General features: G+C 27.4%; 8 protein-coding genes across 8 annotated transcripts in view; 4 read left to right on the top strand and 4 right to left on the bottom strand.

Annotated features, from left to right (window-relative positions):
• LOC103579562 (uncharacterized) overlaps positions 1 to 357 on the top strand; it is a 1,905-nt gene extending 1,548 nt beyond the window's left edge. The window contains exon 5 of the mRNA XM_008560994.1: positions 1 to 357. This exon is cut by the window's left edge and continues 30 nt beyond it. Within this exon, the coding sequence (XP_008559216.1) occupies positions 1 to 357 (357 nt within the window).
• Positions 358 to 571: 214 nt separating this feature from the next.
• On the top strand, positions 572 to 4,087 carry LOC103579563 (uncharacterized). The gene is made up of 8 exons (XM_053739570.1): positions 572 to 616; positions 693 to 911; positions 978 to 1,676; positions 2,040 to 2,122; positions 2,900 to 3,086; positions 3,155 to 3,555; positions 3,704 to 3,915; positions 4,071 to 4,087. Exons 1-8 carry the CDS (start codon positions 572 to 574, stop codon positions 4,085 to 4,087), a joined length of 1,863 nt encoding a protein of 620 aa, XP_053595545.1.
• Positions 4,088 to 9,740: 5,653 nt separating this feature from the next.
• On the bottom strand, positions 9,741 to 10,750 carry LOC103579522 (uncharacterized). Its single transcript, XM_008560946.3, has 2 exons — positions 10,667 to 10,750; positions 9,741 to 10,504 (listed from the first exon to the last, which is right to left on the bottom strand). Exons 1-2 carry the CDS (start codon positions 10,667 to 10,669, stop codon positions 10,166 to 10,168), a joined length of 342 nt encoding a protein of 113 aa, XP_008559168.1. The 5' UTR covers positions 10,670 to 10,750; the 3' UTR covers positions 9,741 to 10,165.
• Positions 10,751 to 12,482: 1,732 nt separating this feature from the next.
• Positions 12,483 to 14,871, bottom strand: LOC103579523 (39S ribosomal protein L12, mitochondrial). The gene is made up of 4 exons (XM_014441422.2): positions 14,718 to 14,871; positions 14,345 to 14,573; positions 13,421 to 13,555; positions 12,483 to 12,687 (listed from the first exon to the last, which is right to left on the bottom strand). The coding sequence occupies exons 1-4, from the start codon at positions 14,774 to 14,776 to the stop codon at positions 12,571 to 12,573; spliced, it is 540 nt and encodes a 179-aa protein (XP_014296908.2). The 5' UTR covers positions 14,777 to 14,871; the 3' UTR covers positions 12,483 to 12,570.
• An 8,010-nt stretch (positions 14,872 to 22,881) lies between these two features.
• Positions 22,882 to 43,134, bottom strand: LOC103579524 (uncharacterized). The gene is made up of 4 exons (XM_008560949.1): positions 43,003 to 43,134; positions 25,977 to 26,142; positions 24,589 to 24,848; positions 22,882 to 23,067 (listed from the first exon to the last, which is right to left on the bottom strand). The coding sequence occupies exons 2-4, from the start codon at positions 26,139 to 26,141 to the stop codon at positions 22,968 to 22,970; spliced, it is 525 nt and encodes a 174-aa protein (XP_008559171.1). The 5' UTR covers position 26,142; positions 43,003 to 43,134; the 3' UTR covers positions 22,882 to 22,967.
• A 10,037-nt stretch (positions 43,135 to 53,171) lies between these two features.
• Positions 53,172 to 99,637, bottom strand: LOC103579526 (uncharacterized). The gene is made up of 4 exons (XM_008560951.3): positions 99,260 to 99,637; positions 55,090 to 55,282; positions 53,519 to 53,663; positions 53,172 to 53,443 (listed from the first exon to the last, which is right to left on the bottom strand). Exons 2-4 carry the CDS (start codon positions 55,279 to 55,281, stop codon positions 53,172 to 53,174), a joined length of 609 nt encoding a protein of 202 aa, XP_008559173.1. The 5' UTR covers position 55,282; positions 99,260 to 99,637.
• LOC103579525 (juvenile hormone esterase) lies at positions 57,688 to 63,712 on the top strand. The gene is made up of 7 exons (XM_008560950.3): positions 57,688 to 57,987; positions 59,145 to 59,285; positions 59,365 to 59,707; positions 59,928 to 60,133; positions 60,312 to 60,492; positions 60,868 to 61,204; positions 62,488 to 63,712. Exons 1-7 carry the CDS (start codon positions 57,784 to 57,786, stop codon positions 62,639 to 62,641), a joined length of 1,566 nt encoding a protein of 521 aa, XP_008559172.1. The 5' UTR covers positions 57,688 to 57,783; the 3' UTR covers positions 62,642 to 63,712.
• A 3,924-nt stretch (positions 99,638 to 103,561) lies between the features above and the next one.
• On the top strand, positions 103,562 to 104,147 carry LOC106693503 (28S ribosomal protein S21, mitochondrial). Its single transcript, XM_014441423.2, has 2 exons — positions 103,562 to 103,671; positions 103,751 to 104,147. Exon 2 carries the CDS (start codon positions 103,752 to 103,754, stop codon positions 104,013 to 104,015), a length of 264 nt encoding a protein of 87 aa, XP_014296909.1. The 5' UTR covers positions 103,562 to 103,671; position 103,751; the 3' UTR covers positions 104,016 to 104,147.
• Positions 104,148 to 144,179: the final 40,032 nt, after the last annotated feature.

Here is a 144,179-nt window from a genome sequence, read left to right as displayed (position 1 = left end):
GTTGGAGATAAATTGACTCAACGTGAAGAATTAATAAATTATATTTGCAATAAATATATAAATTTCAAAAAACGTAAGAACAAAGAAGAAACTCTTTTACGCGAATCAATTGAAACGTTATTACATGACGCCTTATTAGAAGTAAACGATCATAATAATGGTACCCCTACTACGTCGCGAATGTCTTTAAAACCTAGTAAAGAAGCTCTGTTGGCTTATGAAACAAAAAGAAGTGATCGATTAGCTCGTGAAAATTATCTTTTGCGTACTCTTGTTCAAAAAATAAAAATTAATTGTCACTGCCATGAAAGTTCCGATTCATCGAGTGCTTGTCATTCTTTTCGCACAGACAATTAACAATATTAGCTAACAATAATGATAATAATAAGAGTAATAATGAATATCTTTGATTGTATAACATAAATTGGTACGATTACGTAGGCTACTTAACAGTCATAATGCTATGATTGGATATTTTTAATAATTGGATTCAACAATAATCACTCAAGAATTGAAGAGCTTCTTTATATAAGCGCAAGAAAAAGATAAAATAAGTTTTGTTGATCACAATATGCCGACAATTCATATTGTAAAAAAACTATTTCATAATTACATCGTAAGTTATCTGAATATTTGAATAATTATTTTTTTTAAACAAAATAATAAATAAATTTTGAATTATTTATTTTCAGATGGATGTACCAGAATTATTTAGGTCAATAAATTTATGGAGTTTTGTATGGGAAACAATTGGAAACGCATCAATGGCTTACGATATAACATCCAATTGGAATGGAACTAAATCAAATGATGACAATGAGTTTAATCTTTTTGAAAATCCCGCCAAATTGGGAATACTTACAGGATTATTAATAGCTCTGTATGCTGAATCTGAATTTTTTCCGGCGAAGGTATTTTTAAAATTTAATTAATTAATTAATTTAAAAAACGTAATTAATATTAATATTTATTTTCAGTTTGACAATTACATAGAGTCGAAATTAAAAAATATTGCCTTTATGATACTAAACATAAGTTTCTTTTTAATAATCGCCCCTTTTATTGCCGCAGCATTGACTGTATTTTTTATTTACCGCCAAATTATTAAATTGATTTTAAAAATTACCATGGGGAGAAAATTCGCGGGCTTATTGGAAGGAACTGATTGCGTGTGGGCTATAGAAGATTCATCAGCTTTGTCAGTTATAAATGTCCTCGGCGTTTTAGAATTAGACTCACTGAGCACCAATAGTGTGAATATTATTGAAGACTTTAGAACTTTGATCAAAAATCGTTTGTTATCAAAAAATTATGATAAACTATTTTGGGCGCGTGAAAAAAAATATGGATATTGGTTTTGGAAAATAAGTGATGACATAAATTTAAAAGAACGTGTACGCTGGCTAGATATTGATCATAATAAATGTAATGGAACTTGTAATGATGTTTATGGAGGATATTTAAAAGAAATAATTTCACGCGTAAGTAATAAACCACTTCCGGAAAATCATTCTGCCGGATGGGAAATTTTGATTGGACAAAATTGTCAGTCTTATGAATTTCAAAAAGTTGATGAGGATATAAATAATATTGAATTAAAAAGAACTGTTACTCTAGTGTTTCGGGTTCATCACTGTCTTGGAGATGGTGTTGCTCTATTGAGACTTTTACTGGAAGCAATAGCAGATTCATCAAATTATAAAATGAAAACACACTCGACATTTACGGATGAGAAAATAAAAATATTAAATAGTAATCCAAGTAATTTTTTAACTGTACCAAAACTCCGAAGACATTCATCAATTTGTGGTACTTTGAAATATTCATCAGACGTTATTTATTATTCTTCTGATGCATTGAGTGCTTCGATGCCTTTCGCTGTAAGAATTTCTTTAAGCCGAATCTTCAGAGGCTTGAAAAAATATTTGAAGATCAAATGGTGGTTGTTAACTAGTCTTACAACGGCGGAAATTGAAATTGGAATTATGAAAAATTTTAAAGTGTTAAAAGTTATTATTTTTAACATTTTTTATAAATTAAGAAAAATGTTAAAAATTATTACGGCGTTAATACTAATACCGAATTGTCTTTGGCGACAAGCTTGTCTCAGTATGGATGACAGGTTTGTAAATTTTAAAATTTCTTTATTTATTACTAGGGACAAGATTTTTGCCTTAATTTTGAAATGAATAATTCAATTGTTTGATATTAAGGCGAAATTATTGGTTTTATCAGAAAAATTTTCAAACAAAAGTTGTAGGAAATTTAATTTTCTAAAAAAAAACTCTCTTATGATTTTTTTAAACGACCAATAATTTCACCGTAATTCCAAAATTAAGATTCATAATAAATGATTCAAATTTTTGATAATTACCAAAATCTTAATTTTGAAATTATGGCTTTCTTTTTAGTCCTATGACAAAATTATAAGAGACATTTTTTTTATAAAATTAAATTTTGAACAACTTTTATTGCAAAAATTTTTTTATGCGACCAATATTTTTGCCATAACATCAAAAATTTGACCTAATTAATTATAAATTATTATTTTTAAATTAAAGCAAAAATCCTGGCCCTATTTATTACAGTCGAACTCCATTAATTCGGAGACTTAGTCTACGGAGGAGCGAAAATTTCTTGAAATTTCCGAGTTAACGGATGCTCCTTCTTCCTTAAAAAATAAACAGTACGCATGCACTCTTACATCTACATGAATGATACATAGATAAATATATACAGACACATACAAATGCATAGCAGGTGGGAGACAGTGTAGCTCGTAGTGAGGGTCAACATTGAGGGGAAGTTCCGAGATAATAGAATCCGAGTTAGTGGAGTTCGACTGTAATTGACCTTTTTTTTTAATGTATTTAAAGTGAAAGAAATTTAATAATTTTAGTGCTCTTCATGGTCCAGCCTTAAGTGGAGATAAAAAAATTTCTTGTTGGATGGAAGAGGATTTTAAAGACAACCAAAATGACAGTCTTCTTGCAAAAATAAGAGACATTAAAAATCTAACAGGTACAAGATTTAGTGACGTGATTCTCGCTTCTCTGTCAGCAAATATGCATAAATATTTCTGGAAGGTATAGTAATATTTATTATTATTAACTTTTTATTAAATAAAGATGTTAAAAATTTAATTGTTTTATAGATTGGCGAAACAGCGCCGAAAAATTTGACAGTAGTAATTCCGACGAGAATGACAGCGCCAAGTCAAAAACTAACTTTTAAAAATCGTTTTTCTGTTGGACTGTTGCCTCTTTGTATTTCTGAAGTTAATGGAATTTACTGTGGTCATCCAGCTGATGATCCTAGAAAATTACTTGATCGTTTACGTGACGTATCAAAGTCTTATAGAAAATTACGAAGTGATTCAGATTATTTAGTTAACTACTGGGTAATGACATGGCTGTCAGCTGCATTACCTGAAGCACTTCTCAGGCCGTTTCTTAAAAGTCACAGTACTATGGTTTTCAGTAATTTGCCAGGACCACAAGCGGTGGCTATTTTAGGTCATACATTAAAAAAAATTTCATTTTGGATTCCTCATAGGTACGAACAATAGTTTACTTTTAGGAAGTAAATGACTGGTTCTTATCCAATCTTACTCTCATCATAGTTATAGACATTCTTATACTCTTGCATACTTCTAATTAATAAAAAAAAAAAAATTAATTAATAATATTAAATATTATTAAAGGGGAACAACGGGTATAGGTTTTTCATTCTTAACATACGATAGCAATGTTCATCTTTCATTGATAGCTGATGAAGCTCTGGTAACTGAAGGAATGAATCTTGATGACATTCTCAAAGGAACTGTCAATGACATCAAAAGACTTCATGACAACATTACACTACCTTGTTTCGCGAAATCATATTTAAATAACGCAGATGCACCCATGGAAATAGGTATTATGAAAAAGTTTAGATTAGTCATATATTTAAATATAATTTAAGTTAATTCTAGAAAATTTTTCAAGTAAAAGTACAGCTTTTATGTTGGAGTTTGCAAAAAAATTAATTTTTTAAATTGACTTATTAATATACACATTAATTATTTTCAGATTTCGGTGTGCAGTAAAGCAGCATCATCACCATTATCAACTGATTTATAATAACTTTTTATTAACTACTGTAAATTTTACACTGATGTAAATATTAAATTAACAGGGTGTATTTTTATTCATGTAAAATTATTGTATACTTTTTATTTACTCATGACTTTTAAGTAAATGATTGATGTACTTGTATATGTTTTTTACAAATAAATGTTTTAATCTAAAAAAAAATCTAAAAACGGTTAATCCTGTAGACCAAACGTATAACTCTCCGCTGAAGACGTTATTATTGGTAAACTTTTGAGCTCTACGAGGTCAAAAGCAATTGGATCGAAAAACATAGTTCACTGAAGAAAAGTAATTTTTGTCCAACGATATCTTTGGAATAAATCGGCCAATTTGCACGCGCTCTGTGGCAATCGAAAAAAACTTGTTGAGACTTAAATTTGATCAAACAAATCGGTCGAGAAATTTTTGAGTTATGCAACAAAAATTAGAAAAAAAATTTGTAAGTCTTAGTGAGCCTTTTCGATTGCCGCAAGAATCCATAAAAAAATCCGTAGTTTTGACTAAGATCGCCGGCTGAGAAAATTCATAGAAAATGTATGGAAAACCAAAACTTGTCACCGCTTAAGAAAATCTATAAAAAGTGTATAGAGAACCAGAACATGTTATTTTTTACTTTTCAACTGTGATAACTAATGAGCTATCGTAAAAAAATGGTAATTAAGTTTCCTGAATTTTTTTTTAAAATAATTTAAAATAAAAAAATTTTTTTCAACGAAAGCAACTAGTGGTTTATTTTCCTCCTAATATTTGAATTAAATACCAAATAAAATTATTTACACTTACTCTGCACTGATGATTAAAAAAAAATCACATAACACTTTTAATTAGTACCAAACACTTATTACTCATAGCACTTTCAATAAAAATAAAAAAACTTTTGATTGACATAAAATTTTCAATTTCAAATGGCGGCAAACATTCACGGAATGAAAAAATTATTTTTACACTAAATTTCAAATGAAAAAATTATAAAAACAAATAAATGAATATATTTATTTAATTACTTGTTATTTTAAAAATCTCTGATATATGAATAATAATAAATAAAAGTCGGCAAAGTTGATATTTTATTTAAATTGTGAACTCCAACAAACGCCAAGATTTAAACAGCGTGAAATTTGACATGAAGTAATTTAATTATTTTTCTAATTTATAATTCAAGTACAAAGAAAATTATAATAATTAAATGTTTGTTAAGAAGTGAAGAATTATTTTTTCCAAGAGTTTTTATTAATCACGACTTAAAAATAGTTAATTATTTAATTAAATCGCGAAGTCGAAACTGCGCGTCACTATCGTGGCGGTGATAAAAACTTTGAGGCGACACAAGCGCTGCAGTGGCGAGAATCGGAACGGACACGCGCAGAACTTCTAAGCTCAGTCAGTCTCCCGCCTGATTGTTGTTTACAGTTGCTGCTGCACTTCGTTAAAATAATTATTTTATTCATGAATCAACTCAATAACAAAACTTTAATTGGCTTCAATAAATTTTTAAGTGATCAATACATATTTTAAGATAAAAAATAAAGTGTGTCAGTAAACTTATGGTTTTAAATAAATTAAATTTAGTGTTGACTTTGTTTTCTTGTCATTTTGTCCGGGTTCATTGTTGTTATTTTAATACACCAATAAATTCAATTAAATTTTTAAGTAATTAAATTTATTTTCAAATGATCATTCGACTTTTTTAATTAATTAGTTGCAGTCGTTTTATTTATTTAATGTTTGTTTATAGTTGAAGGCTATTGATGTACGAGAGTGCTTGTGTCAGGCTGGCTAGTATTTAAAATGGCGGCAAATGTAAGTTGGCTTAAAAATTATTTAAGTTTTTTTTTTTAATTTATTTCATTGAGAATTAATATATTTAATTTATTGATGTTATTCAAATAATTGAATATAAATAAAACTATTTGACAAGAATAATTTTTTATGGGAAACTTGAAAATATCAGGAAAATTGATGATACTGAAAGTAGTAGACATCAGATGAGTGTAAATGTAGCGGACATGAAACAATTTTTAAATTACATATAGAAAAATTAAATAATTAAATTAATGAAATAAAAAAAAAGGCACTGATTTGATATTTTTCTAAAAGTTCATTTTTTAAATTTTTTGTTGAAACAATTTCATTTTATTATTTAAAAATTGTCGGAAGTCCGTCAACTTTACTATCATAGACATCAGACATTTTTTTATTTTTATTTATAAGATACTTGTGAGTAAAATAAAGGTTTTTTTTTAATAGCACGGAAAAATTTTTAAAAGTTATTGACGTACAATGAAAAAAATTTTTTTTTATAAGTATTTTATTTGTTTATTTAAAAAAAAAGTTTTTTTTTTAAAGTCTGCTTTTTATTTTATTTATAATTTTCTTATTTTTTATTTTATAAGTTTTCGTTGATGGTTCGATTTTAAGTTTTATTGATATCTCGAAAACCTAAATAAACATATAGACGTCATTGTCTATTAGAAAAAAAAAAAAAAAAAAAAAAAAAAAAAAAAAAAAAAAAAAAAAAAAATTGCATAAAACTTTTTATTTTCAAAAAAAAATTTTCGTGCGATGTATTGTTTACATGCTGAAAATAATACGAGACTGAAGTTAGCAATGATCCTAAAGTTAACAGACGATTTGCAATTTTTGGATTTTTTTGTACCAAATCAATTATGAAAAAAAATAAAAATAAAAAAAGCACATGTAGAAAATTACAAAAACTCTACGTGCAATTTTTAATAATATTTTTTTTTATAATTTGTCGTTTTAAAAAAGTTTTCAAAATTACAAGACGTCGACTTACTTAAAATCATAAATAATTCTATAGTCAGTTTGAATTTTTCGAATAAATGGAATTCAAACTTCCCGCGCTTCACAAGCTGCGCGCGCAGCCGTAGCAATAACCGTTGGGCATTTTCTCCTGCTATACGACTCGAGTTGCTCAGACCTAAAAAAGTGTCATGTCCGAACGAGTTTACATCTCTCATGCACTTGCACACTATTTAATTAATTCCGTGAGTTAATTCGAGTTAAAAATTAATAATTAATATCACATTAGCTTCATTATGTCACGCGGAATATATTGTGGTAATAATTTTTATAAAATAATTGATATTTATCGGATAAAATATAATATTTAAATTCTCTCGCTGCTCTTGGTTCGAATAATTTTTTTTATTACTTTATTTTTAATATTTGAATAATTAATAAATATTTGAGTGAATTAAATTGAAAAAATTCATTGATTGAAAAAAAAATCATAATTAGATTTAAAATATTTAAGGATTTTAGACCAGAAAAATAATAAATTAAATTAAATTAATAAATAATTTTCTCTTAAATTTCAGGTTTTAAGTACAGAATGCTGAAAAAATTTGGAAAATATATCGATGTCAAGACAATGGATCCTGATGAAACAAAGCCACAGTTCTTAGACATCAGACAAAGATGGCCGCCAAGAGGGAAATTTAAACTTTGAAAAATTGCCACCAGCGCCGAAGCTTACTGAAATTGCCGTTGTAATCCAGTGTGTTCACTGGTCGAGATCACCAAGCGCAGAAACTCATCCAATCATTCAATTAATTATCAAAAAGATGAAGTAAGAATAATTTTCTATAGCTCAGAATTTAAATATGAATTATATTTTATCTATTTCATAAATTTAATTATTTAAAAAAATTCAGTTAATTTAATTCATTTTTTGTGAATGCTAAAAGTTCATACTTTAATTTTTCAGGTGTCAGAAAAATTTTGATGGTGTGATCAAGAAAGTCGAAAGTAATCGAGTTTGCTTCTGGACCAAGCGGCTCTTCCGTTGCTGAAAACTTGTGATAACGTCCGCCGAGGTAATGATGCGTCAAATTGATAGTATAATTAATTTTTTTCATAAACATTTACATTTAGATTTGGACCAACGAAAATTATCAATTTTTTTTTTTAGAAACTGAAAGAAATGTCTGCTGGTCTGGAAGTTTCTCGGCGTGGTGAGTGAATTTTATTTATCAAATTTATTATTTTATACAATACAATTATTTTACCGATTCAACAATATTGTTAAACTGTCTAAAGCCAAGTCTTGATTACTTGGCTTTCATTAATTTTTTTAATTATTATTGCTCTGTGATTACAAAAAAAAATTTATTTTTTTTTTGTTTTTATTTTTTTTATCTCTGATTTTACGAGTATCGAATGACTCGTAAATATAAATATTTTATTCATATTTAATTAACTGATTTTGTGACATGTACATACATAAATATATGTATGTATATATATACAAACTCAATCACAAAAAAAAGCCGTTGATTTCCTTCGGTAAATATTTTTTTTTTAAAGCAAATAATTTAAGTTGTTTCAGAAATGAAAGCAACACAATGAAATTTATAAGATATTACAGGATATTAATATATTATATACCGAGGAAAATTAATTATATTTAAACGGTAAGATATAATTTTAGTTATACTGAAAAAAGTGATTAAATTTAATATCCACTTAAATCAATAAGTGATAGTGAATTTAATTATGAAATTAATTTTTGTAATATGTAATAAATTAGTATGTGTTGTTATAGGCTGTAGTTTCCGTTTTGTCAGACAAGCAAATATTACCGCCAAGAAGAAAAATTTGAATTTTCAAGTTTAAACAAACGGATCTGAAGCTTGTGAAAACCACCGGTGAAATAAGGCGTTGAACCGCCACTCGAAGACATGAACGAGCTTTCATTTAATTATTTGAGATAAAGATAATAATCAAGGTAATAATAATTTTATATCGTTACAAAATTAGAATTTTTTTTAAATTTAGTATCAATTTTACGAAATTAATTATTTTTTTAATCAATTCAATTCCGGTGACATTGTAGTGATTAAAAGTAAAGTAGTTGATGGATGTTGATTATTTTTTTTAAATTTACTAGTGGTTTTGAATTTTATTTTTTAGTTGGTGCGAAGATTTGGGTGGTGTATCAGTCTTAAGATTCAAGAGTAAAAGAAGATGCTTCCAGATGAAAAGGTACCAGGTGCTGAGAGTTTAGAATTACGGCCGCCGAGGTAAAAAAAAAAAATTAATTTCAGACTTAGATAATTTTTCAAATAAAAAATTACCCATTATCTAATTGACATATTTTTTTTTTTTTGCAGAAACTGAAAGAATTGTCTGCTGGTCTGGATGATTCTCGGCGTGGTGAGTGAATTTTTTTTATAAAATTTGAATTTTTTGATAGCATGACAATTTGAATAGTTTAACAATATTGTTGGATTGTACTTTAAGTCCAAGTCTAAGTACTTGGCGCACATTTTCCCTTTAACTATCATGACTATATCATTATCATTGATATTATTTATCATTGCTGCGTTGAGAAGTGAAATTAACTATTTCTGACTCGACATTTCTAAAAGGTTTTATTTGATTTCACGTTTCGTAACGACCTCTGAGATACCGAGAATCAATTCGAATTCAAGTTGTTTGATTTTTTTCTTATTGAGGAGATAATTTCGAACAAAATGACTCATGATTAAGTTGAATTTGTGTAATTCTAGAGTTACATATTCAAAATATATTTTAAGAAATTAATTTTACGACTTTCTAAATTTTTTAAAAAATTGTTTTTTAACGGGTAATAGTACATACATTTTTTGATAGCTTAGGATCCACTTTGTTCCTCTATAGTCGCACTTTTTCTTAGCTTGACTTTTTAAACATACAAATACCACTGCTGTGGCCTAATTTGTTTCTACAATTTTTGTGGCTCTGTTGAGAGAATTTTGAGTAGTGGGTTATTTTGTCACATGGTCTTCTTTAAAATGAGATATAATTTCGAATAATTTCATTTTTCGCTTCAACATTTTGATATTTGATTAGTAATTTTTTTATTTATTTATAATTAATAATTAATAGTACATATCGCAAAATAGCAAACTTATAAATCCATTGACGACAAGCGTACATTTAACTATCATTAAAAAAAGTTATTAATTCCTATTTCTCGCTCTATTCTTCCATCAGTCTTGAAATGTAAAAACTTATTTAGTTATACTTTAATAATACAATGCATGACGTCTTCCAATAGCTTTTCTATTATGACGAGCACGCGATTCCATTTGTTGGCGATAAACAAACAATGGTCGAAGTAAATTGGTACCTGCTGCAGTTTCTAAATCATCTTGAGCTTCATTCGCTGGTTCTTGTTCTAATGATCTAGGTTTCCGTATAAGTTTAACTGGTTCACTTGACCCGTGAAATATTGATGATGGTAATGACGATAAATCGTCATCGATATTAGACATAGCAATCAGTGGGTTTGCTTCGGTTGATGTAAAAAAGATAAATTCGATCAAAACAATGATTGAAATTATGCGGATGACACTTTTTGTTGCCTGTAATATAAAATATTAAATAAATTAAGTTAAAGTTTTTGTTCGCGATGAAAATTTATTCAGTACTTGAAAAAGTTTGTTGAAAGAAAAGTAAAATTACATTTTAAATAAATATTCTTACTTATAAAATTAAATATTGTTATTAAAATCAAGATATTTTACCATTTTTTAAACTTTTTTTATTGAAGATCGTGTTGGTTGACAAAAATTTTAACTCAGTAGCTCAAAATATTGTGCTTTGATCCACTTTTGAGAAAACTATGATGACAAAATAAAATTTTGCGACAATTTATATCAACTATTGACGTCAATGAGTAATATATTGATACATAATTGACGTTTTTTAAAAGTGATAACTGACCTAGCAAACTGAGTCATATGCAATACATGTGAAAAAAGTTTACAAATTTGATTACTCAAATGATTATCGATCATTCATATTCTTCTACTTTTGCGTAACCTGCATATGACTTGTTTTTCGTAAATATTATTGTCGTGTACTGTAATTACGGTAGCGGGATATAGTTTTTGACCTTCAATTCAATTTGAATCTTTTTATTCTCATGACTCAGAAAAAAAATTGATGATAATTTAAAAAATAAATAAGAAGTAGACATTTGACTTTTTTTTTATTCATTTAATTTCAAAACGTTTATTTATTAACTTTTGAATTTTTATTTGTATGGTTCTCGGTCATAATTTTACAGAAAATTTATCGTGTGCATAAATGGGATTTTTTTGAAATTTTTTCATGGGATATTAATTACTGAGAATATTTTCACCGGTCACTAGTCGGAATATATCATTGATATAGAAGAAAATGATAATGATTAATCGAAATTACTCTGAAGAAATCTATGAATCATTAAAAATTTTATAGTTATTTTCTGTTTATTTAACCCTTATTAAAAGAAATGATTTAAAACGATCTGTAATGTTAAATGCCCATAAGAAGGGCGATTTTAAAGTATTCAAAGTATTCAAAAGTATTAAAACATATTTAAAATTTTATTTTTCTAATCATTTCAAATCGCTTCTGTTGATCAGGGAATATAATTAATTACATTTTCATATTTATTATTGTTTTACTTCGTCCTATGATTTTAAATGATTCATTATTTAGTTTTGTCAATAGTATCTATCACCAGGTATTATATATTTCCATTTCTTTTTTCACTTCCTTAGTAGTCAGTACTACTGAAAAAGTGAATTTAATTACAGACTAAAGATTGCATCCTATAGTTGATAGTTCGTTATTTTGAAACGCTCAAATAAAAGTTACTTATAAATATACATTTTTTTGCACAAGATTACTGATATGCGGTCACGTACCTTAGTACAAAAAAAGGTTCGGTAAACTAAACAAACAAGCAATCAAAGTTGGGAATAACAAGGAAAAGAATAAAATGGAAAAAATTGAGGTTTTACTGTTATTAGTATTAAGGATATTTTTGGACAGAGTCCCCCACTTTTTTGAAATTTTCAATAACTTTCAAATGTCATAACTGTACTTAAATTTTATTAATTGATTGGAAAAAAAAATAAAAACCTTCACTGGGAAAAAAACAACGTTGCAATTTTGCCGAGATATAGCATTTTTTAAAAATTACTTGCAGCTGTTATCATTTAGAAGTTAAACGAAATTTGTTGAATAAATTTTAGTCTATAAAATTTGAAAATTCGATCTATAAAATTGACATATTTTATTGAAATTTATTTAATAAATTTGATTAAACTCCCAATTGATATCAACTGTAATTTTTTTTTAAATCTATATCTTAGCAAATCTGCAATTACGTTTTCCTTTTTTCAATTTATGCTTTAATTTTTTCAAAAATTAATTAATAAAAATCTAATACCGTGATGACAGCTGAAAGTCATGGAATATTTTTAAAAAATAGGGGGTACTTTCTGAAAATGGTCTGATATAATAAATAAATTAAAATCAAAATCAAAATGGGAAAATAAATGACAAAAATTTTTATTGTTGGTATTGATATTTATTATAAAACTAATAATTATAAAGAATGATAAATGATAAAAAGGTAGTTAATGAAATAAAAAGTTTACGCTATTTCTATTTCTCCACCAACTTTGGTAATGGCTTCTTTAAGTTTTTCAGCTTCTTCTTTACTTATATCTGCCTTTACAATTGTTGGGACACTTTCGACGAATTTTTTAGCCTGTATTTGAATAAAATATATTAATACCATATATAACGATTGTATTACAAGCCTACTCAAGAGTAATCATATTTTTCCGCATTATCTTTACTCAGCTTCAATTCTTCTCAATAACATATGACGTTACATATCAATAAGTAAAATTGAACACACAGTAAATTTATACCCGACGATACTTTCAAAGCTTTTATTTCGTGATCGAATTGATCAAATTTCAGTTCTTTTTTAAATAAATGAAAAATTTTACTAAAAATATGTATTCTAAAATGGCGCACATTTCAAAAAATTCGCGAGTAATTTTACTCAGTGCATTTTAAAAATTGATAGTATTTGTTCCTATTCATAGACTTGATCAAACGTTAATGAGCTTTATTATATTACTGTTAATAATTTGAATTTTATAATGATGTTGGGTAGTGGTACCATTTTTAGCCAGTTTTGCACACTTGAAAAATTAAAATAAATTAATTTGTAAAAGACGCAATAACATAATTAATTTTGAAAATATGTTTAGAAATTTTTTCTTTTTTGTCCCACTATTAAAGTGAAAATTTTATTTTACTTTTTTCCACTAATTTAAATTAAGTATTATATGTCCAAAAATGGAAAATTAAAAAAAACCCCTTCATATGCATTGAGTATACTTGAAGCTAAATTAAGACGACAGTGAGTAGAGATGTTTTGTTTAGACCCAATAAAATCTTACATCAGTATTATATCAATTATAAATTACCTGTACAAGATTCATATTTGGCATCAACGTTTTGATTTCTTTAATCAAAGCAACTTTTTGTTTTTCATCAAATTTAACTAATTTTACAGTAAATGATGTTTGGACTCTTTGTGGTGATGCTGCTTCTTCTTCTTCCTAAAAGTTTAATTCAAATATTTAGATAAATTTAAATTAATATATAGTATCGCTGCCCTGATAGCGTTGGCAGCAAGCTAACGACAATTTACTGCAGTAACTTGTCACCAAGTTGACCGCAAAAATTGGCAATTCCTCAAGTTGACAGCAACTGATCGTCAACTTTCTGAGAAAGTTGGTGGCAGAAGTTGCCACTCCATTAGTCAACAGAAAGTTGTCTTCAATTTTCTCAGAAAGTTAGTAACAATTTGCAGTCAACAGTTACAAAAGCTGAAAGTTGTCGTCAACTTGATTGCAGCTAATTGACATTAATTTTCTGGTCAATTCATTGTGATCAATTTGACAACAACTTCAGCCTTTGTAACTGTTGACTGCAAATTGTTACCAACTTTTTCAGGAATTTGGCGGCGATTTACTGCCGCAACATTTCTGGAAAATTAAAGGCAACTTTCTGTCAACTAATTGAATGCTAACTTTTGCCACCAACTTTCTCAGCAAGTTGGCGTCTAGTTGTCATCAACTTATGAAAATGACAATTTTTGTGTTCAGGGTTTGTCGAAGTTTTTCTTTCAAACAAAAACTCTAAACGCAAAATGAAAAAGGAAACACGGTTTATTACTCTATAGTCTAGGAATCTCTAATTTTAAATTGTCCAAGAGAAAAATTTGAACAAAGTTTCCATTTACTGTGCAAGTGCAACAAGGATAAAACTGTTCGTCCACTTGAAAGTGATAGACTAAAAAACCCGGATCTTCTCGAGTGAAAAAAAAAAAAAAAAGTAACAAAAACCTGAGCTTTAGGTGCCGCACTGCCGAAAGCCATGACAGGAGCATCAGGAAGATTGAGTCGTTTTTTCAAAACATCACTCAATTGTGCGACTTCAATTAAATTAAGAGCAGTGATATCTTGAACCAGTTTTTCAATTTTAGGGCTCAATGGTCCATCGGTACCTTCTGGTGCTGGAATTATCAGTTTTGGTATTGCAGCAGTTGCTACTTCTCCTTGACAATATCTAAAACTATTTATTTAAATTCTGTTAGGTTTTTAATAATTTAATTATCATAATTTTCTTGGATACTTTAATTACTGATAGTAGGTTATGTTAAACCAAGCAATGGAACATAAAAATACTTATGAATACATTAATATTAAAAATACAAACCATGAATGGAATTGTCGGAATGAAACTTTGTTTTGTACAATTGATCGTAGAGTATTCATTTTTATATATTATTTTATTTGTTAAACTTTGATTAATAAATTCTTTAATAAGATAAATCTACGACTGCACGTTTGCAGAGCGTTCTGATGCGCAACCGCCGTGACCACGTGACTTGATACTAAAATTAGCGGCAAAATGGTTTAAACATTTCTTTTTTAATCGTAAATTTTTTCGGTTCTGTAATTAAAATTTTAAAAAATTATAGATAATAAGTATTAATTATATTCTTTGATAAATATTGAATGTGCGAACATCTACAAGCAAAAGTGAAATGTCCTAGGAACATCATATTTAATAGAGTTATGACAGCGTAATAGATAATTAGGGCATTGAGGACCTAAAACAAAAAGTTATTGAATATTTTATTTGATAATGATATTTTTAAATAAATATTTGTCCACATCGCGTAAAAAAATAAAATACTTCTTGATCTTTCATGTTGTAACGAAAAAACCATCGGCATATACACAGCCAAGATGAAAGAGATAATAAAATTAAAACTGGAACTGATGGTGTCGCACACACTTTGATGTTCAACATTTGTTTTATTGTATTTTAATTATTTTCATAACATAAATTTTTGATTTATTTAAAAATTGTTAGTTTATTTTTTTTTTTACATATTTTTTAATAACTGATACGGAAATTTTGACGTTTACTATATAAATGTTTAGATTTTTTTTTTATCTTTTGTTTTGAAAATATTTAAATTTAGTTATAAGAACAAATGAGAATATGCTTGATATAAGGTAAAATCCCCTATACTCGCTCATTTTTCATTGGAGTGAGATTAAATCACTCGATATAAATTAATAAATAAAATGAAAAACCATATTTTTTTTTTTTGTTATTTTTTGAAGTTTCGAGTATTAGAATAAAATTTAAGTTTGAAGAATAATGATGATAATTAATTATTATTAATTTTTTAAATAAGGTCCTTGAGTGTACCCATAGTCGCTCACTAAAAGTTGTCATGTACCATTACTCGATCAACACATGGCCCTATAGTCGCTCAAAGACAATATCAATTAAACTATCATAAGTGTATTGATTTGGACAAATAATTTATAAATTATACTACTTTATTCTTTTATAATATAAAATTTCATGAATTTTAAAAATGTATTTAATGAGATATAGTTATAAAAATTCTTCAAAAATTTTACGTAATCTAAATTTAATCTAACGAATGAACGTTAAAGTAAAAAATGCCGGCTATGCGCGATTTTGAAAAAAGTCATTTAAACTAAATTTATAATCTATTATAAAATAATTTGATACATCATATTTTAATATATTTAGATTTACAAATAATTATTTATCAATAATAATATTTTTAGTTGTAATTTTTTTTTTATAAAAATTATAAAAAAACGCCTTAAACAGTTGAAGTGAGCGACTAATGACACTGAGCGGGTATAGGGGCTTTTACCTTATGTTTAAAATATTAATTAACGTCATTACTTAATCGTCAGATAATTTTAATTTTGGGGTAGGAATTTTTTTTATTTTGGCAGTTTTTTATTCTTGATCGAAAGTTGGATATTATTAAATGCCTGCTAAGAGTTTAAAAATGAAAAAAGGCCATTCGGCAGCCGACATAAAAGTCAATTTCTTGAAATATATTAATTATTGAACCGCTAAAAGTTTTAATAATAGTAAGCACCGTTAAAAATTCATGATATAAAATTAAAAAGGAAATAAAAATAAAATTAGGCAGGAAAAAAAAGATGACTTTTTTATGATTAAATTGTTTATTAATAATTAATTGTTAGTTAATAATAATTTATAAAATATACATTTAACGGAATTTTAAGCGGTTTTAATTACAAGATATTTTGATAAAATATTATTCCATATGCGTTTTTTTACGTTTGTATTGATAATGATAATGATTAAAAATTTTTTAAATCTATATTTATATCTTAATCTACATGTAATAAGATTAGACTTTCTTTTAATATTAATACTGAAAATTAATTACAAATTATTATATACTTTAATGCTTAATTAATTATTTCTCAAGTCTAAAAATTATTGACAGTTACTTTTATTTTTAATTTTGTCGATCTTAAAATTCAAAAAAAAAAATTTATTTAGAGATAAAATTAATTTTCAATTTTTTATTAAATAAAAAAATAAAAAAAAAAAAAACACTACGATAAAAAAACAGTTTTAGTATCACGTAATGTCATCCATGATAGTCATTAAATTTTTATTTTATTTTTAATATCAATACCGTAAAAAAAATTACTGTCATTATTTTTGACCCGGAAGTAGATGACTACTTAATATATTATAATTAAAAAGGCAAATTAAAAAAGCTATTTCTAAATTACATTACTTGCTTATTACATTATACTTATAAATATTCATACGAAAAAAAAAAAAATAATAATTTTTAATATTTGAAAATAAAAACAAAATTTTACTTACAGCGAATCAAAACTTAATTTTTCAAATAATTAATACTACAAACTTTTTTTTTTATTTACATAAATAAATGTTCATGTAATATGAATAATTAAATTAATAGAATATACTGAACTTTATGTTGACCCATATCACGTTTTTTTTTTTTTTTTTTTTTTTCATATGAACATTCATATTTATTTTTATCTTATATTTTTCCAATAGATAATAGTTAATTACTATATTATATTTACAAGGCTCGGTACATTTGCTCTGGTATTCTATGAATAATTTATATTACCAATTAATATATATATATAAAAATCAATATTTATATACATTTTATTAAATAAAAAATATACTTATCTATCAACTCCCGTGTAAAAAAAATTATCCGTTAAAAATATCTAGAACTTGTAAATTTAAGACTGGTAATTTTGAGTTTTATTTTTTTCAACTTTTTAGAAATTCATAAATAAAAAAAATTAATTTAAAATCAAGTGGAAATGTTTTTTCTGCACATATATATTAAAATTTATTTTTATCGTTTTTAGTTTTATTTTTCATAACAACAAATTCGATTTTTTGTTCAAGAGTTTAAAGTTTTGTCGAATCCTTTGAATGACAAAAATTGAAAAAATTGTAAACCATCAAATTTAAGGTTCTCCATTGTTTGAAATTTTGAATTTCCACATTTCCTTAAAACATTTTTTTATACACGGGTAATTTTACCGGTAAAAGATAAACTTTATTATCATATTTTTTAAATCCATCAAAATTACAGTTTGACATAAAGAAATTTTTCAAAATCTATCAGATTTAAAATTTTAATTTTTAGTAAAAAACAACCTTCTTTCTTGATTCATTAAACACAGCCTCGTTAAAAAAATTTATTTCATAGAGTACCATAACACCAAATCTCAAAATATAACTTGTGTGCGTTCAATGGCTTATTATTATATATTAATTATTAGGTAAATATTAGAGCCTGCATATTTATAAAATTTTATTTATGAATTTTTCATAAATTCCTCAATTATGTTTCTTTTTACTTCACTAACTCTACTCCGTTAATTAAATAATTTATTGTTTTTAAACGTAATGTATCTTGAACTGTTAAAAAATTGATCATCTTGCTATTTAAAAAAATCACATTCATTTATTTTTTTTTTTACCGCGTCATACAGATACTATAAGGACATACTCTAGAAAAAGGTTAATGTGAAATTTTATTCCAGAAATCATTATGGTAAATATTACATCATATGTCTTAATGGCACCCGGAAATCACAAGGTCAAATAAAAAAACTTTTTTAAAATTTTATAAATTAATATTTTTTTATGCGCCTTTATAGTTCCCGGGTGACATATAAAGCTGTATATTTGTTCGCCTTATGGTACCTGTACCGCGAAATGTATTGGATTTAAATTTTTAAATTTCTATTTCCTTTAGTAGAATGAAATTAGTAATATTATTTATTTTGAATTTTAAATATATCACGTCACTAATTTCTAAAGGGCTTATTTCTATACGCCCTTTTGGTTTTAGTCACTAAGTTTAAGCCACGGGCGTATAATTTTTTTTGCTAATCATATTATAGATTTATTCTTAAGCTAAAAATTGGAAAAAAAAATTATGAAAGCCAAAGGGCGTATAATAACTTGAGCTATATGCCCTTTTGGCTTTCACAATTTTGTTTTCTACTCTTTAAAAACGAATTAGTGAAAATTACGTGACAATCACTATTTGGCAGTGAATAGTCACTTATGGCTAGTGAAAAGTATACCACTAGTTGAAGTAGTGCCATGCTTTTCACTAGGAAACAGTGAATAATCACTATTTTCACTGTTTCAAATTTAAGAGAGTATTTTTAGGTTTAAAATAAGTCAACAAAGCAATTGGCAATGAAACAAAAAAATTATAGGCCCTCCCTGATTTAAAAAAAAATATTCAAATCGATTATAAATGATTCAAAACAATTCAATTTTCATACTATACAAACATACATTCATCATTGAGTAAATCGTTCTGTTTAATCAGGGATTTTGGTTTTAGAGAGTATCCTACACCGAATGGCTTTTTTTTATTTTTAAGCTCTTAGCAGGCATTTAATAATATCCAACTTTCTATCAAGAATTAAAAACTGCAAAAAAAAAAATCCTGACCCATAATTAAAATTAAGGTACCAGCGGGTAATAAGGCTTAAGTTACAGAAATTATATTTAAAATAACCGCCCCTGCTAAAATCTACTCTAGTAGAAGGGTCTTGCATAGAGATGTTACGAAAAATTTATAGAGTCCCGATATTACGTTCCCTGTCTTCTATATTTCATTATCAGTCATATGCTGTCGTAGCGCAGAAGAAATTATAAAAAACAATCTAGTCTTCTGACTCTTAAAAAGAATACTGATAATTTTAAGTGCTGTTAATCAAAACATTCTAGTCTTCTGATTTTTAAAAAGTATTGTTACTTAATTTAAGTGATGATTCTTCTCTAATACCAATTTTATTAAGTATAGTTAAACTATTCCAGTTTGTTTAACCCGTAGGCCTTATTACCCTAGCGTAGTAAAATAAGGCCTATTCGTATGGTTTTTGTAAAAGTATAATTTTTTGTTTGTTTATGTTAAAAATTACCATTACTTCATTAAATTTTATGGCTAATGTATTGAAATAAAGATTAATGATACATTTCGATAATTAAATGCAATATTTTCGATTCTATTCAAAATTACCCTTAGCTAGGCCTTATTACCCGCCGGTACCTTATATACTGAAATTCCGAATCGCAGTAAATGCGGATTGAAATAAAATCCAGACCACTCCGAAATCCCTTCCGATTTTTTACAGTGTAAAACCGAAATGGCGTATAAAAATATGTCATTTTGGAATTTGTAACGTGATATTTATATAAATGAATATTAAATATTCTATTGTCATTAAAAAAACTACTGAAGCGCTCAACTATTATCGTTATGAAAAATGAAGTATTTACTTAATTATTTATTATTCTCCATGCACACTGTCTTTACCATCGTCAACTTAATTGTGAATAGAAAAATATTATTAACTATTCACTCGTTTTAATAGATATGTCTCCACCGAAGTTTAATAAACTTCAAATTCATAATTCTATTATTCGTAACATTTATATTTTCTTCACCGATCGCTGATCGCCGACTTGGAAATATTTATCCATTCTTTTAATTATTATACTTATTTCATCGATAACTTACTATTAAGTATCACTTGTGTCAATTTTATAAAATATTTAATTAACTATTTATAATTACAGTACATTATTAATTCTTAGATCTAGAGCAAACATAATTGTACAATTACAAAACTTACATTATGTTTCATTTCATTTGATCAAAAGCTTATTAGTTTTTTTTTTTTATCTCATATTTCAAAAGCATGAGTTGTATGCTGCATTTTATTATTTTACAAATAATATATTTATTATTATTATCGCAAGTGTAAATTGTGTAATTTCAGCGTGTCACAAAAGTGTTTCATTTTTTGGCAGCTAATGCTTTGCTAATTTTAATAACTTTTAAAATACTTTTATTTGATTGATCGATCTTATTCTCAGCACACGGAAAAAATTAATGCAATGGTTCCGATAATTTATGAAAAAGAAAAAAAAATTTCTGTGGATTTCCGGAGGAGTTCCTGATCGGAAACGTTCTACTCGTAAAGTTGTCAGGAACACTGATCGATATTTTCACGCAACTTGGACAATTTATGAGGAAACTGAAAAATCATGCATTCGCTGCATTTTCAAAGCTGATATTAGAAAATTTTTGAATTTTTAGGGCATGAGAAATTAAAGAGTACCTTAAATTTACTGAAAAATTCTCTACAACACTTGATCGTAGTTTTTTTTAAACAATGACTATAGAATGAATATCAAAAATTTTTGTAAAATATTTTTAAATGTTTAGTTCCGTTACAATTTCAATCAGTGAAACGTTTTGACCAAGAACTTGTTCAAAATTCTGCAATTTTTTTTTTCTTACAGAAAACAGGATCTATCCCCCGAATTGCATACTATTTAAAAAATCTATATGGGTTTACTAAAGATATTATGGGAATTATAAATTTAGATATAGTTCTATAGAATTCATGATGGAAATCGTAGGGTCTTATAGGAATCCATGGGAATAATTTCTTATATCAATGATCTCAGAAAGAATTTCATGGAATTCATGTGAAAATCCATAGGATCCCACAAGAATTTATAGAAATTTAAAAACATCCATACAGAATTTGAGTAGAACTCCCATATTGATCTTTTAGACAGTATCGAAACTATAGCAATTAATTTATCTCCGTGCATAGTATTTTAAAAATTGAATTAAATTATTAGCGCATCAGTAAGTGCATTTGCAAATAATTACATAATTTATTTAATTAACAATTAATTGATAAAATATGTTCAAAATGAGATTTTAATACTTAACTAATCAATATTATGAATATGCTGGTAAATTTATTATACTATAATTTATATTTTAAAAAGGCTTTTTTTTTTTCTTAAAAATTATATTATTTTTATTTTTTTTTATTTTTATTCCAATTTTTTTTTCAACTAATACATCTTATATAAATATATAATTAATAAATGAAAGTTATAAAATCAACTCTTTAAAAGAATATAAAAAATTGCGAAAAAAATTATTAAAGGAGTGACATTTTTAAAGAAGAGTTAAAAAAAAAGTTCTATATTTTTATTCCACTCGGTATTTATTTTCCACTTATTTTTTTTTTTTTGTGCTATTCATAATTAAAATAATTACCTTTTACTTTTCTTTTGTTTAAAAACCGTTGTTCTTCAAGGATGGCTATGTTATTAGAGATTGAAAGTAACTAAGTGAACATAGGGTCAGACTTATAATTTTTTTAATTATCATAAAAAATAAAATTTTTGAAGTGACTATAATTGGAACACATTGATGCCAAAATTGAACATATTTGTCGTCCTTGAAGGACAATTTAAATATCAATTAATTTTTTTTTATTTTTATTGTATTTGTTTTTTGACTTATTAATCTCAAATCACTATATTTAATATAATTTTAAAGTTATTATATTATTGAATTTATATTTGATCAAAATAATTAACGCAGCCTTACATATTTTATTTAATAAAAGATTATCAATTGCAAGGTTTAATAATCAATTTTTAATTGAAATACCATTTCACATTAATGGTAAATATCAATATTATTAAAAATTTATTTAAATAATCCTAATATTAGTTAAAAATTTGATTCAATATTTATTGTATATTTTTTTTTTTCAAATTATTTGAGATTCAAAAGATGCCATATTTTGAAAATTTTACAAAATCATGGCAGTCTATTAATGCCACTTGATTTTTATTTTTTTTTCTTATTATCATTATTATTATTATTATTATTATTATTATTATTATTATTATTATTATTATTATTATTATTATTATTATTATTATTATTATTATTTATTATTATAATAATAAAATCTATAATTAATTTACAGCCAAAAATTACCGTATTGTAGTTATCCAAAGAACTGATTAAATAATTAAAGAATAATATAAAGTATGATTTAATAATTTAAATTAGTAATTATTATTAAAATTTTATTTTCAAACGAAACTTTGTTCACGAGAATCATAGGGATGAGTATGAATAATTGAAAAGTTTGTTGCATGTGAAGTTGCTGAAGAAAATGATGAGGATGTTGTTGGACATGATGATAAGGACATCCTCTTCGAGGCCGGCTGAGCCTAGGTATTATTACCGTTTTTACGAACCTTGTTCTCTAAAACTGGTGTTGGTTTACCTACAAGGTCTTCCAATTCATCTGGCGTGAGAACCGTAAAGTCCCTGAATAAAAGTTTTTTATAAATAACATTTTTATCCATTGCACGTTAAACAAATCCGTAGATTATCTTGCAGAAGTATACAAGTTAAATTACTTAAAATATATATTTAACCTTTCATTACTCGCACTGTAGTTTGCTCGACAATTTCTATTGCGTGGTTAACAAAATGGCGTTCGAGACTAGAGAAATGCAACGTTGCCATTTCTTGTAATACAATGTGGACATTTTTGTTGTCAGCTGAATAGGAGCCAAGGAAACTTGGCAACGTGACTAGAAATATGGTCGAGATTGTGAATTTATTTTGAAATCCTCCCGTATTTATATTTTTTCGTTTAATTGAATCAGGCTTAAATTTAAATTATACTTTTTTTAAATTTATTTTTTGTCAAATTTTATTGTGTGCCAAATTTCCCATTGAATTTCAATCACTCCTGCTGGTTATTGAATTAATATTAAATTTATAAAAATAATTTATTTTTTTAAGTATTCACTTATAAATTAAATTTTCTGTAAATTTTTTTCAGTATTTATATATTTAAATAAATATAGTAGAAAATAATTCTATTATTGACCTAAAATAGTAAAACATCAATAATTCTTTTTTTGTATAAAAGTCTTAAAAATCTAGCAGGGGAGACTGGGGTATGATGGTTCCACTAAGCTGCTAATGATTTTTTGTAACTTTTAAGCATCGGATATAAGTTTTTTTGATCATTTTCGAACAAATTTTCAAAAACATAATTTTAAAAAAAATTTCTTATGGCCCTAATTAAAAAAATGTACTAGGACATGCTTCCATGTTCTTCCAAAACTGATAAACGTTAGTTTTATAATTTTTTTAAAAAAATATAACTGCATGGTCTTTCTCTAAAATATCTTTTGTTAAAAATTAAAAATTAATTTTTTGAATTTTAAAAAAAAAATTTTTAAGACGGTCTCCCTCAAAATTTTAGTCTAATTTTTTTTTTTTGGGATAAAAAATTGACATTCATATCGTATAATTTTGGAATTTTTTCAGTAAAATACCTAAAGTTTATTTTCCCCCTAATTTAATCCCAACGAAAAAAATACCAGAAAAAGAGTACTATTAAATTAGCTAGAGCTTACTCGATTAATTAGTAAATCCTTTCTTTACATAATTAATTTATATTAATTAATTATAAAGGTGTGTTACGACAGTAAATATTTGAAAATATAATTTATGGAATATCAACTTATAATATATAGTATATTTGTTAATTAATATTTTAATTATTGTCTTAAAAGCGGCGTCACGCTCACAGCTCGAGTAACGAAAGGTTGATAAAAACAAGGTCTCGATAATTATAATTTTGTATTTACATAAGCACGCCGTTAAAAATTTTTTTTTGTCATTAAAAAGTAATGACATTTTCGTCTGGTTATTAACAAAAATTTTTAATGTACACGGTAAAATTAAGTTAAAAGAAAATCCGGTTAGAGGCTTTTATTTAGTGACAGAATTCAAATATAAAGAGAATAACATTTTATGAAAGCATAATACCTATGTTGTGCTAAGAGCATGTCTATACTGGTAACACTTCGCTGATGAGTACCATCTTTCTGGGCAGCTTTCTGTCTTCTCAACCAGAGAGCTCTCAACTGTGCCAGAAGAGCACCGAGGGACAGGAGGGTACAGCCAACTCCAATAAGTGGTGTTGAATATTGCGCAGCTTCTGCACCTGGTGCTAGCTGTACTAGTCCGACAATGAGAACAACAACTCCGAAGAGAATGGAACCTACTACGACGTGTAGAGCGTTTATCTGAAAATGTTATATATTCATGTTTAATGTATTATGCATTTACATGTTTGCTTACATTCACTTGTATGCTATGCGTCTACGTATAACATAAATATGTGATGACTTAGGCATTGCATTGTGTATAAGCATACATATTTCTTTTATGTTACTGCATTTTAATTATTTTCCATTTATTTACACCCACTTATTGATCATGTTCATATTTCGCGCTTAATAATTATAATTAGACAAGAGTTTCAGCATACAAAGGGCAAAACGGGCCCAATAAATATCAATAGTAAAAGAATTTTCACTAGTTATAATTTTTTAGCCTGCATTTAAAAATTTACTAACAATAAAAAAATCAAAATTTGGGGAAAATGAACTCTTTTAAAAAAAATTTAATTACTTTAGACTTGAAAATTTGGGTTGTTCCAAATCACCCCATGATGTCAGTAAGGCCTCTCTATAAATTTTAAAAAAAATTTGAGGGTCCATTTTGACTTTTGTGTACTCCTACACGGAAAAAATAATCGGTAGCAGCTAGCAATTATTTTTCAGTAGCCGCTACCGATTATTTTTTGGTAGCCACTACCGATTATTCCGGTAACAGCTATCGATTATTTCGGTAGTCGTTACAGGTTGGTAATCGGTAGCTGTTGCCGAAAATTAATCGGTAGCGGCTACTGAAAAATAATCGCTAGCTGCTACCGATTATTTTTTCCGTGTATAGTCAAAGAAAATAAGGAAAAATTTAGGATGTTATGAAAATAACTTTTTATTTTATTTGAGCGTAAAATTTAGACGAATATAATTTTTAATACCGAATAATAGCGAGCGAAACTGTTGTTCATACGATAGACGACTTATCAGAATTTTATAATTTAATAGTATAATTAATAGAATTTAAAGAATTTGTATCGAATGCCAATGAATTGAGTATTTTCAGACGTATAAATAATTGAAAGTGTTATAATGTAAATGTATTCAATGAACAAGCAAATACAAGCCGCCCACACAGTTAAAATGACGTCAATTTGCTCATGTTTCATTCGTTTTCCCAGTACTACCGTTTTTCAATGAAGTTAATTTTGTTTACATCATCACGTGATATTAAATTTTATTAAAAGATGTCTTTTATAAACGTACCTTTCCACAGAAAAAATATTCTGGTTGTTCTTTTTCCGTTAAGGCTACGACTGCTTCGCTATCTGTGAGAGGACTTCCGGGTTGACTTGCTCCGGTTCGAGCTTTTTCATGGTAATATGTTTTGTGGAAGACCTTCACTGAAGGCACTGGTAACGCTGTAATCATTCTATTAATTTTTTTTATATTAATTTTTTTTTTTTATAATAAGGTAAAAAATCGTCTATCGATTGACCCTGTGAGCTAGCCCTAAAACTTCCCAAGCTCCTTGAGCTCGAAAACATTGTTGTGAATACATTTTCCAGCTTATCGAGCTTTTATCGAGAAATCTTCTATAATAACGCTGAAACATAAAAGAAAGGAAAAAAATTTCTCTAGGATTTCTCTAGGTTTTCTCTAGGTTTCACTAGGATTTTCAGAGAAGTCCTCTACAATAACGCTGGCACATAAAAGTGAAAGGAAAAAATTTCTCCAAGTTTTCTCTAGGTTTTCTCCTAGACAAATACTAGACAAATCCTAGACAAATCCTAGAGAAAACTTAGAAAAATTCATTTCGCTGAGAATACTAGACAATTCCTAGACAAATCCTAGAGAAAACTTAGAAAAATTTATTTTGCAGAGAATCCTAGACAAATTCTAGAGAAAACTTGGAAAAATTCATTTCGCTGAAAATACTGGACAAATCCTAGACAAATCCTAGAGAAAACTTAGAAAAATTCATTTCGCAGAGAATACTAGACAAATCCTAGACAAATCACAGAGAAAACTTAGAAAAATTTATTTTGCAGAGAATCCTAGACAAATCCTAGACAAATCCTAGAGAAAACTTAGAAAAATTTATTTCGCTGAGAATCCTAGACAAATCCTAGAGAAAACCTAGAGAAAACTTAGAAAAATTCATTTCGCAAAGAATCCTAGACAAATCCTAGACAAATCCTAGAGAATACTTAGAAAAATTTATTTTGCAGAGAATCCTAGACAAATCCTAGACAAATCACAGAGAAAACTAAGAAAAATTTATTTCGCTGAGAATACTGGACAAATCCTAGACAAATCCTAGAGAAAACTTAGAAAAATTTATTTTGCAGAGAATCCTAGACAAATCCTAGACAAATCACAGAGAAAAATAAGAAAAATTTATTTCGCTGAGAATACTGGACAAATCCTAGACAAATCCTAGAGAAAACTTAGAAAAATTTATTTTGCAGAGAATCCTAGACAAATCCTAGAGAAAACTTGGAAAAATTCATTTCGCTGAAAATACTGGACAAATCCTAGACAAATCCTAGAGAAAACTTAGAAAAATTTATTTTGCAGAGAATCCTCGACAAATCCTGGAGAAAACCTAGAGGAAACTTAGAAAAATTTATTTTGCAGAGAATCCTAGACAAATCCTAGACAAATCACAAAGAAAACTTAGAAAAATTGATTTTGCAGAGAATCCTAGACAAATCCTAGACAAATCACAAAGAAAACTTAGAAAAATTTATTTTGCAGAGAATCCTAGACAATTCCTAGACAAATCCTAGAGAAAACTTAGGAAAATTCATTTCGCAGAGAATCCGAGACAAATCCTAGAGAAAACTTAGAAAAATTCATTTCGCAGAGAATCCTAGACAAATCCTAGACAAATCCTAGAGAAAACTTAGGAAAATTCATTTCGCAGAGAATCCTAGACAAATCCTAGAGAAAACTTAGAAAAATTCATTTCGCAGAGAATCCTAGACAAATCCCAGACAAATCCTAGAGAAAACTTATAAAAATTCATTTCGCAGAGAATCCTAGACAAATCCCAGACAAATCCTAGAGAAAACTTAGAAAAATTCATTTCGCAGAGAATCCTAGACAAATCCCAGACAAATCCTAGAGAAAACTTAGGAAAATTCATTTCGCAGAGAATCCTAGACAAATCCTAGACAAATCCTAGAGAAAACTTAGAAAAATTCATTTTGCAGAGAATCCTAGACAAATCCCAGACAAAACCTAGAGAAAACTTAGAAAAATTCATTTTGCAGAGAATCCTAGACAAATCCCAGACAAAACCTAGAGAAAACTTAGAAAAATTCATTTTGCAGAGAATCCTAGACAAATCCCAGACAAAACCTAGAGAAAACTTAGAAAAATTTATTTTGCAGAAAATCCTAGACAAATCCCAGACAAAACCTAGAGAAAACTTAGAAAAATTTATTTTGCAGAGAAACCTAGACAAATCCCAGACAAAACCTAGAGAAAACTTAGAAAAATTCATTTCGCAGAGAATCCTAGACAAATCCCAGACAAAACTTGGAAAAATTCATTTTGCAAAGAATCCTAGACAAATCCTAGAGAAAACCTAGAGAAAACTTAGAAAAATTCATTTTGCAGTGAATCCTAGACAAATCCTAGAGAAAACCTAGAAAAAACTTAGGAAAATTCATTTTGCAGAGAATCCTAGACAAATCCTAGAGAAAACTTAGAAAAATTTATTTTGCAGAGAATCCTAGACAAATCCCAGACAAAACCTAGAGAAAACTTAGAAAAATTCATTTTGCAGAGAATCCTAGACAAATCCTAGAGAAAACCTAGAGAAAACTTAGAAAAATTCATTTTGCAGAGAATCCTAGACAAATCCTAGAGAAAACCTAGAGAAAACTTAGAAAAATTCATTTTGCAGAGAATCCTAGACAAATCCTAGAGGAAACCTAGAGAAAACTTAGAAAAATTTATTTTGCAGAGAAACCTAGACAAATCCCAGACAAAACCTAGAGAAAACTTAGAAAAATTCATTTCGCAGAGAATCCTAGACAAATCCTAGAGAAAACTTAGAAAAATTCATTTTGCAGAGAATCCTAGACAAATCCTAGAGAAAACCTAGAGAAAACTTAGAAAAATTCATTTTGCAGAGAATCCTAGACAAATCCTAGAGAAAACCTAGAGAAAACTTAGAAAAATTCATTTTGCAGAGAATCCTAGACAAATCCTAGAGAAAACTTAGAAAAATTCATTTCGCAGAGAATACTAGACAAATCCTAGAAAAAACTTAGAAAAATTTATTTTGCAGAGAATCCTAGACAAATCCTAGAGAAAACTTGGAAAAATTCATTTCGCTGAAAATACTGGACAAATCCTAGACAAATCCTAGAGAAAACTTAGAAAAATTTATTTTGCAGAGAATCCTAGACAAATCCTAGACAAATCACAAAGAAAACTTAGAAAAATTCATTTTGCAGAGAATCCTAGACAAATCCCAGACAAAACCTAGAGAAAACTTAGAAAAATTCATTTTGCAGAGAATCCTAGACAAATCCCAGACAAAACCTAGAGAAAACTTAGAAAAATTTATTTTGCAGAGAATCCTAGACAAATCCCAGACAAAACCTAGAGAAAACTTAGAAAAATTCATTTTGCAGAGAATCCTAGACAAATCCTAGAGAAAACTTAGAAAAATTCATTTTGCAGAGAATCCTAGACAAATCCTAGAGAAAACCTAGAGAAAACTTAGAAAAATTTATTTTGCAGAGAATCCTAGACAAATCCTAGAGAAAACCTAGAGAAAACTTAGGAAAATTCATTTCGCAGAGAATCCTAGACAAATCCTAGAGAAAACTTAGAAAAATTCATTTCGCAGAGAATCCTAGACAAATCCCAGACAAATCCTAGAGAAAACTTAGAAAAATTCATTTCGCAGAGAATCCTAGACAAATCCTAGACAAATCCTAGAGAAAACTTAGAAAAATTCATTTTGCAGAGAATCCTAGACAAATCCCAGACAAAACCTAGAGAAAACTTAGAAAAATTCATTTTGCAGAGAATCCTAGACAAATCCCAGACAAAACCTAGAGAAAACTTAGAAAAATTTATTTTGCAGAGAATCCTAGACAAATCCCAGACAAAACCTAGAGAAAACTTATAAAAATTTATTTTGCAGAAAATCCTAGACAAATCCCAGACAAAACCTAGAGAAAACTTAGAAAAATTTATTTTGCAGAGAAACCTAGACAAATCCCAGACAAAACCTAGAGAAAACTTAGAAAAATTCATTTCGCAGAGAATCCTAGACAAATCCCAGACAAAACTTGGAAAAATTCATTTTGCAAAGAATCCTAGACAAATCCTAGAGAAAACCTAGAGAAAACTTAGAAAAATTCATTTTGCAGTGAATCCTAGACAAATCCTAGAGAAAACCTAGAGAAAACTTAGGAAAATTCATTTTGCAGAGAATCCTAGACAAATCCTAGAGAAAACTTAGAAAAATTTATTTTGCAGAGAATCCTAGACAAATCCCAGACAAAACCTAGAGAAAACTTAGAAAAATTCATTTTGCAGAGAATCCTAGACAAATCCTAGAGAAAACCTAGAGAAAACTTAGAAAAATTCATTTTGCAGAGAATCCTAGACAAATCCTAGAGAAAACCTAGAGAAAACTTAGAAAAATTCATTTTGCAGAGAATCCTAGACAAATCCTAGAGAAAACCTAGAGAAAACTTAGAAAAATTCATTTTGCAGAGAATCCTAGACAAATCCTAGAGAAAACCTAGAGAAAACTTAGAAAAATTCATTTTGCAGAGAATCCTAGACAAATCCTAGAGAAAACTTAGAAAAATTCATTTTGCAGAGAATCCTAGACAAATCCTAGAGAAAACCTAGAGAAAACTTAGAAAAATTCATTTCGCAGAGAATCCTAGACAAATCTTAGAGAAATCCTAGAGAAAACTTAGAAAAATTTATTTTGCAGAGAATCCTAGACAAATCCCAGACAAATCCTAGAGAAAACCTAGAGAAAACTTAGAAAAATTCATTTCGCAGAGAATCCTAGACAAATCCTAGACAAATCCTAGAGAAAACTTAGAAAAATTCATTTCGCAGAGAATCCTAGACAAATCTTAGACAAATCCTAGAGAAAACCTAGAGAAAACTTAGAAAAATTTATTTCGCAGAGAATTCTAGATAAATCCTAGACAAATCCTATAGAAAACAATAACTCTGGCACATGAAAGTAAAAGGAAAAAATTTCTCTAGGATTTCTCTAAGGTTCCTTTAGGACTTCTCTAGGATTTGTTTAGGATTTCTCTAGGATTTCTAGAGAAGTTGAGGATTTCGAGGTCTTAGTTATAATTTAAAATCGATAAATTATTTCGCATTTAGACCTCATAGTTCTTATTGAAGATTTTTAGTATTAAAGTAGAGTTACTTTCTGCGCGGCAAATAAAACATCAAAGGAATTGAGGCTTTTGAGGACTGAACTAGAGTTTTGTTTTTTGACTCGGGTTTATTTCAATTTCCGCTAGTAGCTAACATGGTCTGGCTTTACTATGACACCATAGCATTTCAAACAAGAATAATTCCTCCGTGTATGATAAATTTAAACAAATATCTTATCTGTCTTAACCAAGTCGGATCTGACGTGTTCTAAGTATGCTCTGAATATTAAATCGATGTTACAGTAATGTAGTGTGTTTAATTTCTTGGAAAAAATTCAATTCGATGAAGATAAAATTTTGATGACCTTTAAATTCGTATGGATAGACGAAAATGATAAAATTTCATTTCATTGCGTTGACAGTTTTTAAATTTACGTAAAAAAAAAAAGTATATAATCTCTGTATTTTCAGAAGTACTTTTATCTTTGTAATAGTTATCGTTATTTGCAATATTCATAACTTTTTAGATATGTATGAATAATTTATATAATTTTTTGATGATTCGTACTACTTAATATGAATAATTTATTTTTATGACTCGATTATTTAAAGTTTAAACAAAAAATAATGGAGAAACTTTTATAACTAAAGCTTCTTAGAAATATAATACTTCTTACGAGAATCAGTGTTTCGTTCTACTACGATATGATGTCAAAGAGCTGAGCAGTTAAGATAAATTCCAGCTTATGTGTACATCATGACGTAATCAGACCACGCAAGCTCGAGAATCGTAGGTGTAGAAACATTACGATACGTGATATGAGTAAGCCATGTGGGAGTAGAAATTTTTTGGTACTTTTACTATCATCATTATTATTATTACTGATATATAAATATATATATATATATATATATATATATATATATATATATATATATATTTTGAAGATTTTATAATTTTTTATGAAATTAAAAATAAAAAAAGTTTAATGATAATTAGTATTAGTTTCCAAAAGAATTATATTTTTATCACTTAAGAACTGACTTATCATCATGATAATTATAATAAAACTTTTGAAAAAAGAAACGAGTTCTTATAGAAAGTCGCTGAAAGTTCTTTTCAAAATATAGATTAAATTTAACGTGAAACATTCAACAAGATGGCGTGAGCTGGTAAATGAAATAATCCAAGCGTGTTGGAGGAAAAAAAAAATGTTCAATACTATCTAGTTTTTTCGTACATTCATTATATTCATTTTTTATTAAATATCAAGTTATATTTTTTAATATTTCAATATTTTTTGAATTGATAGTTAACTTTAACATTTAAAGAAAATTACTTCATTTATTTGTAACAATATTTAATAGAATTTAAATTGTCAAATATTTTGAAAAATAATACTTTAATTCTTCAAAAAATAATTTAGTACAAAAAGATTCTAAAATTTTTCCTATTCAGAATTTTCAAATTTGAGATAACGTAGAATTTTTTTTTTCAAATATATAAACGAAAACTTATCTTTTATATTTTTATATTAACAAGGGTTCGCACTTTTCTTTCTATTACACTCAAGTCCACGAACGGTACTATCTTTGTTGCACTCGTACAGTGAATGGTAACTTTGGCCGAGTTTTTCTCTTAAACAAACGAATTTTATTAAACAATTAAAACGCACTTCGCTAGATTAGACAGTAATGTATCTAAATGCGGTCTGTGTTTTGTATTTAGAGATTTTGTTTTCGAAAAAAACCCAGCCGAAAATATCTGATAACCCCCTGTTAACAAGTTTGTATCTTGCCTAGAAATTTTTTGAATACTTCTCTAATCGTTTTCCAAAAAATTTTACTCCTTAAAAAAAAGTTCAAATTCGCTCGTATTTCAAAATTAACGATACACTGCAAAGAATTCAAATTTTCTCCGTCACTTGGAGTTTCGGAGCTTAAAAAAAAATGAATTTGCATCCGGAGTAAATAGGGAGTTTGTTTTTTCAGCTGAGTAATTTCGGAGTAATCTGGATTTTTTTTCAATCTGCATTCATTTCGATTCAGAGTTTTAATATTAAAATAAACTCCCCTTTGGTGTAAATTTGACTCCAAAAATATTTAATAAATAAACAGTCATCCGGTCAGAATTCACTCTACATTTACTTTGCGTTCACTCTGATAAATTTTTTACAGCTTTTGTATTCATGCTTTTTTTGGAAAGAAAATACTTCCAAAAAATTTGAAAATGCTAAAAAAAGGAATTAAATAATTCGTGTAAAAATCGAACGTTTACAAAGTTTAAATTAAAAATTCTTTTTGTAAATTTTTAAAAATTCGCAAAAAGTTAAACTCGGACTTGATATTTTTTTTTTTTTTTTTTTTTTTCAATTAATGTTTACTCTGTAACATAAACCAAAGCTTTTAGTGTGTTTACAAGGTTTATAACTTTTAGTTGTACTTTAGACATAACATATCATGTTACTAATGCTATGAAAGTCCACTATAGAAACCACCCACTCTCGATGTGGAAAGGACATGAAAATTTTTTATCTAAACGACTTTCGAAAAAGAAAGTATGTAGACATTACTTTTTATCGACATTTGCATTTCGTAAAATTTTTTTTATAAAAAATTTGATATAAATTTTTTAAGCGCTTTTTTTGGAAAAAATTTTTTTTACAATTATGCTTTTCAAGTAATGAAACTTTTAATTAATTGGAGTAATTATTCTTAATTTGTGACATTGTATGAATATTAAAATAGAGAGTAATTATAAAATATAAAGAATATTAAAAAGTTGATACTGCAAATAATTCTGGCATGTGAATTTACATTTTGGTGAATAATAAAAATTTTTCAGATGAAGATTAAAAAAAAATACTTTTTTGTGGCTTATTTTAAATATAAGCGTCGGCCGGCAAATAACAAAACTTTTTTTTTTATATATATTAAAGTGCATGCCACAGTGCTTTTTATAGACTAGGGCCAGTGTATTTGTACTCAGAAAGAATAATAAACATCGGTCTCTAGGTAGTGATTTTGCGGATTGTCATTCCGTATAATATTCTATGAAATGAATGTGATATATCGTTTTTATGAAAGATATATATTATATACATATTATACATATATTCGTATGAAAACTTTATTTTGTTCAGTTACTAAAACCAGAAAAAAAATTTTTTTTTATCTGTCTGTTCTTTGGGATATCCCCTCGTGCCAAAAATAAATTTTTTTTCAAAACTATGACAGATTCAGTTGAAATCGGTGAAAACTAATTGTGTTAAATATTGAAAAGCCATAAAAATTGATTATTTTTTTGAATATCTCGCCCTGTCCCTGCACTCCCTACATAAAAAATTACATCTATGCTCTGAAAGGGAGAAAATGAAAAACATCTTGATCAATGGACCGGATTATTTTTGTCGTGACTATTTACTGATCGGGGTATTTGTCACTGATCCATTTTAATAGAGAACTGAGATCTGTGTAAAGGATCAATTCTTTTTAAATTAAAGCTTTAACTAAATCTATAACAATGAGTAGATATAAATAAGGGAAAGGCGAGCAAAACGAACCACCCTAAGAATTTGGTAAGAATTTTTTTGTCTCAAATAGTTTATAACCTAAGTTTTTACTTTGCGACTCTTATCATCATTTTTATAAAATTTTGAATTTCCCAAAATTTTGTAGTGGCCTCATTGTATTGTTGGCAATGAAAAATACATTCGGTGTCGTCTTCACTGTATTTGAATTTTATATAAGTTAATTATCTTAAATAATTTTTTTTTTCCGATCTACTTATTTACTAACAATATTGCAAACCTCTTTTTTCACTTAGATTGGAAATATAAGCAATTTTATTGTAGTAATTTTTTTTTGGGTTGCCCGTTTTGCCGCCTGTACAAAAAAAAATAACTAGGTGGTGCAACATGAGTCAGTCTAGGTGGGTCACCATGAAAAATCATGTTGGGGCAACATGATTTGTTATTTTACGGTAACATGACATTCATGTTGCAGCAATTAGAAAAAATCAGGTTGCAGTAACATGACATTCATGTTGAAACAACATGAACTTTCATGTTGTAGTAACATTACATGATTTTTTCATGTTGGTACAACATGAATGTCATATTACAACATTACATGTTGCTCTACACTGTGAAAAATTTCCAACAAATTTTACTATGGGTGCATTGTAACCTCGGACCATAAGAAAACTGGCACAAAATTTACAAGTGCCCCATAGTAAACGGTATGCGCAGACGACACGATTGGGACCTATGCGCATACGTTTACTATGGGACGCTTGTAAATTTTGTACCAGTTTTCTTATGGTCCGGGGTTACAATGCACCCATAGTAAAATTTAATGGGAATTTTTCTCAGTGTAGTTATTTTTTCTCGAGTGGGAAAAAAATTTTTCTATGATAACTGGAAATTCTGTTTAATTACTTGAAATGGACGTCAAAAAAAAAAAAATTTCCAGATTCAAATGTACAAAAATCCATTATTTCCTTACCGGTCCCATTTTGCTCGCCCCTCCATTAAATATATGAAAATTAATGGGTCTAAATTTATAAATAAACAAAAATTAAATATACTTTGATCAAATAAGATCAGCAAGATCTATTACTTTCATTTAAAAAGAAATTTTTTCATGTATTATTAAATGACTTATATATTATTTATGAAATATTTTGATAATATTATTAGTTTTACATTTTGTTAAAAAATAAATACCAAGTAAATTTAAAAAATTTTCTATGATCAAATATCTATAATTTCCTTTTAGTTATTTACCAACAAAACTACAATGACTTAACACCGACAATCAATAGGTATATTTTTATCTAAATTCAATTTGAATTATTTGTTATATAATACAGCCGTCCACAATCGGTTATTTGTGAACAAATATAATACAGAATATTTTCATAGTTTTGTGAAACATTTTCAATAAATAATGATTGTGATAGAGGCTCGGATTATACAACTTGAATCATTAAAAATAATAGTAGCTTTTCAAACGAGCATTCACATGTAAATGTATATACTATTCGAGTTAACTTTGTAATATATATAAGACAAGACGTACAAGGCAAGGCAAAGCAAATCTCTTGTAAAATATTGACTTTCTAAGGTATTTAAGAACATTTTTATACAAACTCTTTGCGTGGAAAAATACTGAAAGAATAATATTGCGAAATTCCATGTAAAGTAAAAATAAAAAAATAGTGATTTAAAAAATTTTTTAAATTCAATTTCTTTCCATCGATGGAATAATCACTAAATATCATGTTCCTTAATAATTAAATTTCTTAAAAACTTTAATTTAAAAGTTTAACTTTTTACTTTACTTCTCCTTTCCGGTTCTTTAGCGTACGATATTTTTTAACGCATCGAGAAATATTAAAACAATCGTCAGTAATTTCTTAATAGAGGAAATAAAAAAATTATCAATCACTCGTTATATATAATTTAGAAAATTAATTTCAAAAGTTATTTCAAATAATGGCTCTCCCAGATAATTTCTGTACAAATCAAAATTTCCTGCATAGAATTTAATATTCCTAATTATAAACAAAGAGTTCGATAGTTGAGTAGTAGGTATTAAATGAGCTTATAACTAAGAAAAGTTAAAGCAAATTCATAAAAATCCAGCTTATATATTTCAATTTATCCGATAGTCGCTAATTTTTCACTGGCTAGCAGTTTTTCATTTTATTTTAAAGGGGAAAAATCGAATTAGGTCAAAGTTAACTCATTAAATTTTTAAGTATTCTGGGGTTTCTTGTTCTTTGAAATTTCCGAGTGGTTTATTTTCATTATTTTATTCGTTAATCATAACAATAATTAAACAGTTGATTTTTTTTAATATAAAAGTTATGTGTTTATATTGTATTTAATAAACCCTTTCAAAAGTTTTATTATTATAAATATATTTTCTACGAAATAATAATAATAATAATAATAATAAAAATAATAATAATAATAATAATAATAATAATAATAATAATAATAATAATAATAATAATAATGAAAAACGTTTAATACGCATCAAAAGTTAGTAAAATAGTTACTGGAAAAAAAGTAGTTTTTTGCTTTGAAAGCTCAGTCGTATATATATATATATATATATCAACTTTGTAGATCTCTCCAAGGTCAAAACCACAATATTTATCTCATATATATTATATATTATTTTTATTTTACCATAGTGTATATGATTTCTATATAATCAATCAAGGCTTAGTTATTATTAATGGAATAAATATATGACGATGATTTAAAAAAATAAGTTATATTTATTTTTTTTTACGTTGAAAAATAAGTTTTTTTTTTTTGAATTAATAATTGAACCATGTATTGAAATACAACAAAGTTAAGTTGCTATGACTCGATGACGACTACAGTAAAATTTTGGGAATAAATTTTTTTATGATAAAATTATCGTGAGCAAGAAGTGTACAGGGGAGGGAGGGGCAAAACGGTGTATTTAAAAAAATACCAAGTTTTTGAAGACTCAAATACGCTCAATCTGTTTTTTTTAAGATATTCAAAGTTGATAGAAAAAATTTTTAGTTACTGTTAAAAAAAAAATGTTTTCATTTTTGCGGGCGAAATGGGAAACCCCCGTCAAAAAGATGAAAATAAAAATTCGGGATTTTAAATTAATTCGATTACGTTAAACTTTTTTGCAAGTAATTTACATGAAAAAATATTATATTTTACATGATTGTTGGATACAAAAGAAAAACAAATTTTTAATAGTTTTTGTCATAAAAAAAAAAGATCATTAATATTTTTCAACTGACAATTGATTTTTGAAAAAGTTTAACAAAAAAAATTCAAAATAACGCTCAATTTTATTTATAAAAGTGATTTTGGAATGTTTCAAAACCATTTAAAATATAAGATTTTTTTTTTTATAAAATTTTAGGGGGTGCCCCCCCCCCCCCGAATAGAAATCTTCAATCCGGAGATTTTATACAAAATATAAATTCAACAAAGAGAGTTTTTTAATTTTGCAGACAATGGAATCGGGAATTCGAAAATAAATTGATTGAATTTTTAAAAAATATAAAAGCGAACAAAAATATTTGTTATTATTTAATTCTTGAACAGAACGAATCCTCTTATAGGTATATAGTATTTTTATCAATATCGTCTGATCCGTATCAATTGATTTATGTTATATGTTATCGCAAAATACGGAAAGGGGTTAAAGCCATTTCGTTTATAAGCTTATTTCATTGAACTACATTTCAAGTTTTTGATAAAAAAATAATGAGCGATAAGAATCTGGAATTATATCATTATTAAGTTGTCGATATTCAAACAATAATTAATTAAAATGACTCTTGCAGTATGGTAGGTTCAATATGTCGGATCTTTTATTAAATAAGGTCACGTCAATTTGATTTACACTCTGACAAATTTAATTAGTACGTAAAAACTAGAAGAAAATGGGGGCATCCAGTGTCATCTATTATCTCAATCCGTTCGTTTTTTTGTTTTTCAATCATTTTTATTATTACCTCAGCTGAAAATATACAGTAATAAATTTACGGACTAAACGTCTATTGAATTCGGAGTGGATGATTTTTTATTTATTTAATCCCCTGATAGTGAACTTTATACCGAATAGGAGTCTATTTTAAGATTAAAACTTCAAATTGAAGTAGATGCGGCGAAAAAAAATCTAAATCACTCCGACTTTATTTCTGATTTTTTACACTGTATTTATTTAAAAAAAAAAACCGATCTGTCAGTTGACCTTAAGAGCCAGTCCCAAAATTTTCCGCCGTTTTCGAGCTCCTTGAGCTCGAAAAACTGTTGTGGATACATTTTCGAGCTCGAAAATCCTTTTGTATGCCTTTGTTTTCGAAAAACAAATGTTTTTTACCATTTTTTCTCAAACGATATCTCTCGAACGAATGAACCGATTGAGACGTTTAAGGCCGCAATCGATGCGTTTTATTGAGTTCTACAACTGATCAGATTTTGAAATTGATTTATCGAGTCGTTTTTGAGAAATTTCCAAAATACTAAGAAAAGTTTTTTTTTAATTCTTTCGACAACGGTTTCTCTTGAAAACATGAACCGATTTTTAATGGTTGAGGTGACATTCGACGCGGCTTATGAAGCTTCAGAGCCCAGTTGATTTTAGAATCAATTCATCGAGCACATTACAAGTTATCCAAAAAAAAACATTTTTGAAAAAAGTTTATTTTTGGAATATCTTTGAACAAGGCCTACCGATCAAGCTTTATTTTTTTTCAGCTTTTAGATATTGACAAGCCGCGTCGAATGACACCTTGACAATCAGAATTGGTTCACCCGTTCAAAAATTATAGATATTTACATACGTACATTCACTCGGACATCATGTTGAAATTAGTCAGAATAGCTTCCTAGAACTTCAAAACATCAAGATCTCTTAGAAATTCGATTTTCGAAAATCGGACTGAAACCAATAACTTCCCAAATTTTTTAAAATTTTCAATTTTCTTAGCGGGAAGTTAAAAAATAATCGGGTCATGACGGGATTCTCAAAAAATTTTGCAAAAAAACTTTTTTTCACGGACGGTCTCATAAAATTTTCAACTCCAAGTTTCAGAGGGATACGAAGTAGCCGGAGTACTATGGGACATATTGAAAAATTGATGTAACTTTGATATTGCAAATTATTTATGTATTTTATGACGATTATGAATTTTTTATCAATACTAAGGACAAAATGGGACAAAAAAAATTGTTTTAATTTTTTATCTTGGCCCGGAAAATAATTTATCTATTAAAAAATAACTATAAATTAAAGTAAATGATAGTAAGTAAATAAAGTAATAATTTAACAAAGTTTTAGCAAAATGTCCCATCTTGCTCCGATCTAATTTTATTTTTCACTCAATCTATCATAAAAAAATCACGCCTACATTAAAATTTTTTTAATCTTTTAATGGATAAATTTATTTAATGAAATACTGAGAATTATATGAATAACATCTTTAATATTCATAATCTGATTTTGTTATTTATTTGAAATTATGTGGCTTCATTAAATCCGGGCTTGACAAATCGTTAGAAAAAGAACAAAAAATAAATAAGAGCTTTTAATTACAATTGTTAGATATTTTGAAAATGATTAAACAACTGTAGTACGAATGTAACAATACATATTAATATATAAGTACTAAAATAAAGCTGGCAAAGCATCCTTTTTATCACATTGTAAGTCAGCTATGCACGGAAAGTAGAACAGCTGAGTGCCAGATTTTAGTAGATCGTATACAGATATAGTCAGCCATGTGGCTGATGTGCTGAGATGTCTGTTATTTATTGATTTAAGATCTATGTCACTTGATATATTCCACGTAAAGTAGAACGATTTGAGTGTCAAATTTATTGTAGGTACAAAAAAAAATGAAACAATAATAATTATTGTCTCATATTTTTTATTTAATTTATCATAAATATTTTTATAATATTTAATGTGGATTTCCCGCGGTTATAATTTGAAATTAAAAAAAAAATAAGTCATTAATTTCGATCTGATTTTTTTAACTCGAGTTTTCAGCATATTTCGGCTAGAAAATTATTTCTGATCGTTTTTTCGTTTGATACAAATTTAGATCTGATAAAATTTTGAGATCGATCGGTTCAATAGTTAAAATTAAAATTTCCAGATCTTATTTATGAATTTTTATTGCAGTACAATAAATTAATTCAGTAAATTCGCTTATCAAATATTTAAAAAAAAATTATTTTTTTTTAAATTTGCCGAGGAAAATAATTTAGATCTCCCAAGATCTGAATTTTGATCGTATTTTGAATTTTTTAATTAATGAGATTTATTTAGATCTGTGGAAAAATAAAAAATATTTGATTTTAAAAGATATTTCGGGGGCATATGAAAAAGTGTGAAAAAAAATTTATGATAAGAAAAAAATAAAGTGATCTACATAAATTTAATTGAATCTAAATAGATCTATTGAAATTATTGTAAATCCAAAATGAAAAAAAATTAAATCCAGATCTCAGTAGATCTGAATTATTTTTCCCTCACAGAAAAAAATAATTTCTTGGTGCAAGAAATATTTTGTATTATGAATTGAAGACAAAAATTTTTCTTGGTTTAAGAATGTTTTCCTCGCCTAAAAAATTTTTTTCTTTTTTCAAGAAAATTTTTTTTTCACTCAAAGAAAATTTTTGTTTTTCACATTATAATACAAAAAATTTCTTGGGTCATGTAAAAATTTTCTGAGAGCCAGAAAACATTTTTTGCACCAAGAAATCCTTTTTTTCTGTGCAGGTTTTAAAATTGAGGACAAAAAAATTGCTTTTAGTTCAAAGAGATCAACAACAAATCTTCGTTTAGCCCAAAATCAGTGAAAAGTTTCATGCTTGACCCTCGAGGTTAAAGTTTTTCTTTTTAAAATGGTAGACAGTAGTTGAAGATGAAACTATATATATATATAAATATATATATATATATATATATATATATATATATATATATATATATGTATGCGAAAGGGGTAGTGAGAGGTTGTAGCTCTCAACGACTGGTCTGAGCTGCCGCAAGCGAACCCGGCTATTCGATAATCGAGGTACAACGGCCGTCGGCCCCAACAACGAATCTAGGGCAACGTTATTGCGACTCTACCATCTCCAAACATTTTTTTTTATCCACGTGCATATGTTAAATAAACTTAACTCTATATTCATTTCTTATTGTATTATTTAACAACGTAGCCCATACTCCGCACAAAATTATCCATAAAATTCTTTTACTTATGTGAAATAAACAGCCAAAAAAAAAATATAAAAAAAAAAAATAGTTGTAGTTGTTAATAGAACATGCAACGTTGTCTGTCAGGAAGGTTGTTCTCTTTTTTAACTTTAAAAATTAAACCATCATGACAAGGTGATTAAGAATGGTACGAGTTGTGAATTAAGTACAAGAATAAACGTAAAGTAGAACAGTGACCCGGATCAAGCTAGGATCATCGTATCATGACTACATGTATTTACTAAAACAGAATTTCAAATTATAAAATACTAGATATACTTTTTCTAATATATAGCTACTAGATTTACAAAGTTATTAATTATTAGCGTCAGTTAAAGTAAAAAATTCATTAATTAAAAAGTTTAAAATTTTATAATTACGTTTCATTAAAAAATATTGATTAGTTACGTTTTTAAATATTTAAATTTCTCTTATTAAATCAATAGCGAGACATTATTAGGTGACTTTGATTTAGCTCAGTCCAATGACTCTTAATATTACTATTGTACCAAATGTGGTCACTGACATTGCTTTGGCTTTGTTCCAGTTGTGGAATAACTCAAATTTTTAATTTATTTGCTTACTGCCTATCAATGAATTTATCGTACTCGTAAAACTTTTCGGTCTAAATTTTAAATTATAATTTTTTTATGATCAAATATTTAAAGTACAATTTAGTATGAGGTTACTGTTAACTTAATTATCAAATTTTAAATTTAAAAAAAATTAATGACTTATTTTTTTTTAAGATATAAATAGCGTAATTTTTAAAATGGAAATTTGAAATTTAAATTTAATGTATAATATGAGTTTATGGTGTTTGAAAAATTTTTTTTAATGATAAAAAGTAAAATAATAGATAATTAAAAATACAAAAGCATGTGTAGTTATTGTCAAGTATTTCAGGCCGGCGTAGTATCAGTGACGTGTGAATGAATAAAGGTCCTTGAGCAATTTACCCATTGGTCTGGTCGACGTGATACGCGATATACAGGCACAAAGTATATTGAGATAAAGAGTAATGGAAAAATACACCAGTATTTAAAAGTACAATATGAATATTTAATAGAGTATTTAATGGAATATATTTTTTTAAAATAAAAAATAGAGTATCAATTAAATAAACTCACTTAGTTTTGTTTAAAAGATGAACCAGCTATAAGATTTCACTACACAATTGTTTATGATGGGATTCAATGTAAAGTGGTTATTTAATAAACAATGGCCGTTGTTATGTAAATAATACGTTTATCCCGCCTAGGTGTTTTGACGGGTTGCTGGTCCCGCGGAAACTGAGCTTCAACACGTTTATATGTATTCTGGTCGATAAACCACCCCCCCAATCGCCCACTTATTCCCACCAAGGGTGACTACACACCCGCGCTTGTCGGTATCATCATTCTTAAAAATAGCTCAATGTCCTATGACGAATTTACCCTTTTTCTTTACACTCGATAGTTTTGTCTATACTGTTTCTCAAATATTGATGGAGGTGATTCATGTTGGGTCCAAGATATAATTTTCGGTATAATAAAATTTACAATAAATTTTATTATTATGTAATTTTTGCTTGAAAAATTGAAAGCTTCCTACGCAGAGGTTATTGAGCTCGGTTTAATTTAGCAAATTTGATTTTTTTAAAAGATTTTTTCAAATTCAAAAAAGCATTGATTGATTTTTTATTATGTCGAGATTTTTTTTAAATGCAAGCAGGATTTGATGAATTAATATTAATTTTTTATTTATTGCCTTAAAAATTGATAAATTTTTTTGAATTACTGATTTTTTTGTTTTTTGTCAATAAATGACGGAAATATTTGAAAAATGAGCTTGGAATTGTAGGCATTTTTTATTGTTTTCAAATTCGGCTGTTTTGTGAAATTACATATTTTTAAAGAGTTAAAATAAATGATTTTAGTCCGATCTTCTTGAGACTAATTCCTAATCATTTTAAGGATGACTCCCGTATGTGGGTGGGTGCGTGTATGTAGTATTTGAGTGTCGAGAAATTTATTTGAGACCTTTGACATTTAAAATATCGCTTTCTTCAATTCAAACAGTTACAACCCGGCTGTCCAATTTTAAAACATAGTAAGAGCTAATTCTCTCAATGCTACGAAATCCATGTGATTGAATAAATTTATTTAAAAGAATTGATTACTTTTATAACAAATAAAATTTGAAATTTAAATTTAAATTCATAAAGTGCATTGACATTATTTGAACAAGATTAGAACCCACGTTTGCAGCAACAAAGGTTGTGAAGCCGCACAAAAGTAATCCAATGACTTGTTTAGATGGAAAATAATTAGACTTTTTTGTTATCTGACAATATATGAAAAGATGCGCATATGTCAAACTTTCTGTTAATGATGACCAAAATACAAGTCTTGGGAGAGAATGTCTCAATTCAGAGTTTTGCCACATGCGCTTATAAAATAGATTGAAATGTGCTACTATACTCTCTACAGAGAGAAAAAATGGCTACTTTTCTTATATTCGTAAAGAGATTTCATATGTTGACATGGTAGAAATTTCTATGGTGCCATAGGAATAAACCATACACTCAGAAAATTAAGTGATAGTGTTTATTATGCTAAATTTTTAATTCCAATCATCTAGAATGATTAGAACGTTCTTCAATGCACAAATGGATGTCAATTGACATATGTCTGTATTCGTATTCTTTAACTTTCAATATAAAGCCTCAAATCTTGTAGTTTTTGGACCCAAATAAAAAACTATATTACTGCATTTTCTTATAAAAAATACCAGGATAAAAAATAATACTTTATTTAGGATTGGTCGTCTTAAATCGTGACTAATTCTTCACCAAGTTTTATTTTTGACCAGGGTAAAGAAATTTAAAATAGATAATAAATTTATAAATAAAAATTGAATGATTTTTAAATCTAGATATCAAATTATCCGTCGTTTCAAGGAAATCGTTTTATGGAACTTTAAAAATTACAATAGCAGTAAAGTTTTATTATAATATTTTTTTATGTAGAATTACATATGAGAACTACAATTTATTTATATTACATCATTTATTAGCAATAAAAACATCACATTGTTAATATTTATGCCACTATAACTATATTCCCTTATGGAAATATATATAGTCGAAAAATCTATGTAATATATATGTGACATTTTGCACATAAATATATATTTTACATATATGATATAAATGTCAACATAGACGTTGTTACATTTATGTAATTTCGAATGATAAATATATATATATATATATGTACTTAATTTATTTATGATATTTATGGGTGCAAACCTATTCACATGTATGTTATATTTATTTTTCTGTATATATATTTTCATAGGGGTATGAAAGAATATAAATATGAGAATAATTCGAACTTACGAAATATTCGTGTCGGATCGAAGAATTTGAAAAATTTGAATTATTTAAAAGTTTCGAATTTGACTAAAAATCCAAATTATTTGTCAACTTTTTGATGATTAATTTTGTGAGAGTTAAAAATTAAAAATTTGAACTGGACGTTTAAATTCAAAAATTTACAAGTATCGTGAATTCGAAAACTTACGAATATTTTTAAAATTGATGAATAATTAAAATTTTTCAATTTATTCGATTCGAATTATTAATCAAATGGTAATGTTTATTAAATTCGATTTAAAAACTATTCGCAGACCTTTAATTAAACATATATAATGGAAAAATTTATCGTGTTTAAATTTAATAAATAGCTGTGCGTATGTGAATGGATTTTTGTATGTACCTGGAGATCGAACCGTGTTTCGCGCAACGAAAGTGGAAAATTTATTAAATTTAACTGTTTAAGGGGTAGTTGGGGTGGCCACAATTTTTGGCTGACATAATATAAACATTTCAAAAATCTAGGTCCAGTAGATTTTTTACTGTTCATTTTTAACTTCCCTCTGAGAAAATCGATGATCTTCAGGTACATATTTTTTAGCATCATTTATGTTAAAGCAAATAAATAACATAATATATTTTAAAATTTAGATTTTGAATGCATGTCTTTGTTTTTGGTTCGATGTAAAAAATTATAAATACATTTTTTTTTTTTTTTTTAATAAAAATGTCTTGTTCATATTTAAAGTTTATGCTTTTATTATCGTTTAATTAAATTTAATTTATTATTACTATTATTATTTTAATAACCGCTGATTTCACGACGAAATTCATAATTTCATAGAAAAAATTGCAGAACAGTTTTTAAAATATTACACATATAAAAAATTAGACTTTCAGATGTTGAAAAGATCGCATTATTTTATTATTATTTTTTATTTAATCTTATTTTTTATTTTATTCATCATTTTTCTACAATTATTATCTAAAATGCTAATTTATAATTTATCAGCAACAATGTTTTAAAATGACGACTTTTATTATTAAACAGTTACGTTTAAACATTTATGATTTTTTTAAATAAATTAATGGAAAGGCTTCAGTTCATCACTTTTATAATAACTTTCAATTTTTTATTTTCAATTTATTAGTTCCACGTAATTATTTTAGTATTTACTCAGCACTTATTTATCAGAGTTGAATGCATAATAATTTTATTTCCATTTCTGTTCCCACTTTTTTTTAATTAATACATTTTCCATAGAAATTAATTACATGAATACGACAATAATTTTGAATCTTAATTTTAAAATAATTATAAAAAGTAATAGACCCAATTATTGATCATTGGTAGAATCCATTAATGACCTGAGATCGAATTATATGCTTACATACATCTTTTAAATTTTTATAATCATATGCACGGAAATATACGCACATGCAATAAATAAATGTAAGATATAAGTCCACATATGCACGCAAAAAAAAATTAAATAATGAGACCTTTTCATACATTTTGATAAAAATTTCGACATTAATACAATGGCATCTATTTTGAAATGTATGTCAGAATATATAATCATATATGTTTGTATATTTATTATAAAAGAAAACAATGTTACATAGATTTTTTGCATATATTTATATTTCTGTGCAGATTATGATCATGATCATATATGTAACTACATGTGGTCATAATAATTTTATTAATAATAATTTTTTCCAGGTTGTTGTCAATTTAATTTTTATAATTCAATAGCTAATTAAAATTAAATTTATTTGTCATAAGTAAATTATGTGAAAATAGTTTTGGCTAAATTGGTTTATGTATGACAAAATATTTTTTTTTTAGTATGAAACCCTATACAGATGAAAAGGATACCTTGGCTTAAGAGTTTTTTTGGCCCAAGAATATTTTTCGCAATCCGGAAAAAAATTCAAAAATCCATTAGTTCAAGACATAATTTTCTTCGGTCATGGAAATTTTATTTTGAACTAAGAAAATTTTGGCTTTCCTTCTGGATTGCGAATAATTTTCTAGATTCAAAGTAGGGTAAAAGTACCATTTGTGGCCACTGCACCATTTTTGGACATTTAATACTTTATCCTAATTAATGAAGAAGTGTAAAATAAAATTTTCATTGCAATAGTGTAATAAGAGTGTTTTTGCATACATTTTAAAAACAAATTATAGTACTGCGTCTTTTACAAATTGTTTTATTTAAATTTTTAAAGTGGCAAAAACTGGCTCTAAAGCGGCAAAAACGGTATTTCTACCCTATCCTATTTTTCTGAGTAGAAAATAAATTTATTTTCCATAATTTTAATGAATGATCGACAAAAAAAAATAAAATTCTATAATGTCTTAGAAAACAGTTCAAAAACTGAGAATTCCATAGAATTTTTAAACATATCCTCATAATTAGTATATCTGACTGATGATATATGCTTTATATTTATTAAAAAAATTTTGAAAATTATTCACATAGTCGACTTACGAAATTTATAGAAATATCAAATAAATGAATCTGTTAAAAAAAATCATTTATTTATTACTATAAAATATAATAAATAAATTAATAATGTCTATAATACTTATGGTGTAATAAATGGGTCTTTTACTCTGATTTAAGTTTTAGTATGCATTCAATTTTGTAAATAAATGCAACGTAAATACCATGTGTTACAATTAAAATTCCATTTATTAAATAAAAAAATTTTTTCGCAATAAATAATGAGTATAAGATATTAAAATATTATTTTATAATTTGTACATATAAATTTGTTAATGCAAAATTAATAATACATAATTATAGTACAATAATTAATACATCAATTGTTAATTTTGTAGAAGAGTACATTTATATCAATGGTGTACTTTTAAAAATTATTAAGTAATTTTATTGTGCAACGAGAGTTGGCATTAAAATTTATAGCTTTTTCAGCCCAGTCTTTTAAATAATATATTTTTTAAACGTCGCCGTAAGTTACTCAATATAGATTTTTAAAAATATAATTTATTTAATAAATAAAATATAAAATATATTGATATTTGACAAAAATATAACTTAAATTATTTTGTATATTAGTTTAATAGAACATTAATTTCATAGAAAAATAACTGATAATGTTATAATTTAAAGTAATTTATTTTAGAAGGTAGAGGAGTAATGGAAGTAATTGCAATTATTTTATTAGAGATACTTCTAAGTACATAGAGGAGAAAACGGCATAATGGGACACTTTGAAATTTAATATATATATATATATGAATTTAATAGATTTCTCAAATGCATATATGGGGTAGAAGTACCGTTTTTGGCCACTTTAGGGCCAGTTATGGCCACTTAGAAATTTTAAATAAAATAATTTTTAAAATATACAATAGCATAATTAATTTTTTTAATGTGTCTGAAGATACTTTTATCACACTATTACAGTTAAATTTTTCTTTCATACGTTTTCATAATTTAAAATTAAGTATTAAATGTCCAAAAATGGAGCAGTGGCCCCAAATGGTACTTCTACCTTAATAAAAGTATAAAAAGTAATTAAAATCAGCAGAAAATAATTGAAAAGTCAAATTTTTATACAAGAGGAGAATTTTTTGATAAAATTTACCCTAAAATTTAGAGTAAACCTGGACCAAAAACAAAAACAATAAAAAATGATTCCGTTTGTTTCATTTTTATTTAAAAATTACTCGAAGTCGGTTTTTTAAATTAATTTATCGAAGAATAATGAAAAATTTGTTCGTAATAGGTAAAAAAGAAATGCGTTTATTGCTCAAAAGCTACAGGAATTAATTATTCTCTTAGAAATCCCGCCTTAGCCCATTCTCTCCTTCTATTTTAAATAATCTTGTATTATAAATTTAAAAGATTTTTCAAGTGGAAGAATCTTTTGTCATACTTAATTCACAAAGCAGAATATAAAAAAAACATCTCAAATAATAAATAATTAAGAAACGAGTATTTTTAATAATCGTTAAACTCGAACGCAGTTTCATAAAATCGAAAGTATTGAATTTTACAAACGTTATGATTTAAAAAATAATTAAGACATTTTTCCATGTTATTCTATTTCAACAGACGTTAAATTTAGATAAATAAATAAATATAGGTATTTTTATAATTTCATTCATAATACTTGGTCTTTTTTATTTAAATATTATCCACAGTTGAGCTTAAAGCGTTAAAAATGTTGTAAAAAAAAGATAAGTTGTGATTCTCAAAACAACTTTTAATAATTACACAATGGCATAGCAAGCTTCAACAATATACATATTTTTATTTATTTATACATATTTAATAATAATCTGTAGTTCAGCTTGCGTTGATAGATTTTTTTTTCAAAATTATTAACGCTAATTGGTGCTCATATTATAGAGAATTAACTATTTCATTTATTATTATATATTTATATTTAATTAACAGTAATTTATTAATTATTTTTCCATATAATTATATCTTTATTTTTTATATCACTGCTTAATACGATCAATAATTTTTATATGATTTATCTCAATCCCCTTACTATAATTATTACAATAAAATAATTATTAATTTTACAGTGAAAATTTGCTAATTAAATATTTTTATTTATGACAATTTTATTTAATGACATTTAAATTTGAAATAATTAATTTCCATTGCTGTTTGCATATGCGGCAGCTCTTATTATTATTATTATTATCATCATCATAATTATAATAATAAGTATATTTAATTTTCTATCCAATATACATATTGTTATACAAATATATTGACGTTATTTACGTCAATGGAAACTACGTGATGTTATTTCGCATTAATATTAATGTCAATAGAGAAGAATCTCTATATAAGTATGCTCGATTCATTTTTGTTCAGTTGAATAAGTTATCATTATTTTAAATTTAATTTAAATGATATATTTTTGTCTCAATAAATATAGCAAGAGGTGAATTCTTAATTTCTTTTTTTCAGTATTTAAAATAAAATTTAATTAATAAATTTTCACTGCAATAAATTCTAACATCGATATAACATTTTTTTTTTTTTTGTTTTTTATATTTTATTTTTATTATGTAAGTTAAAGTGGACCCAAATAGTAGTCGAACGTATTTCAAAAGTGAAGAAATATATAGAAGATTTTTTAAAAATATTTTTTTTAAGTACGTAAATTTAATGATTAAAATATACATATATTTTAATATATTACTAATAATATAGATTAAATTCATATTTATGTTTTATAATCGATGTACTACTTGAATTTCATCGTTAAATATTTTATTTATATTTATTTCATTTTATTATTTAACTGGCTATTGAATTTAAGGAAGCCCGCTGTGCATGTTGGAAGAAAAGTTGTGGATTGAATGAAAAAAAAAGTTTTTAAAGTAGTTTGTATGAGGTTACGAAATTTTGATAAACGTTCTTGTGTATTTTGTTAAATAGGTTCTTTTTTTAAAAATATAAATTCTATAATTTTAAATAATTAGAATACCGGGATCTTTTGGATAAAATGAAGAATTCACGATTAGAGGAGGTTAGAAAAAATTAATATAAATATTTATGGAACATAAATTTCCCAAGCGGATCTGAATTATCGTAAAATACGGTATTGTATTGTAGAATATGGCATTTCACGGCAAAATACGGTAATTTGCGGTAATTTATGGTAAAATTCCGTACTTTCTGATAATTCTTCTGAATATCGTATTTTGCCGTAAAATGCGACAAATTTGTAGTAACACAGTATTTTGCGATTAACACGGAAAATCCCATAATTCGGATCCGCTAAGGTTAATTCGCTAAATTTAAGAGTACAGCTGACTAATATCACATAAGATCACATAAGATTGATATCATGTATGATCTCACATGATCATATTTTAAATTATAAATGATTATACATGCTCGTCTTATTATATGTGATCATACATAACCATACACGGAAAAAAATGGTTTTCCCAACCACAATATTGTATAGTTAAGTCTGCAAAAGAATGGGCTTTTCCCTTACTATTTCTCTACAATTACATCATTACTGCGCATGCGCGGTAGTGCAAAGTAATGGATTTCATCATAGCCAAATAGTAGGAGAAAAGTCCATTTTTTTGTAGACTTAACTATAGTAAAAAATTGTAGCACGGGTACTGCAGTATGTAGTAAATGATACTACATAAATAGTATTGTCAACTAAATATTGTAGTAATCATTGATGACTGTAGATGGCGTTACTACACATGTGGTTGAGGTTATTCCAAGTTGAAGTTGGCATTTCTTTACTTTAACTAAACTTGCAACCTCAACTACGTTTTTCTCCGTTTATCTGATCAGTACATGCAGGAAAAAATTCCAAAAAAGTTTAACATGTAGAACTTTTAAATTTGAGACAGATTATAATTTCAAATTCAAGTCTTTTTGAAATGTAAAATTTTAATAGTAAAAAATAGAGTTGATTCCGAACTTTATGTGGGTGAATTTTGTATCAAATGAGATCGTCTTTATAGCATAATTTTGAAAATGTATGTTTACTAAGATTTTCTCTTACACTACAGATTTCAAAATTAATTTCAAAGAGACTTTTGAAGCTTTTCTGAATAAAAGAAAAATGTAATAAAAGTAAGTTTTAAAAATTGTGTTTCAAAAACGTTTTCCCTTGACTTTTCATTCGTTCATATAAAGTTTTAAATCAGTCCTATTTTTGACTGCTGAAATTCGAAAAGTTAGAAAAAAAATTCGATTGGAAATTCAAATCTGTCTCAAATTTAGAAGTTTTATATGTCGAAATTTTTGAAATCTTTTTGGTACAAATGTTTTTTACACGAGAATATTTAAGTATATATACATGTATAAAGCAATTTAAACATCTATAGTAATATATGGGTATTTTCTCCCGGGAACCGAATTGTTTCGTTCAAAAAAATGTTATATTTTCTAATAGAAAATGTAATGAAAAAAGTAATTTTTTTTACTCTTATTTCTTTATGCCACACCGATTGATTCACGTACAAGTGGACTTCCTTAGATAAAAGGAGTTGATAATAATAAAAATATATAAATAAACTTCCGAGTTGTTTAACTGAAATAAATAAATTTTAAAAATATATTTTTTTTAAAAAATTGATATTTTAAAATTTATTTTATTTCAATTGCGTTAGTTTATTTTATATTTATACATCGTAAAAGTGTTAAAAAATTGTCGATTTACTGTCTCGTTAATCGAACATCGAGTCGAATAACAAAAAAATGAGTATAAAAAAAACTTTGATTTAGGATTTTTTTTTTTTCTTCTGAATTACGCGCACATAATTTTTTATCACGACTATGATTTATTTATATAGTTTAATATTATTATATTTGAACTCTCATCAATATATGCATATTTATATATTTAGAATACACACAAATATACACAATATACGTGCAGATCAAATAAAACCACACTCTGCAGAGAATACGTAAATATATATATAACATATTTAATGTTTATATATTTATATTTATATATATTTATAATTATAGGTGTATAGAAAGTTATAAAAGTTAAAAGAAACGACACAGTGTCGTTTTTTATTATTTAAACTTATCCAGTCTGCTATTTTTTTTTTTTTTTTTTTTTTTTTTCATTTCCTTCCTTTTAAATGTCTTGTTATTCGTTATTATTTTCGTTTCTATTTTTTTTATATATTTTGAACACTCGAAATAATTTCATTAGTTTTAAATTGTAGAATTTAAATATCATAAGAGCTCAAGTACAAGCTTTGGCGGTATATTTATAAAGTTGTAGTACAATTTTTATGTTAATATTTTACCCGTCATCGCAGTTTTTAAGAATTACTTTTTAAAAAAAAAAAAAAAAATAAATAAATAATAGTGATAACAACAACAACAATAATAATAATGATTAATAATAAATAATTATATAAATCGGTTAAATTAATGACGTAACTTAGGCTTTTTCAGGTTCTGAACTTTGGGAAGTACGTTTTTCTTTATGATTAGCATGATGACGTTGTTGATGATGAGGATGATGATGATGATGGTGAATCATTTGTTCCGTTTCCGGTGGATTTTCGTGTCCTACAAGTAAATCGAGAGTACCTTTTGCAACAGACGACTGATCTGTTGCACTAGGTGGTGGTAACGGTGTTGCTACCGGTGACTCTGCTGGCAATGGCATGCAGTGTAAAACATAACACCTTACCCCAGCAAGAATTATTCCTAAATTAAATAATAATTAATAGGTTATTATTATTATTATAAAATTTAAATTAATTTACATGTTTAGTTTCTTACCAAATAGGAGTATGGTTGCACCGGCTACCAGTAGTACAAGTCTGTGGTCTGTGGTCGTTGCTCCGGGTGCAAGTTGAACTAGACCAACTACCAATACTATTGCGCCCAACAGCAAACAAATTACCACTGCGTGTAATCCCGATATCTGGGGCGTAAATTTGTTATTTATTATTTTTAAATTGTTGACAACTTTTGATTTTTTTTTTACATTCAATTTATTCTTAAACGATTCTACAATTTAATTGACTGAAATTATTTTTAATTACGGTTAATAGAGTCATAATTAAAAAGTTATTAGTTTTTAATTTCATTATTATAATTACTATTACATAAATTTATATTTTATTTAGAAAAGTTGGCCGAGAAAAATATTAAATGACAGTAATATTCTTTATATTATTTATCAGTTTGTCAGATATTTTCGGCTATTTTTTTCGGAAACAAAATCACTAAAGACAAACTACAGACTGCAGATTGATGCACTACTCGACCTCTTTCTGGGTAAACCTCGTAACTACTTTTTTTTTTATAATTAAAATTATGAGTGAAAAACATTCTTTAGTACTGCTATTGCGTAAAAAGAGCTTCAAATTTTAGTCTCACGACCTGGCCTCTAATTAATTTCTAGTCTCTGAAATCGCATACCATTTTTTAATGATTAACGAAAATAATATTTGCCCGAGTAATTTAAAACCCTAGAAAAAAATTTCTTAATAAATTCCGGCTTTTTAAGATCCTCAGTGATATTCGCATGCATTTTTCATTGAATGCCTCTTATTTCATAGAAATATTATTTCATTATTCTCAATATTATTCAATAAAATTCAAATTAAATTGAATATCGACAATCAAAGAAAGAGAGTTAATATCGTTCATCAATTTTAATTAAAAATTAATCTACTTAAAACCTTCAGATATTTTCAATCGCATCACCCATATTATACAAATTTTTATTTGATTTTGTTCTTTGGATATTATGATAACAAAGTACACTGTAAAAAAGCGATGTCACAAAAAATTTCACGTATAGAAATTAAAAAAAAAATTTATTAGGGGAGAGTGAGTCCGAATGGACCCCTGGGAGCAAAATGGGCTGACATTTATATTACATATAAGCCCTTAATTTTTAAGGGGCCCATTTCGCCCCACCTTCCCCTACATGTAAAAAAATATAAAAATTTAATGAATATTATCTGGAGGAAATTTCAATTTTTCTACGTACTTATTTAAATAATTATTCATGTCATACGTAATTTATTCAAACATTAAATAATTTTACGGCCACCATTTCAATCATCAATAATTTAATTAATTAATAAAAACACTAATTAACTTTCGTGATCGAGTAAGAAAAAAATTTCACAAAGTCGAATATTTTAAACACCGAAAAATTTTTTTAATACTGGTAAAGAATATTTACACCGGCAGTGATGTTATTTTAACACCGCTTCCGGTGTTGAAAATTAACACCTACACCGCCTGGACTTATCCCGGTTTTTTTTTTTTACAGTGTACTTATATGTTATTTTTTTTGTTGTAAATGATCGCAGTACTAAGTCGAGATAGAATACCTTGCCACAAAGATAAAGTTCAGGAAGAGGGTCAAGATGGCTATTTTGCCCATGTGGACTAGGAGTCGGTGGAGAACCTTGAAGAGGTGGCATCCATTGCCCACCGAGATATAGCTGGCTCGGTCGTTTTAACCTTTTCTCTTGTCTCCTACGCTCATGGCGCACAGCCACTGCTGGCATTGCTCCAATCATTCTGGAATTTAATAAAAAAATATAACAAACAATATCAACCACCTGAAAAATATTTTTCTTTCGCATATTTTGTTACATTTCTTCATATCTTTTATTTTTATAAAACTTTTCTGTTGTGTTATCATCAATGGCTGTCATTGGATTCTGATGATTGCTTTCTGCTTATGAACATGATGCAATGCCGTTTCTACCGGTTCGTGAACGACACAACGCTGTGAACTTTAGTGACCTCGAATGACCCCGCGCGGTCGATACGTCACTATAATCCTACTCCCACTCACCTACTCTAGCTTGGTTTCAGACCCGTGTATAGCCCAGTCCCTCAGGCTACGAGCTTTCTATCCCATATATTCTATGATACTTGTATTCAGTACACTAGCTTTTGTAGAATTACTAGTAAAAGGATTTTCAAAGAGTAGGCTTTGCTTTAATTTTTACAACCATCATGTATATCACATACTTTTTATCTTTACCTAATTATATTAATTTTGTTCAATTATATATCTATATATGAGTATCTTCATTACTTTACTCTAGTTCCCAAAAGATAATTATTATAATTAAATAATAATAATTAACAACAATGATGATGATAATATTATTAATTCATATTTTAAGAATTATATTTAATATTACTTAGGGTAAATCACTTAGATGTCAATTCTCTTAAAAAAGTTCCCTCTGAAAAATTTATATATAGATCTAATGAAAACGTTGAAATTTATTTTGTTATTGATTCTAAAATAATTAAACTTCATTTTCATACTTATGATTATTGGTATAGTAACTGTTTTAAAAATCCGATAGATTCTAATAATTGTATGTAGAAGACCCTATAATTAACTATAGCACTTTTCATAGAACTCATTGATTTTTCTAAAATCTCTATGGGAATTTATGAGAATCTACTGAACTCTATGAGATTTTTTGAACAGGAATATAGTGAAAAATGACATCCTACTGTCTTAACCATCAAAGTCAATTAATTTGTTCGTGAAATGTCGTAAAAAAAAGAAATGCTAAAAACGATTTTTTTCGAAAACAATGGCATACAAAAGTATTGTCGAGCTCGAAAACGTTTTCACAACAATGTTTTCGAGCTCAAGGAGCTCAGAAATAGCGGGAAGTTTTGGGGCTGGCCCGTAGAGTCAACTGATAGACAGATTTTTTGAGTTGAGACCCATATAAGGATAGGGGAACATAGGTGAACTATGGGTGAGGATGATTCTCTATGAAAAGTAGCCCTTAACTTTGCTCCTGTTGGAAAAAACCTATCACAACATGAACGTTTTTTGTTCATTATGATGTTCTCTAGTAGAAAAAGCCACAAAAAGTCCTAGAAATGGTTTATTTTTTGAGTTGAGACCCATATTAGGATAAATAAGGATGGATGAAGATAAATGAGGGTGACACTTTCCATATCTTACTATGAAGAGTAGCCCTTAACTTTGCTTCTGTTAAGAATGACCCATCACAACATTGACGCTTTTTGTTTATTATGATGTCCTCTAATCGAGAAAGCCATGAAAAGTCCGGGAATAATTTATTTTTTGAGTAATCGACATCGGGCAGATGACACTTTCCATAACTTTCTATGAAGAGTAGCCCTTAACTTTGCTTCTGTTAAGAATGACCCATCACAACATTAACGTTTTTTGTTCATTATAATGCCCTCTAGTAGGAACAGCCTTAAAAAGTCCTGGGAATTATTTATTTTTTGAGTTGAGACCCATATTAGGATAAATGAAGATAAATGAGGATAACACTTTCCATGTCTTTCTATGAAGAATAGCCCCTAACTTTGATCCTGTCGGGAATAATCTATTACACCATCGACGTTTTTTCCATCATGATGTCCTCTAGAAGGAAAGCTATAAAAAGTCCTGGGAATAATTTTCAACTTCCCGCCAAGAAAATCGATGATTTTCAAATAATTTGGGAAGTTATTGTTTCTATCCCGATTTCCGAACATCGAATTTCTAAGAGATTTCGTCGTTTTGAGGTTCTAGGAAGCTATTCTTGACTGTTTTCTGTGTGTGTGTGTGTTTGGCCGTGTGTATGTCAAAAAATAATTTCTTCCTTGTATTCGTTTCAAAATCAATTGTGAATAAAATATATAGAGAAGGGCCTGTTAATGGTCGAATTCAAAATTAAGTTGATTTTTAATCAATAAAATCATTAATAGTTTAATAAATTTCAGTTGATTAAATAAACTATGAGGCCTTTGTCGAAATAAAATTATTTTCACATCATTATCACAGCTCACGGTCAAAAAAGTAATGCACTATTCTATCAATTACTTAGCACTTAGCAACAAAGCCATTAAAAAATTATCTCAGTAGATAAGAACAAGTTACTATTGGTTTGATATATATTTTATATCAGTAATATTTAGTTGTTTTTTTATTTGCTTTAGTTTTAATGGGTCACTCATAGTGAACTACAAACAAAAAACTTCCTTAATCAGATTAACAAGTGTAGAAAAGAAAATAAGTTCTCATTATGTCGCTGGTACATTTTTTAGTATTAACTATTGTTATGAATTTTTTTCTATTCCCTATTGAATGTAAAAAAGTACGAATTGTTCCTACGAACAAAGGACTCGTTCGTGGTGAAATATTGAAAACAGTCGGATGGAAAATGGAGTATGCTTCTTTTAAAGGAATACCATATGCAAAGCCACCGCTGGGACGCCGTAGATTCAAAGTAAAATTAATGAATTTCGGTTAATTAGCTACTAATTTTCTACTTTATATGAAAAAGAAAAATTTTCACCCATAAAATTTTTTGTGAATTAGTTTTTGACTGGGGTACTATGGGTTTCCTAAAATTTTTCATAAAAATTGCACAAGGTTCTAAAATACAAATTATAGCGCCTTTGAACATTTGAAGGAAAAATTTGAATATCTAAAATAAGGTTCCAAAAATATTTATTTTCGATTAAGAAAGTTGTTAATAGTTTTTTTTATTCGAAAATTCAAAGCTTAGTTAGAAATAACTTTATTAGTACCTTTGCCCACTTTGCTAGGTGTTAATTAATGTTTTTTTTTAAATATATAGACATTTTTTTTTTTTTTTTTATTACAAACTCAGTTTTTATCTCGAAATTATGGTAAAAAAATCGAAATTCCGAGACAACTAATACAGATACGGTGAAAATGAATAGGAACTAATCAGTAGCTTATTAAATTTTTTGCAAAAAAGTTTTTATAACATTTTTACGTACATCCAATTATTTCGGCGTAGTTCTAATTGAAAATGAAAAAATAAATTTAAACACATTATAGTCTAATAAATTAATTCCGCGTTTATTTTCTCTATAACTTTTAAGTTCTCAGAGATAGGTTAAAAAGCTATAAAACCTTTTTTGTAGAAAATTCAATTCTGAACAATTTTTGTATGAAAAATTTTTTCCTAAAATCAACAGTATTGTTAGAAATTTATTTCGAAAACAATTCGTGGTATTTTTTTAATTCTTTTGTTTTAAAAAAATTAAATGACTGTAAAATACTAAAATGATGCATTAATCAAAGAAGGAATATCATATAGATCGAACATTACTATCAACGATGTTATTCTAAAAAAAACGCGGTTGTTATCGATTTGAAAAATAAATTTCGAATATTAGATTTTCCATTTTAATTTTTGATTTCTCAAGTGAATTTCGCAAAATCGGATCTTTTTCACCAAAAACAGTTTTTATATATAATGTGTTTTTATGTTATAAGTGTAAATTATGTCTATTCCAGGTAAAAAAGATATTTTTTTAATTTTTGTGGGCAACTTTTTTTTTTTTTTTTTTTTTCTAAAAAATAAGAATTTTAAAAAAATTTTATTATTCGATTTTATAAATTTTTTTAAAGCCTCCAGAAGAAATGGATCCTTGGAATGGAATCCTTGATACCCTAAAAGACCCAAATTGTTGTACACAATGGGAACACGATGCTAGCATGAAAATAGTTGGTAGTGAAGATTGTCTTTATTTAAATGTCCACACTCCAAGGGTTATTATTATCATTTTTATTATTATTAAATAAATAAAATTATAGCATAGAATATTGAAGTAAATATTATCTATTTTAGGTCTATTCAAGGGATCTAGATTTACGTCCAGTTATGGTTTGGATACATTATGGAGCTTTTACGTTCGGATCAATTCATAGTAATATTACTGGTCCTGATTTCTTACTTGAAAAAGATGTCGTTGTAGTAGCAATTAGTTACCGCTTGGGACCTTTCGGTTTTCTATCACTAAACCACAAAGATGCAATGGGAAATGCTGGGTTGAAAGATCAAGTTTTAGCACTCAAATGGGTCCAAGAAAACATTATTAATTTTGGTGGTGATCCAGATAAAGTTACTATTTTTGGAGATAGTGCTGGCGGCGCATCGGTTGAGCTCCATATACTTTCAAAAGCCTCTCGAGGTAATTAAATATGAACGAATAGTACACTATAAAAAACCGGAAGTGAGTCTGGAGTGAATACAGATTTATTTTAATCCGCATTCCCTTCGATCTGGAGTTTTAATACTCAAGTAAATTTATATTTAATAGAAACAGCCGTTGATTAGTAGAAACAGATATTAATAATTACACTTTTTTTTCGATCTCGAATTTTCATGAAATAATTAAAACATTGTCTCAGGTTTATTTAGAGCGTCTATAGCAATGAGTGGATCTCCACTTAATTTTTGGGGATTCACAACTCCTCAAGAAGCTGAAGATCGAGCTTTTAGATTAGGACAACTTCTTGGATATGAAACTCGAAATAAAGACGATCTACTTGAACAATTGTATCAAGCAGATGCTTACGAAATGGCCCACCAAACAAATCTTCTCGCAGCTAACTTAGTGAGTTAAACATTTAGTAAAATCAGAGTACGACAGGATACTAAGCGAGTTATTAATTCTTGTCAAAAATTGTTATTTTTTTTTGTCATCTTTCGAATATCTTGTCGTAGGCTGGTCTCTTCTACATCAAATTAAAAACTTACATTTTTAAAACAAATTTATATTTATGTATTTCTAGTTAATTATGATAGGAAATTTGACGATTCCGTTTCAACCGACGATAGAGACCGTGATAGACCCTGAAAATAATTTTTTAACTGAATGTCCTTTGAAAATATACTATTCAAGAAAGTTTAATCAACATCCTCATATTTTAGGGTTCACGAAGAACGAATTTATATCTCTGTCCTATTCTTCAGGTAATTAAAAAATGACCAAAGGTACTCGAATTTTTTTATTTTATTTGTGTTTTATAAATTCACAAGTAACTCATAAATAAGACAATTTTTTCAATCAGCTCTTCAATCAATATAACGTAGTTTCAAATCTTCAAAAAAATGTTTCTTTCTAAGTTATTTTAAAACAAACGAATTTCTCAAAATTCTGTTTTTTTTTTTTTTTTTATCTGTTAATGGCTTTTAGGGAAACCTACGTCACGACACTTTAGATGCTTCCAATCACAACAATTTTTTTTTGTGTACATTGCAATAAAGTATAAAGTTTCCAAAAATGGTGTTGGGTCAGAAACTGGTGCTATTACTCTACAATAAATAAAAATTTTTAATATTTTACAGTGGTGGCATATCTTTTTAAGCTTTTGGGCAAGACCATTACTGGTGGATTAGTAAATATTTTGAGCGAGTTATCCTTTATTGCGGGTATAGATAGAACTCAAAGACTATTAGCTACTTTTGGATCAGCTCCGGTATATTATTATCGTAATTCATTTGATTATGAGCAATCTTTACATAAAATTGAAGGAAGCAATAGTTTGGAAGGAACTGGACATGCTGATGATAATGCTCACATCTTTTGGTTTACTGGTAAAAATCAACCTATTGACTATTCAAGTGATATTGGACAACATCGCTTGAAAATGGTTGCAATGTGGACTAACTTTGCTAAGTATTTGTAAGAACTAAAGTAAATACACTTTTACATCATACACCTGCATTGAAACTTCGAGTTTATCCATTCGTCGAGTCGGTCGGAAAAAGCTACTTTTAAACCAATGGGTTCAAAACTATCAATATCTTCTTAAAAGTAGTATTCTCGATTTTTAAATTATTGTTCAGAATTTAATAAAATTCAGTATATTAGTAGATATTACTAAAAAGAGATAACTAAATTTTTTAAGAGCTACAGTTAAGTAATAAATTAAGGATTCTAAGATTTATCATGCAGTTCAATGCTAAATAGATGGAAATTCAAAATTTGATGAATAGAAATTTAATATTACTGGATGGAAATTCAAATTTTAAATAAATGGAAATTTAAATTTTACTGGTTCTCTGCGGTTCTCAAAAATGTTCAATAGATTTTTTTCTTATCGTTTTCTATAGAAAGAAAAAAATATCGTGACCGGCACGATACAGTATCTGACTATCACGATACTCGTCTAGCTATTTGGAGGTTAGTGTGAGTTGCGATAAGTATAGTGCTGACAGCAATTCGGATCATGAGTGGGACTAGATATACAATGGATCACGATTAACAGATCGCTCCCTTCATGATACGCGTATCACAATCTATTAGATCTTCCAATCACGATTTCTTTCTCATACACTATGTCGATTAATATGTCAAATCTTTTATTCAATTCTGAACAGTAATTTTAAAACTGACAGTATTACATCAAGGATTAAACTGTTTTTTTTTTTTGCAGCTGTGGCAATAGTTTTTGACTTCATTTCAGCCTTGTAAATCTTTGTAATTAACGGCTGCCCAATTTCAAAACACAGTAACTGACAAATTGTTCAAAATCGATTTTTTGGCATTTTTAGTTCCAATTGAGCCTCGTGAATTTGATTCAATGCATTTTTCAAAAACTTTTTTTTTGTCAGTTACTGTGTTTTGAAATCGGGCAGCCGTTAATTGATTATTGATCTTCTATGAGCTGTGTATTGGTTTAATTCATACGAAAAAAAAAACATATATCCGGGCGAAATTGTACACATGACATATATCTTTATGTACATCACATATATACAATTTATCTTGGATGTATATTTTTTTTGAATGGAAAATAGTTTCGTTTCGATTGACCTCTGACATTGAAATCGTACAAGATAAGGCCGAATAAAGTTATGATTTTAGATTTTACGATGCTATTACCCTCGTCTGAAATCGCATTATTTCATTCTTTGTCATATAATTGAACATATTTATTGACTTATGTTATATATTTTTATTAGAAATCCTACGCCACTTGGAGAACATGATCCATTCTTAGACGTAGTCTGGCAAGAGTCGGGGATTCGTGGACATATTCTTGATATAAATACCGTTTCTATTATGGAAAACAGGCCAACTTACCGTGCTCTTTCTCCGGCAAACGATTGTCATTAATTTTTCTTATAAACTTGAATACTTTTTATGTGTTACTCAAACAAGTTTTTACATTTTCAGATTACGCATGTTTTAGAATTTGAATTTAATTTTTATTATTATATTTTGTATTTCACTTTGTATGGCTAGAAATTAAATCCTGGAACTATATCACGATACTAATTCCAAAAAGACATATTTTTATATGCACTTTTGACTTCAGGGAATTTCTTGAAGCCAAAAAGCTTTCAATTTTTTTTTTTTCAATTTTCAGCTTCAAAATAAGTCTCCAAAACGATTAGTAATAAAAAAAAAAAAAAAAAAAAATTACAAACCCTTTTGATCTTAGAAATACATACTTACAAACACATAAAAATGTCTTTTTAGAATTAGTAACGCGATATGGCTGGTACAATTATTTCACGAAAATCTGAACTTTGTTCGACTTTACACGGAGAGAAAATTATGGTAACTGTTCCTAGTACGTTTATGAAATATCGTCCTATACCGTTATGGTAATGATTACTTGGGATTATGGGATATAGACCCATATTTTCTGGGAAAAGTTTCCATAAGTATAGGAACAATTCCTATCATTATGGTAACAGTTTCCATATCGCATGTGAAAGAATCATGGTAATGATTACCGTACTCATAGGAATAGTTCCCACAAGCAAATAGTAACCGATCCTATAACCACATTGTAATGGTTCCTAAGTGTATATGGGAATAAGCCCTATATATTATGGTAACTATTCCTATAATATTATTGTAAGCATAACCATAATATTATGGTAATCGTTACCATAATGTATGGGAATTATTACCATAATATTATGGTAACCATTATCATAGCTACATGGTAACGATTACCAAGATTCCATAGGAATTATTCCGATACCATATGGGAATTATACCTATAATTATAGGAATGATTACCATAATATATATGGATGCCGTTCCTATAATCAACATTTGAAAAAAACCGGTTACCATGCAGTATGGGAACCATTCCCATAATATTGTCACTGTTACCATAATTTTCTCTCCGTGTAAGATTTAAAAATTGAAATATAATGCATGTTAAATGATGACTAAAAGTTTTTTTTTTAATTTTTCCTTTCAAAGTGATTTTAAACTGTCATCTATCACTTTTACCTTTTATTATTAATAATTCGATTTTTCCACAAGATTTTTCCAACACTTTCATGCCTCAATAATATGCAAATCACGTTTCCAATTTACATTTATACGTGATTCATTTTGCTTGAGCGATTTCGTTGAAAAATTTTTTAATGGTATCCGATTTCTTCCGAAAATTTTTTTTTCAATGTCAATTGAAACTTCGGCTTATGGTCTTGAAATATAAGTGATAAACAAACGATCTATCTTTTTAAAGTGTCCCCGTTTTCTCACTCTTAAAAATTTCAATATTTCAAGAAAGTCAAATTTAAAAAAAGTTACACCATTTTTTTCTGTACATTCATTTTACTTACTCAACAAAATACTTAAATGATGTACATTAATACTATTTAAGCTATGATTGTTATATCGTAGTAGTAAAGTGTCTAATTAATTCAGATTATACTTATGCTCGTAAAATAAAACGAACAAATGTTTTTATCCTTATTATTATCACCGACGAGAAATTGTACAATTTCCTTTCTGTGAATTATAACGCAGCCTTATTAAGAAGTGTTTTATTTTAAAAACAACTCGGTAATTATTATTATTCTTTTTCATGATAAAAAAAAAAACAAAGTAACTAAATATGATCTGCGATACTTTCTATTGTTGACTTTTAATTATTTCAGATACCTAAAATAGTATTATAATTGTACAAAGTTATTAAGAATAACAACAGACTTATTAGTAAAATTCATACATTAAGTAAACGGTATAAAATATTTTGTTTTAAAAGTAATTCCTTATGTTAAACGAGCTATTGGTTGTTTTAGATTAAATGTAAGATAAAAGATAAATTTAAATTATAATACCGAGACTTACGAGTTTAATCTTTATGAGAATTAAGATTGTATTCAGTGTGTGTTTGCATTGTATTTAATATAGTTATTAATCATTGAAAGTTATTGTTATTATTCAGTAGAAAGGAGATAACAGTCTGATATTTTGGTTATAATGAACGAGTTCAAATTTTAGTTCAAATAAATAGTCCACTAATAATTTTAATATATACTTGAGTAGCTTGAAAAAATTACTGTGATAAAAAAAATGATTAAGTTTCAATTCGAAATTTAACCCTTTCCCGGTCGGCCTTAAATCCCTACTCTTAATTTGAATCGTACGTCTTATTCTTAAAAGGAGAGAGTTATAGTCTGTTTTCTAAAAAGGGGACCGGAAAAATGGTAGAAGGGGGTGCTCCTCTACACTACCACATCTAAACTTTCACATCATGCAGACTTACAACGGGCTTTCATTGGTTCTATCCCCATATGACTCACACCTAGACTCACCGATACTCTAAGTCAGTAAAGGGTTACAGGAGTTATCTAAGAATTTTGGAAATTTTATAAATATAAAAAAATCAGAAAACCGCATTTTGAACATTATTAGGAAAAAACATTTTTTCAAAATTGTTTCGAGACCGATTTTATTAGAACAAATGAACCAATTTTGATGGTTTAGGTGATATTCGATGTAGCTTATATAATTTTAGAGCTGATTAAATTTTGGAATCAATATATTATATACATAATAAGTTGTCCGAAAAAGACAATTTTGAAAAAATTTTATGTTTGGAATATTTCGGAATATACTATAACAATAATGCTGAATTTTTCACAAGTTCTTAGAAGTAATGAGCACTGAGAGAAAAAACTGGTTTTCTAAACTATGAAAAATATAATTCAATGAAGCCTCCACTATTACCCTCAATTTAGAGAACTAATATATAGTTGTAAAATGTACGATGATATCATAGTTGTTTTAACTGTGTGATAGTTCAATGAACAATGACAACAGCGAACGTAACTAATTCAAAAATGGTATTCTTATTACAAAAAAATAATCAAGAAAAATCCTTAATTATATTTGTCGACGACTTAAATGATGCTAAATTAATGAAATTATAATCGTACAATTACTGAAACAATTGTGATTCTGCTGAAGTATAAGTTTGAGAAATAACATTAAACAGTTACCACAACAAAACAAATGCTTAGTTAAAACTACTACTTTCAAATAGTTTCGGTCACTATGATATAGTTCAAGAAACTAGAAATATTAGTTAAGATGACTATTTTTTCATTTCCATCCTTTTCTAGTTGCCACAACCATGCACTTTTCTCTCGATGAGCCGTTTCGAACACTACCTCAAAAAGCCAAATTGGTTCATTTGTTCAAAAGTTACAGAATACTTACATACAGACATTACGTATACATACACTCGAATTTCATCTTGAAAATAATCAGAATAGCTTCCTCGGCCCTCAAAACATCGAGATCTGTTGAAAACTCGGTTTTCGAAAATCAGGCGAAACCAATAACTTCCTTTTTTTTTGAAAATTTTCAATTTTCTTAGCGGGAAGTTGAAAACAATTTATTATTTTTTTTTTCTAATTTTTTTTTGCTTTTTGCCCGATGATTGTTGATAGATAAAAAATAGATGATTTTCTGAAAGTTTTACTTCGAAATATTAATTTATAAAGAGCGCTGAAGAATATCAAAAACTCGAAAAATTTCAAAATTCTTGATTGATCTTATAAAACTTCTCTTTCAAAGTGAAATTTTCGGATGATAATTTGATTTCTATGCAGTCAGATCTCTTGAAGTAAGAAAAAAAAAGTAAAAGCAAAAAGAAGAAATCAATTTTAAAATTATTGAGCAACTATTCATACTTTTTGAACACAAACTTTGTTATAATTTCTTTTTTCTTCTATATACTAATGTATTTAAGGGTGAGAACGAAAAGCCCATTTTTTCAGCCACCCTAATATATACAGCTCATAAATTTTATGATAATCTATTTTACTGATTTTAACTCCTGTACATGCTTCCGTTTCATTTATATTTAACTAATCTACTATCAGTTTTTAATTTTATTAAAAAAAAATTCTGTAACAAATAAAAAAAATTTTTTCGTTCCATGAAATTTTGTAGAGGTCCCATATTACCCCGAACTCTCTTTATTTAAAAATCAATAGAATACTCATCATAATGAAATGAGTAAAGAAGTCTTAAAAAAAAAAATTCTATCAAATTTTTGAGCTGCCTCTCTTTACCCAGATACCTCGAGTGCTTCATCCTCTTCTATTTTTCTTAAAATTAAAAATCTCTAATTTTTTTATTCAGTGAGAATTTAAATGTTAAGTTTAAATAAAATTTTCTGTTACGTCCATTTTTTCCTTACTACCATTAGTAGATACTTGTAAATATTTAAACGTTTTCTAGACCAGAAGAAGAATATTATTTTCTTTTGATCTCAGTAGAAAGCTTGCAATTATATCAATTTATGCAAAGAATATTTTATGTAAAACTTAATATTTTACTACTTACAAAATCTGGGTAGCGTCTACGATTAAAATACCTGCTCTGATAGTTTTATTCATTTAAAAAAAAAAAAAAAAAAAAAAAAAAAAAAAAAAAAAAAAATCTACTCATTTTTCAATTCATAAAATCAAATGCTTTTACATTCCAGTCATTGAAAGCTCACTCAACAATAACTAAAATTACTTTTTTTATGTATCTACGGAATATTAAAAATGTAAACAGCAATTTTAAAAATTTAATCAAGTATGCATTCATTTGAACTCGAACGATTTCGATTTATTAAGGCTTTGAATTTAATAATCAATGATAATGCAAAGATGTTAATGACTAAAGCATTGACGTCATTAAAAAAACTCACTTATGCAATCAAATATTTATTTTTAAAACTAAACTAATTTAAATTCACCTAATTACGAATGAAAGTTCTATTTCGCGTATCCATAGAATGATTTTTTTTTTTATTAATTTTTATACTTGAGATAAATTTACTCAATACATCAAAGAATTTATTTAAATATTTAAATGCTGTATCCTTGAAAGAGAATTAACATATTTTCTCAATTTAAAATATATATAAAATCATTAAATTCAATTATCGCTATCACAGTTTTATAGAAAAAGAATCTAGATTATACTTGAAATATCTTTACGCTAAATAAACTGACTGAAACTGTTAATCAATGAAGACTTATAAAAAAAAAAAAATGGGATGAAGAAGAAAAAAAATAATAATAATATAAAGGCTTTATTTTATTATACGCATTGGTGGCAAGTAGCGGGTGAATTTACTTTGTATAATCCATTATCATATAAATAAGCGTATTAAAATTTATATTTGGTTTATATTTGAAATTTATATGCCCAAATTATTTAGTCAAAGTTTAAAGCAGAGAAATAATTACTTTAGATAAGGAAGATTAAAAATATTAGCTTTCGCGATTGTGTAAGTTAATAAATCATTAAATTTAAAAGGTATTTCTGGTGACAAACATCTTGAGGATATAGGGTATGGCTGGAAAAATGGGCGCGATGATTTAAAAGGGTTACTTTGAAAAATTTGAAACGATTATACTTTTTGTTTTCACACAAAAGGATTAAAACTATGGAGTAAGTGGCAGAAAAAAATTTTTTTGACTGAAAATGGGTCGAAGCTCATAAAATTTTTCTTTCTTAGATAAAGTATATTTTAGAAAAAAAAATTGTCTTGTCCCATACTCCCGTTCTTACTCCTTCATATTTAAAATAGATATTTTTCAGACGAAGACTAAAAATTTTAAATCTGTAGGGGGAGGGGGGAATAAATTACTTATAAAAAAATTTAATTTAATCAAATTTATTTAATTTCAAGAAATTTTTATCACCTTTTTTAGAGGGTACTTTTTTACCCGTGAAAATGAAAATTTTTCTATTCTCCTCTATTTCGATTGAATTTTGAAAATATAAAAAATTCTGAAATTTATGTAAGCTTTACTTTGATAATTACTAAAAAGTTAGATAAAAAAATTCAGAATTTTTTTTTTTACATAAAAAAGCACTACTAGTACCCGCACTAACTTATTCTATTTAAATAAAAAATTTGGTAAATATTTAAATTTCTGGCAAGAAGAGTCTTCGAATATTCTCACGTAGGACAAAGAGGCAGGACAGGTCCCCTCGGAAAATGCGGGCTGCATTAAAATTTTTTTATACATTATGACTACAGAAGACACAATGGGTCCTGTGTTCACTGGACACAGGCCACTTTTCTTCTCCGATATTTTGTTTTCCCATTTCTTCTCCCAAGTTTAATTGTTGATAAAATTGTACTCAAAGATTCAAATTTTGTCAAACTACCCGGTTGCGTCTCGAGTACGCCTAATTCCCTCCCTTGAATAAAACAGTTCCTATTGATTTTTTTTTTTTTTCAATGATAAAAATTTATTACTGCAGATCTTTGAGTATTGCGTGACTTGGATCGTAAAGAGTGTTTAGATCGTAGGTGTCTCATTGAAAAGGGCATAATAATCCCTACATCCATATGTTTCACAAATCACGTAAATTATATAAATCTTTTTTTTTTTTTTAGAGAAAATTCATTATTAATAGCATAATATTGTAATATAATAAAGTATATGGTTCACTATTAAATATACTTCCATTAAAATTATTTAATATTAAATGTAAATGAAAAAAATATATCAGTATTTACAGTTCAAACAAATCGTAATGGAAATGATATTAAAAATTAATAAAGAAAAAATATTACATAATTTATGAGTAATTATACTAATTAATTTTTTTTTTATGAAAATTAAAACGGTTCATTTTTCAAAAATTTTATTAAAAGCCTACAAATAATTAGAGGTTCCCATAATTATAAAAATAATTCCAATGATAAAAAAAAAAAATTCCTACACTGTAAAAAAAGTGATGTTAAATGTGGACTCAATTTAACACCGTGCGGTGTTAAAATGAAATAACACCTGTGTAGACGGTATAATTTGGCGGTGTTAAATCGGCGTAAATAAAATTCCACGTATAGAAATTAGAAAAAAAAATATTTCATATGAAGAAATTTACACCGGTGATGGTGTTATTTTAACACCACTTTCGGTGTTGAAATTTAACATCGAAAATTTCAACACCTACACCGCCTAGACTAACCCCGATTTTTTTTCCAGTGTACCATTTATTTGAACCGGCCCATTACTTTTAATTTTCTCTCCCTGTAATTTTATTGAGAAACAAAAATCTCATTTCAGTCCTTTTTTTTTATCCCACAGATTTTTCTAAAATGTAAATTAGATATTGGACAATAAAAAGAAAAGTATAAATTTTTCAAAAATTTAAATTGACACTCAGTGAAGCGAGTAAGGGTATTGCTAGTCATTTTAATATATTAAATACCGTTGAATTTATTTTTACATTTTACCCTTCGCATCCAAATTCATGGGTTCCAATATTCCTTTATATTATGAGAATTTATAAAAAAAAAAAATAATAATAATAATAACCATAATATCAATAAAAATAATAATAAAATGTTGGGTTTAGTAAAGATATCACGCGATTCAATCACTTAATGCTCTCTGTCTGTTTGTAATACCAAGTAGAAGTGAAGATAATCAATTCTTTAGTAAAAGTAATATGTTCCCTTACCTAGCAAAAGAGTGAAATCGTCAGATCAGAATCTTTTATCGATTGATTTTAGACAATATGGTATTTTCCTTTCTATCCTCAATATTTTACCATCTTTACACTAGTACTACAGAGTTAGAAATTTTGTGTTAAATTCAACGCAAATCGTGTGTTACAAACGGTCTACACAAATTTTTGTGTTAATTCAACACATTGCGTTTGTGTTGATCTTTAACACAAATTTTATGTTAAATAAAATTGAACACATAAAATCTGTTCTTTTGACAGAAAGTTTGTGTACATTTAACAGAAAATTTGTGCAAATTTAACACATTTTTCGTGTTAAAATCAACTAATAAACATAAGCACTCAATCTAACCAACTTAAGTATACTGATCTACCCTTAGTAAAACTTATGTCAATTTAGCGAACAATTGAACCGGTTCAAAAAGATATCAAAGTTATCTAAATTTAATTGTAAAATGTATGTATTTAATTGTAAATAAATTATAATCCAAACTTCCCTGCAGACAATGCTGCTACAATGCTTTGCTTGGTTATAGTAATGAAGAATTGCGCGGGAACGTTTAGTCAAACAACACAAATTTTGTGTCAATTTTCGAATAACACAAGAAATGTGTTACATTCTAAATTTTCTAATCATTTAACATAAAAAATCTGTTAAAGTAAAATAACACAAACGGTTTGTGTTGAATTAATAGATTTCTGTGTTAAAAATCAACACAAAAAATTTAACCAAATACTGTGTTCATATTAAATTCTAAAAGTATTTTTATCGCTACATTAACATTTAATGGACATAAAAAAATAATTAAATAACCTAATAATGAAAAAAAATTTTTAAGGAGCGTTAATAAAGTTTATTCTCGAAAATTCGTGCGTCAAATATTTAAGTGATAGAATAAAGTTGAATACAATAATAAAGCTTATATTCGAATCGATTAATGATAAATTACTATTACAGTGTATTTAATATAATTATAAAGATTTTTATTATTAATATTATAATATAATTAAATTAATTAGCCAACGTAATTATAAATGTTCATTTTTTTTCTTTTTCATTTGTGTATAATATTACTTATAACTTATAATTTACTTTTCGATTTATCGTCACCTTAATTCTGCTCATTTCCTTAAATTACTTAAATTATATATTGTTATGCATACATATCACGCAAGATTTTTTTTTTTTTTTTTTTTATAAATTATCATTATAATCCATCCAAGGACAAACTTTTAGTTGATCACTTTCTTCTTACATTGTCAAATAAACATAACTGAGCTGACTAGTTTTAACGTAGAGTAAATTAAATGAAATAATTTAATTCAGACCATTCATAATTTAATTTCAAACTTTATAAATATATTTGAAACTTTGGTATAATATAAATTCAATCAAGACAACAATTATATTTTTAATAGAACTATTAAATTTCCATTGAACTTTTTTCTAAAAATAAAAAAAAAATGTTTAATGCAAACTTTACATCGTTTTTGGAAAAAAAAAAAAAAATGGAGAAATGTTCCATAATAAAATGAATTTTCATTTTAGACTATTGAATACTTGTAGTCATCTTTGAAACATACTCAAAATTTGCGCCATTTAGCGCCTGTAGTTGGCAGTAAAAATAGCGGATGATACAGTGGGTACATGAAAAGTGATGCTAAAATGATATTTTTACTAATATCAAAATATCATAAGTGCTGTACAAATCTATATCTACAGTATAATACATGCATGTTTTCACACATGCTTGAACCAATTATCGGAGGTAAACATTGATGGTTATGTTATATTAGATTTTTATTTTCAGCTCGATCATATAAACTTTCAATTTTATTCGCAAAAAAAAAAAAAAAAAAAATGAATTTCTTTGAAAAGTTCGATAAACAACAAAATTAAGATCGTCTTAATTTTTTACATGATGTAGCAATAAAATAAAAAAAATCTTTTAAGTTATAGCTGTATTAATACATCTATTCTATTGATTTGTACTAAAATTTATAATGTATAGCTTTGTATCGTTCTGTCTGAAGTCAGCGCTGATAAAAAATTTGTATCAGTTGGTACAATGATACTATTGTGGCCCTGTAAAAAAATTAACCTCGAAAATTGCACCCACTACCGGACATTTATAAACTGCGCATGCGTAATAAAAAGTGGGAGAATATTTAGAACATAGAACATCCAGAGTGGGAGTAAAAACCAACGACACCCGAAGTCTAATCTCTTGTTAGGATGACAATATCATTTTTTTCTGTGTTATAAAGATACTTAACCGTTCAAATACACTACGAAAATCGGCAGTGAATTTAAAGTGAACATGAATTTCATTTCAATCCAAAATCACTCCATCACTTGGAGTTTCGGAGTTTAAAAAAAAATCACCGCGCAAATTTTTACAGTGTAGTGACCTCATCAGCCGTGGGAAAAATATTTTTTAGTTGCGTGTACTATAGCTTGCGTGCAAAAAATATCGAAGTAACTCATTGAGTCATCTTGCGACACAATTTTTCATCAGCGACAGTATTTTTGTGAACGCCCTTTATTATCTGCCATCTACAGGCACTCATTGGCGTATTTTTAGAGTATTTTTCATAAAAACTAATCTATACATCGTATAATCCCCTATAAGACACTCGTTGTGTTGACAACTTGGTCTTCGGCTCAGTTGTCAATCGTCACAATTTGCGTCTAATACACAATCACCCGCGAAATTTAAACTACTGTTTCAAAGACTTTAATTTAAAATATATAAATTTAATAATCGATCGCTCATTAAGAAGAATTACGGTAAATATGTAAAAGCGGGGCTTCATCTGTTTCGGTTTGTAACAACATATTGTGCGGTAACAAATGAAACAATACGATTTCAAAGGAGGGTGAAGTTGAGCCAAAAGCAATTGACGTCTGAAGTCGTATTTTATCAGGTGTCATAATTATTTTCATAGAAACGTTAAGTTTAAATGTCTGCCAATCGAAATTAGACAGTTTGAGATCAATAATAGATGTATAAATTAAATTGTCAACATGGTTAATGTGGGTGACATAATTATTATGATCAAATTAACAATACGCAAATGCGATTCCGACAGCTGGAATAAAGTTAGAAACTAGTTTAGCGGGAGAAACTTTACGTTTTCCGTTCTTAGGAACAGATCGATGATTTCGCAATCCAGTAAATCGCGTCGGTATAGAATTAACTCGTTTTTGCTGACTAAACATTCAAACTTAGACGTTGATTGCAAGTAATATATCAAAAATCTTTTTTTAATTAAGAATTTGATTTTTTAATATGTAGAATTACAAAAAGTATCAACTAAAATTATGTTAAATGATAGAATGTCAATTTGTTTTGTATTAGTAACTTTTTTTACAATTAATATTTTCCAAAACTCTCCTTCGGAGTGAATTTCACTCCAAAGGGAATACATAAAAAGTCATCCACTCCGCATTCATTTTGCAAATGTTTTACATCGTTCTCTCTAAAAGTTAAATAGTGAATATTCATTAATTTTCACTAATTCACTGCCCGTGTAAAAAGAAATTTGTTTAAAAAAGATTCCAAAATAGTTCCGCATGTGGGACTTCTAAACATGAGACAGATTAGAACTTTTGAATGGAATTTTTTTGGAACGTTAGTAAAAGTGATGGTGAAAGAAAAGTTTTTATGAGCAAATTCAGATTAAAAAAAAACATTCTTGGAACTTTTTTGGAATTTTTTATGGACATTCCAAAAAAGTTATAGAATCACCACTTTTGCATCTTTTATAGAATAAAGACGTTCTAGAAACATGCCCAAATAGTTCAAAAATTACTACTTTTGAATTTTTTATAGAACAAAAAAAACGTTCATAAAAAAATCCAAAAAAGTTCCAACGTCTTTTTTTTACTTTAATTTGCTCATAAAAACTTTTTTTTCCATCAAAATTACTAACGTTCCAAAAAAGTTCCATTTGAAGTTCTAATCTGTCTCATGTTTAAAATTTCACATGCCGAACTTATTTGGAATTTCTTATTGAACGATTTTTTTTTTACGCAGGTGTTAGAGAGTATTGATTGCTATTTTAACTTATCAACAGAAACTCTATTAATTTTTTATAGAATTCCATGCCCTCCATTTTTCTCAGCTCACTCATATAAATTTTTTATACTATACATAATACAAAAAAATTCTTTGATTTATATAAAAAAAAATTGTTTTATATTTTCCTCTTATTTTTCTCCATTTTCCAATAAACACAATAATTCCATTATTAAAATTCTACTGATTGCTATAAATAATTAATTTGCTACCGTTCAATTAATTACAACGCAATTAATTGTACTTCGTTTTATAATTAAAATCATTTCATTTATTTACTGCAGTCAACATTCGTAAATGATTGAAAATTACATATAATTTATGTGTAGCTATATCTTCAATAATATTTTTTTTAAATATGAAACTCTGTCGTTTACAAAAAAAAAAAAAAAAAAAAAAAAAAAAAAAAAAAATCATACTTTTAAATAAATATTTTTTTTAGTCAACTCAGATATATTTTTTTTTAGTGATTATATTGCAGTTTCAATACATAAATATATATGATTACCAGAATGTTCCCAAAATTCAGGTCATGCGCTGCTTAATTAAATTTCGATATTTAATTAACTAATAAAACTTTTAAAATAATTCAAACAAAGTTATAATATTTTCAATACAAATACATACGAGAACATATTTTCGAAAATCAATACAAGACATTAAACGTAAAAATAAAATAATAAAAAAGGCACTTTTAATAAAATTTATAATTATAAAACAATATTTTAATATAACATCAACTTTCTCTTTTATTCCGATATAATTGATTTTTGATGCATTTTAAAATGCAGGCTCATATTTATATATATGTATGTACGTATATGTAAATAAGTATGTGCGTAATATAATAACATATTATAGAATAAGATTGTTAAAGGAATTCACTTTGCTTGTTATGTGAATCGATTATTTATTTATTTTTATTAGTTTTTTTTTTTAGATCACAGAATAGTAGCGCCCGAGCACGGCAATTTAATTTCTTCGAGAAACTCTCAAAAACAATATCATGCATTTCGTTTTAAGTCGGAAAAATTAATTTCTCAATATATCAATATCAAGTCTCTAGATCCAATCTTAATAAAAAATTTTTTCATAGATATTTCTATTCTGAGAAATGAAATTGATATTCTTGGAGAACGTATGCAGGGATTTTGTTCAATAGAATAAACGAAAGAAAGAAAATTCTCTCAATCCATATTCAGTATACTGTACATATATATATTTATATTCATATATATGTATATAGGGGAGGTCTGCTGAAATCGACTCATTAAAAGAAAAATCCATTTCTTTTTTTTTATAAGTATGTTGAATCTTGAATTTTTCATTTACATTTTAAAAAAATAAGCAAAATCTCAAATTTTAAATTAGAAAATTTTTCTTTCATTTTCGGGCAAAACGTAACAAGTGCGATAATTTACATATAAATTCTAGAGAGAAGTATAATTTACAATACAATTGAAAGTTGAAGCGTCGAAAAAAAAAAATTTCATAAAATAATCAGACTCCATTGAGCCTGAACCTTTTCCTAAATAACGTCGAGCAAAACGAACCACTATAGAAATTTTGCAAAAAAATTTTCTTCTCCTAAAATTGTTCTTAGTCGTCATATATGTCTCCTTGTTATTATTTTTTTACAATTATGTACGTCACAAATTTTTTTAAAAATTTTGCAAATTATTTTTCAGCTATTTCCGTTTTTGAAATAATTTATTATACGGCCACAAAAAATACATCCGGTGTCTTCTCTACTAAATCAAAATTTAAAAAAAAAGCATCTTCAATTTTTTTTTCGCGTCTTTATTTACTAATCATATGGAAAATCACTTTTTTCACTCGGACTACTCTTTAAAAATGAATTGGTGAATTTCATTGCAAATCAGTGAACAGTCACTATTTCTACAGCTATAAGTATACCACTAATTTGACCAATAGTATACTTGTAGCTGGTTTCAAGTCCATATTCATTAATTCGCAGTGAATTTCACTAATTTATTTTTAGAGATAAGTATAAACTATTCTATTATATTTATTTTCTATAACCGAAAAAGAAAAACAAAATTTTTCCACATTTTTGAGTGGTCCGTCTTGCTCACCGAAAACAATTTTTTTTTCCCGCCAACTGGAAATGTGGTTCAATTACTTCTAATAGAAGTTGAAAAGAGAAGATTATTCCTTTAGCGATTCCGTTTCACCCGTCCATCCCCTATATGTATCTACATATATTATTTAGGAGAATTTCTCAAAAGCTTGAGCTAGCGCAAAATAATTAGTCGGAGGATTATAAAACAGAATGTATTTAAAAAAAACGCTGTATAATAAATACATCTAATATAATAATCCAGTGAAATATTTATAATTGTATACTTATTTAATTAAATTTATATAATAAAGATTGTAAATAATGTATAGTATATATTATATATATGTATATTAAATTTAATCCTATCTTCTAATATAAATTTTATTATATAAACGACAAATAATATATATTTCTGAGCAGACTTAGCGTATTTGAAATACTCTATGATTTCAAATAGAGGTTACTGTCAAATATTTATTTAAATCCTTTCGATATCGATGTAAAATCAGTGTAAACATTAATTTGACAAATAATGAGTATATATTTTTACTTATTTCATAATTACCTATTGTATATTTAATATACTGATGTAAAGAATTTTTAAAAAATGCGATTGCAAGTGATATTTGTGATAGCTTCGTTATAAGTTTATTATTTTTTTTTTAATGTTGCTGGAGTGATAATTTGCGCAACATTACCTTGGTCCGTCAATCACGTTGTCTGTATTTAAATGTTCACTATTTCGATAGTTAACCCACATATCTGTAGCTAGCAGAAAATAGAAGCAAATTTTTATTTTATATATTACTTGTATTGACGATATGTCAGTAATGATGAATGAGTTCTTATATATATAAATATATAGAAATTTTGTGTTCATACGCGTAAGCAAAAATTTATGATATTGATTTACCTTTTCTTGGTGAATACCAAAATTTATCATACTTACAACATCCTCTATTTTCTGCAATTTATCTTTTTAGTTATACCGTCAGAAAAATTTTAACAGCTGAGAAAGTTATTATATTATTTTTTTTATATTCTTTGGTGAATATTACAATTAATTATTTTTTTATCCTATTATACTTTTTATTTACTTGACATAAATTTTTACTAAATATTAAAAATATTAAGGAGGTCCAATACTTGTATTGAGTAAAATTAATAACAAATATTTAAAATTAATATAATTTTTTTTTTGTCTCATATGTGAGCTTTCATTTGAAATCCAAATTATTCAATTAATGGATGTGATAAAATAGATTTCAAGCGGAGAAGGAAAAAAAAATATCGTAAATGACGATTTTTATATTGAGATTTTTTTTTTTTCAAATGACAGCTTGTTAACAAAAAAAAATTTTTAATTTTCTGTAATTTGAAAATTGAAAAAAATTAACGACAGTTTTTAAGAAATTTTTAAAAATATCGTACACTGTAAAAAATTTGCAGAGTGAACGGGAATTAAATCTGGAGTGAAATTTACTCTAAAAGAGAGTATATTTTACCATTAAAACTCCGAATTGAAGCGAATGCGAATTAAGATAAAATCCAGATCTCTCCGAAATCACTCCGTTAAAAAAATAAACGCCCTTGGTGGGTCCGAATTACGGTAATTAACATAATTTACGGTATCTGGAAGAATTACGGTATTTTACGGCAAAAGTACGTTATTTTTATTGTAAATTTGCAATAAGAGAACGGTAATTTACTGAAAATTGCGGCAAGTCTGCAGTATTTTACCACAAAGTGTAGTATTGCTCCGTAAAAACTGTAAAAAAAAAAATACGCGGTGCTTACAGTAATAATGCCGCAAATTACGGTAAAATGCGGCAACTTTGCCATCGAGATACCGTATTTTACGGTAAATTACGTTAAAATGCGGTAAGTTACCGTAATTCGGATCCGTCAGAGTCCCAATATACTACGAGTGTGAATGAGGCAGACATCAGACAAATTTAAAATTATAAATAATTAGGGTAAATAATTAAAAAAATATAATATATATAAAAAATGCTATTATTACTCTCTCAACCTGAAATAGTGAATTATCACTAATTGACTGTGTATATTTACTAGAATTACTGCATAGACACTCCTTTATCCTGTGAAATGATGCACTTATGAAAACAGGGAAATTCACTGTAGTTATTAGTAGTAAATAGTTCTAATAATAACTACTTATTAAAAAGTAAGGTTTTAAATCCACTGTGTAAAAAGTAAAATTTTCACTATTTATACGTGAAGTTCACTTTTTTCTAGTGAGTTAGTTGATCACTAGGAAAAACAATGAAAATTTATCTATTTCAAGCTTAGAGAGTAATTTCGAAATTTTTTAAATGTGCATTTTATTTTATTAATTATTTACCCTATTTATTTATAATTTTAAATTTTTCTGATATATGTCTGCTATATTCACACTCTTAATTCCCTTCATATGCGGAATGATTTTTTTTTAATTCCGAAATTCCGAGTAATGGAATAAATTCGGATTTGAATAAAATCAGTAATCACTCCAAATTCACTCCCTACACGGAAAAAAATTGTCTGTTGCAGCAACAGGATTAATATTGTTGTTGCGACTTAATAGTAAACACTTTTGCGTCATTACGTGAAAAAACTTGGTTTTAAAAATTTTTGTGTTAAATATTTAACACAAAACTTTTTAACACTGTTTTTTTACGCAATAACACAAAATTTTTTACTATTAAGTCGCAACAACAGTATTAATCCTGTTATTACAACAGGATTTTTTTATATTGCTGCAACATGGCTGCCTCCTGTCGCAGCAACAGGAAATTTTTTTTCCGTGTACTTTTTACAGTGTACATAAAGTACGATTTGTTATCTCGCATTTTTAAGTAATAACCTCCTTAAATAAAAAGAAAAAAAAAAAAAAAAATTAAATAGATCACAATGAACAAACAAATTTCGTTAAATAACATTAAATCACATGGTCCTTATATTTTTAAATAGAATTCAAAGTCGAGTAAGCGGTTTAGCTTCACAGAATAAAATACCGCTTGGGAATTCAAATGAGCGTTTTCATGTGCAATTCTTTTGTGTTATTGTTATCTGCAATTTAAATTTATATTCTTCAATTAATAAAAATTGAAATTTAAAAAGATTAAAACTTCTAAACTAAATTATCATCTTTACAATAATATTCACTTTAATTAAATATTATCAATAAATTTTATCTATTTTTCATAATGGCAGACTATTAGCCCTTTTGTTAGCACTACTAAATTTTATTTTCAAAAATTTAAAAAAATGAAAGCTATGAATATTTTAAATAAATTATAATTAATAATAATCGCTCATTATTATTATTATTATTATTATTATTATTATTATTATTATTATTATTATTATTATTATTATTATTATTATTATTATTATTATTATTTATTTGAATATGAATTACAGAGACTAAAAGTATTTGTCATTAATCAAGGACTCTCCATCACAATTATCAGTTAATCCATTCGAATGATTAAGAGAACTATAAATATAAATTATGAGCACGATTAATAAAACTAAACTCTAGTCGTGCAAAATGTGAAAAATTATTTTTAATTTTTCTTTATTATTTTATTTTATTTTTTTTTTTTTTAATTTTTTTTTTCTAATATATCAAAGTATAAAGATTAACAATAATTATAATAATTTAATAATTAACATTATTATTAGCAAATAAAATAACCTAAAACCCATATAAATATATTTGGTGTTCAACAATACAATCGACATATATATATTTGAATATTTTTTTAACTACAAATTTATAGAAGTTTATCATATAAAAAAAATTAATCTTACCGATAGTACCTCGATTATTAAAAATCGATTTAGTTAGATTATCCTTGCTGCATATAATAGTTATATATATTAATTAATTAATTAATTAATAATTATTATAAGATAATTGAAAAAATAATGAATAATAAAATTAAGTTCGCGCAGGGTTAACATAGATCGGTTGATGATGATCATCACGATGATGTTGGTAATTGTGATTATGCTGCGAGTGATGGGTGCCATTTTGTTTTGAATGATGTGAATTATTGCGCAGTAGTTCTCTGGTCTCACTCGGTGATCCAGGACTCAGACTATTAGTAGTCGAAGTCTCATGTCGGTCACTTATTATCTCTTCCTCGGTAATCTGCTCAAGAAATAGCGGAGATTGACCAGGATGATCGCCATTGGAAACAGGCGGAGGTGAATAAGCAGGGGGTGGGCTTCTTGGTGGTGAACTTGTTGTTTTTTCGCTCTGTAGTTCAATGGAGCTCAGTGACGTCATCTTCTTTAATTGCTTAGCTTTCCTACCATGTCTGGTGGTAAGACCGCCAGTTTCAACATCTCTTTCAAGTCTATGCCCAGATCTAGATCTAGTCAATTGTCTCTGTACATATTCCTCCAGGTCATCCTCTTCTTTTTTAGCAATGACGCGATTCAGTACAATGAGAAATACTCCAACTACAACTGCAAAAATCCCTGTGATAACAAGTTCATTCCACCACCCACCTGAGCCTTTGGAACTCCAAGTTGCTAAATCACCAGGCAGCAAACCACTTCCTAGTAAAAAACCACCCAGTACCAAAAAAACAACTCCAATATGAAGCATTCCAATTGAGGTTACGACTTTTGAATCCAACATCCCTTGTCCAGCGGTGTGATGGGGTTGGACCGTGTGATGATGACGATGATGTCGGTCCAATGACCCTGTCGATGCTCTCGGTGAGGTCAGTCCACTTTCACCAGATTGCGCGCTGTAACGACGTTCGCGGGCACGCCGTTGCTCATCTCGACGCTTTCTTTGACGTTTGATGGCCAGTGCCGAGTGCAATCCAACCGCGTGCATCCTGCAACACCGCAAATAAGACGCTGCTCAGTAAGCCAATCATGTCATACTTTTTTTTTCTATGTCTACTCTCGTTTTTTTTATTTCTTCTTTATTTTTTTATATATTTTTTATATGTTATTTGTTTTTATATTTTTTTTTGTGTTAATCCACTTCAAGCATCATATTTTTTATAACTCTTGTATCAACTTTATTTTTTAAATCAGGGAACTGAGTAGTTGATATTTATTTACGTTGCAGGATGCATCGTGTTGGAATACATTTTTTAAACTTTAACAGATATAGCTTTAAAAATAAAATATTGTTTACCTGATACAGACGATTTTATAAATTCTCCTTGATGCTCTGGAATTTTTTTCATTTGAATTTACAAGGAATGATTCATGAATTTAATATTAAATAAATAATCGTTTTCGTCTGCGTTTTTTGCTCTATGCTTTATTTAACTACTTTTGAATCTTTGTAGGCTGGTAGTTTTCTAAGATTTTTTTTGTTATGAATAAGAAAAGTTGGGGTCGTAAATAAATTATGAATAAATAATAAAAAAATTGTGAATTTTTTATAGTATGATTTAAAAAATAGTCAATGATTTTGAAAAAAAATCTATTAAATCATATAAAAATTATTGATCGTATTAAGCAGTGATATAAAAAATAAAGATATAATTATATGGAAAAATAATTAATAAATTACTGTTAATTAAATATAAATATATAATAATAAAAGAAATAGTTAATTCTCTATAATATAAGCACCAATTAACGTTAATAATTTTGAAAAAAAAATCTATCAACGCAAGCTGAATTACAGATTATTATTAAATATGTATAAATAAATAAAAATATGTATATTGTGGAAGCTTGCTACGCCATTGTGTAATTATTAAAAGTTGTTTTGAGAATCACAACTTATCTTTTTTTTACAACATTTTTAACGCTTTAAGCTCAACTGTGGATAATATTTAAATAAAAAAGACCAAGTATTATGAATGAAATTATAAAAATACCTATATTTATTTATTTATCTAAATTTAACGTCTGTTGAAATTTAATAACATGGAAAAATGTCTTAATTATTTTTTAAGTTATAACGTTTGTAAAATTCAATACTTTCGATTTTATGAAACTGCGTTCGAGTTTAACGATTATTAAAAATACTCGTTTCTTAATTATTTATTACTTGAGATATTTTTTTTATATTGTGCTTTGTGAATTAAGTATGACATAAGATTCTTCCACTTGAAAAATTTTTTAAATTGATAATACAAGATTATTCAAAATAGAAGGAGAGAATGGGCTAAGGCGGGATTTCTAAGAGAATAATTAATTCCTGTAGCTTTTGAGCAATAAACGCATTTCTTTTTTACCTATTACGAACAACTTTTTTTTTTGTGATGTCAGACTACCTCCCCAAAAAAATTTTGACTTCATGATTTTTTTTCTGTTAATAAAAACACTATTTTGTTAAAATCAAAATAGATTTTTTTTTATTCTTTGAATTTTTTAGCTGCTCCACTTTACCTTTAGTACTTTATCTTACTCAAAAATTAATCGCATACACAAACTAAATAATAAATTAAATCTTTCGTCATCAAAATTTGAAATGTCTCGTCGTACCTCATTTCCTACATCACTAAACAATTTTAAAAAATAAAAAATATCCCATAGCTAAAACTCATTTAGCAAATAAATAATAAAAAAATTTCCAGCCCAAATATTTAACCAAAAATGAACTGTTCCATATCCAAACTAGTTTTAAAAAAATCTTGCTTTTTTTTAATTGAAATTTTTCACTCGATGTCATCTATAAAATTTTTTTAAATTTCAATTTTTATCCATCATCAAATACTCTTTAGGTTGATTTTCCAATTATTTAACTAATATCATATTTAATCCTTTTTTTTTTTTCATATATGAAACTAACAAATTCCATAAAATAACGTCACTTTTTTTATTGAAGTATAAAAAAAAATTACTTATAGAACATGAAATATCACGTCGCGCATAAACGATAGTCGATGTATTTTTCCGCTCGTTTTATTATATTCTTTCATATTCATTTTTTTTTTTCAACTCTAATAAAATGTGGGTTAAGCCTTCATACAACCACAAGTATCCCATTGTTTTTAAACCGCGCATTAATTTTGTATATATAATTAGGCTTTAAAACGATTTAAATTCACATTCAACACTACCTTTGTTCAATCAATACTCAAACAATACAAAATTTATGTATTGATCCAAATAATTTAATTCAACTACTAAACTGTCGATCGAAGGTAATTAATGAAAATTTGTTAGCAAAATATCTAAATTTAATTAAATATTAAAAAAAAAAAAATTACTATAAAATTAATGATGAAATTAATGTCAAGTTTATTACCGCGTATTAACTGCGCATTTCTGGGAAAAAAAAAAAAAAAAAAACATTTATGGCATGCGGGAATGAAGCCAAGTCTCGTGGGTCGATAGCAAATAAGTCCGGGGTTAAAATGATATGATGAAAGCTGTACAAGTAGAGTATGTGAGCTAAGGAATAAATGGGGTGGCATAGCTCTACGCATTTTCTTCACATTTTATATTTAACTCTTTCTCTCGTGACTAGTTCACAAGCAAAGCCTTCAGTCTATATACACCCCTGTAACAAATACGATTTGAAATTCTCCAGCGTATTATCGAATAAACTCTCTCTACAATTAAGGTCAAATTTTTTTTTATCCCGAGAAGAGACCATAAAATGCTTATGAAATACAAGTACCGTCTAGACTGTCTCAATAGTATAATACTGATACATTTTATATTATTTGATAAGAGTACTATCTAATTTCGTGCTTCATTGTTCAAAGTATGACAATCGAAATGAACTGTTTATTGTTTTCAGTGATTTCATTACGATTAACATTACTAATTTAAATAACTCTATACTCATGAAATTCAAAATTTTATTTTTTTGAACCACAATAATTGATAAGATGTGAAATTTTCGAAAGTATATACTCTGGGAATTTAATGGTTATTATTATCACCGGGAATTTTCAATAGTTGAAAGAAAAAAGTTTACAATTATAATGTTCATATTTTCTGGTGTTCAGTCTCATGCCGCAACGATATAAATTTTCTATATAAATGGGGGAAATATCACTAAGAAACAGATTAATAGCTCTAACTTGTCAAAGAAATATATATAACACAAGTAGCTCTGGACTTTTTTCCACTGTTCAATACTAAGTAAGCACAGGAAAATTTACAGTCACAATTACAATATATTCCCGGGTAAAAAAAAAAACTTGATTGAGACTTGGTTCACAAATTCGAAATTTAGAGCCGTTTTTCGCAAGACAAACTCGACTTTTTTTACGGAGATTTGAAAAATATTGAGTTTTCGCCTTGGTTTAGACTTAACCGGTTTACTTAGGCCAGATTTAAGACGAAAAAGTCTAAATCAAGTCGAAATTGACTTGGCTTAGACTTATTCGACTTAAATTATAAAGCGAAAAAGTAAAAACTAAGATGAAACGGGAAAAACACATTTTACACTAAAAAATCCTGCTTGCTTTTGACTGAGCAAATCTGAAGTAAGGGGAATAAATAACTTTTTTTCGACTTGGTTCAGCAAGTCAAAAGTAAGCGAATGACTGTCGTGCTTGAAGTGAAGACGAATAAGTTCAAATTAAGATCAAAAAATATGAATACGTTGAAACTAAGATGAAAAAAGATCTTCAGTTGACAAAAATTTAATTCAAGTCGAAGAAGTTGAGATCTTTTCGGAAAATTGTCGGCAAATCGATAACTTCAAAAGAAAATAAGGTGAAGCGAACCTGAATCAAGTTTTATTTTTGACCCGGAGTATTTTTACAATAAAGTGTAGCGTCGTTCGAAAACCGACGTGACAGTTGATATGGAAAATATAGAAATTTCTGGATATTTTCGTATCGAGAAAAAACGAAAATAAATTTATTATCGATGCTGATTTTTTTTTTAGTTCGAGTATTCGCAAATATATTTATTTTCCAGGTTCTCTAAGAAAATTTTTTTCCATTAATCATTTTTATCTAAGACTACTTATAAAAGTAATTTTAATTTTTGTCGCAATTACAAGACTCCAAAAATTGTCAGAAATTTTTGACTGTAGTTGCGGAATTTTTTCTGTGCTCAGAGAAAAGTCAGCGAATATTATAAAACCATGTCAATTGTCGCCCTGGAGGCGATTTTTTTTATTTATTCACTTCTATGCATATTTTGTTTCGCGCCAATGTAAATAAAAATCGTTATTCTGTTTAAATATTTAAAAAAGTTATCGTATATCATTTACTTTTGGAATTTTCTATATAAACTACAAATTAAAAAAAAAATTGTTTCAAATAAAAATTGTAGGAAATTTCATTCGCTACAAAAAAGATTTCAAAGCTTATTATCATATCTCTAATAGTTACCAAGTTATAAATAAAAGAAAATAGATCTGTAATTATTTATTTGATAATAATAAGCTCCAATTAATTTTCCTACTTTAAGATGAAATTACGTCAGAATAATGAGGCATACATAAAAATATAATGAGACCTTTTTTGTAGAGAATTTTCTTAGCTACAAAATTGTTCCTATTAGATTTTTTTGTATCTGTATTAGTTCAGCCGGAATTTTAATTTTTTTCTCATCACTTATGTCAATTAAAAAAAATCATTTTTCAAAAAGTCAAAACATTGCTCAATAAAGTAGAGAGTGCTGCTAATATACTAATAATTTAGAAAATTATGACCCACAAATGTTAAAATTAGCATTTCACCATGATAACTAAAATGTATATCAAGTTAACTATTGTTTCAAACTTACTCATTTCAAGTCAGTCCTGTCTATTGTCTTTAAACCAAAATGAACTTGTTGTTTGAGGGCTTGGCATTCCCATCTGAATATAATAATGTGCGAATTCACCTATTATATTGCATCATGCTTGTTTCCAAACAACTGCAAAACCTGGTCTCCATGCATCAAATCATTAGTATACTGCATATTTGTACTTCAAAAATTCTTTAATACAAACTATAATTATTAATAATAATAAGAAAACAAAAAAAAAATACTAATGTTAAATATTTATTTCATCATAAAGAAGCGGCATGTAAATAACATTGTTGTGATCTTTCGTGAACCTGTACAGAAACAATGATAATATACATAAGACCCAGGTTTGCGTTTGACCGATCAATAAGCTTCCTCCCATGTCCGACAGAACGCAAACGCAACGTATGCACCCTGGAGTATTCAAAACATTTATATTTAACCGCTCTTTTTTATTAAATAAACTAACCAAATGATTTTTTTTTATAATTCATACTGTCTGTTCACCAACAGTTTAACTTTAATAATTAAAAAAAAAAAAAAAAAAAAAAAAAACCAGTAGTTAAACTATTAATTTTTTTTCTGTGCTAAGAATTTTAAATACTCGTTTATTTTTTTAAACTTTTATAAAATTTATTACAATTTATTTTTTTCTGGTATTTTATAAATTTTTACTTTATTTTTTTTTATAAAAAAAGACATTTTTCTATAGTGCTATTTTTAGCCGCCTGGGAAAAAATAATTTAAATCTAACGAGAATAGACTGTATCGATTGGAATTTAATTTTTTTGAATTTTAAATCTAAATTGATATCGAAAAATCTATTTAGATGGGCCCCTTTACGTATCAAATTCCGTAAGGTTCTTTGAAAAAAATTTTCTATGAGATTTCGTAAAAGTATAAAGAGAAAAGTTGGGTAAATAGATATTTTTGATACATAGGATTAAAACAAGGGCTTGCGGTATGTTTGTAATGGTGACAAAAGTTTTAGGTTATGTCACATTCTCATCGAGAACAAACACATACATCTTTCTCGCACGAGCGATACAATTTTAGTATAATTAATTGAGTTTAAAAACAAATTAACGTGAGCCTTAGCGAATCCAAATTACCGTAATTTACCATAAAATACGACATTTCTACGGCAAATTTGCCGCACTTATAAATACTTACCGGTAATTTACAACAGCTTACGGCAATTTACAGTCATTTCCGGTATTTTAGGCTAATCACAAAAAATGCATCAATTTACCGTAATTCGCGGCATTTTTACCATAAGCATTGTATACTTTTTCTATTTATATAATTTTTACAGTGCAATACTTTACTCTACGGTAAAATACCACAGGCTTGACGCAATTTTATGGTAAATTATCGTTCTTCTATCGTAAATTTATGGCAAAAATACCGTGCTTTTGACGTCAGATGTCGTATATTCACCGTAAAATACCGTAATTCGTTCAAATGTCGTAAATTACCGCAAATTACGGTAATTATCGTAACTCGGATCCATTAGGGAGGTAACTAGTCCAAAAAAATGTAGTGATCGTAGAGCTGATTACGAGCTTAGGCGTTGAAGATGTACAAAAAAAAAATTAAATATGTATGTGAATATATTTTCTGTTGTTGCTAAGTATTATTACTTGGTTTGTAAGCACCACTAAGTTTAAATTACATCTTGATAATACTCATGAGAAAATATTCCACATAGGAACCATTATATGTAATTCACAATAACGAGAAATAAGAGATAACAAGATGGAATCTTGTATAAAACAACTTGAGAAAATAAAACATATTCTTTTGTTTATTTTATTTATATCTTTAATCAGATGTAACCTAGTTTTATTTATCTAAAGTTATTAAAATTAATTTTTTACTCGTGGTTTTACGTTAGTTTAAATTTAGAAAATTATAAAGAAAAAACTAGTGAAAATAATTATTTTAATTAGACTACCGATGATTAAGCGAGTTAAAATATACAGAAAATTTAGTTTGTGAAATCAGAACTTTATTCTCGGTTTTCTCTATTTAAATTTACTTAAAGTTTTTTTTTTTTTTTTTTTTTTTAAAAGTAATTAAAAAGTCCTAAGTATTACTTGCTAAGGTTTCCTATCGTACTCGAGTCTCTTCCATATGAATTTCGTATCATCACTATAAAAATGCTGAAAATAATGGTTATCGATACTCGAAGCTACTTATTTTTCTTTAATAATAATAACTTGGATTGTTTTATTTAATTGATATCAAAATTATGAGCTGTCTTAAAGAATTAAGAATTAAAAAAATCTTACCGTGTAAAAAAATTAGTGAAGAAAGGTTAAAAAAGTTTTTACTATTGTTAACTTCAAAACGTGACACAAAGATGAACGTTTTTTAAACTTTTAAAAATTTAAGAGAGGAATCATTAAATATCCTAATATTATTAAGATATGCTAAAACGAAAAACGTTCAGTTTTCGGAAGGTATTTTGTACTGAAAAATGTTAATTTGTAGTAATAAGTCAATTGTTTTTTTTCTGTGTATTTTCAGAGGTTTAAAAATCATTTTAAAAAAGTTTTTCATTGTATCACGTTTTGAAGCTTAGAATAGTCAACACTTTTTTTACACGGGTTATAGAATCACAGTTCTATTTATTTTCACAATGGAAAATCCAAAATTAATCTTTTGTTTCATATTTGTTTCAATTTTATAACTATTTTTTTTTGTAATTTTGACATGATAATTTTCTTTCCAAATTTGGAAGTAAAAAGAAAATTTTTTTTGAAAAATTACAAAAATCTCCTTTAAAACTTGAGATATAGCTTATGTAAAGTGACAACTGAATTTTTATGAACATTACAGACCCTCTAACGTGGAGTACATATTTTACATAAATTTAAATTTATTTTCAAATCTCCCTTGAAAAAGAACAATAAAGGAAAAAATAAATCTTTGCTACTTGGTATCTTATGTAGTCAAAAACAAATGGAGAAATGATTTTATACATGTACCGAAAATTTCATTTATTCAAAACCACTGTCCCTTATCTTACTTCAGTTTTCCCTTCACGGAAAAAAAATTCTTATGATCAGCACAATGCGATTTCCCGACTGTCACGATTCACGTTTAGCTATTTGGAGGTTAGTTAGGTTAGAAATAAGCATAGAAATGGCAACGATCGTATCGTGAATAGGATTAGAAGGGATCTTTACGATAACTATCTAGATCATTACTATAGAGCGTAACAGATCGCCCTCTTTACGAACGCGTATCACGATTCGTTAGATGTTTTCAAACCTAAGAACTTTTTTCCGTGCATTATACTCATACACTGTCAAAAGTGGTGTTAAAAATGGACTCAATGTAACACCGGTGTAGGCAGTGTTATTTTAACACCGCTTTCGGTGTTGAAATTTAACACCCAAAATTTTAACACCTACACCACCTGGGCTTACCCCGGTTTTTTTCCCAGTGTATATTAGGGTGGTCGTTAAAAATTAAATTTTCTCAGGTGCCCCATAAAAAGTTTCTTTTTAGTGAAAAAATACATTGGGAATTTGGTTTTTTCTTTTTAAGTAAAAAGAGCACGTGCCGAAGAACGATCAAAGTTCACTTTTCGATACAATCGCGGTTTTTTTTAAATATCTCATGAAATATGCAGGTTAAAGGAAAAAACCATGAAAACAATTTTGTAGGAAATTAAATTCTTGACAAAAAAAGTCATGTTCATTTTTTTTTATAAAACGTGTATTTATGAAGATATTTTAAAGAAACTTTTCTAGATCTTAGTAATTGGGCATTTTAAGGATAACCAATGTTAAAATAACGTTTTTTCATAAATGTAGACAACTTCGTAGCTCGTAACATATCAATTATTAATGCTTGTTACAGTTTCTGTATACTTAGAAAAATTTTATTTTCAAAATTTGTAATCCTTGTAAACGCTCAATTCATCAGATCTGAAAAACGTTTTTTCGAAATAACTTCATAAATACACATTTTTTAGAAAAAATGAACATGACCTTTTTTGTCAAGAATTTAATTTCCTACAAAATTGTTTCTATGGTTTTTTTCTTTAATCTGCATATTTCATGAGATATTAAAAAAAAACCGCGATTGTATCGAAAAATGAACTTTAATCGTCCTTCGGCACGTGTTCTTTTTACTTAAAACGAAAAAACTAAATTCCCCACGTATTTTTTCACTAAAAAGAAGCTTTTTATGGGTGTCTGAGAAAATTTAATTTTTAACGACCACCCTAGTGTATAATCATCCATTAATATCTCTCAGGTCAATTAACACAAATAATTCCTCAATAGTAAAATCCTAAAAGTTTACATTTTCGAATGATAAATTAATAACGAAAATCTGATGTACATGAAATACGACGCATCAGTACTTAATCAAGTCATTGAGGAAACAGGATTGATGGATCGTCCTGGTAAACATCTTTTGCAACAGGATGTTACGTTATATAGAACGTTACTTTGCCACCCACCCTCTTACATACCGGATGAACAGTAAGGACCCCTTGAGTTCATCAATCCACTTATACTAATGAAATTTATCGGTCGGAAGAAGAAGAACCTGATTGAGCCAATTTAATGTCAATAGATATATGCAATTCTATAATTAATCTTTTGAGTTGTTATGCAAGATATTGACCTATTATCAGCTAATAGTCATAATAATTAATTGGTTAATTAGTTAATTAGTCAATTATCAAACAGATCAGCTGGATTATTCAACTGTAAGCTGCAAACTCTGATAAAGTGTCAAAGTAATATATATGTATATAAATGTGTAAAAGCCTACAAAAGCTTTTTGTTGACTGGATACAATGAAATTGTATAATAATTTATGGCCAAGTGCGACGAAGCTTTCATTAGTAAACAATGACGTAAGAATAGATATCAATTATCATCAAACAAGCTGTTGTATATTTATATCATCATGACCTTTTGTTTATTCGAAATAGAATATTTTATCGTAGATCAGTTTTTATGTATACTACGAATGAAAAATATAGTATAGGCAAATAATGAAAAAGATTGATATTTTATGATAAATATATTAAACATGAAAATAGAAAAAAAAGATTCCCGAAAGATATTATTTTTTTTTATCTTGTCAAGTAAATGTAAATATACTCGCTCGGAAATTTAAGTATAAATATACCGTAATACCGAGCTTGAGGTAATTTTGCGACGGAATTATTAGAAGTAATTTAAAACAGGTGTAATTTTGTAAATTGCTAGGCGGAGCCAAGCTTGTCATTACCGATCGTAAATTAAAAGAGTGAGCTGATATATGAAATAAAGTTTACCAATAGCTTGAATAAAACTTTACGAATAAAAATATAAATATTTATAACTTTTTATATTTAATATTGTACTAAGCGAAAAGTTTTATCTCATTCAATAGTTCTTTTTTAATGTATATAAATATTGTATTGGTTTAAATGTTAATCTGTTTAGTGAGCTTTAAATGTATGTTCTCGGTACTTTTATTAATACTTTTAACTTAATTTAAAAGGAAAAGAGGACAGTTACTATCATTCAAAATAATTACATTAGGAATTCAAGATACTGAAGATATTTTAATGGATATTTTCTATAATAGATAGATAGTTTTAAACGGAATGTTTTTATTTCATTTTTCTACTCTGTTAAAAAAAATAACCACTAGAAACGTTGTCTTTTATTCCCACGAGAAACTGTGCCATTTAAACTTTTCAGTTTAATATATTTTTTGTGCAGAAATTTGAAGATTTCATTCAAAATCATTTTTTTCATCGAAAAAACTGAAATTCACTTTAAGATATACTGATGATCTTTTTTTCCGAAATAGAGTACGAAAATTTCGATTCTCTTCTGTCGAGAAAATTCTACAAGTTGAATATGAAATTAATAATGCGTTAATTTTTATTCATTTATCCAGGAGAAAATAGTATATTCCCGAGTCAAAAATAAAACTTGATTCAGGTTCGCTTCATCTTATTTTCTTTTGAAGTTATCGATTTGCCGACAATTTTTCGAAAAGATCTCAACTTCTTCGACTTGAATTAAATTTTTGTCAACTGTAAGATCTTTTTTCATCTTAATTTCAACTTATTCATATTTTTTTATCTTAATTTGAACTTATTCGTCTTCACTTCAAGCACGACAGTCATTCGCTTACTTTTGACTTGCTGAACCAAGTCGAAAAAAAGTTATTTATTCCCCTTACTTCAGATTTGCTCAGTCAAAAGCAAGCAGTATTTTTTAGTGTAAAATGTGTTTTTCCCGTTTCACCTTAGTTTTTACTTTTTCGCTTAATAATTTAAGTCGAATAAGTCTAAGCCAAGTCAATTTCGACTTGATTTAGACTTTTTCGTCTTAAATCCTGACTAAGTAAACCGGTTAAGTCTAAACCAAGGCGAAAACTCAATATATTTCAAATCTCCGTAAAAAAAGTCGAGTTTGTCTTGCGAAAAACGGCTCTAAATTTCGAATTTGTGAACCAAGTCTCAATCAAGTTTTTTTTTTTACCCGGGAATATATTGTAATTGTGACTGTAAATTTTCCTGTGCTTACTTAGTATTGAACAGTGGAAAAAAGTCCAGAGCTACTTGTGTTATATATATTTCTTTGACAAGTTAGAGCTATTAATCTGTTTCTTAGTGATATTTCCCCCATTTACATAGAAAATTTATATCGTTGCGGCATGAGACTGAACACCAGAAAATATGAACATTATAATTGTAAACTTTTTTCTTTCAACTATTGAAAATTCCCAGTGATAATAATAACCATTAAATTCCCAGAGCATATGCTTTCGAAAATTTCCAATTAATCAAACTAATGTATTTGTAAGTAACATGGTATTAAAACTTGTAAATCAATTTAATTAATGCATGTAAAAGTTTCGTTCAAATTACAAAAGGTTTCAATTTCTGTTAAATTTTTAAAAAATAGCAGACATCACAAGATACAAAGGTCGAGTGAGTGTATACGAGTGTTATAACACTTCAGGGTGATTACTACAAAATGGCCAAATAGAATTAACCTTTGGTTTTCATTAGGAAAAACTTACAGAACTATTAACTTTTTCTTACACTTTACGCTATTAATCTCAAATGAGTTGAAGTTTTTTTTTTAGAAATAAACTTATAATACACGACATTACTTTTACCAGTTATAGCAATTTTCCCACGACCGTAGTGCCTTTTAATTATTAATCGATCGAAAAACATTTCACACGCAAATACATTTTTATGTTAGAAATTTTTATTAATGGTGAAGATTAAAATTTCAATTAATTATTCTTCGCAAGAATTTATCAAGTTTGAGACGTTCGAGAAAAATTATAGGAAAATAAATAAGAAACTATATTTCAAAAGAAATTAATGCTCCTTAACTCAAGAAAAAATGTAGTCTTTTAGAAAGAGGGGAACTTTTTATCTTAATTCATTTTTTGTTTTCTAAAAGTATCAGAAAATAGGTTTTTTTTTTTTTTAAAGTTATTTTCCGGTTATCCTAGGTCTCATTAGACAGCAACTCGCAAAAGGATGTGTTTCAATAAAATCAAATTTTAAGGTTTATAGTCTACATTTTTTTTTTGTTTTCATTTATTTGCATTTAATTAAACAAAAAAAAATTCTAAACGATTGATTTTATAACTTAAAGGACTCTGTTCATTTTTACTGAAAAAACTTTATAAAGTCAGAAATTTTGTGTTAAATTCAATACAAATCGTGTGTTGCAAACGGTCTACACAAATTTTTGCGTGAATTCAACACATTGCGTTTGTGTTGATCTTTAACACAAATTTTATGTTAAATAAAATTGAACACATAAAGTTTGTTCTTTTGACAGAAAGTTTGTGTACATTTAGCGGAAAATTTGTGCAAATTTAACACATTTTTCGTGTTAAAATCAACTAATAAACATAAGCACATAACCTAACTAACTTAAATATACTGATCTACCCTTAGTAGAACTTATGTCAGTTTAGCGAACAATTGAACCGGTTCAAAAAGATATCAAAGTTATCTAAATTTAATTGTAAAATGTATATATTTAATTGTAAATAAATTATAATCCAAATTTCCCTGCAGACAATGTTGCTACAATGCTTTGCTTGGTTATAGTAATGAAGAATTGCGCGGGAACGTTTAGTCAAACAACCCAAATTTTGTGTCAATTTTCGAATAACAAGAAATGTCTTACATTCTAAATTTTCTAATCATTTAACATAAAAAATCTGTTGAAGTAAAATAACACAAACGGGTTGTGTTGAATTAAAAGATTTTTGTGTTAAAAATCAACATAAAAAATTTAACCAAATAATTTTTTAACACAAATACACAAAATTTCTAACTGTGTAGTTAAGACACTGTTATGCATAAATGTCTTATCTGAAAAATAAAGTGATACTGCAATTAAATTGTTACGCCTTGTTGTCTCAAATGTTCCAAGCGTAAAAATTTTTGCTATGGCTTTGAATTTTTCACTATTTCAAACTTAATAAATAAAGTAAAAAATAACGAGCGAATCGAGCGATGAAATTTTGATGGTTAAGTAACCTACAGATATTTGAAATTTGAAAGAAAAATTCACTCGATACTTTGTATGAATTCTTCAGCAGTGCAGTAAGTTTTGCTATTCGAACATCGAGACATGTTTACGAAATTTAGATTTTCCATTTTCCGTCTATTATTCATCCCGTTTAGCCAATGAAAAAAACCAGAAAAAACAATTTTGAAAGTCAAATCAGAGAAATCCCTGCTTACTAAATTTTTTTTAAAACCCAATAAAATTATGCTAAAAAATTTCACTGATGATCGTTAAGATCTGCGCGCCAAGAATAATAAGTCTTAGCTGACTTTTAAATTTTCCCACACTTTTTAGATATATATAATCGATTCAAGTTGAATAAATAAGAAAAAAATCGAGCCTCTAAAGCCATTAGAGCAAAAGAAAGTGAACCCACTTATGCACCATTACGTCTTTTTTTTAAATAAAAAACAATCTGCAAGTTGACACATTTTTTGCTAGTATCCAATATTATCCGTTTAAAATTTATATATAGCAATAAATAATAATAACCTAAGATATTACCGCTAAAGTGCATTTTATCGAAATAATACTTAATGAGATCTGTTATATGTTTACACTTTGAAAAAAGCGGTGTTAAAATGAGTTCACACTGGTGTCGCTGTATTACTTAATATTTTTTTCTAACTCGTGTAAATGGAGAGTTAATTAACATCGATCAAATTTTGTGGTTATAGCCTATAAATTTGCTTAGATCTACAACACAGAAAAAATTAATAACAATTTTTCGTTAAAAATTAGGGAACTAACGTTAATTGAGACAAAAACAATTTTTTTCCCTATGAAATAAGAAAATTCACTTTTATTAAACTGAAGAAATTTCTGAAATTTTTGATCATTTGTCAAATTAAATTTCTAGGAACAATATTATAATTATTTTTAGGTAATAACTGATTTAAAGATGATAAATTAATCATTTCATGGAGAAAATATTTTTGTTTAAATGCTATGGTGTCTGTAAAATTGAACCATGTTGGCCATTTGACGGAAATTGTAATGAGCACATGCAAAAATTACTATGATAATAGTAAAATTTACAATCGTTACAGTAATTGATGATGTCATCGTCGTCAATTTTACGATAGTCACGGTAATTTTTGCATGCGTTCATTACAATTTCCCTCAGGTGGCCAACATGGTCCGGCTTTACCGTGACACCATCGTATTTCAAACGAGAATATTTTTTTTTACAGTGTATATATTGAAAATTTTATTCATAAACTATTATATTATTTTCATTATGATAGTTTTTGAATAATTACATGTAAGTGTCGTTCATAGCGTGACTAAGGGTGTTAATGTTCATGATAATTCATAACGTTTTTTTTTTATTTTTTTTTCTAGGAATTGATAATTTATTTTTCTTTTCCATTATGTTTACATGACCTGAAAATTTATTTTCTCCTGAACATCATTTATATTTTTTTAATATTACAGCCTCGAGAATATCGGTGCTTGAATCGATTATATAAGCAACCACCTGTTTAGTGACCTATTGTAGTACCATTTTCCTCTTCAGGTCATATTGATTCGTGAATAGTGTGTAAAGTACGATAGAAATTCTTAAAATAATGCATAGTAAATCTATATTCTTAGCTTACTGAAAATTACTATTTCACGGGATTTAATAATTAAGAAAAATAACGTTGACACACACAGAAATTACACTTATCTGAAATTCGATACGAAGAGAAAAATATCGTCAGAATAATTACACGTATCGCTATTTTGGCTATACGTTGTATACTTAATGATACGCTGCATAGCCAATTCAGCTATACAGAGTTTTCTCACAGTAGGTCGTCAAAATGACGATCGTATCCTTATTAAAGGTGTTTTAAGAATCTCTGACATATCTATTTTGCAAACTTCGTATTTAGGCAATTCTTGTGTTGGCAAAACAGATTCATCAATGAAACTTCATATGTTTACAAAAGATATTTTCCGTATTTCTAAATTGGATAAATGAATACTTATCCTAACCTAAAAACATCTCTTTTAATGATACTATAGACTATGAAATTAACATGTGAGTATTCTTGAATAACTTGAATCAAAAAACTAATTTCAGTTTAATCCACAAAAGTCTCAATTTCTTTGACGTAAGACCTCAAAATCATCAATAAATGAAAAGCTATACTTCGGATTTTGAAAAATTTTAAATAGTAGAGAAAAAGGGGAGAATACGTTGAATGAGACTTTTAAGGTTCAAATGTGGATAAATTATTCCTTTACGTTTTGAGTGTTTTGAGGCTCTAATCCAGATAATGTTATTGCCGTTTAGTCCTAAAAGTGGTAAAATGGGCCGTAACTACTATTTTGAGGGCTAAACTAGGATAATTTTCTATACTGTTGTCAATCTTAAAATTCTAAATTGATCCTTAAAAACCTCATTGAGAACTTTGAGACTCAACTCCAAATTTGTTTTTTGACTCAGGAACCTCATTAACAATAAAAACCTATCGTGAAAAATTTCTTTACCCAGTCTAATATTTTTCTTTCAACACGAACAGTGTTTGGACCTCGTTACATAAATTTTTCACAAAACATAATTTACGAGACTTTTTTTTTTTATCAAAAGGAAAAAAATTAACTAAAAATGTTTAGTCATCTAAATCTCATTAATCTGATAGCTATACCAGCATATTAACTAATGTACCCTCATGATGATAAATACTGATAAATTACTAATCTTGAGATATGTTGTGTACTATAAATTCCCGGAGTTTTAAAGCATTTCAACCGTCATTGTTTTTTTAATTACTTTAAGATTGGCAACTATCCAACTATCCTTGTTTCCTTTTCTGCATTTACTGTCAACATAATTTATGATTCCACAATATATATATCGTATAATATAACAACAAAGTCCGTTACTTACGACACTTGTGGCCTTTTTGTTTATTATTAAAAAAAAAAAAAAAAAAAAAAAAAAACCTAGATAATTTTCGACTCTTTTTTTTTGTGGTGTAAATAAATTATTCCCGAAATTTTTTTTAGATAAAAAAAATTAATTTATTTTTGAATTAATCAGTTTGATAAAATATTGCGCCATATGGTTGCAGCAGATGCCAAAATATTTGTTTGAAAAAAAAATTACCGTCCAAAAAAAATATATTTACGTGTAATTTTAAAGTTTTCCCTAAATTCACGAAAAAAATTTCATTAGAATAGTTTCGAATAAATCAACTCGGAAAAATTCGAGTTTTCAGTTGGGGTAAGCACTATTGATTAAAGTAAAAAAAAGTTTAAATCCATCTATGGGTTCACTAAGTAATCGGATAAAATTTTGTTCTTTTATGCACGGGCATTAAATACTAATCGACTAAATTACTTATTGTTTCTTAACCATTTTAATACCTTTATCTTAAAAATCGTTGATTCATTGAGCGAAAAGTTATTGTAAATGCTTAAAAAGTTCCACTATGCGTTCCAGTTCATTAAATCAATCAAGTAAAATTATGAAAGAAAATCAGGGGGTAAAGTGGGTCTCCTAAAAAAAGTCTACTTAATTATTTCAAATTCAAAAATAATCGGTGTCAATTTAACCCACCATAATTTTAATGCCGAGTAAAATGAATTTTCAAAAAAATATATGATGACCCAAATTGCCCATGATCTTTTCCCTCAGCTCATTTTACGTTTCATTACATCCCTCCTTTAAATTTATTCCAAACCAATCAAAAAAATAAATTTTTTTCCTTAACAAAAATTTTTTTCGTTTTAAAAATGAATTCACTGCAATGAATGTTTCCTAATGTATACATAATACTTAAAATATAAAAAAAAGTTATTACCGTCGATAGTAAAGTGAATGTTAAATTTGCCATTATACTTAATTGCAGTGCACTTAGGAATCAATATAAAGTAACTCAAGTGGTTTCATTTTACTACTTGTGTAAATATCATAATTTATAAGAAACTATTATCTAATACATCCAATTTAATGCAGAATATTGAATATACTACGGCAAAGTGTTATAATCTAATGACATATTTGCTAATAATAGTCTATGTTACCATGGCATAGTTAATATATATATTTTTTTTCTTTACACCCCTGTATTTGTATGAAATGAATTATTAATATATAGTATACAACATATAGTAAATGGTATATAGTGTGAACGAACTATTAGTTATGTTATTTACAGTACTACAATGCTGTACTAGTCGAACGAAATATATCAACGTCGAGTCCTTGGGCTGAATAAGGGAGAGTATGAAACCGCAATGAGTGAAACAGTCAATCTTGTCATATATAACAAAGTAAAGCAGCAGTCATTGACCGATTCAATGTTTACATTTAAACTTAAAAGAAACAAAACTCAATGTTCAGAGGTCGCGCCCTTTATCTGCCGGAAACTCCTACCCGACAGCAATAAATATCAACAAAGTATAAAAAATTATAGTTTAGGTTAAAATCGATAAGGTTTAGAGCAGGATTTAATTTTTAATAAATTTACGAGGTGTAAGAAGATAAAAATATATATGAAAGATAACGATAAGTCTTATCTATATATATTATATTATATGTATATATTACCTGACTCAATAGAAACCCTTGAAGTCTAAAAAACAATATATTGTTCGTCGGCTTTGTGGATGTCAATCTCGTTCTACTTGATTGGCTCTTTCAAGCCATGGATTTTCCCGTTGCGTCAAACTGCTTTTATCGAGCTCACCTTATGTACCCGTAATCGTTTTTTAATTTTTTTCTTCTGTTTAATTTATAAAAGCACAATAATTAACACTATACTTATTTAAGATATTGTTTTTATCATAATTACATCATCAGGCCGTAAAAATACAAATTTAACTGTTTTTTAGTAGTTTTTTTTATTTTATTTTTCTTTTTTTTTTTTATAAATTATATTTTTTCTACCTACTACTAATTTAAATTTAAAATGTTTACATCCGTGCACAGTCTTTGTCGATAGCTCAGACACGAGTACTTACGTTTTGTGTTATTAGAAATTGCGGAGCCAGGACGTAGAACTTTAAAAGCACAGCGCAAACTCGGCCATCAACTCGTGGCCTTTCGCGCTTTCTCGCTGACGAAAACATCGCAAGCGCAGATGACTTTCGCTCGACGCCCTCAAGGCTGCACTATTTTATTTTATTTTATTTATTTTTTTTATATGATTTTCTGTTAACAGAACGTTTATAATTCAAAGTTTTTTTTTTTTTTTTTTTTTTTTTAATCAATGCATTAAATATTTAATTTATAGAATATCGGAATATTCTTATTTAAGGGAAGATACCGGGCTACAATAAGGACTAGAAATTTTTTTTTTTATTATTGTTTAAAAAAAATTTATGTACACTAATATTAGAGTGATACGAAGTACCCGAGGTATGATGGGTCAGTTACTATAATTTCTTGTGACTTTTTGTGCTCTAAAAAAATAGTAAGTTTTAAGTTCATTCAGAACTTTCAGATTGTAGGTATAAAAAATTTTTTGACATTAGAGAAAATTTGAGACCAATGCAATTTAGCAGCTAGAAACTGATCAGTTCCTTCCCTAGGGAACAAACTCATTTAATTTCTGCGCGGCAAATTAGTTTTTGACTTAATTTCATCCCTGTCAGAATCGCATTCGTTTATTGTAGACCTTTAAAAATTTATGTCATTCCAATATCCAACGGAATTGGTAGTTGCAAGAAGAAATTATTGTCATTTGAAATGCTATGGTGTTATTGTATAGCCAGACCATGTTGGCCACCTGACGGATACTGAAATAAACACATGGGAATATTACTATGACTATAGTAAAATCTACAACGGTTACGGTAATTTGTGATATAGTTGCTGCCAAATTTGCTATGGCCATAGTAATTTTTTCCTGGGTTTATTCAAATTCCGTCAGATGGCCCCTATGGTTTGGCTTTACTATGACACCATAGCACTTCAAACAACAATAATCTCTCCGTGTGTATTTGAAAAATTGAAAAAAATAATATGAGTTCCCGAGTCAAAATCTAAGAGATACTTTGAACCTAAATGAGCATTGAAAACCTACATTAGACTTCTTAGGATATAATAATTGCAAAAGCTTCAAATTTACCTACTTAGACTTACAAAGGCTTGAATTGAACCTACTTCGACTTATGGAGACATCAGTTAGACCAACATAGAAATAAAATGATACTGAAGTTAGTCGACGTCTAATAAGTTTTTGATTTTTTTTTTCAGACAATAAATTATAAAAAAAAAATATTTGAAAAAATTGCACCTGTAGTTTATTTAATTTCCTACATGTGCATATTTTTAATTTTTGTTTTTTTTGTAATTGGTTAGTTTAAAAACAACTCCGAAAGTTAGTCATTGTTTGCTAACTTCAGAATCATGACATAAATCGTGAAGCGAACGTAAATAGACAGCAGAAGAGAGGCTTTCCAAGGAATACTACAAAATGGTGAAATTTTTAAATTCACGTACTGGGCTAATGACACCCAAGAATGGATTGAGTCCACAGGCAGCCTGAGACTAACAGAGGGTTAATTAAAAAATTCTAAGGCTAGTAAAAAATTTTTGCAAGTGATCCAGCGATTTCATCAGTCGGTTAATGACACCTAGAAGTGGAATAGGACTAGAAACAGCCTGGGACCATCAGAGTTTTGATTTAAAAAATTCTGAGCTCTTTGTCTTGGGTTCAATTCAAGTCTTTTTAAGTTTTTGGTTCATTTCAAGTCTTTACAATTATGTCCTAAGAAGTCTAAGGTAAGTTTTGATTTAGATTTACAGTATACCAGATTTCGACTCGAAAATGAAAAAGAATTTGAAATTAATAAAATTCCATTGTTTTCCTCATCAAATTACTTGAATTTGTATATTTATAATAGAGAATTATTTTATGGCTGCGACATAAGTCAGAAATTATCTCGTTTTGACTGACCAGATATTCAAATTGTCAACATTAATGCAGATCATATGACAAATATAATGCGTGGTATGAGAGAAAATGCGATTTAAGACTTCAGGTGATTTCAACCGTTATCTGAATTCATCTTATTTCATCCCTTACAACACAATGAACTATTATGAAGTAAAAGTTAAAACTTCAAGACATATCCTTACATATCCTTAAAATTTTCCTTGTAAACTTTGTGACATATAATGAGAGTCAAACATTTGTTGCTACTTTTATGATACAGAAGTTAACTGTTTTTTTTTTTTTTTTTGAAATAAATTCTAGTAGAAAAATAATTTATTCTTCTTAGGCTTGAACTTCAGGCTTGAATTTATAACTGAGTTAAATTGGGGACTTAATTTTAATTAATAATAAAACGAGATGATGATACATTCTGACAGACTAGAAAAAACACTGCATTAGTAGACGTGACGATTTAAAAAAATCTATGGGGTATTAAAAATTAAATGTAATGGCGCAGATGAAATTTAATGCTAAAGATTGTGTCGGTAGAACTACTTTGAGATAATTAATATTCATTATTAATTAATTCGAATGGAAATAGATTTATTATTTGAACATGAATAGCGACTATATCTATAAATATAGACATATATGATGCATCAATTATAAATGAAAAGAAAAGTTTGTGTACAGTGAATATTGATAAGCAACTAATTGCATCTGACGACCTGATAACATTTAATGACAATAAATTATTAATAACATTACCTTAAATAAATAAAGAAGGAAAACCGCCGATTAAACTTTTCACTAATCAATAAAACCGATTATTAATATTAAAATTTTTTTTTTTTACTTCTTTGATCAGATCACGTTTCTTATAAAATAGATGTAAAACGAAAATGTATGAAAAAATTTATTCAACTTTTTCGAAGGTATATTTTTTTTTCAACTTCCCGCTAAGAAAATTTCAAATTTTTGCTATGTGATACGAGAACTTGATTGACAAGTTGCTCTTGTTGTAACTGTTGACTACAAATTGTTATCAACTTTCACAGAAAGTTGTCGTCAACTTATGAAAATGTCAATTTTTGCGGCCAACGGCGACAAAACTTAGCTATCAGGGAACTTCAAGCTTACATAAATCTACATCTGTAATAGAAATCCAAGTTGAATCAAAAAGTTGCCTTCAAGTTACGGAAAAAAAACTTGCAGAGCACAAAAGAATTTCAATGTGGCAAAAAGTTGCAAGAGAAAAAACTTGAATGAGCAAAATTTTATTTTCAAGTTGACCGCAAGTTATTGTCAACTATTAGCACCATCAAGTTTCTGAAGTCAACTTGATATCTAATTTCGCTGTAGATAACCGTTAACCTGCGATCAAAATGGGCATCAGAGGGTAAAATCCCAAAGAATGAAAACCCTGATAGCCAGACATTGCTCTACAAGCGTTGCAGTGAAACATTTACCGCTAACTTAACGAGAAAGTTTCTGGTAAGCTTGGCTGGATAATACTTTCCTCTAAGCTGGCTTCAGAATACGGCAGTAGCTTGAATGTAACATGCCAGAAAAACTTGCCGTCAATTTGAAATGAAACTTTCATTCAACTTAACGTCATTGTCTGACGTTAATACTTGTAGTCAAATTGAATAGAAAGTTGCAGACAATTTACTGTCAACTTAAAGGTAACTGCTTGCTCACACTTACCTTTGAGCTACCTTTAAACTACGGCAGTAGCTTGTAGTTAACTTATGGTTAGGTGGCTATCAGGGAAATTCCCACCAGACTCATAACCACAATCGATAGTTTAGAAATTTTCCAAGAAATTTTTTGTTATCGATAGTCGAACATCATCTCTCTAAAAAAAATTTATCATCAAACAATAAAACCGTCTTCTATAATAAAACCAACGTAAATAATTTAAAAACTCAACTGCAGATAGCGTATCTATGCCCCATTGAAACAAAATGTATTTCGTCGATATAGAAACATATCTGAAATCACAAAAATAGTTCTTTCTAACCTATACGTGTTGTTGATTTTCGGTTTAGTTTCGTAGGAAAAAATAAAATTAACTAAGGTAATTAATTTTCTACTCATTTACTATTCGTTTACCAATAAATACTGCAATTCGCAATTGTAATTTATTATATTTTTAGTATGAAGCACTTTAGTTTTATTGCACGTACCGTTTTGATAAAAGACAACAACATTGATGGCCCGTTCCGGCTTCTGAACAGAATATTGGGTCGGGAAGAGATTTTTGATCAGTATCGAAGAACTAGATACTATGAAAAACCAACTCAAGTAAGACGAAGAATAAATTATGAAAGATGTAAATCAATTTACGATGAAGACATGAACAGGAAAATTCAATTTTTGCTGAGAAAAAATCGGGTCGATCCTTTTCCGGGATGTCATTAGTTCTTATAATCTAATATTCTGAATTATATATGTATACAACATGTAGGATAATAAAATAACATTTAACATTATAAGTAATAATGTCATATATATTCATCAGATTCAAATATAATGAAATTTGTAATATTTTAATAGGTATATGTATATAATCGTTCTTTCATTAATCTACAATCGCATTACTTAGATTGCACATCCATTCAATTTCATGGAGAACAAGCAATTTAATCTATTCGATCTTATATATTGATGAAACACAATCCTGCAATCATAAATGTATATGTTAGTAAGTCAACAATGGATCGATAGGAGAGGGTGGTTTGATTTTTATTTTTGATCACTTACTGAGTGAGGCATTTCATACTAATTGTGAATGCGCGAATAATAAACTGACCTGCGATAATACGCTTATATTTGGCTAGGATATGTTAGTAACATATCGTATTATTAATTCCGGAGGGATATACCCTGTTTAGAAAATCTCATAGAATCCAATAGATCCTCATACATTTCCTGTAGAGATTTTATAAGAATTAATGAGCTTATAATTTTTTATATCACCAATTCTTTTAAGGAATTATTTTAAAGCTAAAAATTTGTCTATTAAACGATTGGCGATAAAAAATAATAAACGTGTTTTTGGTTTAAAAAAGCAAAAGGGCGTGAAAAAATATTTTTTTTTGGGAATTAGTATCCTGGTATATGTGTATATATTATTACATTGGAGCAAATAGGCTTAAAAAATTTACAAATTTTTAATATGCTGACGAACAAATTTGAAACAGGAAGTTGAGACCCCAAAAACTTACTATGCTGCGCTGAAAAAATATTCACCTATAACTTATTGAAAAATTGCAATGAAAATTATTTGTTTCTATTAGAAACTATAGTAGTGAATAAAAAATTTTTAGAGGTTTACAATAATAATTATAGGGCAGCATGATAATTTTTTGACGACTCAACTTCTTTTTATTGGAGCTTGAAGTCAAATTTGTAGTGAATTTCGAGATCTTTTTACATTTCCGGCGAAACTATCAGACTTATTGCAAAATGTCATGGAAACTTTTTTGTAGACAATTTTATTTCCTACAAATTATCTCTGATAAAGTTTTTTGAAATTCCGCATTGTTTTCTAGTTATTTCTATTTTAATGTCAAGCTCTTAAAAAAATAGTGTTCTAATCAATTTCGAAAGCTTGACATTAAATTGAAAGTAACTAGAAGACAATGCGGAATTTCAAAAAATTTTATCAGAGATAATTTGTAAGGAATAAAATTGTCTACAAAAAAGATCCTATGACATTTTGTGATAAGTCTGATAGTTTCACCGGAAAAATAAAAAAATCTTCAAATTTACAATAAATTTGACTTCAAGCTTCAATAACTGTTGAACGGATGAATTTATCAAAAAATGATAAGAGACTTTTTTTGTAGAGCGTTCAATTTCCTACGAAATTATATCTTGAGCTTATCTGTACAGAGAGCTATTGCCGAGATATAAAATTCCAAACTTAAATTTTTTTTTCCTATATTATTTGAATAGGAAATAGAAAATTGCGATGAGCAACCTCTCAATATTAATAATAAGAGCTTATCATTTAACCAGTATTTTATTTCACTTTCCTGCAACTATTCAATAGGGTGTATGTAGATCTAATTTATAATTATAAATCTCCATTAGTATTATCAAATCAGTACAGATTCCGAATTTCTTTTCCAAATTTTGATTAAAAAAAATTATTCACATGTATTTATGTACATCGTCATAAAAAAGTGAATTTAATTAAAAATTTTCAATGAATATAAATATAAAATGTTCGTAAAAATCAAATATCTCCTTATTTTATAATTACGCTATTTAATTCTTATATATGGGTCGATGATCTTAAACTGACATTGAAACCGGATGCATTTAAATGCATTCTCTGTACATCAATATACATTTACTTTGTTTGTTTTCTTCGCTTTGTGTAATAGTGTTATTGTTATTTACTTATTCAAGTGTATTATGCTTCTACTTAAGTTATTTAAATATTACATTTAGTGTTAGGAGTCGAATATTTATATCACGCAATTTCAAATAAAGTGCACTCACAATTACCAGATTATTGCAATGAAATTTTATACGAGCATTCTTCAGAAAAATATTTTGAATAAGTTCAGAGATGATTAGAATCGGTTGAATCGTCAAAAAAAAATTTTTTAATAAAAAAAAAAATATTAAACTTAAATGCCTTTATTGTTAAATAAATTTCTATTGTAGTCTTATAGTTAAATTTTGCAAATTGTCTATTAAAGACTAAATATTGAACTTCGGTTTTAGTTTTTCAGTGATTTTCTACAAATAGGGCAAAAGGGTGTGTCGTCAACTGATCCCAGTAATTTTATACCACGACAAGTGATCCCACCGACATCTGATCCGATCGACGATTGATCTTCAATTGATTTTTATCAACAACAAATTTACGTAATTTAACTTTGTATAATTATAACACTGAATTTTAATTACTCATGTTATAGTAATCAATTATTTAATGAAATTATCTGTGGGATCATTTGTCGTATGATCAATTGTCGAGGATCAGTTGTCAAGGAACCTTTTTTCAAAATTTACATATTATAAATTACCTTTGTAATGTTAGAAGAGATAGGATAGAGATGCCGTTTTTGGGCACTTTAGGGCCAGTTTTAGACACTTGAAAAATTTGAATAAAATAATTTATAAAATACGCAATGCCATAATTCATTTTTTAAATGTGTTCCAAGATACTTTTATCAAACCACTACAATACAAGTTTTTTGTATTTTTTAATTAATAAAAATAAGAAATTAAATGCCTAAAAATTGAGCAGTGCGTATTTTATAAATAATTCCATTAAAATTTTTCAAGTGTCCAAAACTGGTCAAAAACGACATCTCTACCCTATCTCTTCTAACATTATAAAGGTAATTTATATATAAATTTTTAAAAAATTGTTTAGATAGATTCGAAGTCCAATTTATTTTGAGAAATCTGCTTTTTGTTCCGGCTACTGAATGACCTTTTATCAATTTTATTGATTGATTCTATTAATAAACCACTAAGTCTCTTATCACATTAAATTCCGAAAATATCATTTTCATCTTTAAGTAGTTGATCATATTTTTCGAGATATCTGTCATCTCTTAAATTGCCGAAAATAATACGCTTATAATTAAACCTGTCACCGGCTATAAAATTTTTTTTTTTAAAGATTGATCAAGTTTTCCAAACCTATTTTTTTTCAAAAGTATCTGATGCTAAATCTCAAATTAGAATACCGATTAAATTCAATTATTGCTTTTTCTTGATCCGGATACGAATAATATATTTTTATCTGTCCTCCCCATAAAAACTTTTTTCTTTTAACGCCTTTGTACAATTATTTTCAAATAATTATGAATTTCGTAGTAATAACAGTCTTTTTGATTGAAATTTTGTTTTGACGATTACAATAAGCGTTACTATAAAACAGTTTGACTATAAAATTTTCCTCGAATGTACTTTGTGTCTCAATATTCCAATCCCATTCATTGCAACTATTATTATTATTATCACCATGTAAAAATTCTTTGAATACATGTTCGAATAGCTCTGATAAATTTATTCAAAGGGAAAAATGTTTTTAGAATTTAACCTTATTTTTGTGAATAGAGCGATAATACAATTTTTTAGTAAATTTGAAGTTTTTTTTTTTTTCAAAGCATAAGAAGCCAAGTTGTAAGCATTTTGTAAAAAGTTCGAATCTTTCTTCATGACTGCTACGTTGAATGTTACATATTGTAAGACTTCACAAAAAAAAATTATTTATGATATTTAATCAATATGGGAAAAATATAAAAGTAAATTTAAAGTTTAATAAATGTCCAAAACTTTTCTTTACTAATAATCAAGAATGCTCTTATTTGAAGATCTTAGGCTCCGTTTTGGTGACCCTTCACTCGGAGAAAACTTGGCACGGTTTATACGAAGAGTGCTAGGTTTTCGTATCTATTCAATTTTCGCAAACTTAGCGTGATTGCTGCCAAGAAAATCGGTGCTACATTTTCTCTTCTTTCACATGAACAAAATCATAGGACGAGTTTGTGTAGATAAACTAAATGTATTAAGTACTATATTCAATTTTTCGTAACTGTTATTATCATTATTCAAATAATTTTATGCGTAGTCTCTCCAATAAAACTGATTTTAAAATTTTATTAATATTCTTCATCAAATTAACTAGATTCTCATTATATTTTCTTCATAGTAATAAGATTTATGAGTTCTTGTTGTAGTTCATTGATTTATTTACAACAATTATTCAATATGATCTTCTTTGAATAAATTTTAGTTTTAATTTTTGATTACCGCCAAGACATCACTGAAATTCGTTGAATTATTTATGGGTTGCAATAAATATTTAATTTGGTTATAATGTAAAATTTAATTTATTCAACCGTATTAAATTCAGGTTTTATTTAACTAATGGATGGTTTCGAAAAATTACCTTTACCCGAATTTAATAATCAATCTTTGGTGATTTCATAAATTATTTATTTTAAGTAATCAATACGAACAACATCTGAAATACTATTAATATTTGATGATGTACTGATGGAACTATTAGGGTTATATTTCTGGAAACTAGTTGACACTTTAATCAAATCCTGAAACTTTCCGCCGTTTTCACGCTCCAAGATCTTGAATGCATTATTAAGGTTTAAAATAACCATTCTTTCATATTTAAATGATTCAATTCTAGTAACAAGAGTTAGGTAAATAATTCATTTTCGAAAATTTTCGTAAATTCATTTTTGACACGAACTGATTTGATTGATTTTGATAAAAGTCGAAAAATATTGTCAAGTACACTGTAAAAAATTTGTACACGGAAAAAATGATGCTCAAAATTTTAATAGTTTGTAGTTTATTTTCGACTCAAAATTAGTATATTCGATATTAATATCAAATCAGGATCATTATATATATTATAAAATGGCTATTATTTATATTAAAATTTGATACACATAAAAGAGCAAAATTTGTAATTTCGTATATTGAAATTAATATGAAAAAAGAATCGATAAATTGGCATCTACAGTTATTAAATTCAAATAAACATAGAAAAATGAGAAAAAAGAGAAACCGAAAAATTAGTAAATGAACATATTAATATATAGAGATCTAGTATACGAATTTTTCATTTTATTATTTATCACTTATTCGACAAATGTATATAATAAATTAATTTATAATAATGAACAAATAACATTTTATATTAATTATTAGTCAATGGGATAGAATTTAAAAAATAAGAATTTAAAATTTTCGGTATTTTTATGAGCAAAAAATCAGTATCTAGTATACTAATTTTTCATTTTATTATTTACCACTTATTCGATTCATGTATACTGTAAATTAATTTATAATGATGAATAAACGATATTTTAAGCTAATAATTAATCAGTGATATCGAATTCATAAAATAAAAGTTAGTAACTTTTTCAATTTTCGGCTGGAAAAATCAGTATCTAAGATAGCAATTCTTAATTTGACCAATCATTACTATTTAATAGATTATGCCATAGATTAATTAATTTTCACTAATCAATCACATATTATACCTAAAAGTACTAATATTTAGTTACTTTTTGAAATAATTAATAGTAGTTTTTCGGAATCTACAAAAATTAGTAAACTACTTTGCATTAATCACATGATAGTACTAATTATTGATAACAGATTCCACTTTTTACTATTGTTTATTAATTTTTAATATTTTGTTTTTTCCGTGCAGAGTGAATGCGAAGTGGATAATTTTGTTAATCCCCTCGGATCAAAATTAACTCCGAAGAGGAGTTTATTTTAATATTCAAAGTCCGAATCAGATTTAAATAAAATTCAGATCACTCCGAAATCAGTCCACTGAAAAAACAAACTCCCTATTCTCCCCGTATGTGGAATGATTTCTTCAAAACCCGGAAGTCTGAGTGACGAAATGAATTCGGCTTAAAATAAAATCCACATTGGCTCCGAATTCACTCCCGTTTTTTTCGGTGTTACATTTTTCTTACACAATTTTTCTTGATTACTTAAACTTTGTGGTTAGCGTCAGTTTTCAGCATATTAGTACATTTTATACAAGCCATACTCTTTTTTGAATTAAATTGTTTAATATAGAAATATGAATATGAAGTACGACAACTAGTTAATGGCCAAGAAACAATAAATGGATCGAGGTAGAGAAGATGTTATTATTCTTCGCATAGTCATATCTAACCGAATATCTTTTGATGGTATATGAAAATTCAGTTCCTAACAAACTATCTTACGAGTAGTTTGTAGATAGTTCTCAGTTCTGATTTTCGAGGAGTTAAGCCAAACCGCTTACTTCCTTCTGCGGGTACCTTCGAAGCTATGCTCGCCACAAAAGCAGAACCATTCTCTTGAACCAACTCAAAATGAACGTTGCTGCCAAGTTGTCTTGACTTACACGGATTATATTATGAAAGATTGAATTGTTTGGGACTATTTTTATTAGCGAAATTTATGGTACTTTGGAAAATGGTACTTGCATTCCTTTATCCGTATCCACTTGATGAAACTCTTTAAGCTATATGCTATTTCCTTATTATTCCTTTGATGTAAAATTTTTTTTTATTCTATTTTATCAAGTTCTTAGTGAGTTGAAAAACTTCAAGAGAAAATTTGTTATTTGTGTTTTCCTCTGATGTAAATCTAGTCATCGTCAAAGCTCAAACTGCGAGTTGTCAAATGATTACTCCTGTGTCCGGTCTAGCTCATGAATATTACTTAATCCTTAAATTACAAAAGGTAATCGCTCTTGTGTTCACACGATCCTTCTAGGACCATGTATATATTCAGCGATTGAAAGCTTTCTGCTATCCAAATTACTTTCTAATAGTTACTGATAGATTTTTTATATAAAAACTATTAATTTTATTTTAAATTCAACTTCAGCTTTTTGTTAAAAATTCAATTATTTTACATAATTTTCATAAGTACTCTTAAAAATAAATTAATCGTTTATTTGAGAAACCCCATAAGTCAAGAAAACATAACTTTTCAGGAAACACAAAAAACATTTTTCTGGAAAAACTTGCCATTGAAATAATAAATAAATAATTGAAGAGAATAATGTTTGCGTCTCCGAAAAATATTCAAACAAGAAAAATTCAATTTTTTAATTAAAACTACATAAAAAAATTATTTAAAGTTGATTGACTTATGGGGTTTCTCAACCAAACGGAAGAAAAAGTTATAGAATCATTGTTTTTTTAATTTTTTCTACTCAATTAATTTATTGAACTGATAAAATGATGTATATAATATGTATATAAACTCTGAAACTCAGAAATTACAAAAAATAATAATTAATTCAAGTATTTTAATTAGTCATATTATTATTATTTTTTTTTTTTTTCAAAAAAGCGCGAATTTTAAATAAAAAAGAAAAAATTATTTCTATAAAACTAAAACTGCATATGTTTATTTGAAAAATCCCATAAGTCATTGACTTATGGGGTTTCTCAATAAAATTAAATTTCTGTCACCCCGTTAATTGTTTTTTAAACACTGATTTGATGGATATTTTTATTAATTTATATGGGGGGACATCCGAAGAACCCAAAAATGCAAAAAAACCCAATTTCGAAAAAACATGACTTATGGGGTTTCTCAAATAAACAATTCAAATACCCCCGCTTACTTCACTGGGTATCAATCAAATTTTAGTTTAAATAAATATTTAAACAAAAAAAAAAATTGAACTTTTTCTTCGTACGAAATTCTAATTGGCTTTCATTACGCGTACAATGCAGTATATTTATGCAAACATGAAAAATTTGCGGATTTTTCATGCTAGTTTTCTCGTATAAAATATTTAACTATTTAAATTCAGCATTTTATTATATCATGTATTTTTTTATGACCATAATTAAACTCTTCTCTCATATTTACCCAAGGTATAAAATATAATGTTCTTTATTTATTTTTTTTTATTTTAAATAAATTAGAGCTTTAATGATTTATATATTAATTCTATACTTCAAAGTAAAAAATATTTTATTTTTTTTTAAGAAACTTAATATCAAAATTTAAATATATGTATTTATTGACATGCGACATGTAAAATTACATTTTATCTCATAAATTTATATTCCGTTTAATTTGAATAGATAAATAATAAGTTATCTATAATTAAGAATAAGCAAATCCCTTGAGCGTGCTGTGTAGAATTCTTAACGAGTATTTTATGCTCGTCAACGATATGCTTCTAACTTGATAGCGTATGCCATTATTCTCTACAAACTAGTGCCAATATATATATATATGCATATATATATGTATAGATGTATATATATATACATATATATATAATACGATCGTTACATTTCCGTGCAGGGCGTCCCATTATAACCGGGCCACAATAGATACCTTGGCGCCACTCTCTCTTAGTCTCGTCTTCATATCGTCTGTATCCGTTTCCGTTTCTACTTTTATCCGCATGATTTTATCCTCAACAGATCTATATTGTCTGATCTGATCCTTACTATATTTCAAATAATCCTGTTATCATTTTTATCTCCTGATAAATTTTTCAAATAATAGAATATGATAAGTAATCATATTATGAAATATGTTTCCGCTATTCAAAATATTTCAAATATTCTGATAAATTTATTCACTATTATCAATCATTTAAATCGCTTATGAATAGAACGACCCAGTTTTTGATCTTTAAAAAATTGTCGATGTTTTACAAATACAATCGATTATCCGTTATAAGCCTGTCTCTAATGAGACTTTTATTCTCTATCAGCAGCTAATAAGTTCAGAATAACTTCCCTCACTTAAACACTCTTGAATTTCATACCAGACATCTCGTTATAAGCCTCAGTTGAAATTGTCAAAATTATAAACTAAAAAAATTGAGATAGTGGCGTTTAAAGTTAGATAAAATAAAACCGGCTTATAATGGGTAGTCAAAGATATAACTAAATGTACGTTAGTAGAAAGAATTAAATTTCAAGAAAAATTTTCTCTACGTCCTCTAGACCAGGCTTTTGATGGGTAGTCGACTGCATACATAAAGAAAAAATTAATATAAATATATATATATATATATATATATATATATATATATATATATATGTTTGTGTACTTAAATGATTTAATAGTACATTGCGTAACGAGCGGACTAAGTTAGTCATTATTTGTCAAGCTCAATGGATTTAACACAAGTTGGAAGTGATTGCCTAGTACACGTTAGAGACGAGTACTAAAGACATTGTATTTTACGGATAATGGTTTAATCCACGTGTTACGTTTTATACTATATTCAAGACATGTCTGATTACGCTGATTCATCAAACATATAAAACAATGTCACATTGGACGTTTAGTGATACGGTGCAAATTTCTGCTTATTAGATTAAATATTCTTACATGCCGTAGTGTACTTCATTTTAAGTGCTGTCCAAAAATGAATTCGTGAAAATCACTATTTTGCATTGGATATTTACGTATTACTATTGAACTGTATACTACTATTTGAATTAGTGAATAATTAATGTAATGGGACCTGTTCACCGCCGTTTTATGGGAGGCCGTTTCCGCGCCTTTTTGGGCATACACACGTCATGGGAACATCCCTACCCCCGCTTAAGACGACACTTTTAGCTGAAAAATATTATCGAGTCACGACTAAGAACATTAACCGGAAGTATAATTAAAAATACTCTCTTGGGCTAAACACTACTACCATCTCAGGAAATAAAGAGATTCTGGTCAAAGTGGGCTTAGAAAGGGTTCCCGTAGTACCAGTTCCCTGGACTGGTGATCAGGTTGCGTCGAAATAAGTAATGAGACGCAACTTCTGCTCAACACCTTTAAAGGGTTCCCTCCACTTTTTACCATTCAATTTCGAACATGCTATTATCCACTTGTTCAGTCCCTAATGAATTTTCTACTTTTTGAGCCTTTAGCTGCTCTGATTATTGAAGTCAAATCAAAATTACGTACAACTCGGGGGGTTGAATTAGTGACATACTTCTCACTAGTAAATAGTGAATAGTCCATATTTCCACTATTTCAATTTTAAGGGAGCATCATTATGTGCTCATTATGTCATGCTAGTGAAAAATCTGAAAATCTGTATTGTTGCCTGTAGTATTGTCTTTTCATTCATTGTAGTACACCCGTCGATAAACAGCCACTTAGAGTTTGCTTTACAGGCAATATAAAACAAGATAATCTCGCATGTGTTGAATGGACTTATTTAATTGATACTCAGATTACTTCAATTAAAATAATTAAAACTAAGAAAAAAGTCATGTAAACAAACACATTGTTCTGCTATGATTATCTACAATTACACGAAAAGTTATTGATTACATACCTTACACACTAAATGTTTAGTGTCTTATTATCAATAATTTATAGTTTTCGACAATAAAGTGCGAAGGTCACTTTATTTCACAATGATCATCATTTAGTTTTTGGTGTAAAATTTATATTCATAAAACTAGAAAAATTTTGAAAAACTCAGAGAATGGGTGAGTGTAAATTTCAATCATAGGTTCACTGATAAAAGAATTTATTTTAACCAAATACATATTTATCAATATTTAATAAATGGCTTATTTGAATAGGAAATGACACATGAAGCTAATTAAGTAGGGTTATGACAAATAATTTATAGTCCCATTTAAGTTTATTTTTTTGGAGAAAATGATACGCAAAGTAATTAATTTTAAAAATATTCAGCATTTTGTTTATTTATAAAACAATATTTAGTTGATTATATTTTGAATTTATTATACTAGACAGTATACTGAAAGGTATTGTAAACAAAAAGTGGCGCTGTAGTCAAAAATCACAGTGATGTTCACTCAAATATGAGATTTATTAACTGTTAATAAATCTATATTTGAGGCAAACAAATGCTTATTTCAGCCAAATAAGGCTGAAAAACAGTTTCAAATAAATCCATTTATTAATATCAAATAAATACTTCTATCAGTGTTAATTTGACATACGGTTGAAGGGACCGAAACGATAATTTTTTATTAAATTAATATTTGCCAAGTACATGCGAGCTAATAAATAAATAGCGTTTGTAATGTTAACATATTGGTTAATAGCAAACATAAAGTACCCAATATAATTTGTGTTTAGTTATTCATTTGACAAATGAAAATCTTTAACAAATAATTTGAACAATGCTAATGCTAACCAAACACGCCATTTCTAGTCTGTGTATCGCTAATCGAGCGACTGTTTAACGCCGTTGTTACACGCGATAATTTTATTTGTAGCCAACTATTCAATTCGAAAAGTAGTTTTCTATGAGTCTTTGTTCTTTAAAATACTGTAGTCATTCAAAGAAAATACTCATACTTTTTCAACATACAAAGAACAATATAGATGTAAAAAAAAAAAATTATTAAATAATGTAATGAAAACTTTTCAAGAGGAGCAAAAATAGACACAGACACTGAGAAAATTTCGAAAAGAGATTTAAAAAAAAAAGTAATGAAATCAAACCAATACATTCCGTATAAAAAATCTGTCATATATTTTTAAATTTAAACTCGAGTCTTTTCATAAAAATAAAAAGAAAGCAACTGAAAAGAGCATAAATTTTTTTTTCTTTTAATAATCTTTGATGTCGACATGAAAAGAAAATGACACTTCCGTTCACTTGGTTCATGTTTACGCTACTCTTATTGAAAAGCAATAAAGTCGATAGTCTTGAACATAAATAATTATGAATAAATAGATAAAAATTAAAGACCATTTTTTTTTAATAAAAAAAAGAGAGCACTAACGACAGTATGGAATTTTGCAAAAATTAACCGAAATTTTTATAAAAATAAATCAAATATTAATAGTCATGCTCAAAATTTATCTTGATCAGAATATTAATAATTTAGTGATACTAATTGAAATTTTTTCTTTCTGAAAACTTACACTTTGTGTAACTTCACGATAATAGGTAAACTGTAAGACAGTTTAAACCAGCGTATCGATGAAATATATTATAGCGAAAGCAGGACCCTATTCCCTTGCGCTAATCCTAGGGGGGAAGGAAAATATATATGGGATAATCCAAGTATCACTGCGGGTGCATATAGATTATTGCGGTTAATGTTTTAACTTTGATAATTCAATGAAATATAATTATTTGTTTCATGAAACAAAAATTTTGAGAATTTAACAATAAAGATTATAGTAAAATTATTATTATCCATTCAATTTTTTTTTTAATTGATTGCTAAATCTTTATTAGTACACTGCGTAGCAAGGGATGAAACGAGACGATTTCAAATGAAGGCGGTTGACTTTCGGATCCGAAGGCGAGGGCTGATTTCGTCTGGTCTAAAATCGTGTTTTATCCCTTGCCACGAACTATAATTTTCATTTTACCTGCATTGATATTGGGAGTTTTAATATCTGGAGTCACTCGGAATGTCAAGAAAGATAAATTTAAGGCAGGGATTAATTTAACGGGTTTGTTCCCTGGAAAAGAAACTGATGAATTTTTTCCCGGTAAATTGCATTGGTTCGAAGCTGGTTTATTTTGACTGGGAAAATAGGTATTGTAACTCGCAATTTTAATGCAGACAATATTAACCATACCTGCACTGAAGGTTTAAATTCCTGCCCTGTTCAGAGAGAAGAAAGTCGTACTTTTCATTTATGAGAACATATAGGATGAAAATTAGCGCATGCGCCATTCTTCCCATGGGAATCAATGCATACAGAGGCAAAAATTCAAAATTTCCGGTGCACATCTGGTGTAATATAGTACCCGGAGAAAAGAATAGTTCTGGTTTCTATGATAGAATGGTAACCATTATGTCACATAGTAACAAAGATTTTTGTGAAAATCTTGAATGAATTCGTTGGGAAAAATGTTTACTATGTAATATAGTAATGGTTACCATTCTAGCATAGAAATCAGAACTATTCTTTTCTCTTCGTATATACACGCCCCAAAGGAAGTTGGACATCCCAATCTCGCGTTCGGTTCGGTTAGGCAATTATACACGCGGGTTGGAATGTCCTATTTTTTTCCCTTGGTTCGTAATGTACTATTATTAATATTATGAAGTAGGGTCTTACACATCATGTGGAATCGGTACTATACTGGTTGCTATAGATGAATACAATAGTTCATGTAATAAATGCACGAAGAAAAGCGCTGTTAACTGTCTAAAGTCAGAGTTCCCTTTAGCTCGCGTAAGCATTTACACACGCGTCAGAATGTCCTATTTTCCTCACTAAGTGTATAATGTGCTACTCTTAAATACGAATACATAAAAAACGTAAGCGCTGTATTGTCATAAAACAAAAGTTCAAATTTGCAGTGAGTCAATATTTTCACTTGAATAATGGCTTTACGAATTTTTTAAAAATAGTGCAGAGATTGTACTTTAAAAAAAAATGTTTATTTAGTGGAATGATATAAATTTTTACAAAATTTTTATTAATAAGGGAAATGTAATGATGCGCAGCAATTAAAACCAGAAAAAAAATTATAAAACGAAAAAAAAATTGTTTTTAACATAATTTTAATAATAAGAATTTATTAAAATTAATGGGAAATATTTTAGTGCAGTATAGCACAGACTGTAAAAAGTGTAAGAATTTAAATTCAAAGTACTTTCAATAATATATGTAAATAGTTTAAGCAGTACGTGTTCACTTGTATGAATATATACTTTAGGATAAAAAATTTCCAACATTCCTTTGCTATATCCGCATTCGATTTCCTGGAAGTGGCATATTTTACCTACTTGTTATTCTGTATCACGTCAATATTTATTTTTGTCAGAAAAATAAGCAACTGTACGTAAGATTAAAAAAGAGGTTGTTAATATATAAAAAAATATTCAATACACACGAGAATTGAAGTTACCAAAATATTAAAAACAATATAACAATTATTGTCTTTTATTTTGTGTTTATATATATATATATATATATATATATATATATATATATATATATATATATATATATACATATTTCAATTTTTTATTTATTTTTTTATACTACGAAAAAAGAACAATCATTCATGTCGAGGATCGATATATTTCACGTGAAATCTGAAGATAAATATGGTGTATCAGCCGTCAAGTATAAAAGGATGGAAGATGGCTTTCAGAAAGTTCCAACAAATGAACACAATTTGTTACACAGCTGAAGTTTATGCTTGCATTACACTTTACGAGTCTTGATGCGGAAAATCTGCTTTGGCCAGTCAAAAAGTCCAGTCCAGTTATATATTAAAGTGCTTATTTAATAAATATATCTTCATTCACTACAAATACTTTCTCATAAAAAATCAATGTTACAAAAATTTTTTTGCAAACGTCATTTTATGTTAGTGGATTTACAGAAATTAATTAATCCATCTCTAAATTTACTCTGCGGTCGGCTATTTTAGTTGGCATACTGGATGATGTTGCCACGAAAGCTTCATATATTTCTGGTAATGGGAAAACAATTACCGAAATCAATAACTCAAATTTATTTTTAGGATTGCTTGTTTATAATTCTACAAAAATCCCTTTATTAGTTAAGGGACCCAGGTCAAACATAAAAGTTGATTTAGTCTTGGTTTACCAAGTCGAAATTTCAGCCTTCCTTCTACTTCGCGTTTGATGTTTGAAAAACAGTTGGAACACCCGAAATTGTATCAAAATGATACTAAAAGTCATCAATGACGATTACCAATAAATTTGGAAAAAAAAATTTTCTACCAAATTTTGTAGGGTGTTTCGTTATTTTACCCGGACCCGTTTTGCCCACCCTTCACATGATAGTCTAATAGTACCTTTTTAATATTCGTTCATTTAAAATATCAGCAGCTATATTCTAATTTCTTTCCCTTTGAAATACTTGAGAGGTGTTTTAATTAAAATTGTAATTTTATATTGAAAGGGAGTGAACAAAGTGGGGAATACCTCAAAAATTTTAAGCCACTTGGTACACTTTAGTTTAATTATCCAAGTATTTTCAAGATAATATTTAATTTCAACTTCTTATCTCAATAGGTTTCTACGTACACAATTGACGTTTCTAAAAAATTACCATCTTGGCGTACCTAAATGGGAAGATAGATTTTATATTTTATTATAAAAATGATGTTGTATCCCTAGAAAATCTAAACCAAGGGCTCGGTGTTGTAAAAAAAATTTTTTTCTTCACTTTTGTACGCTAGAATTCTTCCAGAAGACATTGTCTAAGAAATTCAGAATCCTTCTCTGAATCCTAGAGAAATCCAAAAGAAAATCTCGATCAAGGGCTCGGTACTTAAAGAAAAATTTTGGCAATGGTTGGCCCTGCGAGCTAGCCCCAAAACGTACCGCGGTTTTCGATCTCGAAAAGCTCGATAGAATTGTTGCGAATACATTTTCGAGCTCTTCGAAAATTCTGTAAAAAGTTATAGAGCGTTCACACACATACAGACACACGGACATCACTCTGAAATTAGTTAGCATAGCTTCCTAAGATCTCGAAACGTCGACATCTGATAAAATTTCAATTTTTGAAAATCGGAGTGAAAACAATGACTTTTTGAAATTTTCGAAAATCATCGATTTTCTCGACAGGAAGTTAACAAGTAATCTTTGGTGTTATGCCGTATCAATTAATAGACACATGTAAAGTTATAAAATTCGGCTGACATTGCTTTGATCTACACATGTGTGTGTTTTGTAATAACATACGCGTATGCAGTCTAGAAATTTTGGTTATGTTAATAAGGAAATTAAATTTTCAGTGACGTCATAAGAGAAAAAGGTGATAGATGTTATTGGCTTGAATTATTGAGTAGGGATATAATCCGCCTATTTCAATAAAATTCAGTGGCTTAATATGAAAATGAACGTTTTAATACATATCGATACTGATATTCTAATATGCCCTATCCCACATTTGGGAAATTTTTCAGGAGACGATAAAAACGTTTCACAGTCGGCAAAGAAAACTCATTTGTATTATGCTTATATTGGTATAACCTACAAATTTATTTTCATGTTTTCATAAAATACAGGCACTTGTAGTGAATAAATAATTTTGAATTATATGCTGTAAGAAGAGTCAAAAATTATGCATCATGACCTTTTTACTCGTGTCATTATTTGCTTCCTTAAAATTAATTTAAAATTAAAAATGTTAAGCGTGACTAAACCCGTACGAATGTGGGATACGACATATTAGAATGCGCGAAAGTCTGCGCGTGGGATACGACATATTAGAATATTTATTTAAAAATACTAAATAAACAATTTGACCTAAAAAATTTTTACATAAGCTGCACATTGTTACAATGATTCTATTTTTCAAAAAAAGTGAAATTATCAAATTTTGTGGAATACGGCATATTAGAATGGCAGTATCAATCAGAAAGGATTGTATGTTAACATAAAATTTTATGAAACTGACTTAAGCTAATTAGTGGCGTATTCTTGGGCGTGAGAACGTAAAAAGGTTTCAATGATTTCGTTTATTAAATTTTCGTGTAACAGACATTATATGAAGTTATTAAAACAAAAGTTTTATAATTATAACTTTGTGATGAAAGACGTAGAAACAGTAATAGAAGCATGTGGAGTTACTAAATAATTATTTAAAAGTTGAATTAACAATATAAGTATGTGGATTGTTATTGTAGTAAATGAATCTGTCTTGAGTTTTCCAAGCGTGAAGAATTAAGCAACTTTGAGACGAAGCGTTCAAGCTCTCGTGATTCGTTAGGTCTGGTTCTACCATGCGAGAGTGAGCTGTCCAATTTATAATTTCCTTGGGGGGAAAAACACTAGTATAAGAACGAATGAGACGACGAGCCACTTGGGTTGACTTTAAAAGTCACAAGGAGAAAAGTTTGTCACGTCGTAAATGCGATCACACTTGACAGCTCAAATCTTTATCTAAAATCGTTATTTATTTTTATATTTTATTACCCGTGGAAAAAAATTTGTTTCAAAAAGATTTTAATAAACTTCGATATGTGGAACTTCTAAACTTGAGATGATTCGAACTTCGAGTGGAAATTTTGTGATTTTGATAGCAAAAAAAAAATATTTAGAATTTTATATGAACAAATTTTGAACCAAAAATTTTTTTAAAAAAGATGTTTGGTTTACCTAATTCCCCCGATATATATGTTGTCCTTTTAAATAACATAAATATGAACAGCAGCCCCCTCCCCTCTCTGCTCTACTTACGTTCCATAAATTTTATTTAAAAATATTTTGAATCGAAAAATTATTTTCATTTGAAATTTATATATTTTAAAAAAAAATCTCTAAAGTATTAAAATAATCACATTTCGTACAGAATTAAATATTTATCAACGTACTGAATTATAAATGATATATATTAAAATGTCATATCCAGCAAATTGAATATCATCTTAATTTATTTTCGTAGAGGATTTTATTATATTTAATTTATTTATGCAAAATCAATTCACTTTTAAAATAATAATTCTCGTTACCATATGTAATGAATAAATTATTATTCATAATGACTATGTCATTTTTATCCAACAGACAAGTGATAAGATTAATTATTTAACGCCCTGTAGAGTGGAAACTAGATACGCAATACAATTACATTAAAAATTTCTATAAAAAAAAAAACCATACCAACAGAGTTAATCTGATGACATTTTATTTTCTGCCCTCAAATATGAAAATGTTAAACAATTGGAAAGAGTAAATCCAAGTTTAATAGCATTATCTATTTTAAAATAAAACTAATGTACCGTGTTATTTTTTATAAATTTTTTACTTTTTATCTTCATTCAGAGCAGTCTGTTGTAAAGTACTATTTAATGGTCTGAACTTATTATTGGACTCTCGAATTATTATAGCGAATAATCGTTAAATTGCTTGAAACTCAATTTCTGTACTTATAACGATCACTAATCGTTCGAATACAAATAATTATCAGCAAATAAATGCTGTATATACAATACGCTCACTGGGGATGTTCAATATTTGTATTAGACTCGTATACTACGAATTAAAATGACTATTCAATATTTAAATAATTTTATTTATTCATCTAAATTTTTTTTTTTTAAACTACATTTATTTTTAATTGATAATAAAATTTTATAACTGCCAACATGAGCAATTAATGTGATTTAAATCTACTATAATTGTGGCAAAATTAATTTAAATAAATTTCAATCTCTTTTAATGAAATATATATTTATATTGTTTTATCTCAATGTAGTAAAATCATTTTTATTTAAATAAAATAAATTGTTAATTTAATAAAGTCATGCTAATTATAAGTGTACCAATTTTAAAAAAGTGATGAATAATTAGTGTAGTAGGTAAGAGTAAAAAAATTTCGCGAATTAAATTGTAAAGATTTTATATTATTATTTTAAATGAAATTTAACATTTCGAAAGTCAATCAGCACATTGCAAGTAAAATAGGAACAAGTATGGTCAGACGTAATGACCGCGTGGTACTCGAGCATCTATAAATCACAGGTTATCGTGGTGAAGTAATTATCGAACTCGTAAGCTCAGCATTCTCGACAGAGTGCCAGAGTACTAGTGAATTGTATGCCATGATCATTAGCACTTGGTTGACGTTTTTAAAAAAAAACTACTTCAAGAGGTCAAACTTAAAATTGTAACTTTTTATATTAAATAATAATAATAATAATAATAATAATAATAATAATAATAATAATAATAATAATAATAATAATAATAATAATAATAATAATAATAATAATAATAATAATAATAATAATAATAACAATAACAATAATAATAACAATAACAATAATAATAACAATAACAATAACAATAACAATAATAATAATAATAATAATAATAATAATAATAATAATAATAATAATAATAATAATAATAATAACAATAATAATAACAATAATAATAATAATAATAATAATAATAACAATAATAATAACAATAATGATAATAATAACAATAACAATAATAATAACAACAACAATAACAATAATAATAATAATAATAATAATAATAATAATAATAATAATAATAATAATAATAATAATAATAATAATAATAACAATAATAATAATAATAACAATAATGATAATAATAACAATAACAATAATAATAATAATAACAATAATAATAATAATAATAATAATAATAATAATAATAATAATAATAATAATAATAATAATAATAATAATAATAATAATTTTCGGGGCGAAACGGTACACTGTAAAAAAACCGTGTGGTGTTAAATTGAGTCCATTTTTGACACCGCAGTTTTACAGTGTATTTACAATATTAACATTTTTAAGAATTAGATTATATTCAATGAATGTAGGGGAGGGTGGGGCAAAGTGGGGCCCTTGGAGCAAAGTAGGCCCCCCTAAAATTTGAAAAGCCGCTATGGTCGCTTCTTCAAGGTAACAAACAGACCATACTATCGAAGTCGGAGACATTAGTTTGTAGTCTGAATTGCTATTTCGATTTTTGATTACTGATGTTTTCACTGGTGTATTCTTAGTTTCAACCAGTGTATTATGAACTTGTGTCTTTTGTTTTTTATTAGCCATTTTGTGTTTAGATAAAATACACATTTCTATTCCAAATTAAATATTGAAATAACTATTGAAATGAGCGTATGTGCTTATTAGAAGTTCAAAGTTTTCATGATTTCAATGAGCCAGTGCTCAAGTTTATGTAGCCATCGAAAACAACGGGTACTACACATTTCAAGAAATTGGAAGGGCAGTTATGACGTACAAACCATCAACCAATAATACTAAGTTCCAGATTACCTGGGAAAAAGTCATCAGACTTGACCATGCTTGAGCAAGCATAATCATGTTTGACTTAGCATTAGTCTTTTCAAATAATAAAAATCAGCGCATGCGCCATTAAATCACTCTTTTGACCAATCAGAAATGATTATATTTTACTATAAAATTTTTATGAGGCTGACTTGAGCCAGTTAGCTGCGTACTCTTCGGCATAAAATAATTATTAACACCAATACAACGGAAGTAAAATGGGTCAGGAATAAATGTTTAAAACATATGCAGCTGGAATATTTAAATATATATGGTATAAAAGTATAATAAATTCCCAGCGAATATAAGAGGCGAAAATAAATGAAGTCGTTCTAAATAAATACTTGAAAAGTGTATAAAAAATATACATTGAAGTATATTTATACGCAGATAAATTTTTGAGTTAAATTATATTGGTAGTCTGTTGAAAATGGCTTTAGTCTCTCAATATACGTTATCATAAAAAATTATTGCAATTTTATGACAGATATTTTAATATTTAACTAAATGTATTGCAGCTTTATGACAAGTGCATGTTTTTGAATCTTATGTTCAACGAATGAATATTGATATTACATGCTGAAAAAAAAGTGATAATAGTTACCATCTACACTGAAAAAAATAATCGGTAGCTACTACCGATTATTTTTCGATAGTCGCTACCGATTATTTCGGTACCAGTTACCTAATTTTCAGTAACAGCTACTGTTTTTTTTTTTCGGTAACTGTTACCGAAATAATCGGTAGCGGCTACCAAAAAATAATTGGTAGCTGCTACTGATTATTTTTTTCAGTGTATTTGTTAGAATTTTATTATCAGCTGCTGATAATTTTTAAAAATAATTTCGCGTGAATATATGGACAGGGAGTTCGTAATTATTTCCGTAGTCAATATAAATGTCAAAGTATCAAAGACCTAAGCTCACTATTTAAGGTACCGGCGGGTAATAAGGCCTAGCTAAGGGAGATTTTGAATAGAATCGAAAATATTGCATTTAATTATCGAAATGTATCATTAATCTTTATTTCAATACATTAGCCATAGAATGTAATGAAGTAATGGTAATTTTTACCATAAACAAAGAAAAAATTATACTTTTACAAAAACCATACGAATAGGCCTTATTTTACTACGGTAGGATAATAAGGCCTATGGGTTAAACAAACGAATAGTTTAACTATACTTAATAAAATTGGTATTAGAGAAGAATCATCACTTAAATTTAGCAACAATACTTTTCAAGAGTCAGAAGACTAGATTGTTTTGCTCGACAGCACTTAAAATTATCAGTATTCTTTTTAAGAGTCAGAAGACTAGATTTTTTTTTATAATTTCTTCTGCGCTACGACAGCATGACGGATGATGAAATATAGAAGACAGGAAACGTCGTATCGGGACTCTATAAATTTTTCGTAACATCTCTATGCAAGACCCTTTTACTAGAGTAGCCTTTAGCGGAGGCAGTTATTTTAAATATAATTTCTGTCAATTAGGCCTTATTACCCGACAGGCCTTATTACCCGCGGGTACCTCATTAGTATTTTTTTTACAATTAATATTTTCTGAAATTTCCCTTCGGAGTAAAATTAAATCCAAGGGAATTAAATAAATAAAAAGTCATCCACTCCGCGAATTTTTTTAGTGCATCAGTTACATTTTCCGAAAATAATTTTATGACGAGTAATGCATCATTAAAATGCAATCATATTTTTTTTATGACACAAGTCATAATTTTATGACAGAAAAGTAATAGAATTTAGCTACTTGCACCATGTCATAAAATTAATATAAAAATTCATATTACTCGATAGTGAAGTTCTCCAAGACTCGATCGAAAAAAAAAATGTAATTTTTCATTATCATTAAGGTACTCCAATTTGCTTAAAATTATTATCCATTAAAATGTCATGAATAAATCCCGGGTCATTATACATAAATTATTATTATTAATGATAATAGTAATTATAAAAATCTATGTTCATTTTTTCGTTGAATAATTATATTTTTAAAAAGTAATTACTTTTTTTTTTGCATAAACGCCAAGAATTTTTATCGTTTGAAATAAAAGTTAAATGGTGCATTTCCTCAGGATACTTTCGTGCAAGTAAAAAAGTTAAGGCGAAAAGAAGTGACCATTTAGCATTTGCGCTTGAATGAAATGCGAAGCTGATTTAGTCTCGGGCAAAATGCCGACTAAGATAGTACTGGACTCTACACCTACGACTTAGTTACTTCAAAATAATAATTAATTACATTGAAAATTTGATTATTATATTTAATTTAATCTAACATACATTTATTATAGTTCTGTAGTTGAACATAATTTAAATTGATTCATATTTTAAAAAATTTTTAATTTATTAAAAAATCTTGGCGCTGATCCCGAATAATTTTGTCTTCACTTCCTCTAATTATAAGACACCAGAACATCTGGTGTCTATCTCTTAGATTGTAAGACGACAGTCGCATATTCGTGGTAATGTTATAGTTTGCCAAGAAAAATTTTAGCTTAATTAAATGAAAAACCCAATAACAATTCACATAACAGCACGCTAACAGTTTATTGTTTTATTTATGAAAATTTTAATTTATCAAAGCATGTACAAGAGCAAATCAGGGAACGTCGTACTGGTTGGGCAAAACGGACCCTTCCAAAAATTCGGTAAAAATTTTTTTTTCTTAAATTGGTTTTAATCCTCATTTACGATTCTTCATCATTTTTGTACAATTTTGAGTGACCCAAAATTGTTTTTCCAAATTTTTTCAGACTTTTTTAATTTATCTTTGGAGTTTTCAGTAGCCCTATACAGGAAGCCCCAGAGTTGAACGACGGGGCCATGCCTGGGACATTATTGGGAAGGCCATCTTGGCAAACCTATACTGTCCCATGCCCGGGCCATAACTGGGTAATTAGTCGGCCATTCCAATGATTACCCAGGCTTAAGCCAAGACTGAATAACCTAGCTTTGGCCGTTGAGTGGTAAACCTAACACGGGCTTAGACTGAATAAGGCTGTGTTTTGTTGGTCACAAAAAATGTGTACAATGTATTTTTCAGTACATTTGAATTGTATATAAGTCATTTATCTTAAATAATTTTGTTTTTTCGGCATCTTGATTTACTTCCTGAATTGCAAAACTCTTTTTTGTTACTTAGATTACACTGTCAAAAGTTTTTGATATGAAAATAGTCTCGGAGGATTTGACACTGTCAGCTTGGTGTCAATTGACGGTGTGAAATTTTCTTAGTGTAAAATATCAAACTATGTGCTTTTAACACAGTATGAATGTTTTTTTAACTTCCCGCTAAGAAAATTGAAAATTCCAAAAAATTTGTGAAATTATTGGTTTTAGTCCGGTTTTCGAAAATCAAATTTCTATCAGATTTTGACGTTTTGAGGTCCTAGGAAGGTATTCTAACTATTTTCAGAATGATGTCCAAGTGTATGTATGTATGTAAATATCTGTAATGTTTGATCGGGTGAACCGATTTTCATCTTTAAGTTGACATGTAGGGTCAACTGATGGACCAATTTTGTTCAAAATTTAACACCATGCGTCGTGTAACTTTCACACCGACAGTAATCAAAATTTCAACACTAAACAATGTCATGCGTATCATTTTTGCAAATTAAACAAAAAACGCATTTTTTTTGGGTGGTCTGTTTTGCCCACCGGATAAAAAAAAACTTTTCTACGGCAACTTGAACTTTGGTAGAATCAATTCAAATGAAAGTCAAAAAAAGAAGCTTCACTGTATTCAAATGCACAAAATCTATTATTCAAAAAATCCATTGTGTATTTATATATATATATCTATATTTGTACATATTATTTAATAAATTATATACAACTGTTAAGAATACAACTCTCTAGTGGAGTTTATATTCAATCATTAGCTCTTAATTTGATGAGCAGACGTTATAATTATATTAAAATCAAAAGAGATGTCACTTAATTTTAAATTTGTGAAAGTGAGGAATCGAGAATAATTAGCTTAAATTAAAAATTGCATTAAGTATGTCATGATAACAATACCCAGTAGAATTTGTTTCCTTTAATTAAATCTCGCAATATTACGTTTTGACATTTCTATATGTTATCGTATAACCTAGACAATTCAATATTGATATTAATAACTTATGCACTTATTTTTAAATATATTACATAAAGCTTAAAATAACTACTCCGTTGAAGAATACCGATAAATAGAGGAGTCAGAAAATACTTGATTACTTTATTTAATAATCCAGGCAGATAAGAGACGTCGATATATTGGACGAGCGGCCAAAACGGGACCGCTAAGAAAATAATGGATTTTAGTATAAAATTTTGAAAATTTTGAAAAAATTTAGCCCGTTAGAAAATTTTTTCATTAAAAATATTAATTAATAAATAGAGTTATTGAATACAAGTAAAATGAAAGTATGTACAGTAATTGAAATCGAAAATTAAAAAACATTTTAATGAAGTATCTGAAAATTTATTAATTGAAAAATTCCATTGTGTCAAAATTTCAATTAGATTTCCCTATAGAGCCATCTTTCGAGATGAGCCACCGACTCCGAATTTATTTTCTCAATCCATCTATAAACTTTCCATTGAAATTCTACCCTCTTTCTTCCTGAACCTCTCTTCTATCCCTGGTTTCCTAATTAAGTGTCGAAACGTTCCACATAAAATATCCATCCCTTTTTAAAATCACTTTTAAATACGCACCAGTCTCAAACATTTTCTCTTCTACCGTCGATGTTTTCGTTTCCTTAAAATATTTGTTTAACAATATCTACAACCAACGTAATTTATTTAAATTAAAACCACCCATACCTCCCGTGATGGTTCAAAAAATATTTAAAAATAATAAAAAAAAAGCAATATAACATAGTGAATTTTTTCCTTATTTGCTTAATTAAACAACGCATCTCCAGTAATTATATCGTTCATTAGCGTCAGTTATCCTGTAGAAATATTGTATATATACATATACATACAGAGTATCGCATCAATAATTGACACGCCCGATCATTAAATCGTACCTACAGAAAAGTACTTTCTTTTCTTCTTTTTTTTTTTTTTTTCTATACAGCATCATTTATTCACATATGTGTATTGTTTTTACATTCTATTGATGACGCGGCCTCATTCATTTTCATTTTTCCTAATTTCCTCAGTGCATTTAATTATACTCTGATTAAATTATATACTATGGTTATTCATAATTAATTTAGAATTTGTGATACATTTCATATTGAAATGACAACTAATAATTGTTAAATTTAATTACCTGTCTAACACCTTTCCAATAAAGTCGTATGATCAATATACATGTATATATATATATATATGTATTGTTGGATAGTTATGTTCACAGTTGCTCAGAAAGTTGACAGAGTGGAAGAGAATCGACATCTGGAAACTTCCGGTTGCTATGAAATCTCTTTGTCGTCATAAGTCTATCCTTAACTATGATAATTTAACTCGGATATACCTTGAACTAACGTATAACTATGCTCGCCATGGTATAGTCTGTAGAATTTTCATTGTTCTCTTGTTGATCTTTAGTTATCCATAGTTCTTTCTACGCTATAGATGTTTTACTGATCTTGTTTACTCTTTTTTTAGTTCTTTTTCACTTTAGAGTTTCTCCTTTTAATGTTTTTACCGTGAGAGCATAATAAGAAAAAAATAAAATACACTTTGAAACTATGATTTTAAGTAATTTTTGAACGAGGCGTTTAATGAAAATTTTTTAATTAACTTAAAAGTACACATGGAATATTGAAACTGCAAGCTCTAAGTAAAGCGTGAAAGACAGAGAAAGAGAGAGAGAAAGAGAAAGAAAGAGAAAGAAAGAGAAAAAATTATTATTGGTTCGAAATTGAATTGATGTAAGGAATTATTGATTTCTTTGGTTAAATAAGATATTTCACTCTTTCCAATATCCATTGACATAAAGATATTTTCATCGGGAAATGATATAGTCAAACCTGTTGCTCAAAATGGAATACTACCGGTCAAACACAATCGGCGACCTTTTTCAAATCGACTCTTATTCACTTACCTTCGAATTTCAAAGTTTTATTGCACTGTAAAATTTTATTTCACAAGTTACGAGTGAACTATTTTGCTCGGCTATAAATCTATTTTTCATAAATATAGTAAATACGTGATGAAAAGAAACTGCAGTGGCCTTGTCCGAAATAAGAACACAAATTTATTATGGCAATATTCAAATTATTTGAAGAGATTTTTCAAAAATGATGCGAAGGAAAAAAAATTGAAAATCAAGTTACAGAGTTGCAATTACAATGTTATCTAAGTGCTGATTAATTAATATAAATTTTCGTAAATTTTGAAAATTTGAAACAGCTGTCATGCCCAAACGAATTTACTATTTCTCATTTTAAAAATCGATCGGAAAATTAACCCAGAAGTTTCTTGAGTTATTTCACGTTTCAATCGTTTTAAAATTGTAGGAATTTTCATCCGTGCATAATTCCGATATCACAAAAATCATACAGGTGCCTTTCCTTTGAAACCCCATAAAATGCAAAAGACAAATTTTCTAACAAAGTTGTAACAGTGTTAACCAAAGCTTACTTTCTAAGCTACAACATACATTTTACAAAGTTTAATTATGACGCGTAATTCGATGGATATCAGAAGATAAAGCTGCAGAAGTTAATTGTTTTTATATTTTTTCGAATTTTAAAACCCATCGAAAAGTTTGAAGAAACATTTGTGCAAGCAATTTGAATAACGAAAATTACAGCTAATTGCGCGAACTTTGAAATGCATTTAACAAAATTGAGCTACGACTTTTTGTTTGATAGTTGTTTCAAAGATATTTCAATGGAAGTTCATTTTTTTTTTAAATGAAAAAAAAATTCTTCCTGCCCACTATATCTAAACTAACCGATCGATTCTGCTCATCTACAAACTTGATTAAGGTATTGGCCTAAATAATAAGTAAACGAAATTTCATTGTAATCACATATATTTCGAGCCAATGGTATTTTTCAATACGACCCGACGAAGCATAACTTATTATAGAAAAATTTTTTCAATGCTGCCTCATACTAGAAATTTATGTAGAAACTGCTCCATGTTTTTTTGATAACTGTCACTAGAGTCTTATAGAAAAGAAAAAGAATAATTATTTTTTACTTAATATTTACTTATTTTTGTTGTATGATGAATTATAAAAGTTTGAAATGTATTTTATTACACAATTAAAAGTTAAAAGAGAAAGGTTTATTAAATGATATTCTTGGGCAGAACTGTGGACGGAGAATTAATCCAACTCTAGGCTGATTTACGAGAATTTCTGAGGTATAAGATAAAGATAGAGATGGTCATGACTACGAACAAGGGCAATCCACGCGAAGAGATCGAGCCAACTTTCAAGCTTCCAGTTATGAAATTTCAAAGTTTTTCTCGGGCAATAGAAGGCGAGATTGGTTGAAATACTTTTACCCTCTAGGTATAATTTTTGCTTTACGTCTTTTTCTCTAGAGAGCCAACACAATAATTTATCTTTTGTTCAAATCGTAATAGATTTTTCATAAAAATAAACAATAAAAATTTTTATTTTCTGTAAACTAAACAGAAACCATAATATTTATTTTTTTCATTTGTTTATTTTTGTTTTATTACTTCTACCAACAAAAGTTGAAAATAAAATCAAGTTTACTGCTCAGCAAGTCGGTTTGTTTAAAAAAATAAATGATTCTTATACTGAAGAGCAACTCAAAAATAAAGCATAAAAATTTAATATTTATGTTAAATTTCATGAAAGTTTATCTGTATATGTTATCTTATCTCGTCATACTAATGTTAAATTTTATTTTTAAAAAGTATGGAATAGTATGAAAGCATACATACGTTAGAATATTCTTTCAAATTAAACTTTAAAGTTAGTTAATAAGTAAATAAAGAGACATAAAAAGTGAGTGTGTGAACATCGTATAGGCTCAACCAGCAGACTAAGAAGCTTAGAAACGCTCTAGCATTGTGCTGGATTATTCACGATTCGATGCTCCCAATCCTTGGAGATGGTAACACGTCTCACTGAACCACCGTCATTCAATCGAGCTTTCCGTTTTAGCTCCAAAAGCTTTCCAGAAATTCATGAATAAATAATGTTTATTTTTGCATTAATCATTTGTATATGGCGTATTTACTTAGATTATTATATTTAATTTTCTAACTTTTCGCTGATATTTGAAATTTTCGAAACAGACTAAAATTTTGTCGATTTCGGTCAAATTTTCGATCAATCAATTTTCAACTGATTTCGATGGTTTTCCAGGTTGAAAATAAAACTTGATTCAGGTTTGCTTCACTTCATTTATTTTTTTCAAGTTATCGATTCTCCGATAAGATCTCGACTTTTTCGGCTTAAACTCAATTTTTGTCAACTTTTAGAGCTTTTTCATCATAGTTTCAACTTATTCATATTTTTTTATCTTAGTTTCAATTTATTCGTCTTCGAAAACGACAGTCATTCGCTTACTTTTGATTTTCTGAACCGATTTTTCAAACTTTAGGTGGTTACTATAACCTCACGGTATTGCTATTACAGCGATATTTTTTTTTTTTTCAGTGCGGATTACTAAGTCACGATTTAAGACAAAAAAGTTGAAGTCAAGTCGAATTTAACTTAGTTTAGACTTATTCGACTTGACTTCAACTTTTTTGTCTTAAATCGTGACTTAGTAATCCGCACTGAAAAAAAAAAAAATATCGCTGTAATAGCAATACCGTGAGGTTATAGTAACCACCTAAAGTTTGAAAAATCGTAGATTGCTAACATAGCAATACTTTAGATGGTTACGATAACCACATTTTTTTTTCAATTCAGTCTAAACAAAAGCGATTACTCAGGCTCAAAATTTTGACTTGGGAAACCAAGTTTAAATCAAATTTGATTTTTGACCCGGATTGAGATCTCGGGCATTTATTCTGACTTTCAAAAAGATTCATTGAAATTTGGATTTGAAAATTGGAATGAATCCGTCTAGTAAATTTTGGGTTTTTCCAAAAACAAAAATTTTGAAATAATGTTTTTTTTTTCAATAATTCTAAGAAAATCGATCGATAAATTTGAAAATGTCATATACACTATATCCGAACTTTGAAAATTAGGGCAGTGAAAATTTGCTGGGCTGGGCCGCTTTTCAAAAGTCGACAATTTTTTCAAATTTTTTTTTTTTTTTTTTCATTCAATTATTGAGAAAAATTATTCTGCGTTACATATTTATATATGTAATTCTATTTCAAGTGTCATTTCGAGCTGAAACTTGTAATTAATTTTTTGTGCAAGTTCTTGTTAAACTTTAAATTACCGTCGTAGCTGTTGTAGTAGACTTGGATGATCCCTTGCAAGCTGGAGTTGTAGAAAGGTTACGACTAAAGAATTAAAAAAAAAAAAAAGTTAAGTAACTAGTGAAAAGAACGGGCTGAAGAAGTAGGGCAGTGAAAATGCTAGACTATTACCGAAGAACCACTGTTTCATTCGTTCAAGTAACGGAATAAGAAAAACTTCTATGACTTTTCTTTAACGAGGCTCTTGAAATCTTATATTAGGTAAGCATTACTGTTATTACCAAAATATCCTCAATTTTTTTTAAAACTTTTTAATATTTATTTTCACTCACAAGCTTTTATCTCTTTTACTTTGCTGATAATAATGCGTTTTATAAATTACGCCTGAGCTTTTAAATTTTATAAAATTTTCAATTGATTATTTTTTTAAAAACAAAACTTGATGATAATATTAGTATTTATTTTACCTCTCAAAGGTTCAAATATTATTTTTTATCATCGGCTTTGAATAAGAAAATAAATTTAAAAAAAAAAACTCTTTAGACCTGTATTTACCATACGTAAATTACTTAATTAAAATTTATATATCTATATATATATATATATATATATATATATATATATATATATATTTACATTTGTTGATTTAACGTTAACGAGAATTACAATTTATCAACAAAGTAAATAATGAAAATAAATAACGTAAAATCGTATAAAATTATTTGTTAGCTGAAATCACAATTTAAAAACACATGAATAGTTGTCGAGTGTTAAGTTTATCTGAATGTTGTTTCAATATTTTTTTCCGCATCTCTATTTTCCATTTTTATTTTTTTTATTTTTATATGAAACATCGTTCAGTAATAAAAAAAAAAAAATATATATATACATATATGTATATATAGAAAGGTATATAAAGGGAGAAAATAGAGTCGTTAACGCAAAGTTGCTCGCCAGCATCCACACAGTCGTGGTGCATATGCTCGTTAATATCTGTTAAGAGCAACACACAGTAGCCGAATGAACCCTGTATGAATTTAGGATAGTAACCAGTGCATTTAACTTGCGCATGTTGGCTATTGTAATTTTATAAACGAGTATTATGTGATATTCGACGATTTCATATTGTTTACATTATTTTCATTGGCTTGTACTACATATAAACAACAAAGTTTTTTTTATATACACGTGCGGTAAAAAAATAAAATTAAATATATTTTATTTCGTTTTTTTCTTTCCATTTTTTTTCATTTTAAGTGAGTTAGATACTGTGATGACTGGAATTCTATACTATCAACTGGGCTTAGATAAACAAGAGATAACAAGCTATACGTGACTCTCATTGTTTCATCCCTTGTCTTATTCTTTCTGGATCATGATTTTTACAAGCTCACAAGTTTTAACTTTTTCACTTATCGTTATTTTTATCTTAATTATTTTCTTTTCAATTTTTTCTACTTACTTTTTCTATAAGTATTATTAGATAAATCTGTAATTATATATATTTTCTTTACTGTGCTGAAAAATTTGGGAAAATCAATGCGCGATGAAAAGCTTAGGAAAAAAAATTTTGATCTAATGAGATTTATTTAGATTTACTCAAATCCATATAGATCTCCTTGGATTTTAAATAATTTTGAAGTTGTTTTTGTCAGGATTCAAAATCTATTATTAAATTGAATTTTTGAATTTTAACTTTTTGATTTAACTGTTTTTCAGTTTTGACCCTGCCCTGACAGAAAAAATATTCAAGAAATAAGTCTTTAAACCAAAAAATTGAAATTCTCGGATAGAAAAAAAAATTTTTCGTTTGAAAATTTTATTCTTCGATGCCTTTATTGTTTTGAAACAAAATTCTGACATATTTCACTTAAGAATTTCTTACTCTTGGATTGAGATAGGCAAAATGTAGGTTTAAGACATTACCGACTTGTTTCGAGAATGGCGCGATTTTTAAATCAAGATATCAATTTAATCAGCTTAAAAAAAAATTTTTTTTCTTTATTTTAATAATAAAAAATTTTAAAGTGATTTTTTACGATTACATTCATTTACTTCAGATATGTTAGAGTATAAATTTATTTAAAAAAAAAAATTTTTTTTTCATTATTTTGAAAACATGTTCTATCCAAATTATAGTAAACCGATGGCAGATTTTATGAAAATAGATTGTGTTCAGTTTTTCTCTGTTTCTTTGATAATTTAATTAAATTAAAATTTCTTCTTGAAATTAAGACTCTCGCTTGTCGGGAATGAAATGAAATTTTAATAAGATGTAATATAAATTCAAACAAAGAAAATTTATTATTAATACCATTGACCCACTTTCGATGAAAATTTTATCATAAATTTTTTATAAATTTCAATAATTTAAATCTTCAAACAAAATTCTTTTAATAAGTTTTCCAATTTACTTATTGGTCTAAATAACTTATTAAGACATTATTCTAAAGTAAAATATAAAAGTTTACTTGAACTTTTTAAAATAATTCAAAATCAATAAATTTACTTTGTTGGAATAAATTAAATTTCTACATCTTGCAACTTATAATAATAAATAAAAATCTATATTCAACTCAGAATATTATATCAATAGTATTATTCAAATTTGCACAAGTTATAAAAATAAGTATAATCATATCATTACCAAGTTTTCGCGCATGAGTAGTTAATGTAGTAGAAACTACGTGTGTGCGCTGATACATATATAAAGTGAAACAAAAGATGTTATATATCTAAAATCGAGTTTTATTGTCAAATATGAAATAGGAATGAGCTGACAACGTTTCTACTGTCAATATTCATGTCTCGCAAAATTCAACTTACACATTTGCGAATCCAATATTCAAAACGAACTCGCAAATCACGAGTATTAACACTTGAAAACTTCCTTATTTGTTTGTTTTTTACATTCAAAGATTTAACACACACGCACACATATATATTTATATCTCAAAAATAATTTTATTTCTCAAAATTAATTTCGGGTTTGATTTCAAATATAACCAGAGGTAAAATATTTTTAAAAAATCTCAAAAATGGTTAATCCTGAGGCTAATTCCAAAAATTCCCGGATTTACGAATTTAGAGAGCTTGAAAACGCTGTGTAAATTTTCGAACTCTGAGCTCAAAAAACGGTTGGACCGAAAGGAAATACTTTTCGCTAAAAAAAAATAAATTTTGTCCGACATCTTTGGAACTGCTTACACAGTTGGAAATTTTGTGTATTTGTGGTAAAAAATTATTTGGTTAAATTTTTTGTGTTGATTTTTAACACAGAAATCTGTTAATTCAACACAAACCGGACGTGTTATTTTACTTTAACAGATTTTTTTAAGTTAAATGATTAGAAAATCTAGAATGTAAGACATTTCTTGTGTTATTCGAAAATTGACACAAAATTTGGGTTGTTTGACTAAACGTTCCCGCGCAATTCTTCATTACTATAACCAAGCAAAGCATTGTAGCAGCATTGTCTGTAGGGAAATTTGGATTATAATTTATTTACAATTAAATATATACATTTTACAATTAAATTTATATAACTTTGATATCTTTTTGAACCGGTTCAATTGTTCGCTAAATTGACATAAGTTTTACTAAGGGTAGATCAGTATACTTAAGTTGGTTAGATTGAGTGCTTATGTTTATTAGTTGATTTTAACACGAAAAATGTGTTAAATTTACACAAATTTTCCGTTAAATGTACACTAACTTTCTGTCAAAAGAACAGACTTTATGTGTTCAATTTTATTTAACATAAAATTTGTGTTAAAGATCAACACAAACGCAATGTGTTGAATTAACAAAAAAATTTGTGTAGACCGTTTGTAACATACGATTTGTGTTGAATTTAACACAAAATTTCTAACCGTGTCGCGGCAATCGGAAGGACTTTTTGAGACTTAGCTTTGTTTAATTTTTAAGCAAATTGAAGAAGTTGCCGCTTTCCGTCTCCATCGAGAAAAATAGTATACACACTTCGGGAAGTAAATAAAAAAGCCTCAGATCAGAACCCACCTTATCACAGCTACAAGAATGTTCCTGTTGCAGCTACAAAAATAATCCTATTGCAGCCACCGGAACAATCCTGTTGCAGCAATAGTTATTTTTTTCCCATGTCGTTAGCCTGCTAGTAAAAGGAGGCGGATAATTATCTATCCCTATGCATTCGCGAATATGCTTCGTAATTGAATATTATTCTATCGTAGTCCATTGACCGAAGCACATTAATTTCTACTGTTTAAAGCCTATTTATTATAGAACTCATACAAACAATTTATTGTAAACGACTCTGTCAAAAATTTAAATGCGTTAATAAAATGCATTGAACCTTTTCGCGCTCAATCTATGAAAAAATTTTAATATTTTTTTATCACATAACAAACGAACTTAATTTTTCAACAGAAATATACTTTAAATTCAAAAGAAAATTGATTTTCGATATTTCGTTTGTGTTCAAGTATCACATGTTGTTTGAAATATTAGTACACAGCTGCCGGTTATTTTGCATAAAGTGTAATATTACAGTAGTATAATTATTTCATATAAAACATAACATACTAGTGAAAAATGTACAACAAACAAAAAATAAATTGAAAAATATTTTTACAATAAACAGCCGATAATTTCAAAAAATATTGTCACCAAATACAAACAAAAATTACATTTATTAAATTTAAATTTTATTTTTAAAATTATAAAAAAAATATTTCATACATTTACAATTCACAATTTACTTTCAATATTACACTTTTATCGTTGTAATTTAACAGGGATTTATCTCGGATGTAATAGAGTTTAACCGCAAGTTTCTATCGAATCCCTATATATCCCTAAGCCCAAGTACTAAAGCACACTCATTTTAAATCCAATCTCTCTGTATATCTGCCACACATCTTAACTTCAACTTTAATAAAACCGAGATTCAGTGGCACACACAATGAATTAAAAAAAAAAAATTGATTAATTTATTAATTACTGTTTTAAAAACAATCACTACACAAATACTCTTAAAGAAAAACCTAAGAAATATATCTCTATAAATATTTTTTCAGCTGTCCAGTAAAGTGGCACGTATCCACACTCTGATTCTTTAAGGTTTCCTATAAAAACATGTACAACACAAGAACAATAAGTAAAGACAAACTCTTTTCCAAGCTGTACGTGTCTCAAGAGAAAAACAAGAGTTGCGTTCCATTCCTAGCTCTGATTCTCCTTTGTCTGGATCTTTAAAATCTCAACTTACTTTCCGAGTTTCTCTCGAAAATTCCCTAAAGTACCAGCATACATTTATTTTTATTTTTTTTTTTTTTTTTTTACATTTAAATATTTGATTTTTTAATTTTTTTAAATTTTATTTCATATAAATTTAAATTACATCACTGCTTTAATCTGTAATTATTTGAAATTAATGGACTGCTTACATGGTCGATTGACTAATTGCTAAGTAAATTTCAATCAGTATGTTACCTAGAGATAGCGTATTGACCAGGTAACTTGGATTATCGACTAGTTGAGATAGACTTCAAGTTTATATATATATATATATATGCTTGTCGAGAATATAGACCCTGAGGGTTGAAATCGAGCGCTACTCGGCGTTTCTGTCACTTCTCGACAACGGACTACCAGCTACAGTAGAGACGCGTAACATCCGATCCGTTTCGACGAACGAGCTCAACCTCACCTTCCTTGTTCATGTGCCCCAAGCTGACGTTGTAATTTCACACTGCGTGAGCCCTACAAGCTCCATTATGTAGTTATATGCCCTCACAACCCACCTACGATCTTGACAACTTGTGTGTCGAGCTCATACACTAGTTTTTTTATTACTTATTATTATCATTTAAACTTATGTGTAAACTGTACAAAGAGCTGTGTTTAAAAGAAATAATAATGGTGTAGGCGGTGTAATTTGTTGATGTTAAATCGGTGTAAAAATCCACGTATAAAAATTAGATAAAAATTTATTAGATACAAAAAAAATATATAAAAATTTAATGAATATTTTCGGGAGAAAATTTCAATTTTGCTGTGTACTTATTTGAAAAGTTAAATTTTTTTAGCATAGAAAAATATTTTAACACCGCTAAAGAATATTTATACCGGCGACGGTGTTGAAATTTAACACCGAAAATTAACACCCACACCACTTGGGCTTATCTCGTTTTTTTTTGTACAGTAATATATATCTACTTTCTGTTAAGATGATCATGAATAAATTTTTCAAAAATTTTTATTCTTGAAAAATTTTCTACTGCTCTGAAAATAAATGTTATTTTTTTTTTTTTTTTTTGAGACAATAGCTATTAAGAGATACACGTTTTGTTTAGTCCATTACCATCAATATGGTAAAAAACTAAAAATAAAGTAAAAGAGATAAAATGGCTTTGTACAATAATGTAATTCATCTATATGCATATATGGGTACTCAGTCTCTTTTTTTTTTTGAGCTGACTACTGGTTTCCGATTGACGTTAATAGACACATTCGCAAAAAAATTTTTTTTTATTATCGCATTATTATTCTGACAGACGTGAGATTTTTGCCATTATTTCATACATTATATGTATATTTCTATGCAAATTACGATATTCTTGGGAAAATTATTCAGCACTCTACGTTTCATAAAATAAAATCTCTTCATCCTTTATAAGCTATCAATGCAAAAAAAAAAAAAAAAAAAAAAAAAAACCATGAAACATTCAACACAATTTAGGTTGTTTATCAGCTTTTAATTAATCAAATAAATTTTCTTGTATTTAATAAATATTGAGAATGAATTATGAGTTGTAAAAAAAAAATTAATCAATTGTTGATGTAACTTTTATTTTTTATTTTCTATTTTTTTATATAAAACATTCAATTGGACAAATATATTGAGTTACTTCTGTAATCATACCATCTATGGGAATACTTTTTTATCCAATGCAGCCCTTTAAAAATATTTCATCAAATAACTTTTATAATTTTTAATAAAACAGTAAACTTAAGAAATCTATATTCATAAAAAGAAGAGATTGTTTTCTTGAAACGTTCATCAGTTGAAACTAAAGAAAATTTTTAAATGGGACTTTTACTATTCGATGTATAGTACACAGAAGGTCTTAAACAGCTTATCAAATTTTATTCTTGTACATGTAATTTTTTTTAAATTTACTTTTATTTATATATCTCGCGCCAATAAAAGCCAGAAATATGCCATTTATTTTTAATAGATTTCATAGATATCTATGTTTTGCATTTGTCCTCATGGTGGAATTTTCAAAAAACTTTTTTATTATAAAATTTTGTATACTAATTCTTTAGGCAAGTATCTTGATCAAGTTCAAAAATTTAAAAGATCGATTGAGTATTTGGGAAATGGCGGCAATTTTAAATTTTCAAATTAATAAAAAATTTTGCTTCTGTGATTTTTTTCTTTAAAATCTTTTTAACGGAAAATTGTATCTTTATTATGTACAAAGAACTTCATAGCTGAGAAAATAAGCTATATTTTCCTTTTTTTTTACTTTATGGTTTAGAATGATTTTTCGAATTTTAATGAAGGTTTAAAGTTACATGATTGATTTCTGTGTTGTGGTTAAAATTCCATTGTTTTATCTCTGGCAGTTCTCGACCTCGAAATTCATCGAAAATGTCAAAAAAAATTAATTTTGAACTCAATTCTATCCTAAAACTTCAAAATAAAGAAATAATGAGAAATTTACTCCCATTTCGAACGCCGAATGGCCTTTTTTCGAAGCAGTCGAAAAATCAATGGTATTAAATTTATCTATTCATTTTTTCTGAATCAAAAATATTTAATTACCTAAACGTCAATACGGAATAATTTTAAAAAATAAAATTCAGGTTTTAATAAAATGTATTAACTAAGAAAATGAATTTTATTATGGCAATCACGTATGTATTATGAATTTTAAAAAATGGCCACATAAAATTGGAAATAAATCTATTAGCAAATTTATTTTAAATAAATCTTTAAATTAATGAGACTCATACGAATTTTTTTTAAAATTAAATAAAAGTCTTTAGTGAATGATCTTTATCTGTTTTAATCGGTCAAGCAGATGGAAGATTAAATTTAATAACAGTGTACTTTAACACCGAAAACCAATCACAAGATCAAGGATTTAAAAATGTACTAACAATCATTTACAATTATTCCTGCGACAAATTTTTTTTAAAAATGTCAAATGGCTTTTATTTTAAAGTCCTCCGCTTCATCTGCTCTCTTTACTAATAAATAGGGAGACGTTTTTTTTGTCCTTACGAACCGCAAAAACTGATAAATATTTCTACATAAAACGGCTGTCATGTTCCGATCGTCTCACCCAAAAATGAATAATTTATTCAATCACTTTTTTTTCCACCACTCTTTAATATACAGTGAGAACTTCGTAATGAAGAATATATATTTTTAAATATAATTTGATCGAAGCTCAGTAAAGCAGGCGAGAGCATTGCTATTGTATCACACCGAAATAAATTTGCTTATATAAAAATAAAAGGTGACATCAAATAATAAAATCTAGGTAACGTCATAATAAAATCAATGTTTTTTCGCTAAATCAAATGAATATTTTCTAAACTGCAATATTTTTGTATAAACTAAAAAATTCCGTTATTAAAAAATTCCAATGCATTGTGCCGAGGGATTTTAATATTCAGGAACAAAAGTGCTAGTTTTATTGAACAATTACATCCAACGGTTATTAAAATAAATTTCTAATAAACTTAAACAATTTTTCCACATTTTATCTTCTTTTTGAATTCCAATAAATATTTTTTTTCCCATAAATATTTGCAATAGTTTTCACTTCAATAATTTTTTTTTGTTCACGCAGTTTTAAATATTTTTCAATTAATTTTCCAACTGTACGTCATTTTTTTTTTCTGTTAAATGAAATATTGAAAAATTTTTCAATGAAAGCACAAAAACTTGATTTATTGATGTCATCGTAGCAATTTATTCCCGCGTGATATTTAATCATATATATATTATATTACATATTTAACTCATAAAAATAATTGTATTTAAATTCATCAATTTTCCACACATTGATGTCAATTTATAAATACTTATAAATAATATGAAAAGCAAACAAAGTTGATTTGATTATGTTTTAATTGAAGTCATAGATTGCCAGTCCGTATATTTATCAAAATTTCGTCCAGTCAATTATTCAGCATTTTAAAAGACAATCAATAGAGAATGTGGATTGAAAATAAATAAATAATAAAAAAAAAAAAAAAAAGAAATATATTGATGAACTCGCACGTTTATAAATAATAGAAAGCGAGAAAAAAATAGAGATAGAATTTAAAAAAAACGGCAATTAGTGACTAACCCGGTTGAATTCGTGTGTGATGTGGTCGATTGGCTATTATTGTTTTTATTATATTTTTCTGCCTGATGAACTCAGCAGTTTTATTTTTTATTGTTTAAAAAATATACTAAATGCACGGGCTAACGATTGTTTTTTTTTACTGTTACACTGAGTGTCGTTTATTATTGATCATCATAAAAGTCAAAGATTTTATCATATTTATTTTTTTTTTTAAATTTACAGTTGGATAAAATATATGTTCAGTTTTATCGCTGACTAGGATAAATTAAGATTAAATAAATCTCTCAATTTTCCACAAGTTTTTTTTTTCTTTTATTCCATTCACATCGCGAGTTAATTGGCAATGATTGTCATCGAGAACCTTTAGTTATTATACGTATAGTATAATTGTTTTTAAATTATTCTTTTGATATAAATCCTATTGTCAACAATAGCTGATGAAAACTATAATTATCACCAATAACAATCTCTAATAACAGATGAAATATATACCGGTAATTATATTGTTAGCTGATATTTATTATATCGTCAGTAATTAGTTGCCACTGCGCATTAAAGTCATACGCGAAGTTTTTGGTGATTTAAATCCGAATAAAAAATTTTTTATTTAATCCTCGAAGTTTATACCGGCGCGGAATCGCGTCAGCTCAATTTGTAAAAAGCGAAAATTTTGAAAATACAATTTTTTTTTTGCACATATATCATTCAAGCTCAATATAAAGTGTTTAAAAATTTGGCCAGGAATTTAACCACAAAATCATATATATGTATATTTATACATATACGGGAGAAGGGGCAAAATGGGTCCCTAAAATTTTTGTTTAATTTAAATGATTCAAGAATAAAGAACCCTCGGGAGTGTTTGAGATTGTGCTTTACTTTTAAACTCGGGTAGATAAAAAAATTTTCTGAACTTAAATTTGAAATTAACTTTTTTTTTTTTCAAAGCTTGAAAATAATCTGCAAGTTGAACCGAGACCATGTCGGCTATGCGCCGAGTGCTTTTCCTGTTGAGTTATCTGAGCTCATGCCTTAGTCCGTTCAATGTATCTGTCTAAAAAACATTAAAATAATTAAGCGCGAAAAAGCAAAATTTTGAAAAATTTATTAAGTAGCTTTTTTACCATACCTGCACTGAAAGTTTAAATTCTTGCACTGTTTAAAGGGAAGAAAATCGTTCTTTTCTCTTATGAGAAAACAAATGATAAAAATTAGCGCATGCGCCATTTTTCTCATAATTAGAGGCAAAAATTTAATTTTTCAGATGCAGGTTAGGTGGAAAATTGTATACACTCAAGAGAAGAAAGTAAAACGTCTCAATCGGCGTACTTACCATTCTCTCCGAGTCAAAAAAAAATTTTAGTTTAATCCTCAAAAGCCTCAATTCCTTTGATGTTTTATTTGCCGCCCAGAAAGTAACTCTAGTACTCAAAATCCTCAATGAAAGCTATGAGCTCTAAATGCGAATAATTTATTGATTATAAATTATAAGTAAGACCTCAAAATCTTCAGCGAATGAAAAGTTATATTTCAGATTCTTAAAAATGAGACTTTTGAGGTCCAAATGTGGATCAAATAATTCCTGTATGTTTTGAGTATTTTGAGGCTCTAATCCAGATTATGATATTCCAG

This window comes from Microplitis demolitor, chromosome 5, assembly GCF_026212275.2.
Source record: "Microplitis demolitor isolate Queensland-Clemson2020A chromosome 5, iyMicDemo2.1a, whole genome shotgun sequence".
Lineage (NCBI taxonomy): Eukaryota > Metazoa > Arthropoda > Insecta > Hymenoptera > Braconidae > Microplitis > Microplitis demolitor.
Note: the sequence above shows the minus strand (reverse complement) of the source record. Positions and strands in the feature narration are given on the sequence as shown.

What these genes read in the sequence shown, in the direction of transcription:
- LOC106693503 (XM_014441423.2), top strand. Translation starts at nt 103,752, where the DNA reads ATGAAGCACTTTAGTTTTATTGCACGTACCGTTTTGATAAAAGACAAC.
- LOC103579524 (XM_008560949.1), bottom strand. Translation starts at nt 26,141, where the DNA reads ATGATTACAGCGTTACCAGTGCCTTCAGTGAAGGTCTTCCACAAAACA. An exon ending in AATATTTTTTCTGTGGAAAG is followed by an intron (nt 24,849 to 25,976) that starts GTACGTTTATAA and finishes TAACATTTTCAG; the next exon opens with ATAAACGCTCTACACGTCGT. An exon ending in ATGCTCTTAGCACAACATAG is followed by an intron (nt 23,068 to 24,588) that starts GTATTATGCTTT and finishes ACTTTTATTCAG; the next exon opens with GGACTTTACGGTTCTCACGC.
- LOC103579563 (XM_053739570.1), top strand. Translation starts at nt 572, where the DNA reads ATGCCGACAATTCATATTGTAAAAAAACTATTTCATAATTACATC. An exon ending in AACTATTTCATAATTACATC is followed by an intron (nt 617 to 692) that starts GTAAGTTATCTG and finishes ATTTATTTTCAG; the next exon opens with ATGGATGTACCAGAATTATT. An exon ending in TATTGAGACTTTTACTGGAA is followed by an intron (nt 1,677 to 2,039) that starts GCAATAGCAGAT and finishes TTTTATAAATTA; the next exon opens with AGAAAAATGTTAAAAATTAT.
- LOC103579526 (XM_008560951.3), bottom strand. Translation starts at nt 55,281, where the DNA reads ATGATTGGAGCAATGCCAGCAGTGGCTGTGCGCCATGAGCGTAGGAGA. An exon ending in AACTTTATCTTTGTGGCAAG is followed by an intron (nt 53,664 to 55,089) that starts GTATTCTATCTC and finishes TTTACGCCCCAG; the next exon opens with ATATCGGGATTACACGCAGT. An exon ending in TGCAACCATACTCCTATTTG is followed by an intron (nt 53,444 to 53,518) that starts GTAAGAAACTAA and finishes TATTTAATTTAG; the next exon opens with GAATAATTCTTGCTGGGGTA.
- LOC103579523 (XM_014441422.2), bottom strand. Translation starts at nt 14,776, where the DNA reads ATGAATACTCTACGATCAATTGTACAAAACAAAGTTTCATTCCGACAA. An exon ending in TTCCGACAATTCCATTCATG is followed by an intron (nt 14,574 to 14,717) that starts GTTTGTATTTTT and finishes TTAAATAAATAG; the next exon opens with TTTTAGATATTGTCAAGGAG. An exon ending in GTGCGGCACCTAAAGCTCAG is followed by an intron (nt 13,556 to 14,344) that starts GTTTTTGTTACT and finishes TTAAACTTTTAG; the next exon opens with GAAGAAGAAGAAGCAGCATC.
- LOC103579525 (XM_008560950.3), top strand. Translation starts at nt 57,784, where the DNA reads ATGTCGCTGGTACATTTTTTAGTATTAACTATTGTTATGAATTTTTTT. An exon ending in ATCTTCTCGCAGCTAACTTA is followed by an intron (nt 60,134 to 60,311) that starts GTGAGTTAAACA and finishes ATGTATTTCTAG; the next exon opens with TTAATTATGATAGGAAATTT. An exon ending in ATCTCTGTCCTATTCTTCAG is followed by an intron (nt 60,493 to 60,867) that starts GTAATTAAAAAA and finishes AATATTTTACAG; the next exon opens with TGGTGGCATATCTTTTTAAG.